The following is a 144,179-nucleotide window of genomic DNA, read 5'->3' as shown; positions in this document are numbered from 1 at the left end:
ATCCTCTGAGGTCTGCTAACTAATAGGCTGTTATGGGCAAGCATAACTTTTCATTATAATCTCGGATGATCTTTTGGGCCCGATTCATCCCAGAGGACATTTTCAAGGAGGGCTGAGAGGTCTCTAAGCATTTCCTGAGGATCTCCTATGATGTATCTGATATAGGTCTTTGCAGCTATGACCTTTAGCAAACAGTTTTGACTGTGGAGCTCAGGCCTCTTTATCGAGGGCTCCTGCTGAAGTGCAATACTGGGCTAGATCCTCAGTTCCATTAAGGTTGCTTTGCACTCCTCCAGGAAAGCAGCCTTAAAGTTGGCTTAACTGACCAGTGGAGGGCTCCCTTGTTCAGTGGGCATAGCTTTGGGAACGGGCTCTTATTTTAGGAGCTCCTAGGCCGTGGCAATCCTTGGCTGCCAGAATAGCCCTTTAAGGCTGCTCTCCATTATGCCAGTGGACTAGATTGGTAGGTTAGCGCAAAGACTGAACCCCACAAACCAGGCCATTGTATGAGGAGCAGTACCCTTAGTGATTTATAGCATCAGCACAGAGCAGTGCTGCTCTGATTGTCCCTGTTGTAACTGGGTTAAACCTGAAGGCAATTAACTTTCTATGGCTTTTCGTTCTCTATGCTACCACTTTCCAAGGAACAAGCCATCCCTTCTCATTCGTTCAGTTGCAGGAAGCGATGGAACTTTCTCTTTCTGTAGGCTGCCATAGTCTCAAATATAACTGGATCCCTGAATAATATTATGAACTGGTAATAAGAGCTGTCATGTTACACTGGAAGAAATAGTGTTTGTGGTCACTGAAGGAGATTTGCAATCTTTAAAACACCATGAACATTCTTCCAAGGCTAAAAGAGACTTTCATGTTTTTCTGTGACCTTGTTTTAGCTTTCATACCTGTCCTTGAGCGCTCAGTGTGTAGTTGTCTTTAAGTTTTTGACCTGAATATTGGGGTAGGTTGTAATTTAGAATAATAGAATATCAGTGTTGGAAGGGACTTCAGGAGGTCATCTAGTCCAACCCCCAGCTCAAAGCAGGACCAATCCCCAACAGTGGATTGCAGTGCCTTGACTCCACTCACCACTTCTTGCTGGCCCGCACAGCTGAGCTGATACAGAGGGGTATCATAATCCGCTGCTGGAACAGGTTAGCAGCAAATTACTACCTTCCACTAGGCTAGAACAAAAAGGAACTGGACTCAAAGGTGTGTATCTGAGTACAGTGCTGCCTGGGGTGGTGCAGCTTATGTGCCATCCCTAGCTCAAGGCTGTGCCAAAAGGAAAACTCTACCCCATTATTTGAATCGCATATGTATCTTTTATTCTTATAATCTATTTATTATTTAGATAGCACATTGTGAATACTACTGCAGTTGGTTTCCAAATAAAGGAAGGCAAAGCCCTGCCCTAAGAGCTTACAGTTGCTTTGTGTCTAGAACATACCCAGTTTTGGCTACTTTGTATTAGTCCAACAATGCTTGAGATAAAGGGCCATGGTCTTTTTTTTTTCTTTTTCTTTTTTTTTTTAAGTAAAGGAATAAACCTATTACCTGAAGCACGGACAGACTACTATACAACAGACAATACTAGGGAACATTCCAGACACACATCCGTTGTAAGCTCTTAGGGACAGGGATTTCTGCGGATTGAACCTGTGGTATAAATGACATACATGAAATTTTAATTTGAAAAACTCAACTTTAAGAAGTAGCTAGAAACCGCGTCATACCCTCTTCATATGATCAGGCAACAAGAGTTGGGAATATTCACCCAGAATCACCTTGATGTTTCATTGATTGGAAGAGCTCTCATTGGATATCGGAGTGTTTTGGAAGAGCCCACCTAACGTCTGCAGCACATTGAGTTAAACTCTTATTGGGAGGTAACATAGTCCAATGGATAGGGCACTGGATTAGGAATTGGAAGACCTTGGTTCTTTTACCAGCTCTGACTCTCTGTAACACAGGGCAAGTCATTTAACCTCTTGGTTTTCTTACGTGTGAATCTGGAATAGTAATGCTTACCCACCTTTGTGAAGTGCTTCAACCTCAGTGGATAAAAAGTGTACATGCTCATTTTCTAGTCCTCCTCTGGCCTCTTGGTTTCTGCTGCTCCTAACACTACAGAACCGCTGAGTAATTAGCATGTGCAGTGCATTCAGTGACATTTCACAACCAGCCATGTGTTTTGCTTGTGATGTTACTTAGCATCCAGAGAAGAAATTCCAAGGTTTAACAGTCTGTCCCCCTCTGTCGCACCCGTTTGTTGTGTTGGTATCTGAACCTTGCTTTTTTTGTGAATAAAGGTATCTGAATGACCGTCAAGTGGTCCAGTAACATCAAGCCAGGCCACCCCAGCTTTGTACACTTTATCCCAGGGCCCTGAAATTAAGTTGATTTCATTCATTTATTGGAATTTGACTTCTAAAATTCATCTATTCCACATGTATAGATGTTACATAATGGAACAAATCACTCAACAATTGGAAACTCTTAATTTAGACTGACATTTGATAGCACCTGCTCATTAGATCAAGTGCTTTTTTTCTTTGGGAGGCTGAATGGTATCCCTAAGTTGGATGGGGCTGTCACCTCTCCGTCCCCCCACCAAAGAGGTGGAGGGGTGTGTATGAGAGTGGAAAAAGTATGATTATATAATATATATGTGGAAGGACTTTCTCATGTAAATTAGATGTTCAGGATTTTGATCACTGGTACGGAAGGGTGGAGATGCAGAGAGATTCTTTAGCATTAACTCTTCTGTCTGCATGAGTTTGAATGTTACTGTTGTAATCATAATTGACTTCCATACAGTTCCCTCCTCCCACCCCCACTTTTGGGACCTTAAAATCAAAGCTCCTATCTGCTTTGAGTGCATATTATTCAAGGCTAAATTTAAGATCTTGATATCCTGGTTGATATCCTTGCTTAGACAGCGCCCAACTTTTAGGGATCCCACCATCATGTTACACTGAAGTTGGCAGGTGATTGCACTTTTGTTGTGAGCCTTAGGTATATAAATCTCAGCCCCTTGACATCCGTCTTAGCCCCTCCTTCCATTTTCCTGTTTTCAAATTATTTCTTATATCTTCCAATGTACCTCAAAGTGTCCTTTAGAATGAACTCAGTCATGCCCCTAATGTATTACTCTCCCATCCTTTTCTCCCTGGCATCCTGGTATTTGGATCCTCTCTCTCTCTTTTTTTTAAATGTTTTAATTTGCTACTAGTTTGTGTAAATATTGGATAGCACCTCACACAAATAGGGTAGGGTGAAGAATTGCTTTATAGATCCTGTGACGCTTTCGGATAAGAGAAGATGTTTGACCCAGTGGCCTTGTCAGAAATTTCCTTTCTCTTCACCGTTGTGTAACGTGCAGTGTACTATTTAGCTGCTGCCCCTCGCACCAGAGGTGGCTACATTTTACTGGTGCTGCATGGATCTTTTAGGTGAAAAGATTCATTTCTGAGATTTGCTGACAGGAACATGTAGAATGGAACTGCTGCCTGCCCTTCCTCCTCCACTCCCGCACAGAAGGGGAAAAAAGCAGTTCTTTATAAATAGCTCTGTTCCTATCGTATTTGTAAATTCAGTGCTTTTTGTGTCACTGACATCACCCTCCTTCTCCATGGCAACTCCCTACGATGTCAAAATTTCCAGGCACTATTTGAGAAACTTAAAGCGCTAAATGAACAAGTTGATTCAGGATGTTCTAATTGAAAATAAATCAGAGCGGGAGGCGGCAGGAGGGAGTGTGGATGGGAGAAAATGGGCTTCTCTCAGCTCTAATCCTCTGGAAAACTTGCATCTGTGAATGCATTTTAGAACTCTGCTTGCCCAGTCACTCTTCCTTTTATAACTATCCCTGTCAAAAGGAGGAGGTGGGTGGACATCTTCTTTTCCTATCTCCAGCAGCCTGGAGAGAAACACTGCAGGTGACTAAGCAGCAGGATCCAGACTGACTCACTCCTGAGTTATTTTCTCTTTCGTTGTTTGTTCTTACCTTTTGGCCTGCAGCTTATATTTTTCCCCAGGCCCCAATGAGACAGAATTAGCAGCAGGCTTTATTGTTCCCTAATGTTCCTGAAAATATGTGCTTGTGGTTATACAGGTGAGGAAATAAAACCAAACCTTAATGTCAAGAAAATTAATCATAGTCTTTCTCTTGGCAGCAACATTTTTATTAAAAATAGTTTTTGCTTTGAGTTTTGTCCAGGAAGAACTAATGTGTCTGACACACCGGTGAACTGAAAGGTTTCTTTGTAAACCGACCTGTGGAAAATACATCATTGCCCCAGTGGCAGGTCTACTGGTTTTAACTTGATTGCTGCAGTAATTGCTCTAAGTAGAAGTTGTTCTACCTGGAACCTTGTTTATAGAATTGGATTGTGTTGGGTTTGAACTGGGCCTCCTATCGTGGGATTGTAGTGGCTTCAACTGAAATACGAAAGCAGATCTTCAGGTTGGTGCAAAGTTAATGTCTCCCCAGTTACTTCAATGGAGCTGTTCTGCTTTACATCAGTGGAGGATCTGGGTCACGGTGTCTAAGACCCTGGGAAAGTATCCCTTCCTTATATTGCAGTTTTGTGGCATTCCAAGCTCTATTGCTGAAATTCAACTTCCTGAAATGTCAACTCCATATTGCATGTCTGATTTTAAAAATTGCTGGGGACAGATGCAGGACAGTTACACAAGAGCTGATGTCCATGATGTCTTTCCCTGGATAAGAACCCAGGAGCACTTAGTGAAATGAAAAGAAACCCACCATCTCCCCAAGGAGGGTAATGGAGCCCCATTCTCTGTTTTAGAAGAGCAAGCTACAAGTGCTCCCGTTCTCCACTTTTCCAATGTGCAAGGCAAAGGAATCTATAATCACAGATTCTAGAAGTGTGAGGTCATGTTCCACCAATTAACCCTCCTCCACTTGGAGTAGAGCACAAGTCAGCCATCTTCTGATTTCAAGGCTTAGCTGAACGGAGATGCATGAATAATCTTTATATCTGTGAATCTTGATTAAAATATTGTCCTTGCTTCTGATGCAGAAAATGTCACTCAGCCCCTACTCCCATCCTCTCTTCTGAGATCACAGAATCAGCACATAATACAAAGGAGTCCCAGCAAATGTCTATTCATTGCAATGCAAACCTTAATAGGAGCACATATCTACAATGGGATCCATTCAGTTTGAGCTGCAAGACTTTAATGGAATTTGTCACTATGGTCTCATCCATGCTCCAATGTGAGGACTTTATAACTTCCTTCTATTCTTCAAACACCTTTGCTTATTGCCAGGGAGAGGGGGCGTCTGGCACTTTCATATACTCCTCCACAGCAGCTGGCATCAGGCTAGTGCCGGTGAGTAAGCAGCTGCAAGGATGATGTGTGTTTGCGTGTGTGTGTGAGACACTGAACCAGGATCTTTCTGAAGAAGCTTTGAGATGAAATTGCTGAGAATTTTTGCCTGAAGCAAGGGATGTTTCCCTAATCTAAGACAAGCAGCAGCCTGCAATCAGAGAGACGCAGTGGCTAAAGTCAGTCCAGAAGAGAGACTTTTCACAGATCTTCTCAAGGTAAGACCCCTTTGGGTGCTGCGGTAGGGGGAAGTGGGCAATAGGGTCCAGCATGAGCTTCCCCCACATATGAACACTGGATGTGATGAGATGATTTTAAAGCTTGGGGAGGTTAGAAGATCATAATACTGAGACAGATCTAAGCCCTTGTCTGACACTCCCTTTTCAGGCTGGAAATTTAAATCAACCAATTGGAACCATCCTCTCTGGCCTGAAGCCACAAACAGGGAAAGACTTTTAACCCTAGAGAGTCTACCTTCAGCCTGGGCAAATGGTGAACAATACTGGCTAACTACACTTCTAATTCAAATGCTAGGTACCAGGATTCAGATACTAGGGTCATAGAACTGTAGGATTCAGAGAGAAAATGTAATTTAGCAAACAGACCAGCTCAGAATTTTTGTTTATTAATGTATTTTGTGTTTTTGAAACATGGGCAGGGTGCTTGGTGCTCTGCAGAATGCAAAATTAAGATGGTCCCTGCCCTGGGAGCATATGTCTAAAAGATTTTTGTGACGCTAACATAAGGTTCTTAATTTGAGACTATAACGTGATGAAATGCTGCTGAAACAAGAGCTTGAAAATATGTATTTGTACACCTGACTTAGCATTTAGCTGTGCTGACAACTGTTTGTGGAGGGGCCAGTAAACACTAGAGATCTCTCTGTCCCAGCAGAAGGGGGCTTTTGCAGGGACAGTTTGTTTTACTATCCCATATCCTTATTTCAAGATGGAACAAAATGGGTTTTGAATGCACGGAGGTAACTTTGAAAGAAGAACCAGTAGGCAATGGTACTTTACCTCTAAAATACTTTTCCTAAAAGCATGTTTTGTATTTCATATCTAAAAAAAAATTAAAGCTGAAAGCTCTCCTACAACAGAAGACAGGCTGGGAAAAGTATGCTGTGGGATGTGGTTGGTTGCTGCCTTTTCATAAATTATAATCCTGGATGAGACATCATGCTCTGCTGCACTTTTTCAAGGTGCCAGGGCCATTAAGGAATACACTTGCTGAGCCTGGAAAGAGAACAGAGTGCAGGAGCATTCTGTTTTTTCTGTCTGTGGACTTGATCCCTATGCGCGCGCGCACACATCTGCAAACAGATCCAATTTCGCTCTTGGACAAAGTAAAGAAAAAAGATCTGTTTGGATCCAAAGAAGTTAGTATAATTGGCTAATTACAGTAGCTAAAGTTGGGATGAAAGAAACTGGCTAAAAAAGGACATCCTCAGAGACAGCTTTGCAGTCAGTTTTCTGTGGGGCAATGTCAAAGTCTTTCTTCGTTGCCACTTCTCTTTCCCCAGCTTGTGTGTGGTGAGGTAGGGAATACTGCCCAGAGACAAGGTTCTGTGCACAGTCACGTTGTATATGGCGGTGTGAGGGCGTTCGGTGAGATTGCCAAAGAAAGGGATCTTGTGCACAGCTTTCTGGTAGGGAATCTGATGCCTGTTTGGTTGCTGTTGTTTGGCAGTTTGATTCCACTGTGTGCGCATAGTTAAGACATTGTAATTACTTGCCAACCTTAGAATCAGGAAGAGTCTATTTGCGGGAGATTGAATGAATGTATACTCTTAAGCATTAATCCAGGGCAGCTTCTAAGTATCCTGTTCACTGGAAGACTGGTTAGAAATAAACCAGGGCAGAATGATGGCATAAGGCGGCTGAGATTTCAGAAAAGCAGAGATGTTCAGGGTATCTCCTTGTTGGGTGTGCTTGGAACATTTAAAGGAATTCTGCCCTGGTAATCTTTTTATTTACTTTATAATAGAATATTCTGCAGATGGACCCATCAGGAGCATACTTGTGGCAAGAAGGCAAGGGAGCACTGACAATTGCAGTCAGTCAGAGGGACAGTATAGAAGGTAGACACCACCACTAACTCTATTACTTGACATCTTTTAAACCTACTTTAATTCTACATAAATAATTTCCAGCACCAGCATTATGTTTCAAGTGAGATTTCCCTTATTCGGCAAAATTCTCTCTCCATTTTTGTTTTTGGTGCCAGCTTTTATTTCGGGCCTTTTGCAGGGCCTTTTGCTGAAAGAGCTAGAGTAATTAAAAAAGAAAAGAATCCTATTTCTAGGGAATATAAATTGTGGTAAGCCTGGAAAAGTGTCCTTTAATTAAATACTGACCGTCCTCCTTAATTAAAACTGCCACTAAAAACTAGGCAGTCCGGTAGTTAAAGTAAATAATAACAGGACATGAGGAATACCTCTCAAATGAACATCAGAAACACAGTTACACAAATGTAATAAAAGGGGTGTATGTGCAGTGGCTCAGAAATGGAACAGAGCTTTTCACAGCTAATTTCAAACATGGTTTAGGGCAAAAATGGAATTGAAATTTGTTACATCTCATGAATGGAATTGAAATTTGTTATATCTTGGTGACCCCAGACCATTTCCTTGTGAGCAGTTGTTTGGATCACTGAAACCACTGCCAGAAATGGCACCCTACTTAGCAGTCTCAGAAGAGAAGCCAAAGACTGAATGGGCCATGGGGACTGAGCTCCTCCCATGCCCTAGCAGTTGTCCTGTTGTCCCAGAATTATGACACATGAGTGGAGCGATATGGAGAAGCTTGCACTACTACTGTTCAATCTGTGCATATTCTGTGGATAAAATCGAGATGATTTCGAGCCCACGTCCTGGGTTGTGCATGGTGCAACTTGGGGTGTGTAGGGGCATTAAGCCATCTCTATACTCCCTTTCCCTCCTCCCTGCAACCTACTGAACCTGGGGCCACGAGGCCATTCCCTGGAATAAAGCAGGGCAGTTTCAGAGCTGCTCTGCCCTTCTTCAAGTTCAGTCTCAAACCCACCTCAACCATGATGCCCACAAATGGATGGGTGGCAGAGGTTCATTAACTGTGGGTGGGTGGGTGGGTGTGCGCGCGCACATAATGTATAAACATAACCTCAAAATCTGCAAATTATTCCCACCAGTTGGTTTATGATGTTCCCTGTGCTCCTGTTGTTGCTACTCTTGCAGCTTCTCCTTCATCCTCTCTATTGTGTGCTCCTTCCACCTGTTTATAAGACTAAACTCTTCAGGGAGGGGACTGTCTCCTATTATATGTCTGTACAGCACCCAGCATAGTGGGGCCGGATCCTCAACAGGGCCTCTGGATACTACAGTAATACAAATAATAAATCATCATAATCATGCCCTATTTTGTGCTGGGCAATGCCAGCAGCTTGCGTGTAGAGACACTATGCCACACCCCCTTTCTCTCAGGCACACCCTTTATGCTGGGGGCCAGAATAGGGTTGCCAACTTTCTACTTGCACAAAATCCAACACTCATGCCCTTCTCCGAGGCCCCCCTCCCTCTGTCACTTACTCTCCTCACCCTCACTCACTCATTTTCACTGGGCTGGCTCAGGGGGCTGGGGTGAGGGCTCCGGCTGGGGGTTTGGGGTCTGGGGTGGGGCCAGAAATGAGGGGTTTGGGATGTAGGAGGAGGCTCTGTGCTGGGGGGTGGAGTCAAGGGGTTCAGAGTATGGGAGGGGGCTCTGGGCTGAGGTAGGGGGTTGGGGTGTAGAAGGAGGTACGGGCTGAGGGTGTCGGTTCTGGGGTGAGGCCAGAAATGAGGGGTTCAGGGTACAGGAGAGGGCTCCAGGCTGGAGTGGGGGTGGGTGAGGGCTCCGGCTAGGGGTATAGGCTCAGGTGGAGCTGGGGAGGAGGGGTTTGGGGTGTAGGAGGGTGCTTTGGGCTGGGGATGAGAGATTTGAGGCGTAGGTAGGTGCTCCAGGCTGGGACTGAGGGGCTTGGAGGGCAGCAGAGGGGCTCAGGGCTGGGGCAGGGGGTTGGGACCCAGGAGGGGATGAGGGGTGCAGGATCTGGGAGGTGCTTACCTCAGGCGGTTCCTGGAAGCAGCGGCTTGTCCCATCTCCGGCTCCTATGCAGAGGTGCGGCCAGGTGGGTCTGCGCGCTGCCTTGTCCGCAGGCACCACCCCGACAGCTCCCATTGGCTGAGGTTCCTGGGTGGCCAATGGGAACTGTGGGGGGCGATGCTTGGGGCGGCGGCAGCATGTGGTGCCCCCTGGCTGCCCCTATGTATAGGAGCTGGAGAGGGGACATGCCGGCTGTCTCCTGGGAGGTTGCGCGGCACAGAAGCTCTCAGGGAGCCTGCCAGTCCAGCTGCACGGTGCCGCCAACCAGACAGTCAACAGCCCAGTCAGCGGTGCTGAATGGAGTTGCCAGGATCCCTTTTCAACCGGGTGTTTCTTTTCTCCTCAGAATCTGACTAAATTAGACTGTAGCATCTGTGTTGTCTTATTGACAATCTTCTAGTTTTCAGACTTTCCTCTCTCTGATACACAGTGCCTCCTAATATGCAGTCTTTTTTGTTTTTATTACCCTATGTTGCCTTTTTAATTAGTTGAAAGAGAACAAATTCCACTCTAATCTGTGCTTGATACTATTAACGTTGCATATGCCTAGAAAGAATGATTGAACAGGTTATATTTTTCAAAGGGGGATGGGAGCTCAACCCAGCCTCCCACATTGTGGGCATGGTTTGCTTTCCAGGCCCCAAACCTTCCATTGGTGTGTGCGTGATGGCTGACATCTTGGCAGACACTGGCGATTGACCACGGACTCTCCAGACTTAAAATAAAAGTCTCTGTATCTTGCGCTAAACAATTGGGGACTGTAGCAGACTTGGATCCCCTGTGGATCAGCTACGCTAACCAATAGGTTCTACATGCAATTCAGTTATTTTTAGTATCCAAATAATCTACACTTAAGAGCTAACAGCCTTGTACTGTTTTCTTGTTACCTGGGCCAGTAAAATCAGTGGTGGTCTTCCCATTGACTTCAGTGAGAGCTGGATAGGAGCTGATCCTTCAAGATTGTGGCCCTGGCCTTGATCCAGGAAAGATGCGCACATGTTTAATATTAAGCACATGGACAGTCCCACTGAGGTCTTAGAGACAGATTTCCTCCCTGTCATGTCCATCTTGAACTAGAGATCCCTGTTTTAATGCTCACTGAAGTGTCAGTGGAAAGACTCCCATTGATTTCAATGGACTTTGAGTCAGGCCCTCAGAGCAGACAGTGGCTGGAAGTACCTCTTTGTGTGAACAGTCATTCCTGAGCTCTAACTGCTTCAGTAAACTGCCCAATTTAGGCACACAAATGTAATTCGCACACGCAAATCAGAGCTCTTGTGCGTGCAAAAGTGGGTATGGAAAATTGGTGTGCACAAATTTAGAGGCCACTATTGAAAATTTGAGCCCTAAAGTAACAGAGAAGTGTCTTTTTGTACATTTTACTGGCACAGATCTATATAAAGTAAGGGTATGTCTTTACTACCAATGTTAAAGCGCTGCCATGGTAGTGGCACCAGCTCTCTCCCAGCTCTGTCTACACTGTCGCTTTACAGCGCTGAAACTTGCATTGCTTGTGGGGAGGAGGGTTCACACCTATGAATGAGAAAGTTTCAGTGCTGTAAAGTGGCAGTGTAGACAAGGCCTAATTTTACAGGGACTTTGGAACCTGAAATACCTAAATCAGCCCTAGGACTATGTTTACAGGATAGCCTGAGAAAAGTATCTGGATTGTGACGGTCACTGGGGAAATTTTCCAACTTTAACACACACATTTTTAAAATAGGTACTGCCAAATTTAAAAAAGAATTTTCAAGATGGCCACCCTAATATTTCTAGAGGGAATCTTTGCTCAATACTTGGATATAATCCATGATGATTTGCCAGATTTTCACTTTCCATGAACATTCTGCAGAACAAAAACAATCTCTCACTTGTTATGAATGTCAGTGACAAACAAATCTAAAAGTGTCACAAATACCACTGAGGCAAATTCATGTTATTAATTTAAACCAATTTTTGTGAATATATTTTTATAATATTCAGTGCTACTGAGGATATACAAATTAACACGAATTTTAAAAAATGGTTACATACTTATTAGGTGAAACACTTTATCACTCTCCTAACTAAATTAGTATTTAGTTAGCCACAAATTAGCCACAATGAGAACTTCTAGATCAGCAGAACATGTTGCAGGTGTTCCCATTCACAACTCACACCTCACACTGATGACATTTTCAGAGCTGCCACAGGTGTTTTCAAATGTGATTTATTCTGAACCTGATTATGTTCTTGTAATATAAATATTTACCTGGAGAGAATCCAAAGGGGATTAGTGGTCATGCTCTGTACTGTGCTGAAGGAGATACTGGTTCAATTCCTGTACCTAGCCTCTCTCCCCACAGTAGGCCAACAGGGTCCAGAATTGCTGCAAAGGAAGAATACTTTGCCTCTTGGGGGAAGGAGCAACTAAAGGCATTAAACAGTGATTGCAACAACCTAATAGCTAATCAACAACTAGCACTGGTGCATTCAGTCTTGTCCCGCTTAGCAGAATGCTATGCTCATGAATACGCATACTCTATTCTGGGCCATACCAACTGGGGACAACATCCAGACATACTCTGTATAACCTGTATGCACTTACTATATCTATAGAATCTGACAATACATACACCTAATGTGAAGGTGCCAGAGAGTCTTTCTGTTTGTCTTGGTGTAGGTTAGGTTAGAACTCAACTATGCAACAACCAGTATTGTGCTAAAGTAATGGGCCCTGGAGCAAGCAGTGTTTGCTGTATTCCAGGATTTAAACTTCACAGTTGGTAGCTTGGATGGGAGTTGGGGAAGAAAGGAAGGGAGAGGGTAAAAAGCGAGCAAAGGGATTCTCAGGGCTCCAAGGTGAGACAGAGAAATCCATAGTGGCAATGGAGGAGAAAATATTTGCTGGAAGGACCAAAACTTCATATAAAGAACATAGGTTTTACGTAGATCTTATGTAGCAGTTTCCAGAGCAGACAAAAGATGTGTACAAAAGCCCCTTGAAATGTAATTGTATATACAAATCTTTAAGTGATGAGTGCAACCAATGCATCCTTTGCAAACCTACCATTACTGAATTAAAATGTATTCTCTTAGAGATATGTGGAGTGATCTCAAACCGAGTAAGGCCTTGAATACACCGGCAAGTTTCTACTCAGTGAAGCAGCTTTCTGTGCTGTAACTCCTGAGGTGTACACACTGCCAAGCCACTTAGTGCGCAGAAACTGCGCAGTTGTAGTGCTCTGAAAAAACCACCCTGATGAGAGGTGTAGAGTTTTCTGCGCTGGGGTGCCAGTGTAGACAACGTCGCGGTTACAGTGCTGCGATGGGCCTCCGGGAGGTGTCCCACAATGCCTGTTCTCGCCTCTCTGGTCATCAGTTTGAAATCTACTGCCCTGCCCTCAGGTGACCAACCCGTCATCAGCCCCACCCCATACATTCCTTTGCAAATTTGAAAGTCCCCTTCCTGTTTGCTCGGTGATGCATACAGTAGTCTCGGTGCATCTTCTAGGTGGCCATGCCTGCTCCACGCACCAGGTGATCCCCTGCTTGGAGCAATGCCAAGCTGCTGGACTGCATCAGCATTTGGGGAGAGGAGGCTGTTCAGTCCCAGCTGCGCTCCAGTCCTAAGGATTATGATACCAAGGGAGAGATTTCACGATGCATGACAGAAAGGGGCCATGACCGGGACAAGTTGCAGTGCAGTGTCAAAGTGAAGAAGCTGCGGAACGTCTACCACAAGGTGAGGGAGACAAACTGCCATGCCAGTGCTGCGTCTACGAGCTGCTGGCTCTACAAAGAGCTGGACGCGATACTTGGTTGCGAAGGCCCCTGTGGATACTTCATTGGCTCTCCAGTTGAGAGTGGACCGAACCAGGAGGAGGAAGTCTTGGATGAAGAGCAGGAGGGGGAACCAGAGACAGAGGATGACTCGGAGGCCAGAGACGCATGCAGTCAGGAGCTCTTTTCTACCCTGGAGGAGGCTAGCCAGTCACAGCAGTCAGATCTTGGTGAAGCGCAAACAGGAGAGGAGGCCCCTAGTAAGTGGATCTGATATTGGGAATTGCTGAAGCGAGTTGTTGGGAGCAGGAGGGTGCAGAAATCAGGCTTGTCTCCCACCGCATGCCTATTCTGAGTGGCAGAACAGGCTGTTGATAGACTCCCTCACTTCATGGGAATCTCCCTCAGAGATCTCCTGGAAACTCTTGTGGAGATACTGGGCAATTCGCTACCGCAGGTTCCTTGGCAGAGCTGCTTTGTTTCTTGCCCCATTAACAATAACTTCCCCACGGCACTTTGCCATCATGGGCCAGGGGACAGGACGGACCATTGCTGCACACAGGCAAGCCGCATAGGGGTCAGGGCGGAAGCTGCAGGCTTGGAGAAGACCCTCCCTGGATTCCCTGTTCACCCTCAGCAGTGAGATATCTTCCATAATGATCACATCCTATGGAAAGTGCGGGGACAGGAATGATTATCAGGCCCCCCCTACAATGCTGGCTCTCTCCAAGAGCTAAGTGCCCAGTGTACAGCAGGGTCCAGGAAGAGTGATTTACTCTGCCCCTGCGGTTACTCACCATTTTGGAGGTCTTGTGGCTCATGTGTACTTGCCTGGGGTCAGCCAGTTAGTGACAGGTGTGAGAGTACTGGCTATGTTTTGAAGCATTGAATCAGTGTTGTCTGTGTTGCAAACAATACTGCTTCTGTAAAATGTTGCATTTAAACTTCCCAGAGATGACCTTGAAAGCCCAGCCTCCCTCTTTGTTATCAGCAGCAGAATGGCTGCGCAGAATTAGAAAGCAGCCACGAAGAACTACGGAGGACTTTCTCTGTGAGGTTATGATGCACTCTGCCACTGAGAAACAGGAATTGAAGGAGTGGCAGGATAGCGAGAAGAGGGACCGAAAGGAGAATGTGGCACACCAGAAAGAAGCCACGACGTGGCTCTTAAACGTCATGGAGTGCCAAGTGGGCTTGCTCCAGGCGATACTAGCTCTTCAAACCGAGCAGCTCCACACCTGCCCTCCCCTGCAGCTGCTGTCAGAAAATTTTCCCATGCGCTCTCCATGCACCCCCAACACACTCTTATCAACCTCCTGGCTCCACTCTCTACCCACAGCATTCCACTCCTCCCTCTTCATAGTCCAGCACTGTGAACTCTCACTACCCACTGCACTCAACACCATCCCTCTGCAATTTGGCCCTACTGAAGTACAGCACCTTCTGCACTGTCCTCCAAAGGAGAAGATTGGGTATGATCCCTGGACCTACACAAATCTGTAGCTGTCCTGGAACCCCTCCTCCTCTTGAGACCTTCCCTTCCCCCTTCTCTCATTCCCCTCCCTACTGATGAATTTTTTTGTTTGACTCTCTCCTCCAGGGGTTGTCTTTTAATAAAAGAATTGTGTTGGTTTGAAAGCAATCTTTATTCTATTAAGTGAAAGCAAAAAGAGCACTGCAAAGCAACATACAATTATGTTAAGGCTCTTGCTTGCATTGTGTGCACCAATCACCTCCTAGCATTACAAGCACTGCAATCCTGAGCATAGCAACCAATATTAGTGGCTTTCAGCTTCAAGTTGATGCCTCAAGGCATCCCTGATCCTTATGGCCCTGCGCGGTGCCCTCTAATAGTCCTGGTCTCTGGCTGTTCAAATGCAGGCTCCAGGTGCTGAGCCTCTGCCGTCCAGCCCTGAGTAGCTTTCACCCTTCCCTTCACAAATATTATGGAGCGTGCAGCACGCAGCTATAAGCATAGGAATATTGTCATCGGCAAGGTCCAGCTTCCCATACAGGCATCGCCAGTGGGCTTTTAAACGGCCAACTGCACACTCAACAGTCATTCTGCACTTGCTCAGCCTGTTTGTTGTTGAACCACTCCTTGCTGCTGTCAAGTTGCCCCGTGCATGGCCACGGCATTAAGGGATAGGCGAGGTCTCCCGGGATCACAATGGGCATTTCGACTTCCCCTACGGTGATCTTCTGGTCCGGGAAGAAAGTCCCTGCTTGCAGCTTCTTGAACAGGCCAGTGTTCTGAAAGATGTCTGCATCATGCACCTTTCTGGATCAGCCTGTGTTAATGTCTGTGAAATTCCCATGGTGATCCACAAGTGCCTGGAGAACCATTGAGAAATACCCCTTGCGATTAATGTAGTCGGTGGGTAGGTGGTCTGGTGCCAGAATTGGAACATCTGTCACCCCTCTGCAGTTAGAATCATAGAATCATAGAATATCAGGGTTGGAAGGGACCCCAGAAGGTCATCTAGTCCAACCCCCTGCTCAAAGCAGGACCAATTCCCAGTTAAATCATCCCAGCCAGGGCTTTGTCAAGCCTGACCTTAAAAACCTCTAAGGAAGGAGATTCTACCACCTCCCTAGGTAACGCATTCCAGTGTTTCACCACCCTCTTAGTGAAAAAGTTTTTCCTAATATCCAATCTAAACCTCCCCCACTGCAACTTGAGACCATTACTCCTCGTTCTGTCATCTGCTACCATTGAGAACAGTCTAGAGCCATCCTCTTTGGAACCCCCTTTCAGGTAGTTGAAAGCAGCTATCAAATCCCCCCTCATTCTTCTCTTCTGCAGGCTAAACAATCCCAGCTCCCTCAGCCTCTCCTCATAACTCATGTGTTCCAGTCCCCTAATCATTTTTGTTGCCCTTCGCTGGACTCTCTCCAATTTATCCACATCCTTCTTGAAGTGTGGGGCCCAAAACTGGACACAGTACTCCAGATGAGGCCTCACCAATGTCGAATAGAGGGGGACGATCACGTCCTTCGATCTGCTCGCTATGCCCCTACTTATACATCCCAAAATGCCATTGGCCTTCTTGGCAACAAGGGCACACTGCTGACTCATATCCAGCTTCTCGTCCACTGTCACCCCTAGGTCCTTTTCCGCAGAACTGCTGCCTAGCCATTCGGTCCCTAGTCTGTAGCTGTGCATTGGGTTCTTCCGTCCTAAGTGCAGGACCCTGCACTTATCCTTATTGAACCTCATCAGATTTCTTTTGGCCCAATCCTCCAATTTGTCTAGGTCTTTCTGTATCCTATCCCTCCCCTCCAGCGTATCTACCACTCCTCCCAGTTTAGTATCATCCGCAAATTTGCTGAGAGTGCAATCCACACCATCCTCCAGATCATTTATGAAGATATTGAACAAAACCGGCCCCAGGACCAACCCTTGGGGTACTCCACTTGATACCGGCTGCCAACTAGATATGGAGCCATTGATCACTACCCGTTGAGCCCGACAATCTAGCCAGCTTTCTACCCACCTTGTAGTGCATTCATCCAGCCCATACTTCCTTAACTTGCTGACAAGAATACTGTGGGAGACCATGTCAAAAGCTTTGCTAAAGTCAAGAAACAATACATCCACTGCTTTCCCTTCATCCACAGAACCAGTAATCTCATCATAAAAGGCGATTAGATTAGTCAGGCATGACCTTCCCTTGGTGAATCCATGCTGGCTGTTCCTGATCACTTTCCTCTCGTGCAAGTGCTTCAGGATTGATTCTTTGAGGACCTGCTCCATGATTTTTCCAGGGACTGAAGTGAAGCTGACTGGCCTGTAGTTCTCAGGATCCTCCTTCTTCCCTTTTTTAAAGATTGGCACTACATTAGCCTTTTTCCAGTCATCCGGGACTTCCCCGGTTCGCCACGAGTTTTCAAAGATAATGGCCAATGGCTCTGCAATCACAGCCGCCAATTCCTTCAGCACTCTCGGATGCAACTCGTCCGGCCCCATGGACTTGTGCACATCCAGCTTTTCTAAATAGTCCCTAACCACCTCTATCTCCACAGAGGGCTGGCCATCTCTTCCCCATTTTGTGATGCCCAGCGCAGCAGTCTGGGAGCTGACCTTGTTAGTGAAAACAGAGGCAAAAAAAGCATTGAGTACATTAGCTTTTTCCACATCCTCTGTCACTAGGTTGCCTCCCTCATTCAGTAAGGGGCCCACACATTCCTTGGCTTTCTTCTTGTTGCCAACATACCTGAAGAAACCCTTCTTGTTACTCTTGACATCTCTGGCTAGCTGCAGCTCCAGGTGCGATTTGGCCCTCCTGATAACATTCCTACATGCCCGAGCAATATTTTTATACTCTTCCCTGGTCATATGTCCAACCTTCCACTTCTTGTAAGCTTCTTTTTTATGTTTAAGATCCGCTAAGATTTCACCATTAAGCCAAGCTGGTCGCCTGCCATATTTACTATTCTTTCGACTCATTGGGATGGTTTGTCCCTGTAACCTCAACAGGGATTCCTTGAAATACAGCCAGCTCTCCTGGACTCCTTTCCCCTTCAAGTTAGTCCCCCAGGGGATCCTGGCCATCCGTTCCCTAAGGGAGTTGAAGTCTGCTTTCCTGAAGTCCAGGGTCCGTATCCTGCTGCTTACCTTTCTTCCCTGCGTCAGGATCCTGAACTCAACCAACTCATGGTCACTGCCTCCCAGATTCCCATCCACTTTTGCTTCCCCCACTAATTCTACCCGGTTTGTGAGCAGCAGGTCAAGAAAAGCGCCCCCCCTAGTTGGCTCCTCTAGCACTTGCGCCAGGAAATTGTCCCCTACGCTTTCCAAAAACTTCCTGGATTGTCTATGCACCGCTGTATTGCTCTCCCAGCAGATATCAGGAAAATTAAAGTCACCCATGAGAATCAGGGCATGCGATCTAGTAGCTTCCGTGAGCTGCCGGAAGAAAGCCTCATCTACCTCATCCCCCTGGTCCGGTGGTCTATAGCAGACTCCCACCACTATATCACTCTTGTTGCACACACTTCTAAACTTAATCCAGAGACACTCAGGTTTTTCTGCAGTTTCGTACCGGAGCTCTGAGCAGTCATACTGCTCCCTTACATACAGTGCTACTCCCCCACCTTTTCTGCCCTGCCTGTCCTTCCTGAACAGTTTATAACCATCCATGACAGTACTCCAGTCATGTGAGTTATCCCACCAAGTCTCTGTTATTCCGATCACGTCATTAGTTAGGGAAGCCCATTTGTGCAAAGCCATCCACAATGTCATGCATGTTGCCCAGAGTCATGGTCTTTCGGAGCAGGATGCGATTAATGGTCCTGCACGCTTCCATCAACACAACTCCAACGGTCGACTTTCACACTCCAAACTGGTTTGCAACCAACTGGTAGCAGCCTGGAGTACCCAGTTTCCACAGTGCAATCGCCACGCGCTTTTCCAGTGACAGGGCAGTGCTCACTCTCGTGTCCTTGCGCCACAGGGCTGGGGTGAGCTCATCACACAGTCCCATGAATGTGGCTTTCCTCATGAAAAAGTTCTGCAGCCACTGCTCGTGATCCCAGACGTGCATCGTGATGTGATCCCACCACTCAGTGCTTGTTTCCCAAGCCCAAAAGCGGCGTTCCACTGTGGTCAGCACCTCCATGGAAGCCACAAGCGATCTCGTGTCATAGCCACTATGCGTGGTGAGATCAAAGTTGCGCTCCTCTTGACTTTGTAGTTTAAGGAATAACTTGACTGCCACTCATGATGTGTTCTCAGAGTGAGCAGCGTACTAGTCAGCAGTTCAGGATCCATTCCTGCAGCCTGAAAGAGGCCGGGCACACAGTGCACAAACCATTGACAGATGGTACCAAATGCAGATGGAAGCACAGGGTTTGCTGGGATGTAAAGCAACGCATCACGGGGCATTGGGTCAGGACCCAGGATGCCCCACAACCCCCACTCCCCCACTTTGCCACAAGTCTCTGTGGCAGAAGAGAAAGAGGTGCTCTGTGGGATAGCTGCTCAGAGTGCACCGCTCCGAATACCACTGCAAGTGCCACAAGTGTGAACACGCTATTGCGCAGGCAGCTGTCAGTGTGAACGCACAACGGTTTCCCTTCTGTGCTCTCTGAGTGGCGCTGTCACTCTGCCAGTGTAGTGGTGCCCTAAGAGAGAGACAGAGTGGGGTTGACTTGGCATTAAACGTTGAATGTAGATGTTTGAAATATGGCCAGCAGGAATATTTCATAAGCAGATGTAACTGTCTAGCAGCCCATGTAATATTTTATATGTACTAGGGAAAGGTGTAGGCCAATCGTATACATGAGCAAAAACTCTCAGATGAGTGTTAAAAAGCAACGAAGAAATTAAGGTTTAAGTAGAAGTTGAAGCTGGAGGTTGAATAATAAAACTAATATGTTATAGCTATTAGCAGACTGTTACCATTTTGCTGGCTAATAAAGTAGATAGATTATACTGTATCTGAATTTGATTAATATCTCTACTTCAGATGATTGACCTAGAATAGATGTTCTGAACAGAGGTTACTATAATCTGTGTCCCTGTTTCCTCTGCGAAAGATTTCAGCCTGTACTTCTGTAGCATCTTTAAGGATCTCAAAGCACTTCAAGAAACATGAATTCAACATGAATTAACATGAAGTCTAGTATCTGGGTGGGGTAGGTGTTAATAGAATCATTTTACAGATCTGCACACTGAGCAACAGAGTAGAAGGGATTTGCTCAAGGTGGCACAATGAGACTATGGGAGAGCTAGAACGTACTGACTCTCTGTAGTAACTTTGGCAGTGAAGGGATGATTTACCTGGTAGTTGGGGGAAGCATCAGATATGCCTTTAGTGTAGCTCCTGCCACCCATATCTGGCATGTAAGGCAGCACTGATGTGGTTAAACCTATTGGAACATTTTTGGGACTAAACGTTACATTATTTCTATTGCATCCGATGAAGTGAGCTGTAGCTCAGGAAAGCTTATGCTCAAATAAATTGGTTAGTCTCTAAGGTGCCACAAGTCCTCCTTTTCTTTTTGCGACTACAGACTAACACGGCTGCTACTCTGAAACCTGTCTTTATTTCTTTTGCAATTCAACCAGCCTGAGAGTTTATTTTAAGGGAAAAGATGTTGAACAAGTGCATGGAAGTGATTTAGAACCAAACTGGGGCAATATTATGTACAGGAACCATTTGCTGAGCTACTGGCATTTTACCAATAGCAAAATGCCATGTATGCTGTCCTAGTGATGGTCTCAAGCTTTTGCTTGAGTGTCATGTCCAGGCTGGATGGAATAAAAGGCTCTAAAGTGAAGCTGGTTACTTTCTTGTCCCTTCTGAAGCAAATCTGTCTCCTTATCAAAATGCTTTGTGTTCCTGATGGGAGTCCTGCTGTGTCTGTTATTCAGGCTTGGGCCCTTGTACTTTCAGTAGTCAGGTGCTCCAGCTCCTCTGTAAATAACCTTGGGGGGCCCCCAGCCAATGAGGCTGCTGAATGTGGATGTCTTGTGGTCTCTAGACAGAACTCAGTTCTCCAACAGGGATGAGCAAACTCTGCTAGACTAAAACAATCCCCATCCTTCCATCCTTCTGCATTTCAAGAAATGGAAGCAGGATTAAAGTGTAAACTCTTTGCCACAGTCCCTGCCTTGTTCTGTGTGTTTTTACTGCACCAAGCACAAATAGGGCCCTGTCCTACTTGGGACTCCAGGGCACTACTGTAATACAAATAGTAAAGAATTAGATGTGGATGGTCTTGCTTAGCTAGATGCAAGTGCTGAAATAGTTTAGGAGAGGCTGTTCTTACACTATTTCTAGCTGAAACTGAAAGCAAACGTGTAAAAAATAATATAATTAAGTAAAATAAATGAGAACACGGTGAGAGGCTCTTCTTGTGAGATTCCCTGCCAGCTGTACAGACTCAAGGTCTGCATGGTTCAGATAAGCCTTGGGTAAGCACCTCAACTTTAGAATGCTTATCTAAATTGCACCTGAGCTCCAAACCTGCTGCTGGATTGCCGCTCCCAGTCTCCAGCACATATCTGGGGCCTGCTGCAATAGAAAGCTCCTTGAGTCTGATCCACCAAAGATGAGAGCGAGGGGGCGGCAGCAGGTGGTGAGTACTGGTGCTGGGTTTTGTGCTGGGCTATGTGGGAGAGAGATAGAAAGGAGACCCACAGCAGCCGATTGAAATAAGGCAACAAGTTTCTCCCTTTTGGAGACATGGTGTGAGGTGGTTCAGATAATTTGCTGTATTTATAAATCAAATAACCAGGCTGAGCCAGTGGGGGTAACCATTACACCCTGCTGTCTTGTTCCCCAGTTATGGCTGCCATAGGGGAGGCAGTCCTGGGGTTGGGAGAAGCAGTCTGAAAGAGCAACTGGGAAGAGTGATCAGAGGCAAAGGGACAAATTGTAATTGGAGGGAAAATATAGATAACTTCAATCCAAGCGAAAGTCTATTTTCAAAAGTGCATGGGATGCTAGGAATCCAAGTCATACCTAAAAAACCTGGAAAATGTCCTAGTCTTCATCAGGGGCACCACTTCAGATTTTGGTGTGGGGGCGGGGCAACCTTAACCATGATTCCAGGGGCTCCTTAGGCGCTTGAAAACTGTAGTTTTTTTGGCAGATAACCTAACAATTAGCTGACGGGCGCATTATATCTAATTCCTACATAAAAGAAAGAAAATTAAATAAATATTAGACCCACTCAGCTTTAATACTAACATGTTCTGACATCTTGTAGCAAGTCACTTAAGGGACACTGGTAAGGTTTAAAATTTTAATGTATATTCTTACTTTCCCAAGTATCAGAGGGGTAGCCGTGTTAGTCTGTATCCACAGAAACAATGAGGAGTCCAGTGGCATCTTAAAGACTAACTTACTTTGCTACTAACTCTGTGGAGAGAGAGAGACCCCCATCAGGACTCCTGTGCTCTGGGAGAGGAGTGGGGTCTAGTGGGTTACAGCGCGGGGCAGATACATCTGGGTTCTTTGTAAGAACATTAGAATGGCCATTCTGCCATGCTGCATAAGACCAATGGTCCATCTAGCCCAGTATCTTGTCTTCTGACTGTGGCCAATGCCAGGTACTGCAGAGGGAATGAACAGAACAGGCAATCATCAAGTGATCTGTCCCCTGTCATCCACTCCCAACTTCTGGCAAACAGAAGCTAGGGACATGCAGAATATGGTGTTGGACTCCTGCCCATCCTGGCTAATAGCCATTGATGGACCTATCCTCCATGAACTTATCTAGCTCTTATTGGAACCCTGTTATAGTTTTGGTCTTCACAACACCCCTGGCAAAGAGTTCCACAGTGAAAGAAATATGTTATTTTATTTGTTTTAAATCTGCTGCCTATAAATTTCATTGGGTGACCCCTAGTTCTTGTGTTATGTGACAGAGTAAATAACATTTCCTTATTCAATTTTTTCACACCATTCATGATTTTATAGACCTCTATCATATTCCCCCTTTGTCATCTCTTTTCCAAGCTGAAAAGTCCCAGTCTTTTTAATCTCTCTCTATACGGTAGGTGTTCCAGACCCCTCATCATTTCTGTTGCTCTTCTCTGTACCTTTTCCAAATCCAATACATCTTTTTTTGAGATGGGGTGACCAAATCTGCATGCAGTATTCAATGAGCGTACCATGGATTTATATAGAGGTGATATATTTTCCATCTTATTATCTATCCCCTTCCTAATGATTCCCACTATTCTGTTAGCTTTTTTGATTGTCAATGCACATTGAGTGGATGTTTTCAGAGAACTATCCACAATGACTCCAAGATCTCTTTCTTGATGGGCAACAGCTAATTTAGACTCCATCATTTTGTATGCATAGTTGGTATTATATTTTGCCATGTGCATTACTTTGCATTTGTCAACACTGAATTTCATCTGCCATTGTGTTGCTCAGTCACCCAATTTTGTGAGCTCTCTTTGTAACCATTTTCAGCCTGCTTTGGACTTAACTATCTTGAGTAGTTTTGTATCATCTGTAAATTTTACTACCTCACTGTTTACCCTTTTTTCCAGATCATTTATGAATATGTTGAACAGCACCAGTCCCAGTACAGAGCTCTGTGGGATACCACTATTTACCTCTCTCTACTCTAACCATTTATTCCTACCCTTTGTTTCCTATCTTTTAACTGGAGTGCCTGGCAATGCTTTCAGGATCATCTAACAATCCTTAATTTAATGACAAGGCTTTTGTTATCTTAATCACCCTGCTTCTGTTTATAAACAAACTCCCTGCCCCAAAGGCGGAAGCTGGGAGCAGTACAGAATTCATCACATATCACACTCAAGATGTGATGCAATTAAGAGCTCCCAGCTGAGGTAGGGCATGCACTGTGAGGAGACCTTGGGTACAAAACTCAGAGGGGGGCTAGAGCCGCCCCCTGCCCACCCTAAATGACGCTCCTGGTCTTTATTTAAGATCCAAGACTACTGAGGTTCACGTCAGGCTTTGAGCTGCTCTGGCTCCGGGCCTGCCGACAGGGGAGGGCAAAGAGGGCAATTGGCCAGGGGCCCGGGTGATTTAAAAGGCTTCCTGCCCGCTCTCGCTCCACACCGCTCCTGGAAGCGGCCGGCATGTCCCTGTGGCCCATAGGGAGGGAGTCTCCGTGCGCTGCACCTGCCCTGAGTGCTGACTCCGCACTGGCCAATGGGAGCTGCGGGGGCAGTGCCTGCAGGCAGCAGCGCGCGGAGACTCTCTGGGCCCTCCGCCTAGGAGCTGCTGCCAGAGGGGTGTGCCAGTTGCTTGTGGGAGCCGCCTGAGGTAAGCACTGACCCCCTGCCCCACTCCTGCACCCCTGCCCCAGCCCAGAGCCCACACCCCATACTCCCTCCTGCACCCCTGTCCCAGTCCAGAGCCCTCACCCAAACTCCCTCCCAGAACCTGCACCCCAACCCTCTGCCTCAGTCTGGTGAAAGTGAGTGAGGGTGCGGGAGAGTGAACAATGGAGGAGGAAGTGGGGATGGAGTGAGCAGGGGGTGGGGTCTCAAAGAAGGGGTGGGACAGGGGCGTGGTCTCGGGGCAAGGGTCTATGGTTTTGCATGATTAGGCAGTTGGTAACCGTACTGGGCAGGCTTGTGGAAGCCCTGGCTGTGCGGGAAGAGTGCGCCCAGCAGCGCAGCTGGCAGCTTGTTGGACACCAGCCAGCAGAGGCACAGCACCGCCCAAATGTCAGGCGGACCGCAGCTGCATGGGCGTGGCTTGTGCGTGTGTGGGGGCCCAGAATTGCTGTCAGCAGGCTTGTCTTTGGCTCCATCCAAAGTCCTCATTCTGGCAAGTAAAGCCAGGCTCTTCCGTCTGTGGCAAAGCTTGTCTCCACGACTAAGATGTACCTCTTGTTTTAGAGGGCTTTGTGCAATGCTCCCGAAACACTTAAAGCCGTGGGGGATCAGTCTTGTGTAGATTTAAAGGCAGTCCCAAACCTGGGTGACTCCCTGTACAGTATAAGTGAGATTTCTTTGTGCTACTCTCCCAAACTTACCCATATAGACCAACACTCACGGCCTGGCACAGTGGAGATGCATAGAAGTAGCAGATGCTATTGACAGTATGCAAGAGTGTAACAGACACATCTCAGCAGCAGGCACATCCCTTGCCAACCTGGCAAACAAGGGATCATGCTCTGATCCTCCACATGGCAGCACTTTGCAGCTCAAATTGCAGTCTTCTGAAAAAAACCCAGGAGTACTTGTGGCACCTTAGAGACTAACCAATTTATTAGAGCATGAGCTTTTGTGGGCTACAGCTCACTTCATCGGATGCATTGAATGGAACATATAGTAAGAAGACAGATATAAATGTACATATAGAGAAGGTGGAATTTGCCATACAAACTGTAAAAGGCTAAGTAATTAAGATGAGCTATTATCTTCTGAAGGGAGAGCTGCTGGGAGGCTAATGCTGGCCCTTCTCTCTTCTGAGCCCTGTTTGGTGTTTGCCATCACTAATAAAAATGTTCCCTTTCTTGGATACAACTGCTCATGGGACTCCCAACTTTACATGCCCCAATAAGAGCAGGCAGGCTAATCCGCAAATAGAAAGGGTCTTGGCTAACTTCACTTCCTAGACACCAAAGAGGCTGCTGGAGCGAACCAGTAGGAAATCTCCTCGGCAGGCCTCAGCAGACAAGGACCTGTAGATAATGTAGGGAAGCAGTGACTGCACTTCCTGTCTCCAGCAGAAAACCTCCTTGTGAGTTCTTGGCAGACTGCCAGAAGCTGTGAAAAGCCGAGGAGAGAATATTGATCCCAGTCATTGTAACACAACATCAAACTTTATTCCAGTACAGGCCACTGTCCCTACGTACACATCCTCACTCTGTCTAAGGGCAGGTCTATGCTACCACTTTAGTTGATCTAACTTACATTGCTCAGGGGTGTGAAAAAAGACACCCCCCTGAGCGATATGAGTTACAGCGACCTAAGCGCTGTCCATACCCGTGCTATATCAGCGGAGATGCTCTCCTGCCAACAGAACTTCTGCCTCTCATGGAGGGGGAGTAATTATGCCGACGGGAGAGCGCTCTCCTGTCGGCATAGAGTGTCTTCACCAGACACGCTGCAGCGGCACAGCTGCATTGATGCAGCTGCGCCAATGTAGCGTTTCCAGTGTAGACCTGCCCTCGGTATTATCCTCATGATTCTCTGTACTACAGTCGTTCCTATAGATCCCAGCTGAGATCCTGGGCCTATTGTCCTGGGCACTGTACATATACATAGTAAAAGACACCCTGTCCTGAAGAGCTTGTAATCTAAATAGACAAGTGAAGTAGTGGGAGGGGAAACTGAGGCACTTGGAGGTGACTTACCCGAGGGGACGCAGCCAGTCAGTGGCAGGGTCAGAATTCGGACCCAGGTCTCCTGAGTCCCACTTCTCTGCCCCATTCACTGGGCCATGATATCTGTCCGTGGTGCCCATGTCAGTTTAATTAATCAGGGTTACTTACATCATGGATTTTTTTTTTTTTAAATTTAATACCATGTTAGCAAAACACACACACACACACAAAAGGGAGTAAATTACACAGTGAGGGCTGAGGGTATTTTTATCTTTGCTCTTTGGACCTAATCATCTTGGTGTTTAGACTGGCATTGTTTGCAATAGACTGTTGCAATAAGGCAAGAGTCCCCTTTATTTGCTCTAGGGAAAGAGCTGTTGATGGCTTTGGCAGACATGAACTCTGACCTCCTCCTGTTCCTCATCCATGTTCCATCTCTTCCCCTCCCCCTCTGCTGGCTGATGTTCCAGCAGACAGAAGTCACTGACGCAGAAATGTACATTTCCAGGAGTCAATAAGCCCCAAGCCACAGCACAATCAAAGCAACAGGGTCATAGGGTGATACTAAACAGTAAATCACACAGCACTGACTTGTGGCAAGCTACAGAGGGAAAGTATTGGCACCAGGTCATGTGCTGCACATCTGCAATGCAAATTAATTATCATCTATCCAGACACATATCAAATGATCAAAGCTCCACCTGCCAGGAATGACTAGGAATTTGCGGCAGGTCCTGAAATTCACAACACAGCAGGAGACGTCGGGATTCATTAGGAACTGCAGCAGCTCTAGGCCCCAAGGCAGTGGAAATGAGCGAAGTGCGGTAACAGCAAGTTGGAGCATTAATAGGTCAGCCAGTGAGGAGGGCTGCAAGGTGGCGACCTTGCAGAGGTTCTTGTCTGAGACCCAGCAAACCTCATTGCTCTAGTACGACTCTGAGCACCTTCTCTCTTCTGTCCCTTCCAGAGTCCAAAGGGAGATGGTGATGAGGAGGAGGAAGGAGGATCTCATGAGGCCCCAGTGTCAACATTCATCATGCTCTTTGCAATGAGAGCCTGAAACTTTCCAGCGCTGAACATTTCTGTGTCTCATCTACCACCACACCCTGAAATCAAATTCACAGCTAGGTGAACCAGGCACTGTACAAACATGTCAGAGCTGCCTCCGCCCCCTTCTCTCCCGCTCTCTCTTGCCTTCTCCTTTCTCTCTCAAGTTTCTCGGAGAGTCAACGGATTCCAGCGTGAGAATATTTCCACCTCACCACTGGTTCCGGAGCAGTGAGAAATCTGGGGTAAGCTTCAGATCGCAGGTCTGGGGACGGTCACTGGGTTTGCTTTTTGTATTTAAAACAACAACATTCTAATGGCTGCGGTTTCATGTGATTTGTTTCCTCTGTTTACAGAGGACTAGGTTTGTCAGTTTAAACTAACCTCTCAGTGGCTGTGCTTCTATGGGTTAACCCCTTCTCTTTGGAGCTGCATTTTCAATCTTAGCAGTGCCAGGAATGCATGTGCTGAGCTCTTGTGTGTTGGCAATACCACTTTAGGGCAATGTGAGAGGAGAGCAGTGGGGTTTGTGGAGCTTTTCCCTTCAGATCTGGTTCTGGAAGGGAAAGAAAACTGGGACCTGGGCTCCTTTGGGAAGGAATTTACTCCATCTTTACTCCTATAGCCCAGCAACACCGTCCACCAATCGGGTTTGCTGGATGGCAGTGGTAGTTTCCCTGCAGCCCTTTTTCTACTCAGAATTGTCCTCTACTGGCATTCTCACAGTGGGACAGTCAGTGAGATCTCCTTTCTTTCACCTCCCCATCCCCTTTAGACAAGCAAGAATGTGTGTCTCTTACGGGGACGTGGCATTTGGGACCTGTTAGTGTAAGCTGTCAACAACGTGGAGCATGGAAAGAAAATGCCTTGCTGGACTTGGCAGTTGGTGAGGAAGGTTAAAGTCACCCCTGATGATGCTTGGGAAAGCAGACAGCCCATGTCAGGAACATGCCTACTGGCTCTCTGTATGCAAGATGTAACAATATCTCCAGGGAGCCCCTTATATCTGCAGGGACCCTCACCATACCTATCAGAGATACTTATTGATTCACCAGCTAAAACCCCTCATGCCCATATCCCTGCATTTCTTCTTTGCTATGTCAGCTAAGACCCTTTCAGCACAGCTGCTGACATATTGTGTTGTATATCTGAAGTATCAGGAAACTGGCTAATTTCATACTATTTGAAAACCATTTGTCAGATTTACATTGGCAATGTACACACAATCTCTTTTAACCAAGTGATCTCTCTCACACACACACACTCATACACCTATGCACACACACATGGAGAAGGTAGGTCTGTGTGGCAATTGTCCAGTAATATTTACTGATCCATTTCTCCTCTTGTTTGCCAGGATATTAAGTGACTTAATGTACTGGAGGACCGAACAGTGAAGTAGTCTGAGAAGAAGAAGAGAAGCACATAGCTGGTAAGTGAGTACTCAAAGGTGGGGCTTGGGAATATGTACAAAATGAGGCATTTGCTGAAAAGATAAAAGGCCAATCCCCCTTTTGAAGCCCATCCTAAGACAATGCCCAGTGCAGCTGAATCCCTAAATTGCTGCTTGTGAAAGGGGTGCTGCTATACTGGCATTGTATAAATTCTCTCTCCCCGAAGCAGTCAAGTCATTAATCATGTGGTAAGACTGTGTATTGATGCTCACATTGTGCAGCATATTGATATGTATGAACAATGGCTTATAAATAAGCTATTAGTAAATAGGCTGGTCAACTAGTATAAAGACCTGTTTGTAATATTAGCAACTGGGCTTCAAAGCAGCCTGTAAGTGCCCCTCTGTGGTGTGCTGCCTGTGAACATTCATGTGAAAAACATTTTGTGTGTAAGAACATTCATGAGAGAGAATCTGGGGCCCAGTAGGTGAGAGTCAGTTAACTGAGAAACAAAATTTTGTTTTGTGACTAAACAAAATTCCTTACAGAGGAAAGTGTATGTACTTGGTAAAAGTTCAGCATCCTATCATGGAACAGAAACAACAGCATGCGAGCTGGGTGACCAGTCCCAAACGTCAAATAACGAATTCTCAGTATCCGTTCCTAACTGGATATTTGCTGTGAACAGTTTGTGAACAACCCACAGGTCAAACATGTTTGTCAAAACTATTTGATGTGTTCGTAAAAATCACAATCGGTTCAAAGACAATTCATGAGCAGCGAGAAAAGGCTAAATATGTCGAGTAAACTGTTTGAAACAATTAGACAGATTAGCTCTAATTGTAAGTAAAAATGCATTTAACTACATACATCCCATTCCCCTGGATCATACAATATTTTATTTTCAGACCTAGACTCCATGATTTTTGTTCCTGATAATCAAGGTTTATCTATCTTTGTAGAAGGATGGTATCTAAGGCCCCATGTCACCATAATGCTCCGTTGGTCTGGCTCAGACATAATGCCCTGGGAATCCAGTTAACACTCCTCTTCAGTCAGTGACAGAATCTCTGGTGGTTAACATAAGATGCTACCCTCCTCAGCCCCAGAGGTTAGGGGAGAGCACATTTATCATCACACCAATCTCAGACCCTGCCAGATCAGGATCTAAACCATGGGACCAATTTTCCACTCTATCACATCACTTTTGCTCCTGTGCATCTCTGTTGATATGAATGGGTTATACCAATGCTGTCAACATTTGTTAACCTTTATGCTGAAATGTTCCCAATTAATACTGAGTTGTTAAACATAAAGGTCCAAGAAAACCCAGCTTGGTTTTCAGATTCAAGCTTCTAGGTTCGTTTCAGAAAAACTGTTTAGTAGGATCACTAGGCAACACTTTGAATGATACAACCAAACTTTATTAAAAAATAGGGTGACCATATTTCCCTCTGCTGAATATGGGACACCTGGTAAAATTACTCGTATTCAAGTGAGTTCAACGGCCATCAATCAGAACTATGCAGTACAAATGTTAAAATTAACATGAAGTTGACTGAGCCCCCATTAAAAAGAAATACTGCATAGTTAAATTCTTTTTATTTACCTTCTTATCTTTAAGGCTTTAGGGTTCACATAGGGAGGGGTGACACACACACCTCCTCCCCCTCCATGGGGAGAGGTGACACACACACACACTCCCGTACACCTCTCTCACACGGGGGGGTCACCAACCCGAACTTCTCTGCCAGCGCTCTCTGCCCTCCATGCCTGGCTGGGCCCCTGGGATGGACCTGCCTCTCCTGGTACATGGCATTGCACCTTCCCAAGGCAACGTGGTGGGGGGGGGAATGAAGGCCCCCAAATTCTACCAGCGTTTACACCAGAATGTGGCCAGCAGCAGCCTTTTGGCACTGTTCAGGAGGGAAGGGATGGGAGCTGCTTCCAGCCGCAGGGGAGGAGGAGAGGAGGAAGGGATGACCTGGCTTGTGTCTTTGCAGAGCTCATCTCTTCTTCTCCGCTGTCCCCCTCCGGCTGGAAACAGCTTGTTCCTTCCTGCCCATACAGTGTCGAAAGGCAGCTAACACCTCCAGGCTGCTGCTGGCCACCGACATAACCCAGCTGCCTCCTGTTGCCACCACCTCCCCACTGGCTACAGGAAGGAAGGAAGGGGCAGGAAGGGGTTAAGCCCTAAGGCTGCATTGTGCACCAGGGCTCAGGGAACCTGGCTGCAGGAACTTCAGAAAATGGGCCAGAGAGGTGGCTCAGTAGGGAAGGGTGCCTAGGGGATGGAGCAGCCCTGCGCTCCCTTGGGCAGGACCCAGGGCAGGGGAAGGGGGGTGAAGAGGGGGGCTAAGCTCCTGCCCCAGGGCTGCCGTGGAGTCAGCAGGTTCGGGGTGTGAACAGGCTGGAAATCACTTCCCCCGCCCCACTCCAGAGCTTAGCTGAAGGGCGGAGAGGCTTCCCCGTACCAGCGCTGTGCGGGGCTTTGGCACATGCAAGGCTCGGCTCCTCCTGGCCAACATCCCAGGCCGGAGGGTCTTGGGCTTTCCCAGGGTGCCGGCCCAGCCAGAGGCAGTGGGGGAAGGAAGGAGCCTGCCAGCCAGGCTGCTGGTGAGCTGAGCGCTCTGACCAGAGGCTGGTTCCCTGCACAGCTCTGGGAGCGGGACACGCCCCGCCAGGGGGTTATGAAGGAACAGCGGGGCTGGGGTGTAGGGGCGAAGGAGCAAAGCAGGGAGAGGACAGCAAGAGGAGGAGCACGTAAAGGGCTGATGGGTGGGCTACAGAGGCAACACGTAATGGCTGCTGCCTGGCACCTGCCCATTCTCACCAGCCACCAGAGCTCGCAGTGTGCAGCCAGTGCTGGCCAGAAACAGGATGCAGGGCAGGGCCTGAGAGCTGGCTTGGGGTGGGGGCTGCACTGATGGACCAGCATGAGGAGTGGCCGACCCTGTGTGCTGCATCTTCACCCCGCCACCAGCCTTGCACACCCACCCCCATCGTCGGCCACTGGACACCCCCTCCACTCACTGCTGGCATAATGGTATCCTTTGGATGCCAACTGCAGCTCTCCCTTCCAATTTAGCAAAACTGCTCCTTTTATACTGTATTATAGTACTCATTAACGTTAAACTGTCCTTTACCATAATTCTATTGCTTCCACCTTCTTATTGGCTCTTTACACTGCACATTATTTAAATTGACATCTGCACCAATGTCCTTCGCATACTAGCAATATAGATAACATTTTAATAAACCATTCACAATTTTCATAAACATTTATTAAAAACGTTGCTTAAACCAGTTATAATCCAAACATAATGGTAACAAAGCCCTGGGTCACGTCCTTGCTCACTCTTACTTTCCCATAACACACTGTCTCCAACTTATCTTTGCCTTTTCTCACACTAGCAACTTCAATTTCCCCTACTCCTCTACACCGAGGGTTTGGACCCCCGTTAGCCTAACTTCTCCTTCGCTTCTTAATCCAAACTATCCTTTTGGTTACAGTGTAAACCAGGTGCACTGGAGGGGAGAATCGGGCCATATCCATTTAACGTAGCTCCTGCACGGTATCTAAAGGGCAAACTCGGGTTCCTGGGTGGCAGCAGGTTTGTGCTGCTACCTTGCTGAATTAACCCTTGAGCAGTATTGATATTACTTTTGTTTTTAGATTGATTGCCTTGGTCTTACATAAGAGTCAAACATTAACATAGTTGGATAAAATAAAAATCCAGGCTCCTGGTCCCTTCAAAACCCTTTATAAGAAATGTGTCTTCACCCTATATATGATGATGTTGTTGCCCTTACAAATCAGAGGCTCCTCCCATTCCCATCCCTTCTGTAGTCTAAGAGCTGGGTGACAAAATAACCGATACCTGAGAGGAGGTGTGGTCTGAATTGTGGCTGCAGGGTCATTTTAGTGTAGTGGGTACAGCAGGGGGCTGGGGATCAGTCAGGGTCTAGGTTCTAAGATCAGTTTATATGACTCACTGTATGGTTTGGGTAGGATTGCCAATTTTCTAGTCACACAAAAAAAATCCTAGACCCGCCCCTTCCCTAAGGCCCCCGTCCCCCACTCACTACATTCCCTCTCCCTCGGTGGCTCCCTCTCCTCCACCCTCACTCACTTTCGCTGGGCTAGGGCAGGGGTTGGGGTGCAGGAGCGGGGTGAGGACTCCAGCTGGGGGTGTGGGTTCTGGGGTGGGGCCAGAAATGAGGGGTTTGGGGTGCAGGAGGAGGCTCCAGGTTGGGGGGTGGAGCAGGGGGATTTGGAGTGCGGGAGGGGGCTGCAGTTTGAGGCAGGAGGTTGGGGCTTGGGGTTGGGGCGTGGGCTTACCTCCGGCGGCTCCCAGTCAGTGGTACAGTGCGGGGGCTAAGGCAGACTGCCTGCCTGTCCTGGCACCACACTGTGCGTGCTCCAGAAGCAGCCAGCAGGTCCGGGTCCTAGGCGGAGGGGAGTGGGCACGGGCAGGAGGCTCCACGCACTGCTCTCACCCGCAGGGATCACCACCACCCCAGCTCCCACTGGCCAATGAGAGTGCGGAGCCAGTGCTCAGGGGCGGAGGGGGGCCTGTGGACTCCCCCACCTAGGAGACAGACCTGCTGACTGCTTCTGGGGCGCAGTGCGGTTTCAGCCAGGACAGGTAGGGACTAACCTGCCTTAGCGCCGCAGCACCGCTGACCGGACTTTTAACTGTCTGGTCGGTGGTGCTGACCAGAGCCACCAGGGTCCCTTTTCTACGGGGCATGCCCGTCAAAAACCAGACACCTGGTCACCCTAGGTTTGGGGTAAGTCACTTTACAGCTCTGTGCCTCAGTTCTCCATCTGTAAAATGGGGATAATACAATTGACCAGTGTCACAGGCTGGTGGCAGGTTTAGTGTTTTCATAAAGCACTTTGAACTGCGTGACTGCAAAGCAATGTGTTATTACCTACATTATGACAAGTGGGGAATCAACTTGTCTTTATTATTGTTTGGAAGTCGTTAAAATTGTCTCCAAAACCTTGCTAGCCTAGCTATTGGTGTCATCATGATCAGGTGGCATGCTCCTGCCATCTCAGCACATTTCCACCACATTGCTAAGGCACGCATCCTGAGGCCTGAGTCTTCATTGCGTGGGCAGTTACATCTGGGCACAGTGAGTGTAAAATGCTACCATTTTGATTTGGTAGCACCCTTTGCACAGATGTAGATGACTTCGCAAGGTGCAGGACAAATGGAGAATCAGGGCTTGGGATCTTCCTGCCCTTATATAGTGAGTCCCAAGGAAGGGCAAGCTTAGCAAATGTCTCCACAGTGTCTTGAATTAATGAGCAGTCTGTTATGATGGCCAGTGGAGAGCATGTGAAAAAACATGATTTTTTAAAAATGAAAACAATCCATCTTCATTTTTGGATGTACCTCAGGGAATCTGCAGGTGGGCTGTGTGGTGCCTGGAGTGTCCACTGTGAATGGAATGGGACTGTGAATGTAGGGAAGTGTCCATCTGTGATTCAAGGCAAGTGAGAAAGGTGGCTGAAAGGTGCCCCCCTCTCAGCAGAGCTAATTGAGAGTGAGTCCTGTGGATTGATCTCTGAGGCTGGGAAAAGCAGTGCTGGTGTTACATTGGTATTTGCTAACCCTAATCCTCCAGTCGATCTAATAAGAGGAACAGAAAGGCTACGTCTACACAGGGATAAAAAACCTGTGGCCGGCCTGGGTCAGCTGACTGGGCTCGCGGTGCTCGGGCTTAGGGGCTAAAAAGTCACTGTGTAGATGCAAGGGTTGAGAGTCCCAGAACTCAGCTCCAGCCTGAGCCTGAACGTCTACATCTACATCGTGATGTTTAGCCCTGCAGCGAGAGCCTGAGCTCAAAGGTCTCCATAGTGATTTGTAGCCTTGCAGCCCAAGCTCTTCCAGCCCGAGTCAGCTGACCTGCGCCAATGCAGGTCTTCTATCCCTGTGTAGGTGTACCCAGTGAGGCTACTCTTCTAGATCTTGCAGCTAAAGTACTGGGCTGTGACTCAGGAGATCAAAGTTCAGTCTCTGGCTGTGCTACAGGCTTCCTGTGTGAACTTGAATAAGTCATTTAATCTCTGTCTCATCTGTACCTGAAGATGATAGTAGTTCCCCTCCTCCCAACTTTTGTCAGTCAAATACAGCCTTATTATTTCATAAAGAAAGAAGCTGGCTAACGTTTGGGTTGTGATAGTATTAGATTTGCACAGTACAAAAGCTCCTTCCTTTCAAAGAGCTTTTATGTCATCAGATGTAAATTTGGCCCAGTATGTCTAAAAACCACAGAGGAGCATGACAATAAATACTGTTCACAATAAGCTCAGGAAAGACATATTTATTAGGTGGCCTATTTTGCTCTTAATAGATGAGACAAGAAAAGAAAAAAACCAACAATTTAGTTTCATGGTCCTTCCCATCCTTTTGGTAAAAGCCATGTATCAAATGTTGGGAGTTTGCATTTCCTTTCTCATCTGTCACAAAATAAACCCAGCAACATAACAGATAAATCTCTCCTAATCTTATTTCTAACAGAATATTAATCTGTACGCCTGGGTATGTGTTCACACAGGATTTAGAGCATTACATCAGTCTGCAGTGCTGTTAGGTTGCATGGTGCACCCATCTTGCCAGACATACAGCTTTATTATCAGAAAAAAATGTAGGACTTGAAACACTGAAAGTTATAGTGCAGCAGCAAACGTAATCTCTTCCTTTAGGGAAGCAAAGCACCTAAACCAACATTTCCAAAGCCCAGGGCCTCAGATCAAGGTGCAGAGAGGGATCACGGCAGGACACCGCACTCTGAGATCCCATTTCAAATATAGAATCATAGAGATGTAGGGTGGGAAGTGACATCGAGAGGCTGTCTGGCCTCCTGCCATTAGCCCCCACCTTTTTTCCCCTCCACCCACTCTTTACTGGTTGTTAGCCCTGGCTGTATAAAGTTTCATTTAGATTTGAAAACTCTTAGGGAAGGAAACTGACAGTTTTGTTTGTCTGCAAAGTGCTATGAACGTCTATGACATGGAGTAAATAATGATCATGTCAGGTCAGTAAACATTAGGATTCTATAGGGCTTGGAATGCAATAAAATACTTTGTGTGTATTATACATACCCAAACACATGGGTAATTATCTTGTTAGCATACACCATACTTGAAATGTATTACACTGTTGTGACTTGCATCTCAGTGAGTTTTAATGGGGTTTTCCTTTTGTTTGGGGGGTTCTCTGGGATCCCTCCCTGTGCTCTCTGACTCCAACTTCAACTCCCCCCTCCCGCCCATCACAGTGACTCTGCCTGCAGCCTGGCTGGACTGGATGAACTCCCGCAGCCCCTCTTTGTAGTCCTTCAACACTTTTCAGAGCAACAACTGAGGAGTCTCTTGGGGACACTGGATTGATACTTTTCCCCATCCAGTATCTAAGAGTTCTGTGTTCTTGGTCCAGGGAGGGCATGACCCACCAAGCTTGGTAGCAGAATGGTGATGCCCATAGGGTAGAACTTCTCAGCAAAACGGTGTTTCAGTTGCTGTAAGAAATTGTTCTAAATAAAAAATAATCAAGTAAGCATCAGACACCCTGCTACCTATTTCTCTCATTCACGTTGAGAGATTGAGAGAGAGCGAGCAAGTGTGTGTGTATACACGTACGCACACACACAATGACAGTCATAGTTTATATACCTGCCCTATGCACCAGTGAAACTATAATTATATCAGGGAAGCTGATGAAATAACAAAGCACAAGAGCAAATTTGCTTTAGTATCTGAAATACTGTGTGATAACAAGGAACAATTCCTGCTACCATTTACTTCCTTCTTTCTTCTGACCAGCTGATCATTTTCTATGCCCCTCTGTTTCTCTGTTGTCTCCCAATCCCTCCTTCCAACTCTGATTTCCTTTCCTTCTTCCAACCTAATTCCCCCTTCCTCTCATCCGAGCCTAACCCTTCTCTCTGCTTGCCCCTCCTTTCCAGCTGATCCCTCCCACTGCTCTGAATCTGCCGTCTGTGATTTTTTTCTCCTGCTCGCTAGCAGATGTGACAGCTTTTGGAACTATATTATCTGTGAAAAGCTATATCTGGAGTTAAAAAATCTGACGTGGTTTCCTAGGCAGCAGAAATGGATCACTGAGAGAATTTAAATCTCCAGCTGCTTTTGTCTCAGGGTAGTGACTTTTATTATTTATGTTTATGACATTTCTACCAGTAGGACTATCAGGAGTGAATGAAAAGACTAGAGTCTAGTAGATTACTATGGTGTCAGTGTCCTAGGATATGTATGGCAGATTAAGGGGATGTTGTCTAATAGTTTAAGGCTAAAGTATAGGTTTTGTGTTTATTTACAAAATCTAAGTCTTATATGATAAAAATATTCTTATTAATTTGTTTTTGGATAACAAAGGGCATGTTTTAGTTTTTCTTATTTAAACATTCTCCTGATGGAAACTCAAATATTCTAGCCAATACAGAAGAACAAGTGTAACTGACCACTCTCATTTCACTGCCCAAGCTGAGTAAAATGGAAAACCTAAAGGATTATTAAAGATGATGGGAATTTAGATACCTATTTTTAATATGATTTTTTTATCCTGACCGTGTTCATTTAAACTACAACCACCTGTCCAATATCAGACTGTATTTATAATCAAAGCAATCAATGTAAAGCAAATGTAATTGGAAACCCAGAGGTACACGTAGGTTTCCAGGGTTGGATGCATTTTATCATTATGATACTCTTACTACTAGCCAAAAAGACACAAAGGCCAATTTTCAGACAGCTGCTGTAAATGTGACCATGAACTTAATGGATACATATTTCTGCATATGTGAACCATACTTTTGTCTATACCAATGCAGTAAGTTCTTTCAAAAGGGTGATTTGCAGGCACAATTATCTAATGTGAATGCACCAATGTTTTGTTTATGTACATGCAAAGTGATATGCTGGGGTAGATCTACTTTTGAAACCTGGTTGAAAATTTGGCCCCAAATGGAAAAGTGAACATTTTAATTCAGTAATTCACACATAAAATCCAATCATACTGAATCATAAAGGAATGCAACTAGTTATTATTTATGGATTTATTTTTACAGCACCACAAAGTGTGCTAGGGGCTTTACAAACAAATAGAAAGCCATTGTCCTTGCCCTGTAGATCTTACAGTATAATTCACGATCTACCAAATTCACCGCCCATTTTGGTCAATTTCACAGTCATAAGGATTTAAAAAATAGTAAATTTCATGATTTCAGCTATTTAAATCTGAAATTTCATGATATAATTGTTGGGATCCTGACCCAAAAAGGAATAATGTGTGTGTGGGGGGGTGGGGGGGTTTGCAAGGTTATTGTAGGGGGGGTTGCACTACTGCTACCCTTACTTCTGCACTGCTGCTGACGGCAGCGCTGCCTTCAGAGCTGGGTGCCTGCTGAACGGCTGCCACTCTCCGGCCACCCAGTTCTGAAGGCAGTGGAGAAGTAAGGGTGGCAATATTGAAACCCCCCTAAATAACCTTGTGACCCCCCCTGCAACTCCCTTTTGGGTCAGGACCCCCAATTTGAGAAACACTGGTCTCCCCTGTGAAATCTGTATAGTACAGGGTAAAAGCACACACAAGATCAGATTTCAAGGTCCGTGACACGTTTTTCAGCTGTGAATTTGGTAGAGTCCAAAGTATAATTATGTATGGGATGCAATGAGGGAGGCTACAAAGAGTAGGGAGGGGGTAGATGAGGAAGAACAAGGGTTAAAACAATACGATCACTTGGTTACTCAGTTTAGGAATGTATGTTTCCTTCCTCATGGCTCAGTGAAGAGGTTTTATTTAATAATTATTGACACACTTCTTGTCCCAGCAGAGAGTTGAGATTTAGAGCACTTTATCCAGTCCTTCCCACTTCCTGATTTATGTCAAATGCTGTGGAGCCTCTCTAGTAGCCCCACCTGTCCTCTGAACAGTGCCAAAAAGAGTAGCTAGCAGGTCACTTCCCTTTTCCAGGAAATCTTCTGTAGTTCTTCTCCTTCAAGAATTGTCTCCAGAATTATTTCTCATTATTTATTATCTGAATTGCAGTAGTATTTAGGAGCCCCAGTCATGGACCAGGACCCCACTGTGCTGGGCTCTATACAGATACAGAACAAAGACCATCACTGCCCCAGTGAGCTCACCATTAGAGCATATGTGCCCTGGGTGCCATTGGAATTACCTCCAAAGCAAAGAGGGTTCTGGCAGCGCACCCTCTCAGGTGCAGAAGTGTGGTCTCACAGTGCTTCTCTAAATGGGCTTTTATTTGGCTGGCTTTTCTCTACATTGCTTCTCTGTTTTTCAGATGGAATAATAAGTCTGGGGTCTCTTGTGAGCATTTTGATGCAGCACAGTAATGCTGTGTTTGCATTTGAAAAGTCCGTATAAATGCCCTGCTGTGATATACAGTGTAAGGCCCCGATCCTGCAAATGCTTAATGCACATGATTAACTTTACTACCGTAAGTTGATTGATTCCATCCCCTCCCTACTGTTTCAAGGGAACTGTGCATGGTAGTAAAGTTAAGCATGTGCATACGTTTTTGCAGGCTCCAGGCCCTAAGTACAGGAAATACAGCAGTATGTTAAATAATCACTTTTTAACCACTGTACACTGCTTTAAACTGTAGCTCTAAATGTAACAATGTGAATTATGTACAGCATTATACCATTAAGAGAGCATGATATTGAAGTGTATAGCATGTAAGGAAAATATCACCAGAAATGTTTGTGTCTCTACTGTGAAACAAATTATTTTCTCTATATTCACTGTTGTCTTTGACCCATGAAATACTTTTCCCTCAAAATAATCTAAAGCTGAGGTACTGGGAAGGGAGAAAGATCTTTCTGAAGTATAAGAGCTTGGTGGGGGTGCAAAATCTGCTGTTGGATAGAGGGAAAGATCAGGAAGTGTCTATGTACACCAGTGGTTCTGTACAGATAATACAATAGTGCATCCAGCACTAATGTAATATTAAGGTTGGGAAATTGAACCGCAAATTTAGGAAAATCCAGAATCTCTACTTTCTCCCACAATGTTAATAATAATATTTATTTATTTATTGTAATTCAGTAGCATCTAGGTGCCCGAGTCACGTGCTAGGCACTATACAAACACATAAGTAAAAGATGGTAACTGCCCATCCTATGTATTTCCTGTATGTATTATCAACAAACAATAATATGTTAAGGTTTAAATTGAACAAGAGAAAGAGATAAAGAAAATTCTATGTATGCAACATAATCAACTTCTGGGAATAACTTTAATTTGCAGGACTGACGTCCTTTTGAGTGCTTGATTTTTCCACCTTAACATAGTATTAGCACTATTTTTTCCTTTTAATTTAGAAAAATGAAGAGCTAATAAAATAACTACATCTGGAGTTCTTTGGCCTAGGAAACTGTAATTGTGTGTCGGTTTCTAGAACCCAGCATCAGAATGCAGTGTTCCTTTGCTGAGGCACCCTAACTTCAGGCGTTAATACCTTGAATAAAGGAACAGAGTAATTACTTCTGACTCATGGTTGTTCGCTCTAAATGGGATACAAGAGTGATCGGGGTGTCTTTCTGAGGGGAAAAAGGCAGAGGACCAGGACAGAGGAAGTCCTGCAAGGAAACCCTAGGGACAGTGAAGCTTGGGGAGAAAGTTTAGGCTCAAGTTTGTGTTTTGGTGAGTAACCCTCAGGAACTTTGTTGAGGAACCCGTCAGGAATTTCACCCATTTATTATTTGTTCATGACAGAGTCTACTGTGTGCAAGGCCTTTTTAGACATTCAGGAAGTGACGGTCCCTGCCCCCAAAGAACTCACAATTTAAGGACAGATAGCCAAGTAGACAGAGGTTACAGGAAGGGGCACAAAAAACAGGGATTTTCTTCAGTGGAGATTATAAATTGCTTAAACTAGGGCTGCTCAGCTTATGCTACAGAGCTTTAGCACTGAGCCTCTGCTGAAGCATTTTACCTAGACTGAGCTATCTAAAATGCGAGGCCTCTGCTGAAGGCTCCCTGGCTGTTTCTCTCCTCATGACCTTTCACAAGCTGCATTTCTAATATTATCATTCTAACAGTGGCATTCTTGACAGTTTGTAACTTTCTTGAACTGGAGATACTTGATTTATGGAATTTACAGGCTCAAGCAGCTTTAGGAGGACTGTAAAGTGTCCCTGCTAAACATGCCCTTAAAGCCCCAAATAGAAAACACTCTAGGTCGGATACATGAAATTGCTGACTTTAAACATTTGTAACTTTGAAACCAAAGAACCAATTTTCCACTAATTTTTTCCAGACTTGATAAAATCTCCTCAGCAAGTTTGACCTTGCTAGCTATTTGTATTGAGGTGGTCAGGAGCTGCAAGTTTGGGATTCAGCTTTTGAACACCTCAAAGTTCAAAAGTATTGGACTTGTGGCTTTATTCTCAGCCTATTATAAAAATAGGGGCCATTCACAAAAATCAAATCCAGCTCTGGATTTAATACCCTACCTCCCCACATCCAGAAAAAGTCCCTTTAAAAGTACAGATAGGCCGGAACCAAAAGCTCAGTTTTCTCTCAACTTTTAAAGTTACCTGCCGATAAAAATTTGGCTCAACTTACATTGCTTAAATTAAAAAAAACAAAAAAAAAACCTCTTTGCTCTTCTCTGCTCTCGGGAGAGTAGGAGCAATAACTCGCTGCCGATGCAGCTCCTCTGGTGATGGCAGTGGAGGCAGCTATAGATGGGGCTCAGGCTCTTTTTCTCTGTTATCTAACCTCATTCTGAGTAGATTGAAATGCAAAGTCATAAAAACGGCTATCTACATTCTCCCCCATTACTCCCAACAGGGTAGCTACATCAGTAGTGATTTATGGATCCTAGTGTAAGCTCAGCTATTTAGGCTAAAAGACCAAGGCTGGAAAACCTCAGGTGAATAGGAATTTGTACGAGCAATGGAAAAAGAAGGGTTAGACTGGAAATTCGAATGCAGCTATAACTGTAGGTTTGGTTGCCAAGCCTCCGGGATTGTCCTGGAGTTTCCAGGAATTAAAGATTATATCGTGTGATGAAACCTCCAGGAATATGTCCAACCACAATTAGCGACCCTAACTGGAGCCGTACAATAACTACTGTGAAGACCATATAAATGACTAGATCTAATGCATTTGATCTCTCTGATTCAGGCATCATGTTCCGCAAAAAGAAGAAGAAACGACCGGAGATCTCTGCTCCGCAGAACTTCCAGCATCGGGTCCACACCTCGTTCGATCCAAAAGAGGGTAAATTCATTGGCCTGCCCCCTCAATGGCAGAACATTCTCGACACCCTGAAACGCCCAAAGCCAGTCGTAGACCCTTCAAGAATCACCAGGATGCAGCTTCAACCTATGAAGGTGAAAGAGGAAAGTTAATCCTTCCCATTCTCTCAAATGCAGTGCAGCCCAAGTGAAGCAATGCCTCCTATGTTCTTCAGAATAAAAATGTCCTATTAATGTTACAGGGTGATCTGTAAGGAGACCAGGGAAGGTCAAGGTATAGGTTTTGATCAAGTTTTATCTTCTGTGAAGGCAGAGTAAAACCTCTCTTGTTTTAAAGAAAAAACAGGGTCAGCAGTAGAACCTCAGCGATAACTAAAACAACTACACTACTGCAGTTAAACTAACCCAGGGGTTCTCAGATTGGGGGTCATGAGGATATTATGTGGCGGTCACAGGCTGTCAGCCCCGCGCATGGCAGGTCTCTGGCCCCAAAGGAAGGGTGACAAAATAGAAGTTCGCCCAGAGTGCCATTTTCCCTAAGGCCATTCCTTGGACTGAGACAACATTAGAGGGCTTGATTGTTCAGCAGCTGAAGAGCTACATTGAACTGCAGATCCATCAGAACACTGAGACTGGCAAACATAAACATGTAATTTATAATTTAACAGTCAGACACACAGGCTGGAATGGCACTGGGGGAGGCTTGCAGGGGCTATAGGTACCCCAAAATTTGCCTTCGCTCCCCCTCCCAGTACAAAGGGCAAACATTACAGAGACAAAAGGGTGGTATGGTATAGCATTGCCACCCTTACTTCTGCAGTTCTGCACTGCTGGTGGTGGCAGCACTGTCTCCAGACCTGGGCGCCCAGCCAGCAGCCCCGGCTCTCTGGCCACCGAGCTCTGAAAGCAGCACCTGCCGCCAGCAGCAGCACAGAGGTAAGGGTGGCAATGGGGCGCTAAGTCTGCTGTGAACAGTGATATTGACAAAGTTTCTTCGCCCCCTCTCCCAGTATTAATCAGTAACTATTTAAAAAAATCTTTTCTGTTTATAACAATAATTTGATAAATGTGTTTTAGTCTTAATTTAAAAGCGGTGAGAAAAAGTAAATTCATTTATAACAATAGGGTTATAAATTTAGCATTTAAATATAAAAAATGTGGTTTTTAATATAATTATAAGTGGGGTCACACTCAGGGGCTTGCTGTGTGAAAAGTGTCGCCAATACAAAAAGTTTGAGAACCACTGAACCAGTCATTCAACTACCCTTCCGTAAGAAATGGACCTTGGAGAGCTCCCAGCATATCCATAGGGCATATGATCCTAGGTTTGGCCTAACAAATTAGTGAACCACCTGTGCATCTGAAAGGGATGAAAGAGCAAGTCCCATATCTTACTGCCCCATTTGCAAGCCTGAGTGATGAGTTTGTACTGTCCTCCCTGTGCTTCAGTCAGGAGGAGGAGGTGAGGTTACATTGACCACAGCTTAAGCTAGTGGATCATTTAGAAACCATTACTATTACCCAAGTTTGCATTGCTGAGGTAAACTATAAACACAGACTGCTGAGGTTTAGGAGTGAACTAAAATGGTAATTTAGGCTTATTCACCCTACTGAATAGACTCCTGGAGCCGGGTTCCTGACCTTTTTTTTTTTTTTGGCGTGGAGGTGCGGCTTTTCCTTTTCCTTACTTTTGTGTAAAGGTGGTGGAACCAGTTTGCAGTCAATGTCCCAATCCAAGTGGTGATTGACAGAGCAGTTCAAACTGAAGGCAGAACAAGAGATGCATGTACACGCGAGAAGATGTATTACCACAGCAGGGAGTGGAGAGATGAATTTGCCTGCGTCTGAGCTATTGGACACACAATTAAATGAGTCTGAGTGGCCTCAACTCGCCTGTAATTGATAGGATCTTTCTCTCCTGTATTTCCTTCCTTAACTCGCAGCGAGCCTGTTTCTCAGCTGGTGCAAGTCAGTGTTGCTCCATTGGAGCGGTGTCAGTTTACACCAGCTGAAGATCTGGCCCAGTGTAATTAATTCAGCATGGTTGGAGGAACCCAAGTTGAGATAACAAACAGGAGATTACCTCTCACTCCATGGGAAGATTTCCTCATACAGACTGAGATTCACACAAGGGGTAGGAGTGATATTATACTGTGTCTTCTTGTGGAGAATAGATGGTTTGAGTTCCTAGCACTTAAGCTTTTTACTTCCAAAATAAACAAGTTGGCTAGGCTGCTGTATTGAGCGTATAGGGCGTGCCACTCATACAGTATGGGTGGTTGTTTGGATGGATGCCTTATCCTTCTTCATTTGCCTACAAGGCAGTTATGAACTGCTGCAATCCTTTTATTTCCAGTAGTGTGTTCACCATTTATAATTGCAGTGGCTTGGCAGAACAGAGGAGGGACCCAGAGATAGAACAGCATGGGTTTTACAGGTCAGGATTAAGTAACATTGGCAAAAATTGTGAGGAACCAGAATTAGAAGCAGACTAAGAAAGGCAGGATTTTGAATGTGCATTCACAGGCGCCAGCTTCCAATTTTTCCCGGGGGCGCTCAACCCCTGCTCAGCCCCAGGCCCCACGCTCACTCCACCCAAACCCCCACCCCACCCCACCCCACCTCTTCCCACTCTGCTCCACCCCCCAGCCCTTCCCCCAAAGCCCCATCCCCGCCCCGCCTCTTCCCGCCCCTGCTCCGCCTCTTCCCTGTCCCCTCCCCTGAATGCGCACCATCCCCACTCCTTTACCTCTCTTCCAGCACCTCCTGCATGCTGCAGAACAGCTGATCTGCAGTGGGCGGGAGGCACTGGGAAGTAGGGAGAAGAGCTAATCGGCGGGGCCGCTGGCAGGCAGGAGGTGCTGGGCAGGGGGGCAGCTTGGCTGCTGGTGGGTGCTAAGCTATGTGTGCACTGACAGACCTGTACGAGAAGAGGAGGACCTTGTACTGGAACAGAAAAAAGATTTGTAGGTAGAGATTAAAATGCACTGAGATTTGTTGAGACTCAGTTTTGGAAGTAGTGCCCCAATAAATAAAGAGGAAACTTTTGTCCAGTGCATTCAAAATCAAAGTTCTTAACACCCAACTCTCAGGACTAATTGCTAGTTCAATGCAAAATTTTAAAAGTGTGTGTGTGTTCATAGCTTCTTTGGCTGAAGTTCACAAGTGAGGTGTGGTTACAGAATGAAGTGGAGCCCAGAATAGCAGCAGGAATAGAAAATTCAGGACTGAAGTAGGTGCCCACTCCTGGAACTAGTAGGAGTGTGGCAAGTCAGGATTGAGATGCATTAGAAAAGCAGTGTGAGGAACACAGTGCCTCCCTGCTCTGTTATTTTAGCTAGTGCCACTCTTTATCACAGCAATATATAGTTCATCAAACTTTAAGAAAGTAAAAACAAAGGAGAAGCCAACCATTCCCCCCTACCCTGAACTTCAGTGACAAGCCAGACACAAAGTTCAACCCCTGCCCTTCACGTCCTGAGCCTCAGGGGTTAAAGCTCTAACTTTGCCTTTTGTTTGTGTGTTTGACAGACTGTTGTGAGGGGCAGCAGCATCGAAGTGGAGGGATATATCTCTGGGATACTGAATGATATTCAGAAGCTTTCTGTCATCAGTTCCAACACTCTAAGGGGAAAGAGCCCGACCAGCAGGAGGAGAGCCCAGTCACTTGGACTTTTGGGAGAAGACAGGTTCCCAGACATGTATCTTCAGAGCCCCGAGGTCAACTGGGAAGACAAATATGGAAACTATCTCAACTGCAATGGTGGAAGCAAAGCAGCCCGAAGGCAGACTATGTGGCCAGATTATAAACCCAGGACAAATGGGCAATCTCATCCCAATGGTATGGTAATGAAAGCAAAGTCCCTTGGGCCTTCAGAATTCCAAGGTGAGGGTGGGCGCTGCATCCAGCTCACTTCAGTTTTGCAGCACCAACAGCGCACCTATGTTCTGGCTGGGAAGAGTGACAAGGCAGAAAGAAGCAGCTCAGAATGCTGGCCCCAGCCTTGCCTGGTGGCACAAGTGAATCCCAGGCCTTCTGGGGCGGGAAGCCCTTGCCCCAAATCGAGGGAAAACAGCTTGAAACGGAGGCTGTTACGAAGTGTGTTGCCCTCATCTGGCGACTCAAATAAGTCAGGTCCCACCCTGCAGATAAAGGTACATTTATTTACTGCTTAAACCTAAATACACTGATGACTTTTTATCGTGCTGCAGTTTACTTTCACATTCAAACAATTCTGAAGAAAAACAACATCCCTCCCGTTAGGTTAATGATGGAGTCAAAGAAGTCCTGGCCAAAAATACAGAACCAAAGTGGAAGGAGAGCTTAGTCTATGCAAAGACAGATGATGATGTTCCTCACAAAATAGGCTGCTGAGCATCACTCAAAGTGACAGCCAGGTATAAAGTGCATTTGCTCAGTATAGCTCAGTTTGATGGGGCATAACTTATACTGGCAAAAGCACTCTCCTGGGAGCTGTATCTACAAGGAGGACTGGCTGGGATAGCTGTGTTGGTATATCTATACTGGCAAACCTTTTCTCAGGGCTTGTCTAATTGAACAGTTAGTGTGCAGGAAGCTGGGGTGTAAATCAACCTTGCACTAGTGTGCCCACCAGTGTCCGAGTGGACCCTGCTACCACATACTGGAAGTTCTCTAGTGTGCTTTAATTTACTCCATTTTGAAATGGGAGTAGATCAAAGCACACTAGGGAACTTTTAGCACATGGCAGTAGGGGCCACTTGTGCACAGCAGACTAATGCAAGGTAGATTTACACCCCAGCTTTTTCACACACGGTTGATATAGACAAACCATAAACGTAGACTAGGCCTACAGATGCACACTGACCCTTTCCGGCAAGAGAATTGGGCAGGGCTGGGGCTCACATCAGGTTCATATCTTTTGTTCCTGAAGTTCAGGTTTCAGGGTGTCAGCCAGCCACCACAAGGGGTCAGGAAGGGATTCCCCCGCAGTGTATTCTGGGTGGTTTTTTTAATCTCCTTCCTCTGAAGAATCAGTGATGGCCATGGCTGGAGATGGGACACTGGATGTGGTGGGCCAGGGTTCTGAGGTGGCACCAAACATTCTCTCAGGTGCTTGGCTGGTTGGTGTCCCTTCCTCAGATTCCAACTGATGGCTATATGTGGGGTCCGGAAGGAATTTTCCCTGGTGTCAAATTGGCAGTGAGCTTGGGGGGTTTTCACCTTCCTCTGGAGGGTGTGGGTCACTTACCAGGATTATATGGTATATGTCATTTAATCATCTCCCTGCCATTACAGGGGCCTTAGGCACTGGTGTACCTTGGTCCCTCCAGTTCTCTGCCTGTGGCACATAATAGTCTAGTCACCTGTGGGTCTCTCTTACTTTGGTCTCATTTCCATTGCTGGGTTTAGTGTGTGGGTGCTGGATAGTGTTGGTGCCCTTTGATAGACAGGAGGTCAGACTGGAAGATTTAGTGGTGTCTTCTGACTTTAAACTCTGACTTTAATCTATTTAATCTATTTAATCACTACTGTTGATGGGGATGGGATGATTTACAACTATTCCATTCCCTGGAAGCCTCTTTGTTTTGAGTGTATGACTAGAATAAAAAGCAACTGGTGCGATGGCTCAAGGCACTGATAATGGATATAGAATAGAAAACCTCTGGATCGCTGTTGTCAATTCAACTGAGGTCATTACCATCTAATAACTGTTTGGTGCCTTCTGTAAGATGGGTTGGTTCCCTGCAGGTCAGTTCTGAGTTATTGCTATGTTCCTTTATTCTGAGGAAGGTGACAAAGGCAGATGGGGACTGGAATCTCTGACCCAGCAGAACTGATTTGCTATAACATGCTGGACGGTGGTGCCCTTCAATCAAATGAGAACAATCACAGGAATGTTCTTCCATTTTCTTAAAGAATGGACACTTAATTTTCAAATACAGCTCTGTGTCTCTTGCTTTCTCTGTCCCTCACTCTGTCTCTTTACAGAACTCACTCTCTCTCTGGGCCTGTTTTCTTTCTCATTTTGTGCACAAATCTATCTGCCTGTCTGTGAGTGGCACTGAAAGAAAAACAGATCCTCACCTGGCGTAAGTCAACCTAGCTCCACTGAAGTAAATAGAACTATGCTGATTTACATCAGCTGAAGATCTGGCTCTAAGCCACTGTAAGGAATGATCATCTCTGCCCGCCCCTGTAGAAGGAAAAAGGACCTGTCTGAGATACCTTGCTCTATATTCTCACAGAAGTGTAAGTGTGTGTGGAAGTGGGGAAAAATAACATGTACATCTAGGGAAAAGAGTAACTGTGGACAGATTGACATGGGAATACAGCTGGATAAAAATGGGAATGGGTATGCCTAGACAGACAGACAGGGAACAAAATGTAAGGATGGAACAGTGTGGGCTTGTGAGCCTCCAGATAGATGGACCCAGGGAACACCCACAGTTACCAACCTAGGAATGTGTGTATACATGAGGTGATAGAAGGCTGGAGCAGGAAATGTATGTGCATGTGGTTAGACAGACATGTATGAGCCTATGTGCATATAAAGGTCTTTTGTGTGCTTTAGGTTATAAAAAAACCCCACCCCTATTCTTGTGTAATAAAACAAAAGAGTTCAGAAATAAATACCTTCCTGTCAGGAGCATGTCTGTGCTGGAATGCAGGGGTAGAGCTGCTATGGGAGCAGGAAGTCATTGCTAACAGGCAGTTACTTCTGTGTGTATTTGTGCTCTCTGTGTGCCAGTGACTTCACAGCCATGGTTGCACACATGGGTGTCTGTATATGAGTGCCTGAAAATGAGTGAGCGAATGGAGAGGTTACACTTCTGTAGTTTTTATTATCAACAGAAATCCTTAATAAAAATTCAGGCTTATATAGTTAAGGTCTAGTTTAGTCTCTCTCTGAGTGTCTTAAGAAGATTTCTAAAAGTGAAGAATTCTCTCTATAGCGGTAACTATTATCTGCCTTTCCCTCTACGCCTGCACTATCAGCTTTCAACTCTCCATCTAAATAATGACAGATAAAGGTTTGTTGCCACTGAATATTTGTTTACCTATAAATTATAAATGATTGATTTGCTATTGATGGGCAATGGAAAGTGTTTTGATTAAGCACTTTCCGGTGAAGCTGATACTGTGAAGTATAGCTGGAACAGGCTCTCTCATTTTGCAGCTGACCACACTTTATGTTGAATTTCAATTAGTCAACATCGCCTGGGCGACCGCTGATGCTTAGACATCTTAAATCCTATAGAATTTATCCTTTCTGGAGATCTATCCATTTTATTAGTGTGAGTGAGAGTGTGTGTATTCTTAAGCCATATCACTGCAAGCTGTGATCTTATTAGCTCTCATAACCTGAATAGGGTTGTGCCTGTTTAGTACTTGAGTGGGAGGTCTCCAGAGAGAGCCCTGAGTACTGCAGCAAAGAGTGTTGGTAATTCAGATTCCTTTTGAATCAGACCTGAGCCAGTGGCATAGTAAGGTGTCACATGACTCTGTGCTGCTGGGGGTCTGACCTTTCCAATAAGACACTGCCCATTTACACTATTAAAAATCCCATGGCACTTTTCCCAAAACAAAGCGAGTTAACTCTGATGTCTTGGCCAAATTCCACTTTGGGGAATTACATTCTGCCTACTTAAAACTCTCCCTGCACCTGTAACTGAATACTTACAGAGCACTTTTTATCTATCTACCTCAAGTGATTTACAATGTATGTACGATTCATTATCCCCCATTTTTACAGACTGAAAAAAATGAGGCCCAGAGCAAACCATATTTTTCAAAAGTGCCTCATGATTTTGGGCGCCTCCATATTTGGGTGTCCAATTTGAGACACTTTCTAGGCACCTGAGTTTTTTCAGAATGTGCTTAAGCTCCTACCCTCTTGAAGTCAGCCCCTTGAAGGTGTCTCAAGATGGACACCCAAATCCCTAGTTACTTTTGAAATTATTGGCCTGTGTGACTTGTCCCAAGTCATCCCATAGGTCAATGGCAGAACAGGGAATAGTACCCAGCTCTCCTGACCCCTAGTCTGGTGCACTATCCACTGGACCACACTGGCATAACATACTAATCTAATCAACATTTTTTTAATCCACTCTTCTCAGTCTAATGCTTTCTGCAGGCCCCAGCAGTGGGGTTCTCCACGCAGTCCTGCAAACAAAGCCCAGTCTCTTCCGCCTGACCAGCCAGCACCAGATTTAACCAGGATAATTTCAGAAGCTGGTACCCCCCAGAAGAGCCCAACAACTGAGAAGGCAACTACATTGCCACAGGGCAGGCCATCACCAGCAGGATCCCCCCGAAACAGACACACTCAGACCAGTTCCAGCAACCTTCACCTGGCCCAAGACTCTTCTGCTAAAGGACAGTTGGCCAGTGAGGACCCTGTGGTCGTGACTCATGAGCAGTTCAAGGCCGCCCTCAGAATGGTTGTGGACCAGGGTGATCCCCGGACATTGCTGGAGAACTATGTGAAGATTGGTGAAGGGTCCACAGGCATTGTCTGCATCGCTCGTGAGAAGCACTCTGGGCGACAGGTGGCAGTAAAGATGATGGATCTGAGAAAGCAGCAGCGACGGGAACTTCTTTTTAATGAGGTGAGGATGGTAACAGGTGAGCGGTGGACTGTTCTTTCTGTAATGAAGCAAGGACAGCGATAGGCTCATCTTTTATTTTTCATGGAGGGAAAATGGTAAGGAGATGAGGATAGTAAAAGGAGGAAAGAGAAGGACCATCTTCCTTTTTAATGAAGTGAGTCTGGTAATAAGAATGAGAGGGGGCATAAGAGTGCTTCAGTGAGCCTACATCACATGTGAGACAGAAAGACAAATGGAGCCCACCTAGATCTTTGGGGGAGGTTTTTGCTTTATGGTTATGGGTGATGTAGTTGTGTGGTGAAACATATTTCCTACTTTCTCAGGTGGTGATAATGAGAGACTATCAGCACATCAATGTGGTGGAGATGTATAAAAGTTACCTGGTGGGAGAGGAACTCTGGGTGCTCATGGAATTTTTGCAGGGAGGAGCCCTCACAGACATTGTGTCTCAAATCAGGTATGAAGTACAAAGAAAAGAATGCTACCCGATGGGCAATAGCATGACTGTAAGGCCTGTGTCATGAAATTCATTTGGAGAACTTATTTTTTGTTCTGATCATGATTGCAATGCCTTATAATTATAAAATTTTATAACTGAAGCCACCAATTCTTTTGAAATAAGTGGTGGTTCCTCTGATCTAGGAAGTGGGAAGCACCTAGGTTCATAAGACCCAAAGCTGTCTCTGCTGGTGACCCAGTATTTGAAATATTGCAAATAAAAAAACTGTGTGTTTTAATTAGATTTGAATGTAATATAGTAGAACCTCAGAGTTGCAAACTGACTAGTCAACCACACACCTCATTTGGAACTGGAAGTAAGCAATCAGGCAGCAGAGACAAAAAAAACAAATGCTGTACAGTACTATGTTAAACATAAACAACTAAAAAAATAAAGGGAAAGTTTTAAAAAAAGATTTGACAAGGTAAGGAAATTTTCTGTGTGCACGCGCGTGCGTGTGTGTGTGTGTGTATACACACTGAGGATGTTGCCTGGGCCGCAGCTGTGTTCTGACTGGGCCACAGGTTGAGAACAATTGGCTTAGCGTACCAGCTTGGAATATGAATTTGGGGACATGGCTCTTGTTTAAATCTAAAATCTGTTTCACAAACATGATTTGTCTGAATTTAATGCTTGTGAAAGATTCTGAATTGACAGCCCTTGAGACAAAAAATCTACTTATCAATACAAAAGGGATTCACAGGGCAGTGGTAGTACTAGCTTTTCCACATTGCCCTGCTTCAACCCTGAGCTGGAGGAACCAGATAGGGGTGAAATTATAAAGTAGTTCAAGCTTCAGGCTCATCTGCTTCTTGGCTTTTTTTTTTTTTTTTTCTCTTCAAAAAATTACCCACAACAGTACCACTTCCGATCGCGCTCATGTTTTTTGTGATATGGACACTTGCTCATTGTGAACTAAAAGTAAACATCTTGAAAAATTACTGATAACAGAAAGGGAAGTTGATTGAAGGGTCACACTGCACTTTTAGGAGATTTTCATTGATTTAACCTGTGTGGTCAAATGTGAGGCAGCTTTACAATTCTGGGTTTTATTTCAGGCTAAACGAGGAACAAATTGCAACAGTGTGTGAGTCGGTGCTGCAAGCCCTTGGATACTTGCATTCCCAGGGTGTGATTCACAGAGACATTAAGAGCGACTCCATTCTCCTGACCCTTGATGGAAGGGTAGGCTTCCTGTGTTTAACTTCCTCAGTGTCCAACTCACCCAGGTTCTTTCCTTTGACCTTTCCCATCAGCCTCTCCTTCCCTTTCTCGTCTTTTCCTAGTCTCACCTTCTCTTTTATCTTCTGCTGCTGTAACCTTATTTAGTCTTCTACCCTTCTTACTGTTTTTCTACTCTTTTGCTTTTCTCTTTGTCTTATCCAGTCATCTTCTCTCTGTCCACTTGGTCTTTATCTTTGTCCCATCATCAACTCCCTCCTTTGTTTAAAGATTCCAGTGATCTTCCTTCTTCCCCCTCTCTCACAGGTGAAACTCTCAGATTTTGGCTTCTGTGCTCAGATCAGTAAAGATGTACCAAAAAGGAAGTCCTTGGTAGGAACTCCATACTGGATGGCTCCAGAGGTTATTTCAAGGGCTCCATACACTACTGAGGTAATCTACCGCTTTCCTAATGCAAGAGCTAGTAAATAACAGTCTGAGATATTACAGGGACTCACTGAGATAACAATAAGAAAAGGAGTACTTGTGGCACCTTAGAGACTAACAAATTTATTTGAGCATAAGCTTTCGTGAGCTACAGCTCACTTCATCGGATGCCATCTAAGGTGCCACAAGTACTCCTTTTCTTTTTGCGAATACAGACTAACACGGCTGCTACTTTGAAACCTGAGATAACAATCTATTCCTCTTCTCAGGAGACAGTTAGGGCCCATACCAACATAAACAACTATGACAGAAAACTTGGTTACAACATAGTTATTCCCTGACATGGTTAAAACATAGTTCAGTCTGGTAATGTAAACAGGGTGTAACTAAATTTTAACTGTTACTGAAACTTGCTACAACCCTGCATGTGTGGACAGACTCTAGCAAGGAGAAGCTTGGGACATGAATTGGAATCACTGAATTAATTTATCCTATTTTCCAGGAGAGATGAGGGAAAGGGAACATGCACAAACATGCACACGCATGTTTTATGAAACAGCACTGCAGGTGACAGATTCCAAACTGATAAGCCGTTATTTATCCATGGAACAGATAGTCTGAGCAATGACTATGCAGTTATCTCCAAACTACATCATCATTGTGGCTCAGTCCCAGCCTGGGAGGAGCAGCCTCTTGGGAGGGCCAGTCTCCATAGTCCATTCAGTCTTAACAATCTATGCTAAAACAGTATGCAAGGGGTCCAGTTAGTGCTAATCTGAGTTAATATTTCACTTTTTCAATAAGATCAGAGAGCTGTCTGAGATGTTATAGCACTTGCTTTAGAGATACAACCTTTTCTTCACCCGCAAAGAGATCAAGAATAGAGAGTAGGCTGTTGTTATTGACTGTGTTCACAGATGTAATACTCTGCTGCTGCAGGTGGATATCTGGTCTCTAGGGATCATGGTGATAGAGATGGTGGATGGAGAACCCCCCTATTTCAGTGACTCCCCAGTCCAAGCAATGAAGAGACTCCGTGACAGTTCTCCTCCCAAACTGAAAAATTCTCACAAGGTCAGTATGTCTGCAGGCACTTTGCAATCTGATAAATCCCTGATTGCCATGTGGGGACTGAGTAGCTGAGGTCCAGATAGACTGTTTATTAATATATCACATCTGGCTATGGAATCCCAATCCCACCAGGACATTGTTTCTTGGGAGGCACTTTCATTCCTGTTCGATGGAGGCCACAGGCTGATGGATTTATCTCCGTGCTTCTGCCCAGCTCAATAGACACTACTCAACGGTCTCTTTCAGATCTCAATGCCATGGTAAGTAGTGACACCTAGTGACACTGACACCTAGTGACTACTACCCCTAGTAAAAACAACGAGGAGTCCTTGTGGCACCTTAGAGACTAAGGAATTTATTTGGGAAGTCTCTAAGGTGCCTCAAGGACTCCTTTTTTGCTGATACAGATTAACACGGCTACCACTCTGAAACCTATCCCTAGTAAAATACCTTTGGTTACTGTAACGCTGCTTGCCTTATATGATTAGATCAAATCCTGGTCCTGGCAAAGTCAAGAGCAAAATACTGCTGAATTCAACAGGGCCAAGTCATCACAGTAGCGAATGTGAGGGTCCTTGCACCTGGTGTTTTGAAATCTTCCATTTTAATGGCACTCTCAGCTGTAAAGCCACCTCATGTTTAAAAGAAAGGAATGGTTCTAGGTAAATGATGGCTCATGCAATGAACTGCAGCCACTCTGATAATTAACCTAACTTGATCATTACTTATAGAAAATTAGCACTAATGTTCAGAAATAGTGATTTCCTCTTCAGTCACGAGTTAAATTGCTGTGTTAGTTTTTTGCCTTTGCAACACTAATATTAAAAAATCAGGACCAGATTTTGGCATCAGAGAATCCTTAGGTGACATACAGCCAGTTCTGGCCTCCTCCCTCTGTGCACGCACTTCTCCCTCAAGAGTGACCCCTTGGGGGCAATTACCAACCAGCACAATTTATAGCCTTTGAGTTCTCTAAATTGTCTTGGGACAGGGGAGTGAACTGATTTACAGGAGACCTTGGGACCAAAACGCGGACCATAAAAATACCTATGATCAGGACTCCCTCCAGCCATGTGAGTGGAGCTCAGTTGTAACTGAGGATTCAGTGCTCCATTACTACAAAAAGAAAAGGAGTACTTGTGGCACCTTAGAGACTAACCAATTTATTTGAGCATAAGCTTTCGTGAGCTACACCTCACTTCATCAGATGAAGTGAGCTGTAGCTCACGGAAGCTTATGCTCAAATAAATTGGTTAGTCTCTAAGGTGCCACAAGTACTCCTTTTCTTTTTGCGAATACAGACTAACACGGCTGTTACTCTGAAACCTGCCATTACTACAATTAATTGTTACTATGATCAACTAGTGCAGTACTGAGTTGACCAGATTAAGCAGAATTCACCTCTTCTTTCAAAACAGACAGCTTTATAGACTAAGTACTAAGGGCCAGATTTTGCCACCCGTATTTAGTTAAGTAATGCCTCACCCCTCAAGTAGCCCCAATTAAGTCCGTGAAATTACTCATGCAGTAAAGTACTACTTAATGCGAACAGGGTTGGCAGAATCTGGCTGTAAGTGAACTCAAACTGTGAAAATGTATCCCTATATGAAAACAAATTTAATTAGTGACATTAAAATAGATGTGTAAGTTGTGATTACTTGTTACCTACTTTTGATGTTGATATAGAGAAGTAAATGTCCAACATGTGACATTAGACATCCAGCTCCTGTTGTTAATGGGAATTGTACATATCAACATGTCCCCCTATTAGAAATGATTAAAACATTGCAATGGTGTTCAGATCTAATGTTTTTAAGTGTGTGCAGATGTATTCATCTTCAAATACCAGCTGTATCAGATTTCCACTCCAGATTCTGAATTGTTTTCAAATTTGCTATCTTGTGCCATTTCCCCCAGTTCCTCTCTGTGACCAGCAGGAACAAGGCTTAATTTACTAAAATCCTAATTTCTGAAGGGATATATATTGTCACTTCAGAAAACAAGAGTTCTAATGAGTTTTTCCTTGCAATCCACACACAATAGAGCAAAGAACAGAGGGGCAAAAACTAACATAAATCTGGGGACAATGAGAGACAATCCCATACTCCCCATTTGCCAACTCCAATAAAAATCATGACCTACACAAATGTGAAAATATAGCACCTAGTGTTAACATGAAGTACTGCAGAATATCCATAAGGGATCCTTCCCCTCTTAAATTTTTGTTTGGGAACACCTGATTTTTCACCTAGAGTTAATCAGATGCAGGAATCTTCTTTTTTTTTTTTTAAACCCACTATTATGTAAACTTAGACCTGATTCCATAAGTTGCTTGACCTGATTGGTTCTTTTTCCACAGACTTCTCCAGTTCTGAGAGACTTCTTGGAACGGATGTTGACACGAGATCCCCTAGAAAGAGCAACAGCACAAGAGCTTCTGGATCACCCCTTCTTGCTCCAGACTGGACTTCCAGAGTGCCTGGTCCCCCTTATTCAGCAGTACAGGAAGCGCACCTCCACCTGCTGACTCTGAGCATGGGGAAAAGCCAGTATCCCAGCACTGGAAATTCAAGTTCTCTTCTGGAAACACTGGTTGTACTTGACCAAGAACTCAAGCAGTGTCACTCTGCGAACAGTGCTTAGAACTTGTCAGTATTTTTTTTTTTTTTTAAAGGATGAATGTGAAAATTCCCCCAAGACCTTTAGCTGCTTCCCTTTTGCTGAAGACAATCAAGTCAGACCCAATATCTTTCAAGAACAAAACAGAGGCATGACATGGCTTCTGGAATCTTGTATTTCTCTTACAAGAATGGCATTTTAAAGATGTTTGAATTTGTATATTGAAGTGTCTGCAAACTCTGGAAAATTTTAACTCCTGGCTATCAAATTGGAACTGTATTCCCCAAACAAAAATGTGATCTTTGTTTTTTAATGCTAGTTGTACACTGAGTCCTGAGCTGACCCAAAAGAGATGCATTTTGAGGCACCAACGTTCTAAAAAATCCTATCTTAAACAATGCACAAGGATTTCAACACTTTTTTGAGACTTTTCTCTTATTATTTTATCTCATTCCACAAGTGTGAACATCATTGGGCCTGGAAAAGAGCTACCTGGAGGGCAGATGTAATATATGTTTGGTTGCTTTCCAACTTCCTCCTTTGCATCAAACTGCTTCATTTCTATGGAGAATATATGTGGTTTAACAAGACAAAAAGGTGGTCTGTCTTGACTCGACCGCATGATCTTAGATATGTGGAGGGATGATGATCCTTGGCAAAGGCCTTCTCTAAGTGTCTCTCTCTCTCTCTCTGCTCTATAGAGAAAGTACTGCCTGCCACCAGAATCCTATGGCTGAAGCTTCATAACATGTGACACCACTACCTTTTCCAACACTGACTTGAATGGGAGGCAAAATGGTGTTCTCAGCAGGAAGGTTTTAAGAAAGCTTGTCCCAGGATCTAGATCCCCCTGCGTACATTGGATTTATATCAAGAAATGCTGCCTTGAAACAGCTGTTAGGTAGGACTTTGTACCATTGTGAATTCTGTAACAGGCTCAATAAAAAATTGAAGATGTCCTGTCTATCCCATTGGAAGATGTTTGTTTTCTTGGTGAGAAAGTTTGGCTTCCACCTCCCATGTTTTGTTACAGTGAAGGGTGATGAGGGGAGGGAGCGGTTGTGTGTAGTTTGTAATTGGCATGTCCACCATCCTTGAAATGTCTGAAGGTTTCTGTTTGTGTAAGGAGCTGCTTCAATCTTTTTTAAAGTAAATTGAGAGTTTTTGCACAAGCTCATTGATCAGTGAGATAGTCATGGTCACTTTGACTCCTAGGTCAGGTTTTAACATGTACAGTAATGTGTTTAAAGTCATGCAGATATCTGGAACTTAGTCTTATCTGTGAAACTGGGATATCATTTTGCAGCCAAATTATAAAGATCATAGAAATTTGGATTTTTTTAGGGCACCCCAACTACCCAAAAAAAAAAACTAATTATTGAATTTTCTTTAGGATGTTTTTTATCCTCCTCTTTCCCTCTACCACCTTCCCTGTTACAGATTTTGCAATAGACTTTTAGCTGTAATAAATAACATGAAATCATCTAGCCGCCTGGATGAAACTTTGATGCAAAAAATTTCTGTATTTCCAAGTATCCTGTCTTTTTATGCAAAAGAGCAGAGCCTTTTTAAAGAGGCCTATAATTTGAAACACTGTCTGTTTGTGAATTGGTTGCACTTGTGTTTTAAATTAAAGTAGATCTTGATCTATTCATTAAGCAGTTGCACTTTTGAGATCTTTTAAAATGTGGTTACAGTTTTGAGATGGAAGGAAGTGGGTAAGTGAGCGAGCCACAAGTCTGTTCTAATACACTCACCTACTTCAGAGGGGATGATTTCATAACTAGGGGTACCACAGCAAGAAAACTGAACCTTGAAAGGAGGGCTTGATTGGACACAGGTTGGAGAGTTCAAATTCAACAGTAGGATTTGAGCTTCAGCCCAATGCTGTCTAAAAAAGGTAGAGGGGAAGGGAGGCTAAACTCTGAGCCCTGGTCTATACTACGAATTTAGGTCGAATTTAGCAGCATAGGGTCGATTTAACCCTGCATCTGTCTACACGACCAAGCCTGTTTTGTCAACTTAAAGGGCTCTTAAAATTGATTTCTGTACTCCTCCCTGGCGAGGGGAGTAGCGCTAAAATCAACCTTGCTGGGTTGAATTTGGGGTAGTGTGGATGCAATTCGATGGTATTGGCCTCCAAGAGCTATCCCAGAGTGCTGCATTATGACCGCTCTGGACAGCACTCTCAACTCAGATGCACTGACCAGGTAGACAGGAAAAGTTCCAGGAACTTTTGAATTTCATTTCCTGTTTGGCCAGTGTGGCGAGCTCATCAGCACAGGTGACTATGCAGAGCTCATCAGCACAGGTGACCATGGAGTCCCAGAATTGAAAAAGAGCTCCAGCATGGACTGAACGGGAGATACTGGATCTGATCGCTGTATTGGGGAGAAGAATCTGTGCAGGCAGAACTCCGTTCCAAAAGACAAAATGCCAATATATTTGCCAAAATCTCCAAGGGCATGATGGACAGAGGCTACAACAGGGACACACTGCAGTGTCCTGTGAAAGTAAAGGAGCTGAGGCAAGCCTACCAAAAAACAAAGGATGCAAACGGTCGCTCTGGGCCAGAGCCCTATATACGCCGCTTCTATGATGAGCTGCATGCAATTCTAGGAGGAGCCCCTACCACTTCCCCACCACTGTCCATGGACACCTGCAAGGGAGGAGTCTCACGCAACAGGGATTAGGATTTTATGGATGAGGAGGTGGTTGAGGATAGTGCACAGCAGGCAAGCGGAGAATCCCTTTTCCCCGGCAGCCAGGAACTGTTCATCATCCTGGAGCCAATATCCTCCCAACCCTCCCAAGGCGGGCTCCCGAACCATGAAGCTGGAGAAGGCACCTCTGGTGAGTGTACCTTTGTAAATATAATACAGGGTTTAAAAGCAAGTGTGTTTAATGATTAATATAATTATTAATTAATATAATAGTTAATTTGCCCTGAAGACTTGGGATGCATTCACAGCAAGTATAGCTACTGGAAAAGCCTGTTAACGTGTCTGGGGACGGAGTGGAAATCCTTCAGGGACATCTCCATGAAGATCTCCTGGAGGTACTCTCTGTGTTAGCCTCAGGAGACTGATAACATTCATGGTCACCTGGATGCAATACAGCAAATCTGTTTAAGGGGACATTCAGAGGTGCCTGTTCCTGCTGGGCTGTTTGCCTTTGGCTGAAAAGAAATCATCCCTGCTGTTAGCCACATGGTGTGGGGAGTCCCGCAGCTGTTCGTGTTTGGCTGACAGGGATCTTCCCTGATACTAGCCATGTGGTGGTGAGGCGATCATCCCAGAGAATTGGGGGGGGGGTTGGGTTGGGTTGTGCTGCACATTCACCCTAAAACCACAGCCCCTCCTTTTAAATGGCCAACCCAAGGGTTTTGCTTGGTATGGGAAAGGAGGGCACTGCTGTTTGAAACCGTTCCCACACGTTATGAAGGTTGAAGAAGCTGAAACTCTTTGCCTTACCATGGCTGCCTGCAAGCCGAATTCTGTTGCCCAACCGAGTGTGTGTGATGTCTCACACCAAACCGGCAGGCACTCAGTATAAGAGACAAAATGCGACCTTGTACCAAAAGCACATGTGCTATGCAATGTGAATCGCTTGATTCAGTGTGAAATAGTCTTACATTTTAGAGAACAAAAGGATCTTTTCAAATACTACTCTCCCTTTTTTTCCTCCCGCAGCTGAAAATGTTTCTACACTCCCCCTATCATCTCCGTCCCAGAGGTGAGCACAGATTAGAAGGTGAAAAAAACTCTCTCGCAATGAAATGTTCTCAGAGCTTATGCAGTCCTTCTGCACTGAAAGAGCTCAGCAGAACGTGTGGAGGCAAACAATGGCAGAGTCCAGGAAAGCATTAAATGAACGTGATGAGAGGAGGGAGGAGCGCGATGAGAGGAGGCAGGATGCAATGCTGAGGCTAATGGGGGAGCAAAGTGACATGCGCAGGCGTCTGGTGGAGCTGCAGGAAAGGCAACAGGAGCACAACGCCACTGCAGCCCCTGTATAACCACCTGCCCTCTTCCCCAAGTTCCATATCCTCCTCACCCAGACTCCCAAGAAAATGGGGGGTGGGGGAGAGGCTACGGGCACCCAGCCACTCCACCCCAGAGGATTGCCCAAGCAACAGCAGGCTGGCATTCAATAAGTTTTCAACTGTAGTGTGGCCTTGTCCTTCCTGCCTCCCCTCATCCAGCACCCCACTCGGTGCTTCCCTCCTCACCCACCCCTCCCGGGCTACCTTGTGAGTTTTCCCGCAATTTGTGTGATGAATTAATAAAGAATGCATGATTTTGAAACAATAATGACTTTATTGCCTCTGAAAGCGGTGATCGAAGGGGGGAGGCTGGTTGGCTTACAGAGAAGTAGAGTCAACCAAGGCAGTGGGTTTTCATCAAGGAGAAACAAACAGAACTGTCACACTGTAGCCTGGCCAGTCATCAAACTGGTTTTCAAAGCTTCTCTGATGCACAGGGCGCCCAGCTGTCTTATTCTAATTGCCCTGGTGTCTGGCTCTGTGTAATCAGCCGCCAGGCGATTTGCCTCAACCTCCCACCCCGCCATAAATGTCTCCCCCTTACTCTCACAGATATTGTGGAGTGCACAGCAAGCAGCAATAACAATGAGAATATTTCAGAGTAACAGCCCTGTTAGTCTGTATTCGCAAAAAGAAAAGGAGTACTTGTGGCACCTTAGAGACTAACCAATTTATTTGAGCATGAGCTTTCGTGAGCTACAGAATATTGGTTTTGCTGAGGTCTAACCTAGTCAGTAAACTGTGCCAGCAAGCTTTTAAACGTCCAAATGCGCATTCTACCAGCATTCTGCACTTGCTCAGCCCCTATAGTTGAACTGCTCCTTACTACTGCCCAGGGTGCTTGTGTATGGCTTCATGAGCCATGGCATTAAGGGGTAGGCTGGGTCCCCAAGGATGACTACAGGCATTTCAACATCCCCAATGGTAATTTTCTGGTCTGGGAAGTAAGTTCCTTCCTGCAGTTGTTCAAACAGACCACAGATCCTGAAGATGCGAGCATCATGCACCCTTCCAGCCATCCCACACTGATGTCGGTAGAACATCCCTTGTGATCCACCAGTGCTTTCAGCACCACTGAAGAGTACCCCTAGTGGTTTACGTACTGGCTGCCAAGGTGGTCTGGTCCCAAGATAGGGATATGCCTTCCATCCCACCACAGTTGCATCCGATGAAGTGAGCTGTAGCTCACAAAAGCTTATGCTCAAATAAATTGGTTAGTCTCTAAGGTGCCACTAGTACTCCTTTTCTTTCCACTCCAAATTGATTCCTGACTGACCAGTAGCTGTCTGGCGTTGCGAGCTTCCAGAGGGCTATCGCCACTCGCTTGTGAACTGTGAGGGCTGCTCTTATCTTGGTATTCTTATGCTTCAGGGCAGGGGAAAGCAAGTCAAAGTTCCATGAAAGTGCCCTTATGCATGTGAAAGTCTCACAGCCACTGGGAATCATCCCATACCTGGAACACTATGCAGTCCCACCAGTCTGTGCTTGTTTCCCGGGCCCAGAATCGGCATTTCATAGCAGGAACCTGCTCCATTACCACCATGATGTCCAAATTGCCAGGGCCTGTGCTTTGAAAGAAGTCTCTGTTCATGTCTTCATCACTATGGTGATCGTGCTGTCGTTGCCTCCTCGCTTGCTTTTGCAGGTTCTGCACATACTGCAAGATAATGCAGGAGGAGTTTGCAGTGCTCACAACAGCAGTGGTGAGCTGAGTGGGCTCCATGTTTGCCATAGTATGGCATCTGCGTGAGAGCAGAGTTGCAGCGGAAGCTGTGGATGACTGATTATTAGCAGTCCTACTGCACTGTGTGCTGACAGCAGTATGGCGTCTTCACGGAAAAAAGGCATGAAACGATTCTCTGCTGCTGCTTTCACGGAGGGAGACAGACTACATGTATCTAAAACCACCCACGACTATGTTTTTTCCCCAGACAGGTACTGGGAGCTCAACCCAGAATTCCAGTGGGCAGCGGAGACTGTGGGATAGCTACCCACCGTGCAATGCTCCGAAAGTCTATGCTAGCCACGGTAGCGAGGATGCACTCTGCTGACTTAATGCGCTTAGTCTGGATATACGCAATCAACTGTATAAAATCGATTCCTAAAAATTGACTTCTATAAGATCGATCTAATTTCGTAGTGTAGACATCCCCTTAGTAGGGCCACACTTTGATGGGACATGAAATCAAAGCACTCATTGCACTATTTGAAAAGACAAATTCCAGTTTCCTTCCTAAAACACAACAAAACCACAAGTTCCAATACTCAAGGCACTGTGAGCATCTGATTCTTGTTTATTTACACTGTTCTTGCACATATGCATCCCATTCATTGCTTTGTAAAGTAGGTGAGATACTAGGAATATGAGAAGCACAATATAATTTCAAAATTCTATTCCAGTTTGTAAAAACTTAAAATCATAGTCTCTGGGTATAATACCAATTTTCCCAGGAATAAGGCATCAAGCCCGAAGGACCAAGTACCCCCCACCTCCATGATAAGCAGACTTACTAAATTTGTATTGCAGAAGCATCTACATGCTCTAGCTTCATTGTGGGCTGGGTGACAAACATAACATATAGTCCCTACCCTGAACAGCAATAACAGTCGAAGGAATGGGTAATAGCTTAGCCAGAAGAAACACAATTTTGTGGCTTATACCATATGTATATCTTTTAGCAGGTATTCACTTGCAAGCCTCAGAGTCCTGGGGTGTGTCCTGTTTCAAAGATGTACAAAGTTGATGTCACAGGAATGGACAGTCAACTTTCCACCTTCTTAAAAATGCTTCAGGGTTAACCAGACCTGCATACGGTCATGAAAATTGCCCAGCCCAGCCATAAAAACATACTTGCTCATCCTTTACCATAATGATTGATAAAATAACAATAATTAATAATGACATTTCACTTGCCCCTTTAAACAACTCCTCTTTCTGAGGAAGTGGGTGAAACGTTTTGCAAGGCTGCCCTTAACTGTCCTGCCAGCCCCTGCCATCACTGGCCGGTGTATTAAGGGAACTCCTGTTACTTTGATTTCACGACTTCTCCTTGCAGCCAGTGTCCCTGCTGGAGGCGGAACGGCTCCTGCTCCCACGTGCGCGCTGCCGAGCCGCGGCCCGCCCCGAGAGGAGCACTGAGGCGGGAGAGCCGAGTCAGGGGCCGGGCCGGGCCCCATGGCGGAGTCCGAGGGGGGCGCCCGGGGAGGGAAAGCCGGTCCCGGGGGGCGGGGGGGACCCCGGGCTCTGCCAAGGCGAGCCAACGCCTTAGCGGGCTGGGGGTGGCTCAGCGGTCACCGCGGCGGAGGCCCGGCCTGAGGAGCGCTGCGGCCTCGGGAGGGCCCTGCCCCGCGCTACCGGCGGCCGCCACGCCCGAGACCCTGGGGCACCTCAACCCCCAGCCCCGGGGATGAGCCACCTCGCCGCGACTGGGGCGGGCAGAGGCCGGACACTGGAGCATGCGCGGTACCATCGGCGGCAACTGCCTTCCCGGCGCGCGGCGAGCCACGGGGAGGGGGCAACGGCGCGGGGTGAGGTGGATGGGGGAGGGGCAGCCCGGGGCCCGAGCCGCGTAGGCGGCGGAGACGCGCGGCCCGGCCGGCAGCTGAGAGTTGGGGGCGCCCTGGGCGGCGGGGGTTGCCAGGGTGGCCGCGCGGTTTGTGGGCCCCCCCCAGCCCGTGCTGCTGCCCCCTCTGCTTCTTCCAGGCCGGCCTGGCTGCTGCCCCTGTGACCTGTCCGGGGAGTGCCGGCTCGGCAACCCCAGGGCTCCCACAGCTCCCCGGGCAGGGCCCCTCTTCCTGGCGGTCCGCTCTCCGCCCGGTGGGCGTAGAACGGAGAGTCACAAGCCGCGGCCATTTTATAGGCAGCTCGGTCACAGCCGCGGACGCGTGTGTGGGGTGGGGGGAAGCGTGGCGGGTTAGACTTCATAGAAGTCCAGGTGCGCCCCAGAGGCGAAGGTGTCCTCCAGCAGCAGCGTCACTAGCTTTCGGGCGGACACGCTGCAGTCCAGCAGCTGCCCGCCCTGCTTCATGCGGAGGAACTGCTCCCGCACTTCCGGGTCTCCGGACTTCGTGCGGGCCAGCTGCTGCATTTCCGTGTCCAGAGGCCCTGGGGCATAGCTGAGAACGCGGACGTCCGGCTTCTCAAGTGCCAGCACCTGGAACATCATGTCCCGCGAGGCCTTCCCCGTGCAGTACAACGTCCAGCTCTTGAAGGGCTTCAGGGCACACAGTGAAGAGATGTTCACAACAGTCTTGCACAAGCCAGGGTGCCCTGGGAAGGCCTTCAGGATGGAGGATGTGAGGCAGAGAGCCGAGGTGACATTGAGGGCAAAGTAGCTGTTGACTTCGGCTGGGCTGGTGAAGTCCACAAAGGATTTGGAAATGTCTCCAAGTGATCCTGCATTGTTGATGATGAGGAGCCGCTCCAGATTAGCCACTGCAGGCAGCTTGTCCTGGACTGCTCGGAGCACCAGCTGTAGCCCGTCCTCCGTGCTCAGGTCGGCCTGCACGGAATGCACGTTCAAGCTGGGGAAAGTGGACCGCAGCTCAGCCTCCAGCTCGGCCAAGCCCCCCTGGGATCGGGCCACTGGGATCAGGACGGAGCCAGTCTCCAGCCGCGGGGCCAGCAGCAGTGCCAGGCACCGGCCGAAGCCCCGGGATGCCCCAGTGAGGATGCAGGCTGCCTTGCCCAAGGAGACTTGCCTTTTCCCGGCTCTCTCTCCAGCTTCCATCCTCTCGCTCTGGCTGCCTGGCCTGGCCTGCCCTGCAGCTAGAGAGTGGGCGGGGCTGGCTGAATAGGTCAAGGGGCTGGTTTTAGGCTCCGCGTGATTCCTCCCGCAGTCAGTCGCGCCCAGCGTTCTGAGAATCACAACAATTTAAAAGCGAGCTCCACTCCTTTTTTTGCAGCAGACAGTTGCAGCTCAGAAAGAGCCCCGATTGGTCCCTCCCCTGCGTCTGCAGCAGCCGATTGGTCCATTCCCCTGCAACCCCGGTTCCAATCCTGGGAAGGGGGTCCCGCAGGGAGGCACTGACGGACGGCTGGCACTGGGTCCTTGGCTTGTGCGTGCCACTGTGAGAGGGAGTGACACTGCCCCTCACCTCCAGTGAGTATCCCCACCACAGGTACCATACAGGACCCCACCCCCGGTAATCCTCCCAGTAGTACACACCCTTCCAGCGCCTCCCTGCTCCCTTCTACCCAGTGTCCTCTTTTGGGGAACATGAAGTATGGTAATCCTGTTCCCTGGGTGGGTGATGCCAGGCCAAAGTCCTACCATCCCCCTGGGAACTGACCCTGCCAGGAGTCCCGCCCTCCCCCCCCACACACCTTCCCCTAGCTCAGCCACCCAGGAGTCCCTCTGACCAGTGCTGGTGCTAGCCCACTGGGGGCCCTAAAGAAGGATATTTTGCCCCCTCTCCCCCCACCACACACAACACATACTAATAATTAATAGGGGGTCCATGGCAATGTTCCCTCTAATTTTTGACAGGCTGAGCATGCAAAAAAAAATTTCTGTGCAAATTTTTGACAGGTTGTGTGCGCAAAAAATTTCTTCTGTGCAAATTGTTGTGCTTCTGTGCAAATTTTTGTGTGTGCGGTGTTTTGCTGTGTGTGTGGGGTTTAGGATCTGTGTGCGCGTGCACATGCGCACAGCTTAGAGGGAACAGTGGTCCATGGAGCTGCTTGGGACTGTAAGCAATTGCTTAGTTTGCTTATGCCTAGTTTATGCCTCCAACCCCTAGAGCCTAGAGTTGCCAATTTTGGTTGGACATATTCCTGGAGGTTTCATTACATGACATAATAAGAACATAAGAACGGCCATACTGGGTCCGACCAAAGGTCCATCTAGCCCAGTAGCCTGTCATAGAATCATAGAATATCAGGGTTGGAAGGGACCCCAGAAGGTCATCTAGTCCAACCCCCTGCTCGAAGCAGGACCAATTCCCAGTTAAATCATCCCAGCCAGGGCTTTGTCAAGCCTGACCTTAAAAACCTCTAAGGAAGGAGATTCTACCACCTCCCTAGGTAACGCATTCCAGTGTTTCACCACCCTCATAGTGAAAAAGTTTTTCCTAATATCCAACCTAAACCTCCCCCACTGCAACTTCTGGCAGTGGCCAATGCCAGGTGCCCTAGAGGGAATGAACAGGTAATCATCAAGTGATCCATCCCATTGCCCATCCCAGCTTCTGGCAAACAGAGGGTAGGGACACCATCCCTGCCCATCTTGGTTAAAAGCGATTGATGGACCTATCCTCCATGAATTTATCTAGTTCTTTTTTGAGCCCTGTGAGTCTTGGCCTTCACAACATCTTCTGGCAAGGCATTCCACAGGTTGACTGTGCATTGTGTAAATCTTTAATTAAAATTAATCTTTAATTTCTGGAGACTCCAGGACAATCCTGGAGGCTTGGCAACCCTACCTCAGCCCGACTCACTCCTGTGCCCCCCTCTGCCTGATCTGCCAGGAGCGGGTCCTTCCAATGGGAACTGAAGGGAAACTGATTCTTGGGACTGATCTCCCCATCCCAGTACTGGGGGATGCACCCTGTGCTGTCCACTCCAGTTGGGGCTTGGCCTGTGCAGCAGGGATGGGCCAACTCATATAGGTAAAGTAACCCCTGTTCTTCCCCCTCTCGGAAATGTGTAGACGTAGCCTGTGAGGCTCTGAAATGTTCAGAGAAGTCATCCAGCTGGGGAGCCAATCCCCCAGTGCAGAAATACTATGATAAAGGATGTTTGCCTAGCGTTGCTGGCCCTTCTGCTAAGCCCACAATGCTGCATACCTTGGGCCTGATCCTTATACCAGAGTGACTGTTGCCTTCAGTGGAGTTCCTCCTGATCTATTCTGGCATGCCTGAGAGGAGAACTTTTTGCTGAGAGGCTGTGGTATTAAGATTTCCAACCCAATGATGCAGACTTAGGAGGTTTGGATGGTTCAGCTATTGCTGGAAAAAGCCTATGAAATTTTGGCTCTCAACTGAACCTAGTTTGTAGCTTCTTTTAGAGCTGACTTCTGCCAATATGGGGATGGACATAGTCACTGAATCCTGAAGGCAACATTTTGCATACAAATAATTGCACAAAAGGGTACAGAGAGCAGGATTTCTCGGCCTAGTTATCCGTGGGCAGTTTTCAATAAGTCACTGCCTGCTTAGAGAATGCTTTCCATTTCTAAGCTTATTGTGATACAGAAACCTTATGAAACCAAACCAAAACATCGAATTTTCACTATTGAAAGGCTTAAAAAAAGGATCCTGTCATTCTTCTGTTTTTGTTTTTTGTTTTTAATTTTGGAAATAGATCTAGACTAGGGAGTAAGCATTCCAAAACCATTATTCTGTGTACATTATTGTTGCTATTGTGATAATAGAGAATTTTATTTATTTTTATGCCAGCTTTTATTGTGAAAACATATTTAGTCTGGTTTTATCAATCCTTGTTATGCTTGTCCTTGGAACATCTTTTGCGTATTCAAGGTTTGTAGTTGACAAGTTTACTGTAAAAAACAAAACAAAAAATGTATTGTTTTTACAGAATAAAATTTATTGGAATGTGTATTGGGAGTAAGGTTTGAGGTTGTAAGCAACTAAGTTAGCGTCATATTTGGCGTTGTATGTGTAATAATGTGAGGTATTAATGTAATTCAAGTATTAAAGCAAAACATTCTTTTAACACCGAGTTGACAATAATAGAGAATGACAACAGAAATAAGGCTAAATCAGCAAATTACATGCATTTTCTCAGTATTTGCTTCAGTATGCTTGATTGACTGCATATGCATAAGGATATGTATCTCTTTATCACAGGTTTCAGAGTAACAGCCGTGTTAGTCTGTATTCGCAAAAAGAAAAGGAGTACTTGTGGCACCTTAGAGACTAACCAATTTATTTGAGCATGAGCTTTCGTGAGCTACAGCTCACTTCATCGGATCCGATGAAGTGAGCTGTAGCTCACGAAAGCTCATGCTCAAATAAATTGGTTAGTCTCTAAGGTGCCACAAGTACTCCTTTTCTTTATCACAGTGATGGTTGTTGCTAAAGGAAGCTGATTAGCTTCAAGCTTCTAGCTAATGTCTGTAAAGTGTTTTGAAAATGTGAAGTGGCAGTGCAGATAATAAAGATAACAATACCAGTGCACTGCAAGGGGTGCTGCTCCTTCCCAGCCAGCTCTTGGGTGGGAAAGGAAGGCGCCGACCAACCTCTAGCTCCTTCTCTGAACAGAGTACAGGGAAAGACGGATCTTGGGCCAAGCCTCCCACCTGAAGGAGTCATCCTTATTGGGCAGTTTTCTCCTGCACGTCAATGCTGAACTGCCACTAGGGAGCCTGCATAGGAAAACTGGAGATTCGGAGACAAGCCCCCACACTGTATCACTTGTTTAGAAGTCTCCTTTTGAAAAAGTCCATATTCTGGTCCCTTGTACAGAGTAGCAAAAGAATGTGAGCATGGAGAGAATCTAAAGTTTTTCTAAAGATAAAGACCCGCCATATACTATGTAAAATAGGCTTATCTTGGTTATCATTAATTTTTCTTTTTCCATTACCAGCCTCAAGAAAGCCATTTGCCATTCTACCTTGTGTTATAATCTCATCAGATATCTTACACCAGCATTTCTCAAATGTGGGCACCAGGGGCTTTTCTTGCCGCCACAGCAATCTGGGCTGTGATGGCGGGCGAGGGGGAGAGGAAGTAGTCACCTGTCCTCCTTTCCCTTGCTCATGGATGCTCCAGCTTAGTGTTGATTGCTGAGTCCGCCAGCAAGGGTTGGGCCCTACCCCTCTCTGGAGACACATGGGGCACAACCTTGAGGAGCAGGCAGCCAGTGCGTTCCCCACCTTCCCAGGGATGGTGGGGCTCAGGCTTTGGGCTTCAGCCCTGGGGTGGCGGGGCACAGGCTCTAGCTGCAGAGCTTTGGGCTTTGGCTGAAGGGCTTTGGGCTCCAGACCCCCGCTGCCTCCCCTGACCTCCCATCCAGGGCTTAATTTGTCTCCAGTCTTGGCAGGGCTGAGTAAGTCTGCTGTGAAAAATGATACTTGTGTGTTTGTTAATATCACTTTCACAACAGACTTACTAGCTAGCAATAAATCAGTTACAATGGTTTGGACCTGTGCATATTTATTTGTTTTTCCTAAAGCTAATTACATATTTTAGGAAAAAGTGGGAGAGTGGCCATCAGCAAAAGTTGGTGGCCACACTTTGAGGGCACCAAAAAATTGTCCTGAGAACCTGTGTACACTATGCAGGGTCTGGGCTGGTCAGTATACTTGGCTAGAGCTGCAAGAATGCTGCAGGAATAAGTGATGCTAGCAATTCAGAAGGTGGTATTCTTTCCACAGAATCTTTTGAAACAGTGTCCTGGTGTGATGTTATGGGACCCTGTGCTGCTAACAGTATCACCTCTCAGAGAGGGCATAAAAGAAAATTCCTTCTCACTTGTAATCATTAAAGCTTGCATAGCACTATTTGCGTGAGTAGATCTATTAGCCCGTGTCCTGGTTGCATCCCACTTTGGCTAATTACATGCTGCCTAAATTCCATCTAATTTCAACTGGAGACACATTCCCAGATAGAATATTATAAATGGCTCGTCACTATGGTAGCTAGGTTGCTTTACTTTTCTCCCTAAGAACTGTTATATGGTGTTGCTGATGCAGAGTGTATTTTGCATTCTGCCTCAGCTGTAGTTTCATTTTAATAGTCAGCGAGTGAGCCTAATATATACAGTCTGCAAAGCGCATTTGGATCTTTTTGGAAGAGGGCTGCAACTGTACGTTAAACGCATTCCCTGTGTTTCATCCAGCTCTCTGTATAGGCTGTCAGGGAAACAATGCTGCTGCTTCATTTTATGACAGAAGCTGCATAGTAGAAACGTATGCAGTGCCGTGACATGAGTCATGTTCTTGTTTTTTCTCTGCTTTTAAAAAGTGCTATTTGTATCCCATAACATTAATCATAAGTCCTAAAATTACTTTCTCAAATATCACTGAGCAGGCACGTCCTCGTTCAGCCTTGATTGTTTGGAAAGGCAGATAGCTCCTCCTTCAAGAAACCTCAGTGAGACAGGGTGTGGCAAGGAGTGGAATAACACCAAAGAACATTTGTCATTTTCCCTAGTGTAGCCACCCCAACAGAATGTCATCTCCAGCCTTGTGTCAACTTGACAAGGAATTAATAAGCAACTTGGAGATGATGGCTAATGGAACTAAAAGAAAAGCAGAGGAGAGTATGAGCTACATGTTTTGACCATGCAACTTTACCCTCAGAAATCTTGCAGCCAATTTCAGGGCTCCATGTGAATAGTATTGTGGGAACAGTACTAATGATAAGATGTGGTTGGGGAACACTGTCAGCATAGTTGGAAAGATCCCTGGGACTGATGGTGAAGAGAATGGAAAGTCTCTCAGGGACCAGCAGGTAGTTCTGTTTTGTTTTATCCGCTTTTGTCTTGGAAGACAAAAAAGAAGAGTTTCTGCCTCTCCTATACTAGTCCTGGCTCTTTGTGTATGTGGGTGATATTGGCCCATACAGAGGACAAGTGACCTATTGCTTCTGCTAGCTCAGCAATTAGTTCTCCTTTAGCTCATGGGGTAGAAGCCTGTGTTTTGGCAATTGAAGGGCCAATGTCCCAGTCCTGGCTTCTCACTCGTGTGTGTCTATAGATGTGGATTTATTATCCTCTGTTCTTCCATCTCATGAATGGTACAGGAGAGAGAGCTCTGAAGTAAAACTGCTAATCTGTGGCATCCTTAGTAAAGCTGGCCTCTCTCTTGTGGCAGTCCCATTGTTTATCGATGCGATTCTCCATCTCCATGTCTAGTCCCAGGTGTAGAGGGCAGAGGACTAATTAACATGTTCCTAATTGCAAAACAACTGATGCTCTCAGATTGAGCTGATTTTTGAGTGAAAACAATAAACTGCTTCCTGATTCTAGCTCCACCCCACTGAGGTGTTTTAGGTCCTCAGGCATCAGTTAAATTTTAAATCAGCTCCATCAGTTTAATTTGAGTTAAATTCCAGCGGATGAGAGGGAAATTGTTCCAGACAAGCAAAGGAATTGGTCTGACTGGAAAGCAATGAGGATGTTACTGCTTTCTTTATATTAACATGAGGTATCAAACATGGACTGTGTAAAGCACTGGTCTCAGGAGAGGTAGAGCTATTATTATTATTACTTGTATTGCAGTAGTGCCTGGAGGTCCACTCGGATGGCAGAGTCTGCTAAGTCAATATGATGAAGCATGAAAGGATGACAAATATGTGTTACATACCTACACTGGCATCAGATGTGCTTTGTAATTCAAGGGGAGATGAGTGGGAAGGCAGCAACAGAAAAATCCAATTCCAGTCTTTCCCAGCAGCTATTCCTCTGAACTAGTGATGCAGAGAATGTTAGGGTAAAGCAGAGAAAATGGAGTAAAAATACTGAGTTTATTGGCACAGTGTTGATAATCAATGTTCCAATATAAAGAATCAGCGAAAACGTGTCTTTTGGGAACTCCCTTACTGAATAGCTGTGACCCAGGTGCACAGCTCCCTATGACAATGCAGTCATAGGTGGATTCCCAATGCTCATTCTGATAGAAAATTCATCTTCACCAGGTCAATGTTTTATTGGCGCAGTTCTCTGGAGTGCTCCAATCAGCATAAAAGAGCAATCTGTTTTTAGTATTCCCAAAGAAGGTTAGTCTATGAATTGTATTTGTATGTGTATGAAGTATAGGAAGACACAGACTGGGGTTAGCATAGTAGGATCTGCCACTTCATTTAGCTTCAACATACCTGTGTTTAGCTGTGCAATTATTACATTTGAGAGAACAGGAGGCCCCTCTCTCACACACGCTGTCAGAGAATAGGCCTCAGTTATCTTAGCCCCTCAGAACTTCTTGTTACCCCCAGAGTGTATGTATATTAGTTAGGGGGTGCGCAGTTTAACGTGTATAAAAGTATTTAAAACTTTGTTCGTTTGGATAGCTGAATAAGATGCACATTTTGAGAATGCCCCACCGCACCATATTTTGATATCTAACAGTGCAATGCAGGACCATCGATTTAAGACAACAGAAAACGCTGGTTAGTCATATGTAAGTTGTAGTCATAATGACAAAACTCCTTTGGTTAATAAATAAAGAGTTTCTTAAAAATCAGACAATGTTGGGGCCTGGTTGTTTTTATTTGAAAACATTTTTAAAAAGTAAGCACAAGTTTACAATTACATGTTGACTTACACATTTAGTATATAGATCTAATGAGCAGCCAGCAATTAGTATTATAAGTTAAAATATATACATGTAAATGAGATGCTACTAACAAATACCTATTACTATTGGAAAAAGGGTAGGAAGGTTTGGGGTTTGTGCACATTGCAGATTTTGTCAGTGTATCTGATTTAAAAGTAGCCATGTCTCTGTTATTGACATAAGTATAATTTTTTTAATACCCATAACTTTTATGGATAACCTATCTCATGATTTATTAAACTGTTTATTAATTATAATTCTGTTAGAAGACTTCCATTCTGAAACTAAGGCTACATTAGCTAAGAGAAGCTGATGCAAGAAAGAACAATAATTATGGCATCTTTACAAGCCAATAAAGTAAGTCAGAATTAATTTAATTGGTTTATTCAAAATATCAGTACAGTGAAGTCTTAGAGTGGTGCAATTATATTTGTTGGCTGAGATGTTTCGCTATGGCACAAAGCCTGTTTTAATAGACCAGACAATTTTTTTCTACATATTTGGTCCTGCAAACCAAAAAAATCTGCCTTCCACAGTCCACTTTGGCTTGAGGGCTGTTGCAGTTCATGAACTGGACCATGCAATGGACATATTTGCAGTCTAGCACGATTTAGTGTTTAAAAAAAGGATGATTTTGGCCAGAGATGCAGCTGCATTTTTAGGTGATTTCAGTTAGGGGCAGTTCCTGCATGTGCATGGGAGCTGGTTCTGTGACGAATAAGGTGCTGGTTCTGAGCAGGCCTGGCTGTGATCCAGGGAAGGGACTACGAAGACTGTAAACAAGGTTTGGTTTTTGCTACTGCTGAGCTGATGGTAGCTGTACATGTACATAACGCGCACACATACATCAAGTAGCTGGTAGTGAACATGGGAAACAGGAGTGATTTCAGCATAGTTTATGCCAACTTTTTTTCTAACTCCTTCAGTCTACTTCTGTTTGACACAAACTGTGACGAAGTAAACGGAGTTCAATTTTGTTAGGCTTTGGTATTGGCCAACTGCAGCACATTTCCAGATTCACCCAAGATTAATATTGCTGCCAGTCATTTCTGTAGGCATATCAACAGAAACATCCTTCTGTCTCTTGGGACTCCCTTTTTTTGGTATAACTAGAGATGAACCCAAGAGACATAATTTGGATCCAGATAATGAAAATCCTCCAAATTCTGGGATGCCCTCTCCAGCTGGAACTGCATTTTTAAATTAAATGGAACTGTGTGTCTTTGTTGGAATTCTCTCATAACTCAGGCTCATGAGAAGGAAGGAAGAAGGCACCACACTGAAAAAGAGTAGGTGAGGATAACCCTGTACCCTTGATTTAAGGGTCAGGAATGACATTCTAGTGGTATAAATTGCTTTGATGTAAACAGAATTATCAATAGAATATGTAAGTCAGTGGAGCACTGCTATCTGGGAAGGAGTACAGTAACTCCTCACTTACCGTTGTTACATTGCTGATCAATTAGAGAACATGCTCGCTTATAATGTCGTTTGGTAGCCATCTGCTTTGTCCACTGCTTGCAGGAAGAGCAGCCCGTTGCAGCGAGCCAGTGAGGGCTTGGAACCAGGGTGGACCGGCAGCCCCCTATCAACTCCCCTAAGTTCCTTGTGCAGCAGTCGCCCAGCAGGCTATCAATTGCTGGCAGTTCAGCTGTCCCTCCGCCCACTGCCGTGTGCTGCTCCTGCACCCTGCTTACCCCATCTCCATAGAGTAGGGGGACACAGGACAGGGCTCAGGACGGAGGGAGCTTCCTGGCAGCAGCTGCTGTGGTCTCAGCTTGCTGATTAACTTAAGAAGGTAGTGTACTTGGGGTACACTGAGTGGGGTCAGCATACTTGAAGGGGAAATGCGCATCTCTCTCTCTCACACACAGACTGTGTGTGCCTGTCTCTGTCTGCCATGCTGTCTCCCCTCCCTCCATTCCTGCTGCCCTGTAGAGTGTGAGGCTACAGTAACATCAATGAGTTAACCCTTGAGGGCTCAGCCAATTGCTAGTTCATCATTTAGCAGTAAGCCATTCCCTGGGAAATATCCCACCCCCTGACTCCACCACCTCAACCAAGCTTCACAATTATCATCGCTGTGTACAGTATTAAATTTGTTTAAAACTTATACTGTGTGTGTATGTGTGTGTGTATATATATATATATAGAGAGAGAGAGAGAGAGAGTGTTTTGTCTGGCAAAAAAAAATTCTCTGGAACCTAACCCCTACCCCGCCCCCCATTGACATTAATTCTTAGGGGGAAATTGGATTTGCTTAACCTCGTTTTGCTTAAAGTCGCATTTTTCAGGAATATAACTACAACGTTAAGTGAGGAGTTACTGTACATGCGTGAGAAACATACTACATTAAGAATATCATTTCACCTAACTAAAACTTTATTTAAGAAATGCACAGTGGGGTCAACATCTGCAGCCAGCACTATGGAAAGTAACAGAGCTGAGAACATAGATAACTCAGAACAATGGAAGCTTAATGTTCTTGTTGTCACACACCTGTACTGTAGTCTATTCCATTCCCACTAGCCTGCCCCACACTCAAGAAAGAAGTGTGTCAGAAGTTTTATAGAAATGTGTTTTATTTTCCAGAAATAAATATGTCACAAATTTACAATACACAATCCCACTCCTGTATTTTAATAAAATCAATGCATATCTCATGCAAATGCAATGCTACAGAGGAGGTACATTATCTCCTTTACCCAGCCATTAAACCAGATTTAAGACTTCTCTGTAGTATCAAACCTGAGCTAATTTCATGTCTATCTACATTTTGTAATGCATTCATCACGGTAGTATCCAGTATAATAACCACCATTTTTTGTAGAACCACTAAAACTAAGCCTGCTGCTCCCTGCCGCTCCAAACAAGATACAGACCCGTAGAGAACATTTCTACAACGGTGAATACTTTGTTGGGGGATGGCGCTTGGTGTCATAAAAAAACAGAACATGGGGAAAAGTAGCATCTTTCTGGTCAGGAACACCTCTTCCTTTGCTCTAGTGTTGTCTATCAAGTTAAGGTCAAAGGCTCCAATAATCAGAGGATAAAAGAAGCATTTCAAATCGCACTGTAAATCACACTCTCTCACTAGTTCCTCTATTACTAGAATATGCTAAAGGGAGTTTAAAGAGGATAAAACTTTTACAGAGATAATGACCCCAATTCTCCAGTGTGCCATGGCTCCAGCACCACAAAGCTGGCAGATCCAAGCACGGGAGGATTCCCTCAACCCAGGGAATGCTTCGCTGCTGGCATGGCCCTTTGGGGCTATTGGGAATGGGCATATATTATAGCAGTGGTAAGGTTGCTCTATTTCATGCTGAGACTGGATCTTTGAATGGTGTCGTTATCATGCAGTCCTACAGAAACAGTATGCCAAAGTGCATGCTTGTCCCACTTCCTTTCATTAAGTCTCGCTGTTTCCAAATGAATGACTCACAGGGCTGAATGATTTATCGAGAGAGAAATGCAATAGCATTAACACATGTTATCATGTAATAATGTAAAGATTATTGCTTCCAATAATATTAACTGCACTGCTTGCACAAGTTAACGTGTATCAAATCAGCAAATCAGTGCATAAATCCCAATTCATTGCTGTACTGACCAGGAAAAGAGTTGCGGACAAGCATGCAAAAGTCCTGGAAACAGCCATTGTAGAACTGGCATTAGGGTTATTTGCTAAGCCTGTCCCAGTCCCTGGTGTAGGGGCTGTGTCAGGGCAAAGAGGGGGCACAACCAGAGTGACCTGAACTATGCTATTCTCTGCTTTCCAGCTTCCAGAGGCTGAGGAGATTGCTAGAATTTACACTGGGGACCAGGCAGAGCCTTGAACAATCGTAGAATATAGGGCATGCAAAGGTCACTTTCCACACATCCCCCCACAACGTCACTTTCCACACACACACACCCCACTCTCTTCCTGCCCCACGTGCAGAAATGAGTAACTAGGAATATTGCCCCCTGATATTTGGTTTTGTTCACCTTACGCTAGAAAGCTTTGTCTTACCCAAGAGCAGCAGTAGCAGCAAATGGACACCAGGTCTCAGACAATCTAAGGGTCACATCCTCCCATCTGCAGTCAAAACATGCAGAAAGGCTTAAGGTCAGGACTAACGTACCTCAAAACTAAGCTGTGTAATTGAACATGTGTATTATGCCCGTCATCTGCAATTACAGCTAGAAATAACTACTGAGGCAGTCAGAAATCTGAATATACTGTAGGGAAGAGGCTACGTACTGCTCTGTTACACACACTGCATGGCAGCATGTGTGCCAAAGGGTAAACTGCATACAAACCTCCTTGAGCCCCTAGCAAGCTGAGATAAACGCCACAAACCTCCTGTGTAGCGTATGTACTGAAGGAGCGTCTCTTCCCTGATTCCTCCCACACTGTACTTCTTCAGACTGCACCGCCTGCTGGAGAATTTGCTGATCTTTTGTTGTAATAAATTGATACAGAAGCATAGTGAATAGGAGGTTTTAGCTTGCGCAAAGCATTTTGAGGCAGGTTTTGAAACAAATTGCTGTACTTTTTGGTAGGCAAGCCAATCAAACAGGTGTCCTTACAGTATGAGGAACATTTAAGGAAACTATGTTTATTTACCCTTAAAATAAATTAAAAGTTTTCAAAATTGTGACTGTATGCTTCCAAAAGGGCCCTAAATGTGGAGTTATCATGGCTTCATTGGAGAATCTTGATGGAGTTCTTTAGAAAACTTTATGGAATGTCCACAGGAGTTCTCTAGATTACTTTGCAGTAATAGGTGGGAGAAATGGCTCATTTCTCTGCATAATTTCTACAGGTGAGTATTAGAGAGCCCTTACAGATTTTCTGTCTATACATTTTATGAGGGGTCAACCCAAGTCTAAATTGGTCCCACAAAATCTGTCTGTAGAACCACTAGCTTCCAAAAGATACAGCAGAAATGAAAAACAGTCACTAGGAAAAAGAAGACATTTAAAAAAAATAATCTAGGAAACTGATCATAGAGTACTCTCCTTCCATTTCCTAGGGTTTTTTTTTCCACTGCAATTTATCTAAAATGGTGTGTGAACACCAGCATAATTCTCTTTGAGATTCTTTTTTCCTCCACCAATAGGAGAAATCCATGGAGCCAGCACTATTCTGTTTGAGAGAGGGAAAATGGTGCACTGATGGCATGAGGTTCCTTAAAGTGACATTCCATCTCTCTTCTAGTCTGTGGAAGGGTCTTCTATAAACAGAATAAATTGGATGAAGTCTGAGATAATGAAGACAAGCTAGTTGTGTCAGAATTGCCAGTCATGAAGTCACTCATGCTCCTGAAATACCTGCTGCTAAGCCGGAGTGGAAGACAAGGTGTTTCCTACAGACCAAACCTCTCAGCTACAGGTGATCCCCTAAAATCTCTTCTCTTCCACATTCTGAAGGACAGAGAAGAAAGTAGGAAGTTTCTGGTGAACTTCAGCAACCCATACAACTCCCTGGCTGGGAAGGATGGTCTTCTGAGTAGATTAAGTTTATTTCATGTGCGTAACTTTACTGTAGACCCTATTAATTGTTTGAAATGAGCTTCCAGAAGCAGAATAAGGATTAGGAGAAGCATCTCTCATAATCTGCTTTCCTGATTTTGTTCAGACAACTCAACTTTTTGAGTCTGAGCTATGGAGGTCTCAGCCATGGATGTCTCAAGCCATGATATCTCAGCTCCAGGTATCTTTCCTTCTGGTTGGTCCTTAGACCCTTGTTTTCCTTCACTGCTGGCATTCAGGGCTTCTTCCTTCTTGATATTAGCCTCCAGAGGGAAGCAGATTTTCACACAGTTCCTTGCCAAATCTTGTACCTCCATGCTAAGGGTTTTCACTTTCTCCTCATACTCTGCCAAGGCCTCCTTCTGGAGCTGCAAATAGGGAAAAAAATCAGTCACTTAGTAAATGAGAGGCGTGTGTCCTGGTGTCACTCTCAGAACACAGGAGAAGCAATGTAAAGTTCATTCCAAACTGGGTTTTTATAGAATTCTTAATTTGAAAAGTGAATTTAGTGCTGGTGAAAGGACTGGGTTTTAGCAGTGGAGGCTGAAATTCTTTACCCACAGAACACATACATCAAGGCAGTGACCGTGTAAACTTCTCATCAGAACCCCACCATGTCTCAATCCTGTTTTGGGAGGCTCATCTCATGAGGGGAGAGGGCAATTTATTGTCCATAGCTGAGGCAACCTTGGCTTCTCTGGTGAGGACTGTAATAGGGGTGCCAGTTAATTGTATTTTTTATATTTGTACCATAGTCTGTTGAAGATTGAACTGTGATCACTAACTCATTTCACATAGGCCATCAAGAAGCATTCCAGATGGTAACAATTTTTGGTCTCTATCAACTTGTATAGGTTGGAGTTGATGCAGTGACCTAGAGATGAGCTCCATGTTCTCCAAATCATACCATTTCTGTGTAACTTGTATGGGATGTGTCTGAAGTGGGAACTAATCATATGCGATATGTGTACGTGGAATTGCGACTATATAGGGTGGTGTTATCAGAAGAGAGTTCATAAAGAGGACTGGCTCTCACATTAAGTCCTGGATTTACTGTACTGAGTAACCACATTAAATCCTGGATTCTTCTTTGCCTTTACCTGGCTTTCTTTCTCCTTGATCTTTTCTAAACAATCTGCCTGCTTCTCTTCCAGTTTCTCTTGGTACTTGGCCATCTTTTCTGTCACCTTCAAGGAATAAAAAAAACAAATTTAAGTTTTAAAAGAGACATTTTTCAACAGAGCTGTATAAACATTGCAGAGAAAGTTCTGTATGGCCAAAGCTGTATGTAACATGCTTATAAAGTGCGTGTCACATCCCCCTCTAGCCCTACTATTTCTGCCAGCTAATGGAGTTACTCCTTTAGTGTTCAAGGTGCTGTGTTCAAAAGCTGGTGATTACCTATAGTGATGGGGAGATCATTGCATGAACACACAATGTATACCATGGCTGCATCTGCTCATCACAACAGTGGCTCCTCCACGTACTGTAGAAACTGTGCTCAGTAGGGCCCCATGTTTGCAAAGATTTTCATACATGCTTAACTTTAAGCACATGAATAATCGCAGTGATAGTGGGACATAAAGCCATGTCGCTGAATAGCCACGCTAGAAAATTCTTTCCCTGCAGCAGCCTGCTAGGTGGATTTGCAGAAACCTGGAGAAATCTCTTTTATCTCCAGCTGGCAGGACCTACAATCCTTAGCAAGATTGTAGCTGTCTTCACACTATCACAGAAAGCATAGTCACTAAAGATTTGGATCTGCATATATCTTGAGGATCCAGTGCAGTAGGACTATATACCTAAGAGAACTCAATGTTTGCACAAAACAGTGAAGCGCACACAGTACATACACAAGACAACACCACCTGGGTGAGAACAAAGATGCTGCAGAAGGTTTCCATAGAGACACTTACCAGTTTGATCATCTGCACCACTTCCTGAATGTGTGAATGATTAATTTCTCTCTTTAATCTTTAAAAACACAACCACAGCAGCTATTATTAAAAATAAATCCTGTTTATCTATTATCTTTATCCAAGTCACCAGTTAGCCAAATGTCAGTAAAATTACCACAAATTCTCATGCTTAAGCTAGGGCTGCTCGTGTCCATACAGAAAGACCGAACTGCATTTATAACCAGGAAGGATATTACATTGTATATAAATGTGCTAATGGAAGTACCAATTTGAGGCACGGGCAAATAAAAAAACATAGAAAATTATTGTAACATGTACAGCAGGGGTAGACAACCTATGGCACGCATGCCGAAGGCGGCACGGGAGCTGATTTTCAGTGGCACTCACACTGCCCGGGTCCTGGCCACCGGTGCAGAGGGCTCGGCATTTTAATTTAATTTTAAATGAACCTTCTTAAACATTTTAAAAACCTTATTTACTTTACATACAACAATAGTTTAGTTAGATATGATAGACTTGTGGAAAGAGACCTTCTAGAAACGTTAAAATGTATTACTTTGGCACGCGAAACCTTAAATTAGAGTGAATAAATGAAGACTCGGCACACCACTTCTGAAAGGTTGCCGACCCCTGATATACAGTACAAAGGAAGGTGGCATATAACATTATATGTTCCAAGCTAATAAGCATCCAAAGTACCTTACTAAGGTTACGAGTCTCAAAAGTTGTATTTGGATCTTAACTGAGGCTAATAATAGATGCTCATAAATAGTCTCTAAAGAGAGGCTTTATGGAGGAGCTTCTTTTTAGCTTAATCTGAGATCCATCTCCACCAAGGTGTAGTGTAGGTAAGGAGTGTTAGGAAAAGGCTGCATTCCCAGCCTTCATCTGAAAAATTGAAATGGCTGGAAGATATTGAGGCTTCTTTGCTACCTTAATGAGTAAGAGACTAAGATAAACAAGAGAGCAGAGCCTCTAGGATAGTGGAAAACACCAAAACGAAGGTACCGACCATACCAACTTGTGGTAAGTCCCACAGGGAGATTCTTCTCCATGCAAGCACACTGATCTAGCCTTAAGAACTACAGCAGAACGCCTTCATCCATTTGTAATGACCTCAGGGGGTTTTCATACGGACTCTTTGGGTCTGATTCTGAGAGATGTTGAGCACTCACAGCTCCTGCTAACTTCAAAGGGAATTGCAGGTGGTCAGCTCCTTTCAGGATCAAACCATTTAAGGTTGTACTACGTGGAGCTGATCTTCCCCTATAACACTATGTGTATGGAAGGCACTGCAGAGCAGTGCCCTTACTACTGTGTCTAGAAATTTGGCCTCTCAGAGCATATGTGCCTGTTTACCAGATGGTGATGGCAACAGGGGGAGGGATGGAAATCCAGCCCACAGGAAGACAGACCAAAGCTGGAGCAATACCATCCTTTGAGGGTACCTGAAATTAGGCTGATAAGGGAGTGAGGTATATGGGTTTGCCTTCCATGTCCAATTTGGTGACGGTTACTAACTGCCTAGTGGTGATGAAGACCACAGTGCAATGGAGTTCCCTGCCGTTCTCTGTTCTGTGCAGACCAAGCCCTAGGCTGTCCAACCAGTACCTCTCCTGAGCAGTCTTGTCAATGGTACTCTTGGTCATGGCTTGGATTCGGTCCAGTCTCTTTGCCTCCAGCTTCTTCTTTATCTCTTTAGTATCACTGCAGAGATGAAGATGTCATGAATGACAGGACCAACAACCCTCAGACACTATATATGAACAACTGGTTTCTTTAAACACCTGTCTTGGAGAGCTTTTCATACAAGAATGGCAAACCTGGTAGCAAGGGAAAATTTCAGAAGAGATCTAAAATAAGACCCTTTGTTTACTGGATTTAAAATGTTCCTTACCTGAGGTGAGTGATCCTAGGAGCTAGGACAAAATACACATGGACATTATACTTGGGTTACATCATGCAAATCCATTCTGAACACTCTTAACACTTTGCTACACTTGTCTCCGCTAGACTATTGATAAGAGACACAGAAAGTACTCATAACCCTAAGTAAAAAGAAGCAGGAAGGCTTTGTATGATTACATGGGAAAGTTAAAAGAGGATATTTGAGCCAAACCAGTGTTCATGAAAAAACAGAAATCCAGCCCATATGAAGTTAATAGAAAGGAGTGCAACCTATAGCAGATAACATATGAAATGGAAATTAGGAAGCCTTAGGGAATTTAAGAGCAAATAGCAAAGACAAAAACAAATAACAGGAAATTCTTTAAGTATATCAGAAATAGGAAACATGCACGTGAATCGATGGGTCTAGCAGGCCCACTAGGGAATAAATTGCTAAAAAAGCAGAAATTCTCCAGGTCAGGATGGTATTTGTCCAAGAGGGACAAAGGACCTTTAAAATGAATGAAATGGCTGAGCTAGTCACAAAAAGATGCAATTTCCCATTAAACTCAGCTACTATATTGGAGGTCTTGAGGATAACAAATAGCATGCCCATCTTTTAAAAAAGAACGGGGGTGATGTTGGGAATTAGAGGCCAGTGAGCATTACTTTAGTTCTAGGAAAATTAATTGGAAAGTTTAATTAAAAGCAGAAATATAAAACATCTAGATGTACATGGCTACTGCATAGGAAAACTGTTCTCTAATTTACTAGAATTCTTTTAGTATGTCAGAAAAATAGTGGATAAAGGAGAACTGGTTGATATTATTTGAACTTTCAAAAAGCTTTAACAAAGTCACTCAAAAAGACTATTAAAGAAACGGTGTAGTTATAGGGTGAGAGGCAACTGAATTAGAAACTAACTAAGAGATAGAAAATAACAAGAATAAACAGTTAATGTTCAACATGGCAAAAGATTAAGAATTGGGTGCCCCAATGTTCTGTACTAGAATGAATGTTGTTTAATATATTTATTAATGATCTGGAAAATATGTTGAATAGTTAGTTGGCAACATTTGCACATGACACAAAATGATGTATTAGTCAAAATTAAAAAAGACTAAAGAACTTCAGAGAGCAAATACAGTTTAGTGTTGAAAAACGTGAGATAATGCACAGTGGAAGTAATCATTTGAATTACTCGTACACATTATTGGGTTCTAATTTAACCATAACCACTCAGGAAAAAGATCTGGATATCTTTCTGTGAAACGTAAAGGCAGTAAATTTAAACCCAATAAATAAAAACACTTTTTACACAGCATGTAATTATCAACCTATGAAATTCATTTCTACAAGATACTATCCTAGCTAAGAACTTAGTAGGAGTCAGACATTTATATTGACAATGAAAATATTGTCAATTACACTAAACAGGATAAAATATAAGGTCTATAAATCTTCATGTTTCAGGACATAAGCCTGCCTGGGGTAGGAAGAAATTTCCCCTCAGAGCATCTTACTCCATAAATTCATAGATCTCAAGGCCAGAAGGGACCATTGTGATCATCTAGTCAGATGTCATGTATAACACAGGCCAGAGGACTTCCCAAAATAATTCATTCTGAAGTAAAGCAGATCTTTTTAATCTAGATTTAAAAATTGCCAATAATGGAGAATCCATCACAATCCTTGGCAAATTGTTCTAATGGTTAATTACCCTCACAGTTAAAAATTATAAATGTCCATTGTAGCATTTCCTGCATCTTCCTCTCATGCATTTGACACTGGACACTGTCAGAGAAAGAACACTCGACTAGGAGGTCACTGGTCTGGTCCGGTATGGCAATGCACATATGCCTAGATCCACAAACTGCAATCATCTTACAAACAATTTTACCTGCTGTACAATATTCCAAGCTGCTATCCATATAAAATAGGGTGTTGGCCAGCTAGATCAGCTCTAACTTCATTGCTACTGTGCTCTGAGGTGCAACATAGAGCGCCATTCTGGAAGTCAGGGGACCAGAGTTGTCCTCTCATCTCTGCCACTGACTCATAGCACGACCTTGGGTAAGTCACACAGTTCGCCTATTTGTATGATAGAGAGTGATGCTTACCCAGCTCAGTGCAGCACGTTGTGATCTACCAATGAAGTGCTATACTAGTATTACTTTGTTATTCAAATGATCAGAATTTACCTTTCTGACGATTCTTTCAGTGCCTTCAGCTCAGCTGCCTGCTTCTCCCTTGCTACTTCTATTAGTCTGGCAATTTGCTGTTGAAGGGATCCAAAAAAACAACAACAAAAAAAACAACCCAAACAAGAGTACACAGTCAGGATCTAACTGATTCAGGTTTCTCTCTCCTGCCATTGACCTCATCCTCCATTTACTTACAACAGTCAATTAATCTACATGGGTTTGGAAATATGACACTGTGTCTGCAAATTGTGATTTGTGTATGTGGGCCAAGCTGTGTTGGTAGATTGCATCAGGTCACCATTGGTGGAGCTGTCCCTTTGGGTCATAGCATATATTTGTAGGGTATACCATGTGTGTATGTTCCTACCCTTTAGTTTGTGTGGGCAGATACAAGTGCCTCGGTTACACTGGGGCTTTGGGTTGCACTGTACTGGTGGGCAGTCACTGAGCTGGGTGACTCCTTGGCTATCACTAGATTTGGGCAGTGACCTATCTTCAGGTATTGTCTCTCTGGCTGTCACTCTCCCTGTGAGTGGTGATGCATCTGAGGGCACTGTGTCTACCAAAGGCATTCAGTGGGATATGTTGTGTCTGATGGCACCATGTATATAGACCTGATCTTCGTTCCACTGAAGTCAGATGCAGAAAATATGCTGATTCCAACAGGAACAAGATCAGGCCCCGTGAGTAGCTCTCAGCCTGGGGGACATGCTGTGTGTGGGCATTGCATCTATATGCATTGCTTTGATTATGGCTGGCATGAAATCTGCTGGAGCGGCTTTAGTCCAACATGTCATCTGCAAGGATACAGCAATGTTGGTGACTAGGGCTGTGTTGGTGGGCATTCCTGTGCCTGGCTGCATCTGCAATGCTCTAATGGTAGCAGTCAGTGAAGGTGTAACCTGGCTGGTGACACTTTCTGTGGGTCACCCCCAGTCTGTGAGTGCCCAGGTGGAGTACACATGCAGTCCATACCTCTGTGGCATGCTGCTTTTTCTTTTTCCGAATCCCATCATACTGCTCTTCCCACAGTTGCATCAGGTGCATTTCCAGCTTCTCCTTCAGCTCCAAGACTCGGCTGTCAGCATTCTCTGCCATCTCTGCTGGATTCCCTCCTGCAATGACCTCCTCTACAGTCAAACTGCTGTTAACAGGAGGAATACAGGAGGAATGCTTACTGCAGCACAGAAGATAATCCATTCCACCTACTGCACCATATCAAAGCGTCCTTCCGTACACCTCTTAGAAAGGAATGTGCAGCTCCGTGCACAGCTATGGAAATATGTGATAGGCAACCCCCTTCATGCCTCTTTTTTGGAGGATGGGCATGAAGACAGGGAAGTGTGTGGCTCATGTGTGTTTCTCTGAGGGAAGCACTTAGCGCCGCTTGTGCGTGCAGGCAACAAGGCCTCCTGAGTGCTGTGCAGCACATCTGGAGATTTCTTATGCTGTATTTTACCTTTTCTTTTTCTGGGTTTTCCGAGGGCATGTGATCTTCTTCCTGCCACACTGGGTGACCAACTCGGAGAACAGGGCTGAATATCTCTGCAGCAGCTCTTCCCTGCGCTTGCTTCCCTTTCGTTCCAGCTCCTTCAGCTCCTTCTCCTGTTTCTTCAGCAGCTTCATAAAAAGCTTCATCTTCTGCAGCTCCTCAAGGCTGGCCGTTTGGAGCTCTAAAATACAGTATAAAAAGAGTCCTGTCTGTCTGTCTAACCCACCTACCTACCTCTCTCTCATGCAGACATTCTTGCCATACTCTAATTCCCTTTTGTTTCCGGCTGTTTTTCAGCACTGCCTCCAGCACCTCCTCCCTTTCATCGGGGTAACTGCAAGGTCAATAAGCAACAGGTTGATTCATGGTCTGGGTACATGCCCGTGGGAGCTGCCAGTTTTCTGTAGTTTGTTCTGATGGTCAACCTAATTGAGTTGGGACACATCGGGATGTCGTGAGGCACAAGACAAATTCACAAAATTAAGCGTCCCAAAAGCCAGGACAAATTTTAGTTGGAAAATATATGGATAGAGTCGCAAAGTTATTTTAGGGGGGGGTCCCAGTATTGCCACCCTTACTTCTGTGCTGACTTGAGAGCTGGGCAGGTAGAGGGCAACTGCTGAGACTTGTTGCAGCACAGCAACCCCCCTGTACAATAACCTTGCGGACCCCCCCCCAACTCCTTTTTGGGTCAGGACCCCAACAATTACACCACCGTGACATTTCAGATTGAAATAGCTGCAATCATGAAATTTACTATTTTTAACATTCTATGACCATGATATTGACCAAAATGGACCATGAATTTGGTAGGGCCCTAATTATGATCAGTATACTCTTGTCTGGGGAATAATGGCCTCTAGTTCTAATATATGACATCCCTTCCACGGTGTCAGGAAAGAGTTTTCTAGTGGCTTTTAGGGGAGATGAAGGATTATGGGGAAGGGTGCAAGGGAAATGTTACAGAGACTCCATTATCTTTGGGCAACAAGTCACTAGCAAGTCACTGGTATCTGTGGTTAAAAGGTTATTGGGGTGCTAAGGAAAATAATGGTTTGTGCTTGGGAATCTGTAAGAATGTACCGAACTTTAGTTCTAGTGAACATATGAAAGTGAGGAAATTCAGGGAGAAAGTGCAAACACAAATGTTTGAGTCAGGAAATTAGGCTTTTTGAACTATCACCTTCTAATGTAATGACTCAGATACTTGCTATATTAACAACTATCTTTATACAACCATAACTCCATCCTAACAATGTTTTTTTAAATTTATGAATATCCTTTATTTGTTGAGTAATATATTCATAACTGTGATGTGTGCAAATTTGCAGCAGATGGATGGCAGTTATTTGGCAATTGATCCCAGTGGGGTAGTTTGACTGAGGGCAGGTGGATTCATCCTTGTGCCCTGTTTGGTGGGTGGTATATTCCGGCATGTTGGATTTTTATTTTGATGTTAATGTTGTGTAATGGTTTTATCACACAGCATTATGATGCAGACAAATAGGCAAATAATAAATTATTTAAATCAACAGATGGAGGGCTCAGTCCTCTGGGGGGCTTAAGCTGCCCCGTTGCCCTCTTTGTACTGCTTCTGACAGTGTAAAGGGGCCTTAAAGCCAGCAGATCTGGCCACTGTGGAATTCCTTTAACATAGGAGATTCTCTGGCTGGGTTACTGGCGATGCTGGCTCTCTGCTGCCTCCTACAGGAGGCCCTGGTACAGTGTGTGTGTTGAGGGCAAGCTGGGAGGCATTAGAACATGGCTAAAGTGCTGCTGTGCACATTCACAGCTGCTGCAATGTCCCCTTGGGGCCACAGGCAGCAGAGCACAAATTAGAGCAGTCCTGAAGCTACTCTAAATTATGCAGGATGGCTAAATGGGCCCCATTTGGCTCAGGATAGGGGAGTCACAAAGGTGGCTTAAAGCTATCTTTGTATCCCTTCTCCCTGAGCCCTTTAGAGTAATATCAGTGTAATTACCTGCAACTTCTTTTGCAACTTCTTTTATAGTTTCTTCCTTCTCCAGGATCATAGCTCCTAAAACCACAGAAGAGATTCTTGTTCATACCCTACCTCTGGGCTGAAAATGGAGCAGTGGAGAATGGAGAGCTGGGGCTTCGCTACATTCCCACTCTTGCTGAGGTGGTTACGCTGGTGTAAGGGATGCTGTGTATATATTCCTGCATCAAATACCCTTGCTGCCATTTTTGCTGTTTGGGGAGAAACATTATACCCAGAAGCTGCAACAAGTCTCAGAAGGAACTCAGGGATCAGCTCAGCTGACCAACAGAGTGTCTAACATTCATCAGCACTCAACAGATACAATGGAACAGAACTTCAGTAAGATCAGACTTGCCAGGTGTGGACTGCCTTCAACGTGGCTTCAATGGGATTTGAGGGACCCAGAATTTTGGAAGAGACAATCAGGACCTCACAAAATTAGGCTTAGAAAAATAAGATATAGGTAAGGAACAGTGAGATGTTATTGATGAGAACCAAGTCATCCACTAAATCCATCAAGCTACATTTCCTGCCTCCAAAGTTGGTGAGGATTTGGATAGCCTTGACCTCCCCTCATACCACTAGCATAATCAGGAGTAATCCAGTTGAAGTCAGTGGGCTTCTTAGACCAATGTGAAAATAGAGGAAAGGAGAGAATTAGCTTAGTGTGTATATATTTCTGAGAGAAAAAGATTCTACATCCTTGTATTGATTCGGTCATTGTGGGACTCATCATTTTAGATGACTGGGGTTGGGACCTATACATCCATGGCACATGGCACACAAATTCTGGTGCCATAGGCTTGAAGTTATAAAGAAATAGCTTTAATCTGGAGACCCTTCCCCAGGTCTGGATGTCTGACTGTAAGGAGGAAAGGGTATGAAGGCTGGTGCTCAATTTGTTAATTTACAGAAATTTCTTTAGCGCCTGCTGGTAATTTACAACATGAACTATCTCACCCTCAGTTATGTGTTTCTCTTTTAACCATATCTCTGCTCCTTTCCAAAATGTTATATTCTTGTGACTTTAGTGCTGGTGAAAGGTGCTGCATTGTCAATGTTGGGAAGTGACCTCCCCTATTTATCCACAGGACAGGAACAGTTCAGCGTAAGCAATGGCAATGTAATCTTCATCCATACTGCTGCACCTATTATGTCCCAACTCTGACCTGGAGCAACCACCTCTAGGGGTAAGAAGATAGTTCTGTTTCCATGCTCATTGAACCTTTGGTTTATCTACTGAGATTATCAACTGTGCTAATTGTGATGGTGATTTTTATAATGTTGTACCCTTGGAAATGGAGTGAAATCACCCACTCATTCACACACACACCTAAAGAGTAACTGGATGGTAACAACTTTTGTTCAGTATTGAACGAGGCCAGAATTTAAGCAAGTGACCTAGAGGTGAAAGGCTCCTGTCCCATTACTAATCTCTAGGGCTATCCAACACCCCCTTCTTTCACTGTTTGAGCAATGTACTTCTTCCTCCTCATTCTTTTAGTCCCACTCACATCTACAGCTTTACCTGCAGGTCCATTTGAAGAATGGAAACTAAAGGTCCTGGTGGAATTTGGTATCCCGTTGGTTTGAGCTGCTGTAAGCTTCTTCTGCATGTCAGGCTTCTAAAACAAAGATCAGACGTGAATCAACGCTATAGCAAAACAGACCCAAGAAATATATGTGGCGACTGATAGACCAATCAATATAAGCATAAATCCTAGCAAAGCCAGTGAGGGAAACAGTACAATGCTTTCCCATTTGAGACAATGGAGTCTCCCAAGAGCTTAACACCATTGTCTGCTTAATTTTGCAATCTGTGGGCATGACTTTCCAGACACCAGGCAGGCTCCCCTTTGGTGGTTTTTGTTATCTATACAGTCACTGAACCAGGAGTTATCCACAGCCTCAAGGAATTAGACAAGGCTTTCTGAAATAGACACTGAATCCCCACTTACCCTTCAAAGACTGAGCTACTGCTACACTGTCCTTGCTCCTGGCAGGGTGAGGAAGCATCAGGACAAGCACCCTGCATAATTTCAGACTGAACCCACAAAGCATGTTGCAGAATGTGTAGAAACACTCACCTCTGCAGAGCCTTGCTTGAGCTTCACTGATCTCTTGTCCTGATTATTAAAGAACTTAATGGGGTTGGAGAGAGCAACAGTCAGATCTGGAAACAAAGAGCAGATCCAGATTATCAGTGGACTCATCAGATTTCCCCTTTCCCTGCCACTCAGATTTTATTTCTGGGAATAGCCATTCTCCACACTAACTGCCTGAGGGATGTACTGCAGCCTGAATAAATCCCTTGCTCCCTTTCCTAGTATTAGAATGCGTTTCCATTCTCCCTGCCATCAGCCCTCTCTCGGATGGGTCCTCTCCCACCCCACTGTCTTTTCATCTCAACCTCATCTTGGTGAGAGCACACCCGACAAGTTACAGGGAGACACTGCCATTCTGCCTACTCTGTTCCTGGGAATGCTGTTTTCCCACTTGTCTCTCACTGTACCTCAGCCCTAACTAGAGCTGTGCAAAATGTTGGCAATGAGGTGAAAAACCATGTGACGTTCCCAAATATGATGCTCAGACTAAGGCTGATAAAAGGACCAATAAAAGCACCCTGACTGGGATAGGTGGTATTTTGAATTGAAACAACTGCTTAAGTAGTGACTGGTGGGATCTGTAGGCTGTGGCGGAACCAGAACGGCAGACAAATAGAAGGTGTGCTTGGAGAGACTGCCAGTCACACTCCTCTTCTGTGCTCTGTGTGCAATTCACCTCTAAACTGAGGAGAGCCCCACCATCACCTCACTGGGTGAGATTTCCAGCCTTACACACTAGGGTAATTTTCTCCTTGGTAAATAAAACCATCCCAACCCACAGACAGAGAGAGTAGCTCATCTTTTCTGGCCATTTCAGTATACCAGCAGTTTAGAGTCAGGGAAGGACATTCCACGTCAGGCACTCCAAGTACATTACCTGCCCAAGTGTCAGGGACATAGTCCTTCATCTCCAGGTACACAAAGAGGGAGGGCATAGTGAGTGGCATATTACTCTCACTGCGAAGGCAAACGTGGTGATAGCCTGATGACAGAAAACAGGAGAGAATGAGTGAAGGCATCCGCCCCCCCCAATGTCCCAACAGGAAACACAGCAGTCTGTGAGTGACGTGGAGGAGAAAGGGAAGGCACTCATATTCGGGCATTATGGGTTACACAAAGGTTCCATTGCAATGAGTTTGGAGGGTCTCTGCTGCTTGAATCCCTCAAACACAACACAAAGGAATGCAACAATGACTGATCTCCTGTGCTCAAGAGAGGACAACACGACATCTCCCCTCGTCCCCAGAGAGAGCACCACTGCACTTTGGACCGCAGTTTCTAGCACTACTACTCGCATCAGCACATGGGGTCACCTCCTTAACACCAACCCCTAGCATAGCTCAGGTTAAGATTGTACTGCACAGCAAACTGATCACAGGACAGCAAAGGACAGCAATGAAGGACACAGACAGAGCTTCCACAGAAAGGCCTGACTTTACCTGAATGCACAGCAATAACGGGAATGATACGTTGACCAATGAACTTTCCTCCTTCCTCCAAAGCCACAATTCTGAGAGAAGCCAACTCTGGCATCATAATCTGGAGAGAAAAACGTAAGAGCTCAAGCCCCAGGTGCCTTACTATGACTCCTAACAGGGTATTGGTGTCACTAATTAAAAATGTAAACCCAAGAAGAAAATCTTCCCCCCCACACGCTGCCCAGTAAGAGCTGCTTTGTGACCCCAAAGTTTACAAGAATGAGCTCCAGGTTGGGAATCAGGCATTTCTGAGGTTTAACCCTGGATTTGGGCTAGTCACTACACATGTCTGTGTTTCAGAACCATTATCTAAAATGGAGATAATACCCACATCACCTCATGAGCTGGTGAAAGCTTCCCCTGCTTTCCCAAGAGTGTTGTGAATGTGAACATGTAAAGCAGTATATAAGTGCTAAGCATTATTATTATGTTGCTGTTATGTCCCCTAGCCCCACACCTGGAATAGTAGCAACAAGCAAATCAGTTCTTCGATCCTATGATCTGACTCACATGAGCCTTTCTCACTATTCTACCATTTCTCCTTAAAACAGCGCCTCTCATTCTGTAATGCAACCTGTGACGAAGCGGGACTGTTCTTAATGTTTCCTCTGAATATTGTGGGGGTGCCTCAGTTTCCCCTATGCAGTTCTTAAGTATATAGGTGGTGGGATAAGGGTGTATGATCGCTGCAGAGCCCTAGAGGGCAGGTGTTGCAGGGGTCTGGACCCAGAGAATGGCCAACACCCTGTTTCCTGGCAGCTGATGGCCTGGCCCCTCCCCCCTGCAAGGTGAGAGCTAAAGGGTTGGAGAATGAAGGAATCAGGTGACCTCCTGGCCCAGGAAAGGGACAAAGCCCAGAGGAGGAGGGGCTGGAGAGAGTTTCAGTTTGGAGCTGGCTGGGGACGAGAAGTGAAGTGCAGACATGGTTGTCTGGCTCACTGCCCCCCAAAATGGACCCAGCTGAGGGGTCCTGTTCTCTGCACCTACAAGCTCTGTGTTAGACCATGTTCCTGTCGTCTAATAAACCTCTGTTTTACTGGCTGGCTGAGAGTCACGTCTGACTGCGGAGTTGGGGTGCAGGACCCTCTGGCTTCCCCAAGACCCCTCCTGGGCGGACTTGCTGGGGGAAGCGCACGGAGGGGCAGAGGATGCTGAATGCTCCGAGGTCAGACCCAGGAAGGTGGAAGCTGTGTGAGCTGTGTGTCCTGAAGATAGGCTGCTCACAGAAAGGAGACTTCCCCAGAGTCCTGACTAGCTTCATGGGGAGCAGTTCCAGAGCATTGCCCAGGGACTCCGTGACACAACCACATGGGTAAATTTACTCTCATCTTTTCTGCTTCCTCATGGCTGGAGATTCCCAAGGCTCATTTGATTAGCACATTCAGTTTGAAATGCTCAGAGAGGAGTGTTTTGGTCTCTGGGATGTCCAGAAAGGGTCCCCAATGATCCTTCACCAATAGAGGAACTTGTGGTTGTTCGAATCTCTGGCCCTTGGAATCCCCACAAAAGATCTTTATGGGTCTAAGGAGTCTTTCATGAGGCCCTGGAATCCCCAAGGAAAATGCCCATAGGCACTGAGCTCTTTAGGGGCCCTTTATCTGAGTTACCGTGAAGTGTTGTTACCTTTTCAAAAACAAAAGCCTCCTCCTTCCATACAGGGTTGAGGGAATTGGCACTTGATGTCAGCTTGGTTCTGTATTTACGTTTTGGGTCCCCTGGCAAACCAAACAGTTCCACTTCTACATACGACTTCACGCTGCGCTCCGAGAGGAACTGGCCAGAAAGGATCTAAGAACAAATAGAAACAAAACTAGTAACAGCTAGTAAAGTCCTCTCTTGCCCCGATGTTGGATCATATTAAAGAAGTTCTGTATTAAAATTACAAATGAGTTTGATTCCCCATAGTTTCAATTCCAGGGTATTACTAATTAAGAGGTCTCTTGGTTTTTGGTACTGTTTCTCTCCCTCTGTGTGTGAAACTTGCAAGCTGCTAATTGCGTTAGTACATTCTAAGACAGAGTCTGTTCTCAAAGCAATTCACACAGAGAGAGACTCAAAGCAATACTCTGTAACAACAGAAACAGCACCCAGAGACTCCCCGCCCTTTTGTTGTATTAACAATTGTGATTAAAATAGAGATAGAGGATGTATGTGGATGGATGCTTGGTGTGGATAATAACTGAATGATCAGGGAAGTGCCAGCCTAAGAATCCAAAAAGAAAAGGAGTACTTGTGGCACCTTAGAGACTAACCAATTTATTTGAGCATGAGCTTTCGTGAGCTACAGCTCATCGGCTGAAGAAGGCGTCAAGTGTAAACAACCAGAGGACCCCCAGAGGGCAGACTGGAATCCACCCAACAGCCTCAAGAATGGGAGAACCAAAGAACAGGATAACATCTGGCAGCATGGAGCCGTCAGGAATGTGCCATCTGCTGATTGATTCAGCAACAGCATGATGAAGCAATTCCCATAGACTGGCATAGGAAGAAATTCCTATAAAAATAGACTCTAGAAAGTGAGAACTTTGGGGTCTGATTCTGCAAACCAACTTCCAGGAGCATCCGATGAGCATCTGACAAGGCCCTGCTCCCTCCTCATGTCCAGGCCACCTGGCCAGTGGCTTGGCATGAGCAACTCTAAGGCTGGTAACTATAATAACAACCTTGCAGAACCTGTATGTGTGTGTATGAATGAATGTGTGAATAAATATGAGATTGAATGGAATGTTATAACTGTAACTAACTGCTTACTATGATTCTTTCTATATTCACAATAAATGTGGTATTTTGCCTTTTCCCCTTTAATAAGATCCTGCTGGTTTTTATTTTATTGGTATAACACCCAAGCCACTTCTTCTGTTGCCCATCTCCTCTCTTGACTTGGTCACTGCTGTCATCCAGCCCATTCATTCCCTATAACATGCCTGTCTCATTCCTCTTTCCCTTCCCCTGTGCTCCTTGCTTTAGTGTTTCCCCCGTCATCTTCCCTCCCCCTCACCAGAGCCAGGGATTATTCCATGTGGCAGATGCTAATTTTCTATTTTCATATGAATATGATTAATTTTAAACACTGAAAGGCCTGCGAGTTGCCATAGTAACACTCTCCGGCAGGAAGTTACGGGTTCATTTGCCATTCAGAGCCCTCCTGGGTGGTAAATAGAGGCGCTGTAGGTGCCAGTTATCTCCCTGCTGCGAGTGTGCAGCTCTGTCAGGAGAGAAACAGCACAGGGGCTTGTACTTGCCGTTATTGAGAGGGTGCTTGCTACCACCACATCAATGCAGTCCACAGAGAAAGGGTCGAACTGCTTGTCTGGACGCCGCATGAATTCGTGTTTCAGAAGGTAGCCGCTCTGGCCGTTGAACTCAAAGAGGGCCATATTCTGTTGCATGGGGACATCTGAGGGAGAGAGACAGCGGGACACAGAGACAGGAACTTTTGCGAGAGTGCAGCAGCAAGGTCTGTACGTATCAAGGAGCTGTAGTGACTGAACTTCTGTAGCCTGCACCTCACACCCCTCCTGCACCCCTGCCCCAGCCCGGAGCCCCTCCTGCACCCAAACTCCCTCCCAGACCCCTCACCCGCTCCTGCACCACAACCCCCTGCCCCAGCCCGGAGCCCCTCCTGCACCCAAACTCCCTCCCAGACCCCTCACCCGCTCCTGCACCCCTGCCCCAGCCCGGAGCCCCTCCTGCACCCAAACTCCCTCCCAGACCCCTCACACCCCTCCTGCACCCCTGCCCCAGCCCAGAGCCCCTCCTGCACCCAAACTCCCTCCCAGACCCCTCACACCCCTCCTGCACCCCTGCCCCAGCCCAGAGCCCCTCCTGCACCCAAACTCCCTCCCAGACCCCTCACCCCCTCCTGCACCCCAACCCCTTGCCCCAGCCCGGAGCCCTCTCCTGCACCCAACTCCCTCCCAAACCCCTCACTCCTTCTTGCACCCCAACACTCTGTCCCAGCCTGGAGCCCCCTCCTGCACCGAAACTCAACTCCAGAGCTTGCAGCCCGCACTCCTGCACCCCAACCTCCTGCCCCAGGTTCAGCCAATGCACACCCCGCAGTTGAGAATGTTACACTGATTTGTGACAATCCCTAAAGGGTTTTGGATCTCTAAACCAGAAACGACACTAATAAAAAGTAAAATTCATGAAATGTCCAGTGGATTCTATGAGATTAGCTGCAGTGTAACCATATGATCCCTGCACCCAAACTCCCTCCCAAAGCTCGCACCCCCTCACTCCTGCACCCCAACACCCTGCCCCAGGCTCAGCCCGGAGCCCCCTCCCACATTCCGAACCCCTCGGCCCCAGCCCAGAGACTGCACCCCCTCCTGCACTCCAACCCTCTGCGCCAGCCTGGTGAAAGTGAGTGAGAATTGTGGAGAGCGAGCGACGGAGGGAGGGGGGAATGGAGTGAGTGGGGTCTTGGGGAAGGGGCGGGGTAAATCCTGGGTTGATCTTAAATTCAAAAAGTGATCTCGTGCGTAAAAAGGTTGGAGACCACTGCTCTAGCCCTTCTCAATTTGTCTGCTCCGCTATTAATGTTTGCCCTCTCCTCCTTCCTTCGCCATTCACTCACTTTGCTCCTTATTCTTTCTATGCCCCATATACAATACAATCCCCTCTCCACCAGTCTCTCCGATTTTCACTTTTCCTTCCCCTCTCTCCCACTTTCCCTCTCCCCAGCCCACCTATCAATTCCAAGGCCAGAAGGGACCATTGTGATTATCTAGTCCAACCTCCTGTACAACACAGGCCAGAGACCTTCTCCCAAATAATTTGTTTCAACCACAGCGCATCTTTTAGAAAAAACACCTAATCATGAACATTTGCCAGTGATGGAGAATCCACCTGAACCCTTGGTAAACAGTTCCAAGGGTTAATTATCCTCACTGTTCTAAATCTGCACTTTATTTCCGGTCTGAATTTGTCTAGCTTCAACTTCCAGCCTCTATCTCTTCTACACTCACACGCACGTGTGTGTGAGAGAGACAAGGCCTTTCTTCCCCGCCTTCTCACTCTGGGCATGCAGTACCTGAAGTGGACATGGGAAGGGGGAGCCCTGGAGCCCCTTTCTGCCCACCCCAGATCAGCAACACTGGAAACAATAGTGGGGAGGGAAAGTGCTAGAGTGCGGTGGAGAGAAGCTCCTCTGCATGGCAGGTGCCTCATTGTGCATGCTGCCTACAACAGCATGTGTGGCTTAGGTGTAGCCATGCTTCTCAACAGCCTGTGTTAACCCCTACACTCTCCACACCATCTGAAGAATGAAATTAGGCTGGCCTAAGATGATTTCTGTGGATGCTGGACTGTAGAGATAGTATGTGGGAGGATGGAGTTCAAAGGTATAGTCATGCAGGGCTAACCCTGTCCGTGCTGCTGAGAAAGGCTCGGTTTGCGAGAGAGAGAGAGGCTCAGTAGGAGACCGAGAGATATCCATGGGTAGATAAACTCTGACAAGACAAGGGCAAAGCAAACAGCACACATGTTCAGCGGCACCTGGTAATACCAGAAAATCCCAGTGAGGGAAAGAGGGGAAATAAGCGCGGGTGTGAACACAACCCCACCCATTGAGAAGCATGGGACAGCCTGCAACTCACCCATTGTCTGGAAGTTTAAGGCCACCATTTGACAGCCGACGTTCCAGAACATCTGAGGCAAGTAGTTGGATGAGTCCATCCGGGTGCCCTTAGGGTAAATCCGGCTCATCTGTCGCTTGTTATATCTGCAGATACTCCATAGGAAACAGGTCTGGAGTGGCCTATTGCTGCATATGTGCCCTGGGACTAGCTCCCAGTTCCAGATTATATGAGCTTCTTTAGGTCTGAAATGGCTGCTGGATGCTTGGTAACATCCTATGTTATAAACACCAGAGGCTGTAAGATACGGTATCAAAGCGAGACCCATTTCCTGCATCCCTATATAACATGATGTGCTCCATGCTTAGCAACAAGCATTTGGTAGTCCTGACTGCACCTGCTAGAGGACAACAGGCATCCTATCAGGAAGCCCTGTGACCAGTATGACCTACATGTTCCCCAGATAATAGTACCTTGTCTGAGTCCTCTGTGTACTTGGTACTTTTCATGGATTGTGAGTAGGAGCTAATAAGGTTCTGACCACCCGAAGCAAGTTGTGCTGTCTTTACCTTACCCCAGGAGCCATGCAAATACTCACAGGACTGTGCATTGTTGTACAGTTTACCAGAATTATACTATATGACAGGGAGTAATGCTTTCATATTCCACTTAAAATGCATCACCCAGGTACACAGGACAATGCTGCGTAAGAGTTCATCTAGCAAAAAGGATACTCTACAAACTGCACAGGGGATTTGGTCAGTAGATCATAAGCCTTCATTTCGGTAAAGGAGGAGATGACATAACTTCGGTTCTGCTCTGGGAATACGGAAGAGGGAAATGTTTAAAAGACAGGCATGCCCAGCACCCATCTCATACTCTGCCAAGTGCCATGATCAAAGCATGACACATTCATGCTGGGCCTCAGACCAACACCCAGCCTGTTTCTTTCCCTACGGACCCCATGATCAGATCAAGACATTTTGCTTGGCCCTCTGAAATGGGATTGGAGGAGGACTCATAAAGGTTTATTTGAGCTGTTGGGATTTGCGTTGGGTTTACCTGGGACAGGCAAATGAACACATCCAGAGGATCAGCTTGCAAAGAGAGGTGTGTGTGTGTGTGTGTGTGTGTGAAGTTCACCTTTTCTTTTATAGAAAACATATAGCAACAGTTACAGCCCTTCATTTTGTTCCAAACCATACATTATAATCTCACAGACAGAGAAGGGCTCACATGGCAGTGATGTGTGCAATGTAAATTGTTTCTTTGGTGTCAGTGCAGGAGTTGTCTTGTTTCCCCTTAGTTTGAGTTGTAGGTTCAAGTGAACCCAAACACTGACAGCAAAGCTCAATGAAAAGTTCTGCATTTTACCAGGTTTTTCACTGACACCATGCATCAACCCAGTTCACTGAAAATTGGCCCAGGTTTGAGAATCTGATGAACTTGGTGTGTTTGATGAAAGCAGGTGCATTTCACTTGGTTACAGGTGTACAGCTTTCTCCATCACCCAGCAGGGGGAATCCCTACTGAAGAAAAAGACCAGTCAGGCTGGGCTAAATTCTGCTCTCATTTACACCAGTGTAAGACCAGAATAACTCCATGGATTGCAGTGGTGGTATTGCTGATTTTCACTAGTATAAATGATATCAGAATTTGACCCAGTGACTACAAAGAGGGATGTCCATGTTTGCTATTGTAAGAGAGAGCAAGGAGGGTAAAAGAAGATGGCATGGGGCAACAGAGTATCTGCAAATACAGCTGCAGTCAGAATAGCTGGAGAGTGTCAATACGTGCAAGTTCATACCAGCTGTTTCAATGAAAACATTTAGAATAGTGAAAAGACAAGAATTCTTCCTACCTGTTGAGATATCAAAGGAGTCAAGTTTGATGGGCTGGATGTAATTAACCAGGCTGGACATTTCCTCGTAAGCTGTCACTTCCAAGCCAGCAGTGCCCTAAGCAAAACGAGACTGGACAGATGAAGAGACACCCCAAAAAAACAACACACTCACAGTTGGGTCTCTAAGGCTACACTAGATCTGGAAGCAAGCGTCCCAGTCCGGGTCTAGACTTGTGCTAGCAGGGCTCACACAAGTACGTTAAGAATAGCTCTGTAGATGTTGCTTTGAGGTTGCGGCTTGGGGTAGAGCTTGGGCGCTCAAGCCTGGGGGGGGACAGAGGAGAGGGGGCTTTAGATTAAATAGAACGATGGGACCCCATAACAAGCTGTGATAGGATCACTGTCCAGAAGAAGCAAATGGGCCAAGAGAGGAAAGGGCAGCGCATTACCTCATCTGACTGCATCTTTTTAATCTGTTCTTCATCCAAGTTTCCAGATTCCTCCTCCTCTTCCTCTGGGTCCTCTTCGGTCACATCACCTGCCCAGACTAAGCATACACAGTGTGCACCAGCAGCACATTTAGACAGGACAGCATGAAGGATTGCCGACATGTCCTCTAATGCTCCTCCACTAGCAAGGGAAACATGCCACTTATCTGAATTGAAATCCCTCCCAGTGTAAATGTGGGAACACGAAAGGGGTACGATATTGCTCTAATGGCTGCATCCAAATATGGAGAGGCACCGCTCTGGGCTGGTGCACTCAAGTAATTCAGTTCTTCCTCTTGCCAGTGTCCTAAGCCCCAAATACAGTAACAGGCTCTAAGTTTGCTGTATCCCCAAAGCCTCCAGCCTCCCTTCATAGGCTTCTCCCATGAGGAGTGGGCTGTAGGCCCACTTCCCCCACCAAGGGTCATACCTAATGGGACAAATCTGGGAGTGGATTTACTTTAGATCCTGATTCCTGGCTATTTTACAGAGGAGCTGTTCCTGCATTCTCATAGCGCTCTGTGTGCCTTCTGTGACAGGAGCATGGAGACTCCATAAGAAAATAAGAACGGCCGTACTGGGTCAGACCAAACGTCCATCAAGCCCCATATCCTGTCCTCTGACAGTGGCCTTGGCAGGTGTCCCAAAGGCAATGAACAGACAGGTTATTATCAACTGATCCATGCCCTGTCACCCAGTCCCAGCTTCTGGCAAACAGAGGCTAGGGACACCATTCCTGCCCATCCTGGCTAATAGCCATTGATGGCCATATCTTCCAGGAATCTATCTAGCTCCCTTTTGAACCCCGTTATAGTATTGGCCTTCACAACACCCTATGGCAAGGAGTTCCAGAGGTTGACAGTGCATTGCGTGAAAAAAATACTTTCTTGTGTTTGTTTTAAACCTGCTACCTATTAACTTCATTTGGTGGCCCCTTGTTCTTGTATTATGAGAAGGAGTAAATAACACTTCCTTATTTACTTTCTCTATACCACTCATGATTTTATAGACCTCTATCATATCCCCCCTTAGTCGCCTCTTTTCCAAGATGAAAAGTATTAATCTCTCCTCATACGGAAGCCGTTTTATACCCCTAATAATTTTTGTTGCCCTTTTCTGAACCTTTTCCAATTCCAATATATCTTTTTTGAGATGGGGCGACCACATCTGCATGCACTATTCAAGGTATGGGCATACCATGGATTTATATAGAGGGAATATGATATTTTCTGTCTTATTATCTCTCCCTTTCTTGATGATTCCCAACATTCTGTACGCTTTTTTGACCACCACTGCACATTGAGTGGATGATTTCAGAGAACTATTCACAGTGACTCCAAGATCTCTTTCTTGAGTGGTAACAAAGCTAATTTAGACCCTCATCATTGTATATGTCTAGTTAGGATTATGTTTTCCAATGTGCATTACTTTGCATTTACCAACATTAAATTTCATCTGCCATTCTGTTGCCCAATCACACAGTTTTGTGAGATCCTTTTCTGGCTCTTCACAGTCTGCCTGGGACTTAACTATCTTGAGTAGTTTTGTATCATCTGTAAATTTTACCACCTCACTGTTTACCCCTTTTTCCAGATCGTTTATGAATATGTTAAATGGGACTGGGCCCAGAACAGATCCCTGGGGGACACCACTATTTACCTCTCTCCATTCTGAAAACTTACCATTTATTCCTACCCTTTGTTTCCTATCTTTTAACCAATTACCAATCCATGAGAGAACCTTCCCTCTTATCCCATGACTGCTTATTTTGCTTAAGAGCCTTTGGTGAGGGACCTTGTCAAAGGCTTTCTGAAAATCTAAATACACTGGATCACCTTTGTCCACATACTTGTTGACCCTCTCAAAGAATTCTAGTAGATTGGTGAGGCATGATTTCCCTTTACAAAAACCATGTTGACTCTTTCCCAACAAATTATGTTCATCTATGTGTCTGACAATTTTGTTCTTTACCATAGTTTCAACCAGTTCCCCTGGTACTGAAGTCAGGCTTACCGGCCTGTAACTGCTGGGATCACCCCTGGAGCCCTCTTTAAAAATTGGCGTCACATTAGCTATCCTCCAATTGTTTGGTAGAGAAGCTGATTTAAACGATAAGTTACAGACTAGAGTTAGTAGTTCTGCAATTTCACATTTGAATTCCTTCAGAACTCTTGGGTGAATACCATCTGGTCCTTGTAACTTATTACTGTTTAGTTTATCAATTTGTTCCAAAACCTCCTCTAATGACACCTCAATCTGGGACAGCTTCTCATATTTGTCATCTAAAAAGAATTGCTCAGGTGTGGGAATCTCCCTCACATCCTCAGCTGTGAAGACCAATGCAAAGAATTCTTTTAGCTTCTCCGCTATGGCCTTATCGTCTTTGAGTGCTCCTTTAGCATCTCGATAGTCCAGTGGCCCCACTGGTTGTTTAGCAGGCTTCTTGCTTCTGACGTACTTACACATTTTTTTGCTATTACTTTTTGAGTCTTTGTCTAGCTGTTCTTCAAATTCTTTTTTGGCCTTCCTAATTATATTTTTACACTTCATTTGCCAAATGCCCTTTTCTATTTTCCTCATTAGGATTTATCTTCCACTTTTTAAAGGATGCCTTTTTGCCTCTTATTGCTTCTTTTACTTTGTTGTTTAACCCCGGTGGCTCTTTTTTGGTTCTCTATGTTTTTTAAGTTGGGGTATACATTTAAGTTGAGCCTCTATTATGGTGTCTTTAAAAAGTTTCCACGCAGCTTGCAGGGATTTTACTTTTGGTCCTGTACCTTTTAATTTCTGTTTCACTAACCTCCTCATTTTTATGTAGTTCCCCTTTCTGAAATTAAATGCTAGAGTGTTGGGCTGCTGTGGAGTTTTCCCCATCACAGGGATGTTAAATTTAATTATATTATGGTCACTATTACCAAGCAGTCCAGCTATATTCACCTCTTGGACCTGATCCTGTGCTCCAGTTAGGACTAAATCAAGAATTGTCTCTCCTCTTGTGGGTTCCAGGACCAGCTGCTCCAAGAAGCAGTCATTTAAGGGGTCAAGAAACTTTATTTCTCTGCATCCCATCCTGAGGTGACATGTACCCAGTCAATATGGGGGTAGTTGAAATCCCCCATTATTGTTATTGAGTTTTTTATTTTAATAACATCTCTAATCTTCCTGAGCATTTCAGAGTCACTAACACCATCCTGGTCAGGTGGTCTGTAATATAGCCTTACTGCTATATTCTTATTTTTCAAGCATGGAATTACTATCCAAAGAGATTCTATAGTATAATTTTAGTTCATTTAAGATTTTTACTTCATTTGATTCTATGCTTTCTTTCATATATAGTGCCACTCCCCCACCAGCACGACCTGTTCTGTCCTTCCGATATATTTTGTACCCTGGTATTACTGTGTCCCATTGATTATCGTCATTCCACCAGGTTTCTGTGATGTGTATTATATCAATATCCTCATTTAATACTAGGCACTCTAGTTCACCCATCTTATTATTTAGACTTCTAGCATTGGTATATAAGCATTTTAAAAACTTGTCATTTTTTGGCTGTCCCCTATTGCATGACATAATTGAATGGGACTTTTTTTTCAACATAATTGACTGTTTCTCATCAGATCCTCCCTGTATTTTATCATTTTCCATCCTTTCCTCCTTATTAGGATATAGGGCTGAAATCTCACTTGTTCTGTCTTGGGGTCCATGGGCTGAAATCTCTCTTGTTCTGTCTTGGGGTCTCCAAATGTAAGATGCAAAAGAGATGAAAGATCTGGGGGAGCTGCACGTTGTACAGGCCTTCAAAACGTTTATGGTTAGGAAATATGTCATGATGTATTTGTTGGATGCCATGGAGCTACTCAGTGACAATGCAGGACAGGAATCAAGGGCAATATAGCCTATCCATGCACACATCAGATCAACAGCCAGTATATGCAGCAGTGCATCTCAGGAGAAGCAGAATGGTTGGCAGATAACCAGGCAATGTATTGGGAACATGATCTTTTAAGGCTCTGGTATCACTATTACTGCTATAAAGTGTCTGAAAACAATTCTATTCTGAAAAGCTGATCCCCCTCATCCTCCACTCTGAAGTGCCTGAACTTATGTATATTAGATCTTAAATAACACCAGGCCAGTTTGGACTTTCTCCAAAGGGCCAGGCCACCCCATCTGAGTGGAATGAGTGCCCTCCCCAACTCCGTATTGTACCAGTATCAATACCATCCACAGTGAAAGGCTGGTCAGTAGCTTCATTCCTCTCTTTCTTCAGAGAGTCCTGCCTCTCTTCAGATGCAGATTGTTTCTTTTTGTTCTTAATCAGAATTTTCCCTAAGAGATCCTGAGGGCTTGGCAAGGGAACACCCGGTTTCAGCTGCAACAGAGAAAAGTCCTTATTGAATTTTCCCTACAAAGAGTCAGAGCTCATACAGGTTTCAGAGTAGCAGCCGTGTTAGTCTGTATTCGCAAAAAGAAAAGGAGGACTTGTGGCACCTTAGAGACTAACCAATTTATTAGAGCATAAGCTTTCGTGAGCTACAGCTCACTTCCTCAGATGCATATCGTGGAGACTGCAGCAGGCTTTATATATACACAGAGAATATGAAACAATACCTATTCCCACCCCACTGTCCTGCTGGTAATAGCTTATCTAAAGTGATTTCCAGCACAAATCCAGGTTTTCTCACCCTCCACCCCCCCACACAAATTCACTCTCCTGCTGGTGATAGCCCATCCAAAGTGACAGCTCATACACTCAGCTGTCCATCTGTATCTGTGAACATCTCCATCCACATGTCTGCCTTCACACTGCACCATCTGCATCCTTCAACATCTCCATCCACCTGGCTGTACCTGTAACCACCTGTCTGCTTACAGTGCCATCCACATCCTGTATCCCGGCCATCTGGCTGCCAATTTTACATTGGCATCCTACACTATTTTTATATCTTTCTCTATCTACAGCCCACACTTTTTCCACCTTTGTGCCTGCTTGTGCCATGCTGTGTTTCCAGCCACACATCTGCCTACATCCAGCACCATTCAAAGGACCACCCAAATATCCTTCTGTATCCATCCAACTAACATATGGTTTTCAGGTGCTCTACCTTGTCTGCCTACCATGATTCTTCCCAAGAGGCACTGCATGTGTGTGTGTTTCTATTGCTGTAAAAAGAAAAGGAGGACTTGTGGCACCTTAGAGACTAACCAATTTATTAGAACATAAGCTTTCGTGAGCTACAGCTTACTTCATTGGATGGATACAGTGGAAAATATCTTGGGGAAATTTTATATACACAGAGAACATGAAACAATGGGTGTTACCATACAGACTGTAGCAAGAGTGATAAGGAAAGGTGAGCTATTACCCCCGCTCTCCTGCTGGTAATAGCTCACCTTTCCTAATCACTCTCTTCATCCATCCGATGAAGTGAGCTGTAGCTCACGAAAGCTTATGCTCTAATAAATTTGTTAGTCTCTAAGGTGCCACAAGTACTCCTTTTCTTTTTACGGATACAGACTAACACAGCTGCTCCTCTGAAACCTGTCTATTGCTGTAAACCTTGTCCATCCTCCAACACCCCACATGCCATCCTTTATTATTCCTTGATGTACTGTGGTCTGTAAGCACTTTGGCAGATCGATGTTGTCTTTTTATTTTTCTGCAAAACACCATGTATATCTATGGCACAGCAGTAGTAATGTGCATGGGGGTTACACAAAGGTAATATGCATTTGTACATGCAAACTGGGGGGCTGCATGTGCAATCACTTATCTACTGTTCAGTGCATGCAGCTGCATATGTTACTTATCTGACTATGCCTGTACATATGTATTTCACATGCACAACTCATATGGGGTCTGATTCTAAAGTCGAAGGAGTCACATAGGTGTAACTTAGAGCAGAATCAGGCCTCTAGTTTCAAAAAATCTGGCCCTGAAGTTGAAAAGTTCACCCTTCATTCTCCAAGTTGCTCAGCACCCAGCCCCATTTCCAGCTGTCTGCCCTCACTGCCTCTGTCTCCAGGCTCACTGACTGTAATGCCTTTATAAGCCTCCTCCCACTTGCCACAAAGGATCCCCCAAATTACCACACAGGTGGCAGAACCAGGCAGCACCAAGGAGTGATCCCTGTGTGTATGATGCCCTCTCCCCAATAAAAGTTCTCCCCCATCTTCCACTTACTGGATATTTTTCTAGCGGCTCTGTCAGAAGCGTGTCCCCAAATATGGTCCTGCAGTACTCAGCCATCTTAGCCTGCTGTCTGGGCCTAAAGAATAATGCAATAAAACAAGAGACATGAACCTATGGAGTCTGGAAAAGAGCATAAGCAACCCTCCTCCACCATGCACCTTCCCCCAAAACCCACCCCTGCTACCCCGCCCAAAGAGTTAACCCTAACTTCCCCTCATCCTGATCTCTCACACAGGCTCTCTGAAACCCCTGTCCAGGACTAACAGCATCTGCCCTGCTCTATCACCTCCCCAGCATTAGGCATTTTGGGGGAGGTTGAATGGGAGTGGCAAGATGGGATTCACTGGTTTGATCATCTCATCTTTCGGCATCAACCACCTCTGATCCCTCCAAGAAAAACTTCTAACACTGCAACTCCAATGCTTCACCTTGCTACCCCCAGGCTCAGACACCCAGGAAATCACAACTATGTGTAAGGCAGCTGGAGAGGTTGTGCTTGCTTCTACCTCCCCTCTCAGACAGCAAAAAGTTAATTCTTTCACATGAGTTCCCCAGATGTGAGCCCACCAGCAACTACTGGATACTCACGAGTCAACATGGTTCTCAAAGGACAGGATAACCGGGTAGAGAGAGGTTTTGAAAGCACTTTCTGCAATGGCCTCAATGACATCCTAAACAAGAAGAGACAGACAGACAGAGCATTACTATAGTGTCCTGAGACAGGTAGTCACCCAGCTTTCACATCTCTGAGTTGATCTCTTCCAGCAACTCTTCCAGGCATGACTAAACTTCCTTTTCACACACTCCTCTCGTCCGGTCTCTCAGCATGTGACGTACAACCTGGATTCCCTTCTTTTATACTCAATACTTCACATTCAGAGGTGATGCAGAAGGCATAGGAGGGCCAGTGTAGATCTTGTTACATGGGTATGATTAAAAGTAAATATATCTAAAGGGAGACTAAATTTGGTGTAAGATTCACTGAGGGGGATACTGCAACACATACTTCCTCTGAATTTGTCCATTTGTCTGTCATTTTACTTACCTGTAAAATCCTTCTTGATCCTGACTAAAAGCACAGCAAATGGAAATGTTCAGCAACCAGCAGTAACTAACATTCCAGATGCTGTTGCCATGGAACTGTTCTCAACAATATTGATTTCTTTTTTAAAATAATATTTTCCCCAGGCCCCTATTAAACTGCCATGAACTTTTCTCTATTTTCTTTCCCATTGTTGCTAACTGGCAGGTTCCAGGAGCATAGTTTTTTTCCTTTGTAATTATCTGCCTGCACTTACTCCTGCTCCATTCATTCAGTGATATCATACAATCCATTGTATACCGCATTATAGTACATGGACTGCAGAGTTCATTCCACTGGGCCAAATTCAGCTCTGGTGTAAGCTTCAGGAAGACAGTGGCATAATGCCAGGGATGAATATGGCCCAATGACTTCAATCTATGCAACCCCTGCCCCGCAACCCCAAAACCCTGATTCAACAAGCGGTTTCTCTCTAAGGAAGGCGGCTCCAGTGCCACTTCAGGGGGCCACTTAAGCGGCATTTCAAAGGCAGCTGCTACAAGTTCAGAGGAGGAGAGGGTGCAAAAGATGCTATTAGACGGACGGGGTTGGAGATGGGGGATCTGTGTATTATATAAACTAAAAACTGGGCTCATGCTGTGTTAACAGGCTATAATTCCAATTTAAGGTTCATTCACATGGTTTAGCAGAACCCCTCTGTGCAATTATAGCTTCCATAATACATAATTGTGCTATTATTTGCCCTATCTGTAGTGAACTGCTATGCAAAAGCAGCCCCATGATACCAAAAGAGGTAGCCTGGGAAATTGCCAGCACTAACTATTACAGACAGGTCAAGGTACCTGAGCAGTGAAGGAGAAAGTTTTTTTTTTCATATGTCTTGGTAATAATGAAGTGCAGGAATGCGGGGTGTGGGAGTGGGGGAAACACAGACTAAGTACAAGAGAGCTGTTAACAATTGGCTTCTGTCTGGTGGGATCTGGGCTTTGCCCGAGTGGACTGAGGGGAAGTGAGTGTAGTCTTGTGACTTTTACCATGCACCGTTTTTGTAATTTATGCGGTTAAATACACTAAAACAAAATCCTTCAGCGTGAACAGCAAGTTCACCAGGCAATGGAGCATGACCCTGGGCTGGCTCTTTTTCCCCGTAGAGCCTTTGAGTGAATAGTCAGGGAAGCTGTACGACCAACATCCCAGATGGCTGCTGCTCTGCTGGATGCATATCGTGTACTCCCATGGCATGGTCGTGACAAAAGGAATTACCCCCACAGTGCCAATATTTAACATTACAAACCTGCTGTAGACATCAACCTGTAGAAGACAAAAAGTCTCTCTCTTAACCCTCGTGGACTTCTGAAAAGATGCCTGGTGCTTGTCATTTGTCTGAACTCACACAGCTATTCATTCACACACACATCCATCCACCTACACAACCCTCCAACCACTAGGCACTCATCCATTCAACCATACACCTCTCCATCCCCCCAGCCACCTCTCTGATTCCCTATCTGACAATTCACAAATATTTCACCTCATCTATTCAGACCCATCCATACAACAGCCCCGCTACTTTCCCCTTATCTATCTACTTTCCCCCAATTAACCTACACATCGGGCCACCCTGTTGAATATAAGCTCGTCTATCCATACACCTGTGTCCCCCTGCCCATTCTTCATCTATTCACTCTCGGTACACAGAAATAAGTACAAAATCAGGACAATTAATCTGTGGAGACAATCCCTCACTTTGAAGAGAATCTCAGTTGTCATGGTGAATCCATGGGTGATGATGGGCTCCTCATCTGGGGGACGACCCTTCCAGCAGTCCAGCTCCACACAACGGCAGCCAGATAGCAGGCTCTGACGATACATTTCAGGAGATGAGATGCCAGAAAACTGGCCAGCTGGAGAGGGGCAGGAGGAGAAGAAGAGACTCTGGTTTGCCACTTATTCATGTGAGTGCATTCTGCATGGAGAGCAATAAGAAGGGGAAACAGCTCTGTGCACACCCGGGGCAAGCATGCACTCCACACGTCAGAGAGATTTTAGGTAAGTGGGCAGTGGAGCCCTACCTAACACTTCTTCCTCCCTCAAAGCATGGCCTATACCAGTGTGTTTACCGTTTGCACATTGAGGGATGAGGTGTGACGGTATCCACCTACCACCAACCCCCCGGGGAGACACCTGCCCAGTCAGTTGGGAGGGACACACAACTACCTGCTCTTGAATTCCTGAGGGATCTACACCTGCCCAGCTGTTGGGAAGGGGTATGGATCTGCCTTCAAGTCTATGGGGTTATACATCTGCTCGGCTGCTTAGGCAGGACACCTGCTTCTCCTTGAAATCTTAAAGCATATATACCTGCCTTGTAGGGTAATACCTCCACCCAAAGATAGGCACATGCCCAACCAGTGAAGAGTGGCACACATCTGCTCAGCCTAGGGACTCCTGAGAGAGACACACACCTGGCCAGATGTTTAGGAGAGACAGGAACCTGCCCTCACATCCCAAGAATACCCGTGCCTGTCTATATGGACAGATGATGAAGCCACAACCTTGCACTGAGATGGAGTTGGTGATGGGAAAAGACCCTGGCTATGAGCTTGAGGACAAAGAATTGCTCACCCTTCCTACACTGGAAATGTTATACGTGCCCTATCACACCCCAGCTACAGGCCATCCCAAAAAAGAATCCATCAGACACAAGGAGACTGTGACTCACTGGCTTGAGTGTTTACGCTGATCTCCCTAGTACTTTTGCCTTGCTTGGCGTCACCCAGGCCTGCCCTTTCTACGGAAGAGCAGAGTATGCTTTTTCTTTTCAAATCCCTACCAATGGGTCGATTCCTTACAAACTGCCCGATTGCTGCCCAGCATACATGGCACATGGGGCAAAACCCATCTTCAGTGTCGGTACATGTGCTTGGTGCAACACACCTGCTTTGAAGCTAGGGGAAGATCCCTGGTATAGGTGTTTCATCCAGTGGAGAGATACCTGTCAAGTAGGTGTTGTGTGATGAGTTGATGAAGTAATGTGAGAGTGGCTGGGTCATGTCCTGGTACAGCACCACTTTGTCCAGTGATACAATATTGTTTTCAGGGCCACAGAGGAACCAGACCATCCCCTCTGGCGACAACTGCCCTGCAGGGAAAACAAAGCTATAAACCAGGGGTTGGCAAACTTTTTGGCCCAAGGGCCACATCGGGCTACAAAACTGTATGGAGGGCCAGGTAGGGAAGGCTGTGCCCCCGAAACAGCCTGGCCCCCAACCCCTATCTGCCCCCTCCCACTTCCTGCCCCCTGACTGCCCCCCTCAGAATTCCCAACCCATCCAATCCCCCCTGCTCCTTATCCCCTGACCGCCCCCTCCCAGGACCCCCTGCTCCAAACCCACCCCCTGGGACCCCACCCCCATCCAACCCCCCCTGCTCCCTATCCCCTGACTGCCCCCCTGGCCCTATTCACCCCTTGTCCACCCGACAGGCCCCCCCGGGACTCCCACGCGCTATCCAACCCCCCCGTTCCCCGACCGCCCCAGAACCTCTGCCCCATCCAACCGCTCCCTGTCCCCTGACTGCCCCCCAAGACCCCCTACCCAACCCCCCACTGCCGCACGTGCGCCACTGCCACCCCCTTACCATGCCACTCAGAGCGGCAGGAGCTTGCAGCCCTGCTGACCACAAGGCGGCATCGCTGTGGGGGGAGGCAGGACAGCAGGGAGAGGCCAGGAGCTAGCCTCCCCAGCCAGGAGCTCAAGGGCCGGGCAGGATGGTCGGCCCGCGGGCCATAGTTTGCCCACCTCTGCTATAAACAGAAGTGAAACGAAGAGGCCTGGCTCCCTTGCAGGTGGGTAATGCTGAAACACAGGGGCCTGCAGGAGTTAGACTGGCTGCTCCAGACACTCTGCTAAGCATCAGTGTAATGTGCAGTGTGAGATGATTCCATAGCACTGGAATGATAGAGAGGCAGTGTGCTGAACAAGACTCACCTCTCTGGATGTTAATCCCACTAGGTTCGTACTTCTCTATCAGGCCCTGCACCTGCTCTGGTTTGGCAGGAGGGAAAAGCATGTCATTGAGGCGGGAATCTCGCTGTTTCTTGTTGATAAACTTTGCCAAGTGCTCTTTGGTCATGTAGGGCTTGGCTTTCGAATGGCTAAGGGCAGAGAATCAGAGAGGAATGGAAGAGGGAATGTATTTAAGTATTACTGGAAAACCTCTTTTACAGCAGTGAGACGCAAGCTAACCCTTCCTGCAGCTGGCTGTGCATGCCCATCTCTCTGGACTCCCACCATTTCCTAGAAGGCCTTCTTTTCTCTGAAGGCTCCAGCTCTCTCTCACTTCCTCTACCTTGCAGCACCCTTTCCTCTTCTTTGTATCTTATTTCTGTACTATGCGTATTTAGTGCTGGTTAAAGGTTACACAGATTGGAGACCAAGGCCAAGGTTTTCAGAAGTGATCAATGGTTTTTGGTGCCTCAAGTTTTGGGTGCCCAACTTGAGAAACTATCAAGGGGCCTGATTTTCAGAAGAGCTGAGCACTTACCTTTGAAAATCAAACCCATTTAAGCCTTCACCAGCTTGGCCACCTGCACACAGAGGGACCCAAAATCATTGGTCACTTCTGAAAATCATGGTCTAAAGTTCTTTACCTGTCCACTGCACAGGTTCAAGTGCAGAAACTGGCAGTGCACACTTCCCACCCATTTGATTCAGCCTTGACCTGTGACCACCTCTAGCAATGAAGAGGGTAGATCAGTCTCCATACCCCTGCCAGGCCTTGCCCTCTCTTTTGAGGCTGTCAGTAAGCATGTCAATTCCATTGGTGACGCGGACACCTGCACATTAGGAGCAGGACTGAGAATGAAGTCACTTCATACATCCCAGTCATCTTGCTTCAGTTGTACTGTATCTTCCTCCTTTATTGTCCCCCATTTGCCTGTCTTTTCCCCTCATGAAACAAAGCCTGCCCCTGGAGCATGAGGAAGACTCACAGAGAGGTGAATATCTCATCGATCTCCGGACGGGGACACAGGTTCATCAGGAAGGTTTTATACACTTTCTCAGGGAAGTCCTCTGGATTGATCGCATCATTCTGAAAATGAAACCGCAGCTCGCAAGTATTGCAAACCCATGTCTGCCGTCACTTCCTTATTAGAGCCAGTTGCCCATATTCCTATTGCCCTGCTCCATAGTACCTGGAGTATCCCTGTTTGTGGTCATGTGAATTAGCACACAGAGCATCAGACGTTGCTTAGAGGAACAGGGCAAGTAATTTGTGATGGATTGGGGGAAGCTATTTCAATGGGGTAGTTTGTGAGTTGTCCCTGGTGTCCCTTGGGAAGGCGCAGTTGTTGCGTGGATAAAGCAGTGGCCTGGGATTCAGAATATCTGGGGTATATTCTTGACTCCACTATTGACTTGCTGAGTGACTTTGGCCAAGTCTCTGTGCCTCTTTTTCCCTTTTGTCTACCTTATCTATTGAGACTGTCAGCTCTTTGGGGCCCTCAGTGACACTGTAATAGAAATAATAATAATTGATGTCATCATGGCTGGGGACGGGGTAAAGCTACAACATGGTACAGACTATAGAGTTTCACAGTAATTTAGAGTGTTGGTCTGGGAAGTCTACCTCTTTGGGGCTGTTTTAGGGATAGCAACATCATGGTCAAGAGGTCAGGGCCAGGGAAGGTATTGTCCTGTAGCTCTGGATACCTCTGAATATGCCAAGAAGTCACTCACCTTGCCCTTTGGAAGGTGACAAGCATGTAATGCAGCTTCTACCCTCTTCCTGTCTGCAGGAAACATCTGAAAAATACTGAGAGAGAGAAGGGCAGTTAGAGCCTGCAAAATGACAATTTGTGAAGAGCCGTGAGAGAGAGCAGAGGTTGGGGCTGCTGGCAGGTGCAGTCAGAGGGTGGGATAAGATGGGGTGGGGTAGTGGGGAGCTACAATCAGAGAGAGGGACAAAAGGGTGAATGTAAAACTGGTTCACAGAGAGAAAAAGAATAGATACATGGTGAGATGTTATGTACAAAATGCTTAAAGGTATTTAGGGGCCTAACTCCCATTGATATCAATACATAAATACCTATGAGGACCTGGACTTAATATTTTACAGGAGGTATTTCCACTGCTGCTTCAATTCAGAGGTTTCCCCAACCAAGGCCAACTTTAGTTTCTGCTGGGGACCCTATAGGACAAGGGAGGGCAAACTACAGCCCATGGGTTCGATCTGGCCCGTCAAGGCTTTCAATCCGGCCCACGGGATTGCCAGCCCCGTGGCATAGCGGGGCTAATCCCTGCCTGCCCTAGCCCTGTGCCGCTCCCAGGGGAGCATCACGTCCCTGAGGCCCCTGGGGGAGGGGGGACAGAGGGCTCCGTGCACAGCCCACCGCAGCTCCCATTGGCCGGGAATGGGGAACCGCAGCCAATGGGAGCTTTGGGGGTGGTACCCACAGTCGAGGGCAGTGCGTGGTGGAGCCTCCTGCCCCACCCCACACCCAGGAGCCACTGCCGGACATGCCAGCCATTTTCGGGAGTGGCAAGGGCCAGGGCAGGCAGGGAGCCTGCCTTAGCCCTGCTGCGCATCGCTGCCACCCTGGAGCCCGTCGAGGTAAGCGGCGCCAGGCCGGAGCCCGTACCCCGAACCTCTCCTGCACCCCGCACCCCAACCCACTGCCCTGAACCCCCTAGCCACCTGCCCTGAACTCCCGGCCGCACTCTTCCTGCACCCCGCACCCCAGCCCGCTGCCCTGAGCCCCCTCCTGTACCCCGCACCCCTCCTGCACTCCAAACCCTTGCCCTGAGCCCCTTCCTGCACACTGCATCCCCTCCCACACCCCACAATCCTTCCCACACCCCAACACCCTGCCCCAGTTGTACATTCAGGGCAGTTTTAAACTTCTTAGAAAGTGTCCATGAGGCCCCTTACTCTTAATATAGAAGAGAATTTATACATCATTGGGGAAAATCAACCCTGTGTTAGAGCCCCTTTACATTGCACCAGTTAAACCAATACAAAGGGGTCATCAGGCCCGCGAGGAATATCTCTAGCATAAGAGACCCTTTCTAAGAGGCAGAGGGCCCATTGAAGCGTGTAAAGGGAGCCACGGAGGGGTTGGGGGCACAGTCAGGAGAGTCCTGTGTCCCAGCATTTCTACACTACTGCAATGGCTGCCCAGGTGTGCACCAGGAGCTAAAGTAGCCCTGCTCTGGAGAAGGGCAGTGCGAACCACCTCCTCCGTCACTGCACCAGCACAAGCTCAGACACGGGGGGAACAGGGCCTCAAGCCCGATTCTGCTCTCACTTGCATTGGCGTAAATCCAGAGTAACTGCTGAAATCAGTGGAGATACACTGGTATTAAACTGGGATAAACTGGGGAGAAGGCCCAAAGATTTTATACACAGATAACGGGAAAGCAATTAAAGAACACATCAGCTCAGAATTCCCAGAGGGCAGTAAGAAACACAGGCGTCCCAGCACTGCTGCCAGCCAGCAGACAGCTCATTTAGAGATGGACCAGGACCAGAACCCCTTAAGCTTCTGGAGGGTGGTTAAAATGAGATTTGGATCTTACCCAGCCTTGGTTTTGCAAAACAAAACCCCAACAAATGAGGCTTTATACAACCCAGACCAGACCTGGTTGTTGATCTCTACTCTAATTGAGATCAGAGGGCTAATCCCAGGGTTCTTCTTACTGCATTAAAGGGTAGCCCCTGCTAGTGGGATCTCCCAAGGCATATCCCCCCATGGCCTAACCCCCTTCTGGGGACAGCCAGAAGAGACAGAAGTCCCTTTCCCTCTTCTTGGGGGAAGGACCAGAATCCCTAAGAGGTAATGTCTTCCTCCGGGTGCAGCAAGGCAGACAAAGCCAGGTTGGGTTCTCGTCCCTTCACCCACCTGCTCTGTTTTCAGCCTGACTGGGTGCACAATGAGATATAAATGCCTGTACTCACTTCCTGACAGGAATTTTTCCTTCAGCATTGAGTTGCATCTTCAGCTTCACCAGGCTGTGAAAAAGAGCAGATTAGACAAGAACATGCTTGTATAACCTTTCCAGACCCCACATACCAGGATTCAGGGAGAGGGAAAGAAACTCAGATGTTAACTGCCAAATAGAGTCCTGTCTGCGGCATTGCTGTAGTCGCATTGGTCCCAGGATATGAGAGAGACAAGGTGGGTGAGGTGGTCATATCTTTGATTAGACCAAATTCTGTTTTGTGAGAGAGACACGCTTTCAAGCTACACAGAGCTCTTCTTTAGGTCTGGCAGATTTTGAGATGCTACCCACCAGCAGAGGTTTGGTCCTACTCTTTGGGAAGGAGGCAGACAAAGATAGGTAGTCAGCACAGTATATAAATACTTCTGTACCACAGTGAGAAATGAGAAACACCTAAGAGAGGTGGTTTTATTTGTTGCTCTACCATGATCCCTGTGGTCAGTTAAATAATATGACACAGTCCTGGAAAGAAAGACTCAGTATGTGTCAGGGCTAATGTGATCCTGGAGGGAATCTTCCCTGGATATAACTCTTGGGGCTCTTGATTTAATTGCTTTTGTATAATACCAAGCATATGCTTAACTGGCTCACTGTGTACTTTGGTTTCAGTCATTCTCATTATGGCTATGTCTACACTACACACCACTGGCAGTGGCATGTAGTGTAGGTGTAGTTGCATGTTGCAGTGAAAAGCACACCACATCTGAGTCTTTCCCTGCTGCTGGAGCCTTTCCCCGCTGCCAGTAAATGGGCAGAGCCTTTCCCCGCTGTAATGGGCATGCTAAATTAAATTGTGTTATGCCGTTCAGCCACTAGGTGGCACTGTGCATAAAAATCCCTTTTTTAACAACCCTCAATCACACCACGCAGAGCATTAAAGGATCTTATGATGAACATAGCTGGTATGTATAAGCAAGTTCTGGGACCAGTCCACATCTGGTACAGGAGCATGACATGGTGTCAGTAGTAAATTAAGAACAGACACAAAAGGAAAACAGCAACAGATGTTGCAGACAAAAGGAACAGCAACAAAGGTTGCAGGATCTCATCAATATGCCACTCTTCAGTGCCCCAGAGAACTTCAGCTTTGACAAACCTTTCCAGTGGACAGAAAGAAAGCAGTATTTTGCAAGATTTTGAATTGCAAAAAACTCCACAAAGAAACTGGAGATATACAGCGATCTTCGCTAATATATGCTATGGGGAAGTTGGCAGAGCATATCTTTAAATCCTTTGACTTTACTGAAGAAAGTCATGGAGATCACTATGAAAGGGTTCTGGCTATGTTAGATGCATTCTTTATAGCTCAGAAATGTGGTTTATGAAAGAGCATGTTTTCACCAGAGACTTCAAGAACCAGGGGGAAAATAATGAATGTTTTATAAGAGCTCTGCATACATTGGCTGAAAACTGATTTTTGGCAATGCAAATCATGAAAGCATCAGAGACAGGCTAGTAGTTAGTGGGTTAGCAGATAAAAACCTTTCACAGCAGCTACAACTGAAGAGAGGTTTAACACTAGCGACAGCTATGCAGATAGCAAAAGAGTCAGAATTAGTCAAACAATATAACAAAAGGCAGGAGCAATTTGAAAGAGAGCTCACTAAAACTGAAACTCACTAAGCTATAAACAGACACTTGAGTGTTAAAAGTCATTGTCATAAAACCCCTGAGGCAAGGAGAAAGAACTCTGAGGCTAAAGCTGTGTCTACACTGTCACTTTCAGCGCTAAAACTTTAGTCGTTCAGGGGTGTGAACCCCCCACCCCCCGCACGACAAAGTTTTAGCGCTGAAAAGCGCCAGTATAGACAGCACTCCCAGTAATAAAGCTGCCACCGCTCATTCGGGGTGGGGCTTTTTTATCGCCAGGAGAGCTCACCCCCGGCGATAAAGCGTGTCTACACTGCCCATGTTACAGCGCTGCCGTGGCCACACTGTAACATGGGCAGTGGAGACATACCCTGAGAGACAAATTCCAGCCTACATGCACAGTGGGTGCTGCATGTCCAGTCACAGGCAAACAGCATAATGTGTGCATGAAATATGGACATTTTGCAGCTGTTTGCTGCACCAAAACAATCAGGGAGTTGACTCACATTACAGACAATCAAGAGCCATTATTTCTGGGATCTATCACTTGTGATGACAGAGAGCCTTCCTGGAGAGTGAAACTGAATATTCATGGAAAGACTATTGCCTTTATAATTGACTCAGGAGTTGACCTCACAGTCATCTCAGAAGGACTTACAATCACCTTCAACCCTTTCCAAAGCTGAAGTTACCTGAGACAGCTCTGACAGTATTCTGACTTGCATGGGCCAGTCCACTACAGAAATAACTTACGATCTGGATGCATCGCTTTTGTCTTTGTATGTGATCTATGGGCTACAGACCAACAGCCTTCTCAGCTGCAGTGTGGCAGCCACGATGGGCCTAGTGAGACAAGTGGAAGAACTTGATGGAATATTAGGTCATATTGGACTTCTGAAAGGCAATCCAGTACAAATAACCTTAAGAGACAATACTGAACCATACATACATACACCTCGAAGGATTCCTACCTCATTACATCATAAAGTGGAAACCGAGTTAAAGAGAAGGGAGTGGATTCACATATTAGAAGAAAATTTCTGAGCCAACAGCCTGGTGTGTGCCAATAGTACCAGTTATAAAGAAAAATGGAAAAATGTGACTCTGTAGATCTTAAAAGACTATATGAAGCAGTTGTGAGAGAAAAATATATCCTCCCAACACTGGAAGACTTCCTCCCCAAAGTGAAAGGGATGCCTCAGCCGGATATCTAAACAATTTCTTTAGCTAAAGCAAGTGCTACATTTATCACACCCTTTGGGAGATTTTGCTTTCAAAGATTACCTTTTGGGATTACCAGTGCACCTGAAGTTATCCAAAGAAAGATGGCAGAATTGTTAATGAGCACAAATGAAGTTATAGTTTTCGTAGATGATATTCTGATATATGGATCTTCAACACAACAAACCACTCAATGAAGTCCTAAGCCTAATCAGTCTGGACTGATGCTAAACAAGGAAAAATGCATTTCCGCCTACCCCAAATTTTGTTTTTGAGACAGACCATAAACAGAGATGGAATCAGTCCTAGCCCTGAGAAAGTAAAAGCAATTTGAGAATGGAATGCACCAACTAATGAACCAGAACTGATATAGGAGTACTTGTGGCACCTTAGAGACTAACCAATTTATTTGAGCATAAGCTTTCGTGAGCTACAGCTCACTTCATCGGATGCATAAAAGTGGAAAATGCAGTGAGGACATTTTTATACACACAGACCATGAAAAAATGGGTTTTTATCACTTCAAAAGGTTTTCTCTCCCCCCACCCCACTCTCCTGCTGGTAATAGCTTATCTAAAGTGATCACTCTCCTTACAATGTGTATGATAATCAAGGTGGGCCATTTCCAGCATAAATCCAGGGTTTAACAAGAATGTCTGAGGAATGGGGGGGGGAGGCTTGAATAGAGACTGGGAGTGGCTAAGTCATTATGCAAGGTAACCTATTTCCCCTTGTTTTTTCCTTATTCCCCCTACCCCCCAATTCCTCAGAAGTTCTTGTTAAACCCTGGATTTATGCTGGAAATGGCCCACCTTGATTATCATACACATTGTAAAGAGAGTGGTCACCGTAGATAAGCTATTACCAGCATGAGAGTGGAGTGGGGGGAGAGAAAACCTGGATTTGTGCTGGAAATGGCCCACCTTGATTATCATACACATTGTAAGGAGAGTGATCACTTTAGATAAGCTATTATCAGCAGGAGAGTGGGGTGGGGGGAGAGAAAACCTTTTGAAGTGATAAACACCCATTTTTTCATGGTCTGTGTGTATAAAAATATCCTCACTGCATTTTCCACTTTTATGCATCCGATGAAGTGAGCTGTTGCTCACGAAAGCTTATGCTCAAATAAATTGGTTAGTCTCTAAGATGCCACAAGTACTCCTTTTCTTTTTGCGAATACAGACTAACATGGCTGCTACTCTGAAACCTGTCAGAACTGATACATATATACTGAGCTAGTAAATTACCTTGGTCAATGCCTACAAGACCTTTCTACAGTGATAAAACCACTGAATGAATTGTTGGAGTATATCTACAGTGCAACTAAATACCCATGGCTGGCCCATGTCACCTGACTTGGGCTCATGGAGCTTGGGCTGCATGGCTGTTAAATTGTTGTGTAGATATTCAGGCACAGGCTGAAGACCAGACTCTGCGACCCCGTGAGGGGAGAGGGTCCCAGAGCCCAGGCTCCAGCCCAAGCCCAAATGTCTACATTGCTTAAACAACCCCGCAGCCTGCGTCTGAGTCAGCTGTCACAGGCCAGCTACAGGTGTTTAGTTGCAGTGTAGACATACCCTTAAAGTCGAACACATCTTGGCTATGGGGCCCAAATCAAGACATTTTCTTCAAAAAGGTAAAAGGATTGATCTCAGCTGCTCCATTTCTCCAGTACTGTAATGTGAACAAACCCACAAGGGTCAGTGCAGATGTAAGGAGCATAACCTAGGTGGGGCATTGTTGCAACAACATGGCTCTGAGTGGGGGCCAGTTGCATTTAGCTCTTGCTCCCTTACAGGAGCACAAAACTGATATGCATAGATTGAAAAAGAGTGCCTGGCAAGCATATGGGCATGTGAGAACTTCTACAGAGATCTGTGTGGACTGGTAACAGACAATAAATAGCTTGTAAACCTCATCAGTGGAAAAGACCTGGATCAAGCACTGCTCAGATGCCAACATCTACTGCTAAGGTTAATGAAATTTAACCCAGTTGCTAAATATGTTCCTAGGAAAAATCTGGTGATAGCAGACACTCTATCACAGAGCCCAGCATCACACTCAGCTACCTGTGAGCTTGAAGATGACATAATGGCAAATGTGGATACTGTGGCTGCATACAGACCAGTGTCAGAAAAGGGATTCCTCCAGCTAAAAAAACCCAACCTTGACAGACACTCAACTTCAAGAAGTTCAAGTTACATTTGAGGCGGCTGACTCGAGTATCTAAAGGACACTAAGGAAGTGATAAGAGACTACTTTGTGGTGCGTGGACAATTGAATGAGTCAAATGGACTTGTGATTAAAGGCAATTTGCATCGTAATTCCAGACAAATGAGTGGAGAAATCCTAAACCTCATCCATGAAGGACATCAAGGATTAATTAAATGCTGTGAACGGGCCAACCAGGTGGCCAGGCATCAGCAAGGAGATAAAGAATAAAGCATCTGCACATGAACATTGCAGAACTAACAGACCAACACAACACAAGGAACCCTTAATAACAGCACCTCTACCAGACGGACCTTGGAAGAGACTCACTGAAGATTTATGTGAATTCAGAGGCCATCATTACCTGGTCTTCATGGACTATTTTTCCACATACGAAGAAATAGTGTATTTGAAAGACATAATATGCCACAGTGTTATTGAGAAACTGAAGTCCATTTTTGCTCAGTTTGGTATTCCAGAACAACTACTGATGGGCAACGGACCACAATTCACTGCAGCAGAATTTAAGTCATTCCAAACAAAATATGATTTTGACCATATTTACTAGCAGCCCCTTTTACCCAGAAGCAAATGGAGAGGCTGAAAGAGCTGTAGAGAAGGCTAAGAAAATCTTACAGTAGGAAGATCCTTTCCTTGCTCTTCTGTGTTACAGATCAACACCAATAGCAGCTACTGGATATAGTTCAGCACAAATCCTGATGGGAAGACAACTTAGAACTACTATTCCATCTTTGGAAAAGAATCTATTTCCAAAGTGGCCAGGAATGAAGAGAATAGCCAAATGGGATAAAAAGGCTAACAAAGCTTATGAACACTTTTACAACAGATGTCACTCAGTTAGAAAACTGCCAGGTCTAGAGACTATGTTCACGTCAAACTGGATGAGGAAAAAGAATGGATAATGCCAGCTGCCATAAAGAAAAAGAATTCAGCACCCAGATCATATGTGATTGAGACCAACAGTGGAGACTTCAACAGAAACCATCAACATCTACAGCTTGTTTCTCAGAAAGAACAATCAACAGAGCAAACTACAGATGGCAGATGCACAAGCAAAAGAAGACGACTCAAGGATTCCAAACTGACCACAACCAATCATTGCAAGTAATGGACACCCTTTCACCATTGCCAGAGTCTTTCCTTCAGTGTGGGGAAGGGCTCCAGAAATGGGGAGGCAGCAGGATGCTACATTGCTAAAAATTAGCAGTGTAAATGGGTAGGCATGGCTTGGGTGAGTAGAGAACTGTCTAGGGCATGTACTCAGGTATGTCCCACACCCTTCAAGCATGTCTTTACTCTGCTCGTCTAAGCCAGGCTTCACCGTTTACACTGTTATTTATACCCATTCTACGGAGACTACGCCGGTATACACCCTACATGCCGCCAAAAGAAGGGTACAGTGTACATGCACCCAAAGTGACATACAGCCTAGATACCACATTGCACCTGTTGTTATGGGCAACTGAGTTCAGACAAGGTTTGTTGCTGAATTGCAGAAGCCCTTTGCTCCCAAGGAGCCCACCCTGGCATCATTCTCTACGGAGACAGGCAGGGAGAGCAATGGGTTGGAGTTTTAAAGAGTAACATTAATTGGAAGCCACTTACATTTTCTCCAGGAAGGTGTAGCGAGATGCATTGGATGTCAGTGGATTTCTAACGATGGCCATGATATCCTCAGCCCAGCTCTGGCAACAAAACAAATGCAATCAGAGGTTAGAAAAATGGCACCAATCAGGACATGGCATCTGCACTCTGAATGGTGCTGACCTCCCATCCCGTCCTCACAGCCTGAGGAGCAGTGCGCACCCTCTGGTCCCTGCCACCTGCCTAGTCTTGAGCCCCTGTTTCTACACCTGCTTACAGTAGGACCTTGAACTTACCCTCCTATCCTTTGCTTTGTCCACTTTAACTGCAGGAAGGAGGATGATGAAGTGAACAGCAGCAGCACATTAATTCCTTCCTTCTGCTTGCAGGGGCTCCAGGCTGGAGCTCAAGGGCACTGTACCCCCCTCTCTTTTGGAACGGGATTCCTGTCCCTTGCAGCTGGCAAGCTTGTCAGTCATGCTCAAGAAACAGGGGATTTAGAATTCCCACCCTCCCACTTTCCACTAATACTACCATTCCTGGACATCCCTGGTGGTCCATTCCCCTGAGGTCTCAGATACCTTGCCAACACTCTCTTTGTAGGAGACAAAGTTGTGGAAAGTGAGATCCACCATATCGGGGCCGGTCACAACAGTCAGAGTCTTGAGCAGGAAGTTGTTGTCTGGGAAATCTAAGTTAAAAACCTCTCGGAGCTTCTGGCTCTGCAAAGGGAAACAAGGTAAAAATGAAGGGGGATGGGTAAACTGACACCAGAAAACAAGACCCAACCCAAACCTTTACCCAAATTTGCACTGAACCCTTATGGAAGCTGGAAAAAGTTTTTAGAAAACTTTTTATATTATTCATTTTCACTGTGGGCCTCTGTACTTCCTGGGTCCAGTGGGAATGTGAAGAGGTACTAGAGCAGCCTGGCATTTCTGATCTGACCAAGAGATCTCAGAAGAAACTTTCTTCTTGAGAGATCTCCAGTGACGGTTGCCAATTGTCTAATCTCAAAAAACTAAACAGTCTTGCCTCACCCCTTCCCCAAAACCCTACCCCTCCCGCTCCCCCGCCCCTGCTAATTTTATCCCGCCTCCCTCCATCGCTTGCTCTCCCCCACCCTCACTTGCTCATTTTCACCAAGCTGGGGCAGGGGGTTGGGGTGCGGGAGGGGATACAGACTCTGGGTTGGGGGTGCAGGCTCTGGGGTGGAGCCAGAAATGAGGGGTTCAGGGTGCGGGAGGGGGCCCTGGGCTGGGGCAGAGGGCTGGGGTGCAGGAAGGGTGAGGGCGCCAGCTGGGGATGTGGGCTCTGGGGTGGGGCCAGGGATGATGGATTTGGGGTGTAGGAGGGGGCTCTGGGCTGGAGGTTGGGGTGCAGAGGGTGGGAGTGAGGGCTCTGGCTGGGGGTGTAGACTCTGGGGTGGAGCCTGGGATTATGGGTTTGGGGTGTGGGAGGGGGCTCCAGGCTGAGGCAGGGGGCTGGGATGTGGGAGGGGGTACAGGCTCTTGGCTGGGAGTGCGGGCTCTGGGGTGGAGCCAGAAATGAGGGGTTTGGAGTGTGGGAGGAGGCTCAGGGCTGGGGCACAGGTTTGAAGTGCAGGAGGGGGTTCAGTGCATGGGCTCTGGGAGGGAGTTTGGGTGCGGGAGGGTGCTCAGGGCTGGGGCAGGGGGTTCGGGTGCAGGAGGGAATTCAGGGTGTGGGCTCCAGGCGGTGCTTAGCTCAGGCAGCTCTGGGGAAGCAGCTGGCATGTCTCTCCAGCTCCTAGGTGAAGGCACGGCCAAGCGTCTCTGTGCGCTGCCCCTGCCCACAGGTACCACCCTGGCAGCTCCCATTGGCCGTGGTTCCTGGCCAACGGGAGCTGCGGAGCCAGTGCTCAGGGCAGGGGCAGTGCGCGGAGTCCCCGTGGCTGCCCCTATGCCTAGGAGCCAGAGGGACATGCTGACTGCTTCCTGGGAGCCATGTGGAGCTGGGTAGGGAGCCTGCCAGCCCCACGCCAACTGGACTTTTAACGGCCCGGTCAGCAGTGCTGACTGGAGCTGCCAGGGTCCCTTTTTGACTGGGTGTTCCAATCGAAAACCGAACCCCTGGCAACCCTATCTCCAGTCCAAATTTGCTGACGTTGCCGATATTGTAATGTATGGAATAAGGTGACAGACACTACTGAAGCAGGGTTCCTGAGTTTATTACAAACAAGCTGTTTATCAGCATCACACAATAGTCTTAAGGCTGGCTTACTGCAGTACTCCTTACTCCAACATCACCATAACATTATCTCTTCCCAATGCAGTTGGAGTGTTAGTTATGATCTTTAAAGCCCTCCATGGTCTAGGACCCGGTTATCTGAGAGATGGACTCTCTCCCTGTGTCTTGTGCCAGTAGTTGTGATCGCTTGAGTCATGCTTGCTGCCAGTTCCTGGAGTTGGTCCCTCTGTAAAATGAGTGTCAGAGCCCCTCACTTCTGGAACCTGTCTCCCCTCCATCCCACCTCACATTTGTGACCCGCCAGAGCCTGAGTTGGACAAGTATAGACCTTCTCTGATTAGTGTAATATGTATTTCATTACTGGATCACGTTAAGGATAATACATGTCAATTTTTACAGAATCTTTGTAGAATTATTTTTCATTAATTTTCTTCATCACCACGTAAAATCTCCCAAATGTAAGGTGCTGCGGTGCAGGGCACCACAATTTACAATGAAATAAGTAACATTCACAAATCATGAAAGAAGTGCATTAAATTCACTATATAAATGTAATCCTCCAGCCAAAACCAAACGAACGGCCTGATCCTGCCCCTCTTGAAGTCAATAGCAAAATTGCCATTGACTTCGGTGGGAGCAGAAGCAGGCCCGACTTCTAGCTGCATATGTGCAGCTAAAGTTCTAAACTGCTACCATAAACGTAGTGGCCCAGATTCAGAGGTGATGTCTAGTGGGTGTAGGTACAAGGGAGACTGAGTCTACAGTAGTGTAACTTACAAGTTGAGGAAAGTGTGAGTGGCAGTCTCTTAGAATCTCTTTCACTCACCTCTGAATTTGGCCCAAGTAAAGTACAATCAGTTGCTCACATACAAAATGGGAAGTGACTGCCTAGGAAAGAGTACTGCGGAAAGGGATCTGGGGGTCATAGTGGACCACAAGCTAAATATGAGTCAACAGTGTAACACTGTTACAAAAAAAGCTAGCATCATTCTGGGATGTATTAACAGGAGTGTTGTAAGCAAGACATGAGAGGTAATTCTTCCGCTGTATTCCATGCTGATTAGGCCTCAGCTGGAGTATTGTGTCCAGTTCTGGGTGCCACATTTCAGGAAAGATGTGGACAAACTGGAGAAAGTCCAGAGAAGAGCAACAAAAATGATTAAAGGTCTAGAAAACATGACCTATGAGGGAAGATTGAGAAAATTGGGTTTGTTTAGTCTGGAAAAGAGAAGACTAAGAGGGGACATGATAACAGTTTCCAAGTACATAAAAGGTTGTTAAAAGGAAGAGGGAGAAGAATTGTTCTTCTTAACCTCTGAGGATAGGACGAGAAGCATTGGGTTTAAATTGCAGCAAGGGAGGTTTAGGTTGGACATTAGGAAAAACTTCCTAACTGTCAGGGTGGTTAAGCACTGGAATAAATTGCCTAGGAGGTTGTGGAATCTCCATCATTGGAGATTTTTAAGAGCAGGTTAGACAAACACCTGTCAGGTGTGGTCTAGATAATACTTAGTCCTGCCATGAATGCAGGGGACTGGACTAGATGACCTCTCGAGGTCCCTTCCAGTCCTATGATTCTATGATTCTATGTCTTCAACTCACAGTAAGCCCAAGCTAGCCTAGCCTGGTGTAGGTAGCTTTGCAGTGGGGATGCTCCATCCATGCTAAGTGCTACCCAAGTAATTGCATCCACACTGGTGCTGTACTAGCCTACGTGCTGGGATGAATTTCTGGGGTGCTATCCTATAGTTCTTAGTGATGCATTAAACTGGACCACTCTATTAATTCATTTGCCTGGTGCTCTCTCTTACCTAGCATGGAGCTGCTGTCTGTAGGAAGAACATGAGAACAATGCTTTAGGTAAATAATTTCCAAGGGGAAATACTCCTTATTACTGCAGACAGCTCTGAAGACAAAAGAAAACAGCATTTGGCTGCAAGAATTTTTAATGAGAATGTCATTAAGGAATTCAGTCTGCAAACCTCAAAGTGATTTGTAGTGCAACTGACTGGGACTGCTCTTTCTCTCTCTCTTTCTTGTCCACTAAGCATACAAATTCCCCCAAATTATGGGTCTTACAGACATCACACCTTCTGGCCAACTGGCAGCCCAAGAGGAGGGCTTCTTGGACAGCACCTCCATTCAAATGCTGTGTAAGTGCAGCAGAAATGAAGCAGGCAAACAGGAGGTCAAAAAGCCAGTGCAGAAGAAGAGAGAAGTTAGACCAGAAAGTACATCCCAGGTAGAGCTGTGGGATAGGATTGGAGGTCTACCAGCACCAGTGCTTGATTATCCTGCCTTTTCACCACAAAGTAGGGTGGGCTGCTGGCCCAGGCTGAAGCAAAACCCAAGATCAAGACTATGCCCTCAGCTGTGCTTGCTAGCTCAGGCTTAAAGCACCTTCTTAACCAGGGTTAGAGATTTTTGTGCGTGTGTAAGCAGGGGAATGGTCCCGCTATTGTGGGGAACCTTCCTGGCTTATACACTACCCTGGTAAAACGGGCTAGCGAAAGGATCTGAGTCCTTGCTCCCACCTCTTTTATCCAGAGGGCTCCCCTTCCACTCTCCTGTGTGGCAGAGTCCTCGTAACCCCAACAAGGCTGGGCCCAGGATTTCTGGGGCTCAAACCCCCAACCTTGTTGTGGTCACTTAGGTCAGGGTCTAGCATGTCCCCACTCTGGGGTGCTCTCTCTGCTCTGGATGCTTCCCTGATCTACTGATCATTCCACACAGTCCAAAGCAAATACAATTTATTAAACAGCAATTAATTTTGAAAAAATAAGGAAAATGGTTAAGGAAAACACATAACCCCACTCTGAGGGACGGGAACATTAGAACTAGCATCTCTGGAATGTAAGGGAAGTTCACAGTCTGTTCCTCACACGTCCCAGGCCTCCTGCCCAGGCCCTGGTTGTGCTGCAGGGATGCTGCAGGTCAGACATGCTCTGGCGGTGGTCACACACCTTCAGGCTCTAGGTGGCAGGACCTTTCTTCCCAGAGCCAGCCCCCCTGTTGGGGTTATGATCCCCCTCCAAGTCCGGCCCGCAAGGCCTCTTAGCTGGGGCACCTCCCTGCGCTGATCCCGCTGCCCAAGGTCCCCCGTCGCTCACCACTCCAAGCTGCTCCCCGCACCCGGCTCCGGACTGCTCCAGCCCCAGCCCCAGCCCCAGCTCCACTCTGCCTCCCGCCCCCTGGGCTGCTTCTCTGGCCCCTCTGGCTCTGGTTGCTGCAGATCTCCTCCCAACACAGGTCTGCTCTCGGGGCTGCTTCTCTGGTTCTCTCTGGCCAGCATGACCCTGCCCCCCAGCTCAGCTCAGGCTCCTGCTTTCTCCTTAGCTCAGCCCCACTCTGTCTGTAGTCTGTTCCCTCATTAGCCTGCCCACCTGCCAATCAGGCTGACCTGGAGCATTGGCCTCTCCCCATTGTTCTTGCGGACTGTCAGTCTCAGAGTCCTGATTTCTCATCGACCCTTCCCCTTTTAGTACTGGGAGATGGCCAACCAAAAACCCCCACTAAGTTTTAGTATGGGGCCAACAGTACCCTTACACGTGGAGAGAAAGGGAGCACGGGCAACACCTGGGTTATCAGCTGGGCTAACTCTGCAGTAAAGATATATCCTTGTTAAACACATGCAAATACATGCTTGTATTCTATTACAATTCAAATCCCAGCTCTTCCTTTCCTGTCATTGAGTTTTCTGGTCACATTTGGATTGTAAATGGCCAGATTTTCAAAACAGCTCAGCACCCAGAACTTCTTATGTGCTTGTAAAATGCAATGGACACCCAAAGGCATGCTGTAAATTATAAGGTTTTATTTTTCAGGCATTTTCTATTATATTTTTATAGAGTTCAATGCTAGTTGAGTCTGTGATAAACATCTACCTTTAGGAAAAGGTAGATACCACCCCAAGACTATCAAACTAGCATCTGTGTCTTCCAAGAGCAAAGTGCCTTCTCCCATAGGGTGATTCCAACAGCCAACATAACATGAATGCATTTGAAATATGGGGAGGGGAGGGGAAAGACTGGAACAGAGACTTTTAAAAAAATTGTATGTGTATAGTATGTGTATAGTACATACTTCCCTTTCTGCCTCTGCCTATGCAGCAAGGCCCCTGGTATGATCAGGTCAGACTTCACTGATCCTTAGTGTTGCCAGGAGTCTGGTTTTCAACCGGAATGCCCGGTCAAAAAGGGAACCTGGCGGCTCCGGTCGCTGTTAAAAGTCTGGTCAGTGACGCAGTGGGACGAAGGCAGGCTCCCTGCCTCCCAAGGCTCTGCACGGCTCCCAGAAGCGGCCAGCATGTCCCTGCGGCCCCTAGGCAGAGTGGCAATCAGGGAAGCTCCGCAAGCTGCCCCCACCTCCACAGCGCATCCACTGCAGCTCCCATTGGCTGGGAACCACGGCTAATGGGAGCTGCGGGGGCAGCACCTGCGGGTGTGGGCAGTGCGCAGAGTCCCTTGGCCCCTCCTCCGCCTAGAAGCCGGACATGCTGGCTACTTCTGGGAGCCGTTTGGAGCTAGGCAGGCACGGAGCCTGCCTTAGCCCTGCTGTGCTGCCGACTGGGAGTCGCCTGAGGTAAGCACCGCCCGACTGGAGCCCTCAACCCAACCCCCTGCCCAGCCCAGTGAAAATGAGTGAGGGTGGGGGAGAGCAAGTGTTGGAGAGAGGGGGGATGGAATGAGTGGGGGCGGGGCCTCAGAGAAGGGTCAGGGCCTCAGGAAAGGGGTGTTCAGTTTTGTGTGATTAGAAAGTTGGCAACCCTACTGATCCTCATTACAAAAGCCTTCATGTCATATGATTTTAGTCTTGAATTTAACTTCATGCTACAGACCTGCTGGCTGTTGTCCAAATTATTTACCTCCCACATACTATACCATGAAACTGAGACAATAGAGAAATTGTGGTTTATGTTGAAGAAGTTTCCTGTATTTGTTAGAAGCTGTCTCCTCCTCCCCTTCCTTTTCTGTTATTTGGTGTTGCTTATCATGCAGGTAAGTCCCTTTGTTGTTCACAGTTGAGTCTTGACAGTCTGAAAGCTGTCATCTAGAACTGCTACCTTTGAGTTTGTTCTGTTAGACAAACTCATCAAATTCAGTACTGGCAATATCTTGATACTGTCATCTCACCATGACATAACATCATGTTTGCAGCTTTTTATCCTCAAAGCACTTTATAAACATGAACTAAGTAAGCCTCACAACACTCCAGTAAAATTAATTGTTATCCCCATTTCACAGATAGGAAAATTGAGGCACGGAAAAGCTTTAAATAGGGAAGAAGGACGGTCTTTCAGTTAAGGCCCTGGACTGGCTTTATCTCCCAGACATAGACTTCACATGTGACCTTGGACAAGTCACATACTCTCTGTGTGCCTCCATTTCTTATCTGTTAAATGGGAATGACCGTACTCAGGGGGGTGTTGTGAGGATAAATTCAATCATGTTTGTGAGGTGCTCAGATACTGTGGTGAAGGAGGCCAAATGGTTGCCATACATAAAGGTTGTTTGCACCACCCCACAGAGTCAGAGCTGCAGATAGAACCCACGAATTCTAGCTCCCAGCCTAAAGCTCAGACCACAGTCCCTTATTATATCATGACAGTTTCCTCACATCATGCTGCAATTTCACAACACACTCAGACACAGTGCCATTTTACATGAGATTGCCAGGTAAAAACAGGTATGATATCATTAAAAAGCAGGAGAGGTTAATTCATGCCCCAGCCCTATAATTCATGCCCCAGCCAAAATGGGACTTTATAAACCAGCAACCCAGTGATTCAGCTTTAATCTCAGCTCTCCACTCTTTTCCCACTTCCCTGATTTCCCTAGTAGCCTCACTTGAACAAACCAGAGTCAGAAGCCAGGGAAACAAACTCTCTTATGCAAATATAGGCAAAGAACCATGCAGACTGCTAGAGTTGGAGAGAAAGCAGCCTTTCCTCACCCTCAAACGCAATGCCAACATCACAAAGCTGTGGCAACTGAATGGTAATCAGCTTTTACTCCAGTGCTACATGCTGGCAACATGATGGAGTAGTTATAAGGCAGCAGCTCCATAATATGGTAGCGAGTATGTTCGCTGAACATGTCTAAGGAAAATCTAAGCCCAATAGTAAGATGTAACGCTCACTTTCTTATTAGCCTTGCCCTATCCCTCGACATTGGGACGGCTTACTGCTGAGAATTCTCTAAGTCTCATGATGGTGAGGGCCATTCTGCTGACATGTGCATGGAGGGCTCCACAGCACCCAATCCTCACAAGATTTAAGACCCCATCACTCTGAGCAGCACAGGTAGCTACCAGGGAATTGGGGGAGAGGAGTTATCCAAATGAAGTTCCCTCGGCTCTTGCTGTTGCCCATGGGAAAGAGTCACTTGGACCATGGGGGAGTTGGGAACACAGTGGGATACAGATGAATGGGGCACACCTTCCTGATGTGTGGCCAAACTAGAATTTACGGATTTTAATGGAGGATTCTGCCCCATTGCCCCCAGTAATTTTAGCCATTTTAGTATAAAATTCAATTCCTAAATAAAACTAACCATTACAGGAGTGGGGACCAGACAGCTTTGTGCCCCAGGGTGCCAAACAGCCACCCCCACCAAGCACTGAGCCTTTCCCTGCCTGCTTCCTCCCCTAGTATTTGGAAATCACAGAACTGTAGGACTGGAAAGGACCTCAATAGGTCATCTAGAGCAGTCCCCTGCACTGAGGCAGGACTAAGTATCATCTAGATCATCCCTAACAGGTGTTTGTCTAACTTGTTCTTAAATACCTACGACAGAGATTCCACAGTCTCCCTAGGTAATTTGTTCCAGTACGTAACTACTCGCACAGTTAAAAATTTTTTTCCTAATGTCTAACCTAAATCTCTCATTCAGCAATTTAAGCCTGCATGAATTTACAGGCTATGGACCCATGCTTGCTTCTCACCCTCTCCCATATACAAGTGCCCATACAGCCCAGTGTGGTAGCACTCTTGTTTCCAAGCCTGAAAATGACAGGTGGTTCAAGTCCTAGTCCAAGGTTTGTGCTCATATGCAACGTAGCATTAGGACTGTTAAGATATGGCACTCTTCATCTGAGATGTTTGGTTACCTGCATGAGAAGTGCGATACTGGTTCCACAGTCACTGCTTTGCTAGTTTCTAATCCATTGGTTAGAGAGAGCTCTGTGTAGTGCTCTGAGATACCTTGAGGGCAGTATGAAAGACACCATCTATGCAAACACGTGGCTCAAGCAAGGACTCAACCGTGGACAGAAAAGGGCCACAGACTCACCTTGGGGATTTTGGCAAATTTTCCTACTCGGGTGTCTCGGATGCTGGTTATATCCAAAAATTCCATTTCCTGAAAAAGAATAAAAATAGGGAGGAGGGTGGCACTTGGAGGAGGAAGGGCAAGGACAGCAAGAGAGTGAAGGGTTAGAAAGGGAATGGCAAGGCTCTCTGGTGGCTCTCACTCACAGCCCTGCATTGGGGTCAGTGTGGAGCTGCACTTCCAGAGCAGGAACAATGGCACAACTCCCAGCCACACAGAGACAGCACCTGCTGCAACATTCTTCAGGTTTCAGAGTAACAGCCGTGTTAGTCTGTATTCGCAAAAAGAAAAGGAGTACTTGTGGCACCTTAGAGACTAACCAATTTATCTGAGCATAAGCTTTCGTGAGCTACAACTCACTTCATCGGATGCATACGATGAAGTGAGCTGTAGCTCATGAAAGCTTATGCTCAAATAAATTGGTTAGTCTCTAAGCTGCCACAAGTACTCCTTTTCTTTTTGCTGCAACATTGTGTAAGCCGACTGCTCCCCTGGCCAGTGCAGAGGGACAGTGATATGTGGTTCCACCTCCTTCCTTTTTGGGGTGGAGGTCCTGGCAGGGAACAGTTTCTGGGGGCAACAGAGCACAAGGGCTGCAATTCCGTCAAGCTCCTGCCCTGTGGGAGAGCACCTTGCACACCCATCAAAGGGCATGCCACAAACTTGCACTAAGAAGGAGGCGGGCGAGAGGTTGTAGCAAGGGTGGATTGCTGTTCAGTAAAGCCCAATTAATCAGACAGGGTGGTATCTCTGAAGTGAAAACAGGGACTCTGCATAGAATCCTGGAAACATCTGGCAGGATGTGTAATGCTTAGTAAGCGCTCAGGAGGGAAGGGAACAGCACTTATACCAACTGAACAAGCACTCAGCTCCGGCCAAGTCTGCTCACAGTTGCGGAAACATCTAGTTCACAATGGCAGACTGAAAGGTTTAATACAATAATTAACACAACTCCTCTCCTAATAACATAACATGTTGCTCCCATACGGGTGCCCTCAAGGCCTGTCAGGGCCAAGCAGTTATCACTGGACCTGAGATCAGCAATATGGTGTGCGTGCAATGCAACTGAATCAGCTACCAGCCCAGCCACGGAAAGTAGCCTGTGACAGTCCACAGTTCACCCCAGTCCCTCACCTGTTACCCATGTCATCAACCTGCCTATTGCCCCCAGCAGTGTCATTTTGCTAATCACCCATGTCACCCGCATAATCTACTGTGGTCTGCCTGTTCTGTGGCTGCATCCGCCCACTCGTTGCCATGGCCACACTCTCCAGACTGGCCAACCCATGGCCCATGCCAACCCATACTGCCAGCAGCCAGCAGCCTGCCTATCAGCTACACCCAGCAGCTGTTGTCAGCTCACTCAACGCCCAGAGACTCTCTCAGAGTGGGAAAGGTGCCAGACAAATGAATGCATCTGATGAAGTGAGCTGTAGCTCACGAAAGCTTTTGCTCAAATAAATTGGTTAGTCTCTAAGGTGCCACAAATCCTCCTTTTCTTTTTGCGAATACAGACTAACACGGCTGCTACTCTGAAACTTCTCCCAGGATGTAAAGCCAGCAGATGCGCCATGTGGCTCTCAGATTTGCTTACAGTTTGTACTAGGTGCTAATCAACTAGTACTGCATTTCCCAGTATAACTAGGCACTGACCTATGTCTCCTCCTACAGCAGCAGGCCTGCTCCCCACAACACCACAATTCCAGTACCAGGCCTGCTGCTAACACCCTTCCGCAGAATCAGCATTCTTTGCCCAAAGAGCAGCAGGTCTTGTCCCCATTTCCTTCCCCAGCTCTGAACCCCTTGCACCAGTTACATACCCTGAACATCTGCTACTTTAGGGAGAAGGGAGGGGGCGGTCACAGTGTCTGTCAGGTTTACAAAAAACAGTGTTTCTCCTGCCCACAGAGCTGCCCACTTGTTCTGCTGTGTTGCAGGAGGAAGCAGACACCCTCTTGCGTTCCCTATAGCTCCAAACCCGCAACCATGAGGAGTAGATCTGGAGCGCCCTTGAGCAGAATGCCAAATGTTTCAGGAGGAGACACACAGCTGAAGGGAATGCAGACATTTCAGGGGAATATACTGGGCATAAGATGCTGCTGCTAACAGCTCCTTATCTCACACCACTGCTGTGCCGACAAGCGTTATTGTGGCACCGCTGTGAGGGAGTTCACCATGCTGGAGCCCCAGCTGGCACTGGCAATCACTGTTACGAGGAAACAGTCATTGCGAAGATGTCACTAATAGCGCCCAAATAGTCCCAGCTAGTACTACTGTGCAATGTACTGCTGCTGTCTCTTTATCTGCCATGCGTCAGTATGTGGGTCATGAGGAGGAAGTGAAGCTGAACCACAGTGGACTAGAAAGCGGAAGTATGTAGGCCCAGCCTCCCACCTGCCATCTCCCAGCACTCTCTGCCTCTCGGGGAACTGGATTTTTTCTCCTTTCCCACTGCGTCTCCCCTGCATAGATGCTGGAACTAGGGATACTGCCTCATACCTGGGCTTGAAGTGGTTTCCATTATATGCAGGGTTTACAGTTTGGTTCAATGGCTCTCAGCAACCCCACTACACAAACTGTTCCAGCACCCCTGCTCCTCTCCACCCCTCACTCCAGCCTGCATGCTCCAGTCTGCCTATCCCTTGCTGGGTACGTCTACATTTGAGCTGGGAGGTGTGATTCCCAGCTTGTGTGGACCTGCACTAGCTATGCTTAAGCAAGCACATTAAAAATAGCAATGTGTCAAGGGCGCAGAGGCAGCTGCTTGGGCTAGCCACCCAAGTACGTACCCAGGGATCCAAGTGGCTATGTACTTGGGCGGCTAGCATGAGCCGCTCCCCATGCTACCCTGGCGACACTGCTATTTTTAGCAAGTTAGTGCACGCACATCTAGGCAAGCTGGGAATCACACTGCCCAGCTCAAATGTAGATATACAACTGTGTGTTCCAGCTTAGCACTGGAGGAACCAATATCTCCCTCTGGACCTGAGGTGTGCTGTCTTCCACCTTCTTCCTTCCTCCCTTTTTTCAGCTCACACCTGGATAAACTTCATACATAGCTCCTGGAAACATCAGCACACTACTTAGCTACAAGCATAGTCCATTCCTGTTTGAGACATGTAAGAGTTGTAGCTTTTGGCTTAGTGGGCTGTGCAGGGGGCTCTCGCTCGCCAGTCCTGGGGTGTAGCTCCAGCTCTGCCATTTGCTCATTCTGGACAATTCACTCAGCCTGTCTGGTAAATGGGACTATTAATGCTTGCTCACCTTTGTGAAGTGCTCGGAGAGGCATGGAACTAACGAGCTATACAGTGCAAACAAAACCTGTGACAAAAAAGGAAGTGCTCATTTCCCATCGGCACATGTAGTCTAGTTCCTCTGACTCCCTGCTTTTTCCTGGAATTGCCCAGGAAATTCCTGTAGGGGCACCTGTCACTGAACAAGTGGCAGTCCCCAGGCCCTTGTGTGGTGCTTTCTTCTAAGATGGGATGTGTTCTAGCTGCTGTCTAGCGGCTGACCAAGCCTCTTTGCTCTGGGTACTTTTACAAACTCCAATTCAGAGACACGGCTGGGAAGCTCAACACTTACCTTATTCTGATATGTCCAATATAAGTAAAAGCCCTTTGGATCTACCCGGAGAATCACAGGCGAAGCATTCGTTGTGTCCTGACAAAACCAGGAGAAAGAAGGTTTAAAGCGTTGGAGAATCTGTAAGGGAATGTAATTTCCCCTGCAGCCCAGACTTGGTGAATCACCTTCTGACTATTCTGTGGTCTGTATAAAGCAGTTGGTTAGTTTGAGTTCAGCTCCAGCAAGTGAGAGCCAAGGGTTATGGAGGCTAACCTATACTGCTGCTACCCCTAATGGTGGGTCCTGCCTCCAGATCAATGCTGAGCCAAGACACATTGGCAGCGAAGTGTTAAGGAAGGATATGCTGTCACTGTGTCCTTTACCTCCCCTATGAGTATCCAAGGGACTTTAATCTCCAGGGTTGGCGCCTTCCATGAGCACTGAACACTACAATAACCATCTGTCTGCCATGCTCTCCCTCTCATCATTCCACTCCCTCCTTTCACTCCCACTCTCTCCTCTTCTGCAATAGGCAGAAAGCTCATGAAGACACATATGCCTACCCATGTCCCCATAGTTCTCAGGTAGTTCCCTGAGCTCACTGCTGTGAGCTAGAAGAGCATTCTGGACATTGATATGCAAATGAGGACCCCATTGACCACATTTCTAGATTTCCCACACTCTCCCATCAAACCAAGCTTTTTAAAACCAAGCAGAGTCTTCAGTGTGGAAAAGCCCAGAAGGACCTCTTTCCTACCTGTCCATATGAGGAACAGATCCATGCTAGCTACAACTGGGTTCAAACAGAGTTTATTCAACCACCCAACATTGTGAGATCTTAGATGTTGCATAAATTATCATGAACTCTTACTAAAAAGTGGCACAAACCATGATCATCTCTTTATCTCCTTCTTTTCTTAACAGCTTCTCCCCTTTGGCTATAGGCCCACATGAAGAAAAAGACAGACTGAGCACACGCATCCTAAAACACATGCAACAAGGCTGGCCTATGAGAGACTGCAGGAGGGAGTGAATTCCAGAGATGAGGATTCTTCATCAGAATGTCCTGCTGCCCATGCCCTGGAGTTCAACTCCAAGGACTGAGAGCAAGAGCTGTCTTGTGGAACACAACTGCTGCAATGTGGCATAGCAGATGAGATGGATGTGGGAACCCAGGCCATTCAGAGCTTTGTAGATGATAACAAAGGGGTGGATTGGGAGCCAGTGCAGAGCACGGATTATATAAGGTTTGTGATCATAAATTACAAGTATGTTTCAATTAATTTAATCTCACACCCCAAACCTATAGTACTTTCTTTGCAAAAATTCAATACTTTAAATAAGAAGAAACCCCAAATCCCAAAATGTCTGGAAATGAACAGCTAGGGGAGCCAGGCTGTTCTCCTTTGTTGAATAACCCTTTCTCATTCACCATGACTTCCCTTGACTCATACTGCCTCCCCCTTAACTTTGCCCCCTAATATATGCAGAGAAATGCAAAAATCAAAACATCACTGGGGTGAATTTCTGACCCTACTGAAATCAATAGCAAAACTCTTATTGACTCCAAGGGGGCCAGAATTTCCCCTTCGAAGATTACGAAATCCTATTTCCTGTTCAAGGGATCCATTTCCAATAATCACTTAGGGATCAATTGAGGAGTTCCCTTCTGTAAGGGACAGCTTGTAGCTTTGCTGCTCTGCACCGGCCCTGGGACATAATTGTGATGTAGAGAGTCACAGTTTGGTGTCTGGTTTTTCATTGCTCCAGGGAGAAAGTAACTTGTTCTATCCCTTTACTTGGCACAGCTTACTTTACACTCTGTGCTGGCTGGCTGCTGCTTTGTATGGAAGGAGTTAAGGCCCTGCACACTCCAAGACACAATATGTGGCTCCATGAAGGCTATTTAATCCCTGCACTGTGGTCTGCGATGGGAGTAGCCCACACAGGGGCTTTATGACCTCTTACGTATGTTCCATGGGTCACAATGTGCTAAAGTGAATGGAGCTACTTGCGTGAACTTGCCAAAGACAGTAAGGATTGTACATTCAAGATGCTTATAATTTGTTCTCAGTAGAAATATGTTTAAAACTGAATCGGGCCACATTTAGAAGATAAGAACGACCATTCTGGGTCAGACCAAAGGTCCATCTAGCCCAGACCAAAGGTCCATCTAGGTCCATCTAGTCCATCCTGTCTTCTGACAGTGGCCAATGCCAGATGCCCCAGAGGGAATGATCAGGACAGGTTACCATCAAGTGATCCATCCCCTGTCGCCCATTCCCAGTTTCTGGCAAACAGAGACTAGCGACACTATCCCTGCCCATCCTGGCTAATAGCCATCAATGGACCTCTCCTCTATGAACTTATCTAGTTCTTTTTTGAACCCTGTTATAGTCTTGGCCTTCACAACATCCTCTGGCAAAGCGTTCCACAGACTGCTTGTGTGTTGTGTGAAGAAATACTTCCTTTTGTTTGTTTTAAACCCACTGCCTATTAATTTCATTTGGTGACACTGAGTTCTTGTGTTATGAGAAGAACATAACATAAGAACATAAGAATGGCCATACTGGGTCAGACCAAAGGTCCATCCAGCTCAGTATCCTGTCTGCCGACAGAGGCCATTGCCAGGTGCCCCAGAGGGAGTGAATCTAACAGGTAATGATCAAGTGGTCTCTCTCCTGCCATCCATCTCCACCCTCTGACAAACAGAGGCTAGGGACACCATTCCTTACCCATCCTGGCTAATAGCAATTAATGGACTTAACCTCCATGAATTTATCTAGCTCTCTTTTAAACCCTGTTTTAGTCTTAGCCTTCACAATCTCCTCAGGCAAGGAGTTCCACAGGTTGACTGTGTGCTGTGTGAAGAAGAACTTCCTGTTATTTCTTTTAAACCTGCTGCCCATTAATTTCATTTGGTGGCCCCGAGTTCTTATATTATGGAACAAGTAAATAACTTTTCCTTGTTCACTTTCTCCACACCACTCATGATTTTATATACCTCTATCATATCCTCCCTTAGTCTCCTCTTTTCCAAGATGAAAAGTCCTAGTCTCTTTAATCTCTCCTTATATGGGAACCATTCCAAACCCCTAATTCTTTTAGTTGCCCCTCTGTGAACCTTTTCTAATGCCAGTATATCTTTTTAGAGATGAGGAGACCACATCTGTATGCAGTATTCAAGATGTGGGCATACCATGGATTTATATAAGGGCAATAAGATATTCTCCGTGTTATTCTCTATCCCTTTTTTAATGATTCTTAACGTCCTGTTCGCTTTTTTGACTGCCGCTGCAAACTGCGTGGCCACCTTTAGAGAACTATCCATGATGACTCCAAGATCTCTTTCCTGATTCGTTGTTTATAGTTCCTGATTAGCTAAATTAGCCCCCATCATATTGTATGTATAGCTGGGGTTATTTTTTCTAATGTGCATTACTTTACTTTTATCCACATTAAATTTCATTTGCCATTTTGTTGCCCAATCACTTAGTTTTGTGAGATCTTTTTGACATTCTTCACAGTCTGCTTTTGTCTTAACTATCTTGAGCAGTTTAGTATTGTCAACAAACTTTGCCACCTCACTGTTTACCCCTTTTTCTAGATCATTTATGAATATGTTAAATGAGACTGGGCCCAGAACAGATCCCTGGGGAACACCACTATTTACCTCTCTCCATTCTGAAAATTTACCATTTATTCCTACCCTTTGTTCCCTGTCTTTTAACCAGTTACCAATCCATGAAAGGATTTTCCCTCTTATCCCATGACAACTTAATTTACGTAAGCGCCTTTGGTGAGGGAACGTGTCAAAGGCTTTCTGGAAATCTAAGTACACTATATCCACTGGATTCCCCTTGTCCACATGTTTGTTGACCCTCTCAAAGAATTCTAGTAGATTAGTGAGGCATGATTTCCCTTTACAAAAACCATGTTGACGCTTTCCCAACAAATTATGTTCATCTATGTGTCTGACAATTTTGTTCTTTACCATAGTTTCAACCAGTTCCCCTGGTACTGAAGTCAGGCTTACCAGCCTGTAATTGCTGGGATCACCTCTGGAGCCCTTTTTAAAAATTGGCATCACATTAGCTATCCTCCAATCATTTGGTACAGAAGCTGAATTAAACAATAAGTTACAGACTAGAGTTAGTAGTTCTGCAATTTCACATTTGAATTCCTTCAGAACTCTTGGGTGAATACCATCTGGTCCTGGTAACTTATTACTGTTTAGTTTATCAATTTGTTCCAAAACCTCCTCTAATGACACCTCAATCTGGGACAGCTTCTCATATTTGTCATCTAAAATGAATGGCTCAGGTGTGGGAATCTTTCTCATATCCTCAGCTGTGAAGACCGATGCAAAGAATTCATTTAGCTTCTCCTCTATGGCCTTATCGTCTTTGAGTGCTCCTTTAGCATCTTGATCGTCCAGTGGCCCTACTGGTTGTTTAGCAGGCTTCTTGCTTCTGATGTACTTAAAAATTTTTTTTGCTATTACTTTTTGAGTCTTTGTCTAGCTGTTCTTCAAATTCTTTTTTGGCCTTCCTAATTATATTTTTACACTTCATTTGCCAGACTTTATGCTCCTTTCCATTTTCCTCACTAGGATTTAACTTCCACTTTTTAAAAGATGCCTTTTTGCCTCTCACTGCTTCTTTTACCTTGTTGTTTAGCCACGGTGGGACTTTTTAGGTTCTCTGACTCTGTTTTTTAATTTGGGGTACACATTTAAGTTGAGCCTCTATTATAATGTCTTTTAAAAGTTTCCATGTGGCTTGCAGGGATGTCATTTTTGGCACTGTACCTTTTAATTTCTGTTTAACTAACTTCCTTATTTTTGTATAGTCCCCCTCTCTGAAATTAAATGTTACAGTGTTGGACTGCTGTGGTGTTTTCCCTGCCCCAGGGATGTTAAATTTAATTATATTATGGTCACTGTTACCAAGCAGTCCAGTTATATTCATCTCTTGAACCAGATCCTGTGCTCCACTTAGGACTAAATCAAGAATTGTCTCTCCTCTTGTGGGTTCCAGGACTAGCTGCTCCAAGAAGGAGTTATTTAAGGTGTCAAGAAACTTTATCTCTGCATCCCATCCTGAGGTGACATGTACCCAGTCAATATGGGGATAGTTGAAATCCCCCATTATTATTGAAGTTTTTTTATTTGTATAGCCTCTCTAATCTCCCTGAGCATTTCACAGTCACTATCACCATCCTGGTCAGGTGGTGGGTAATATATCCCACTTGTTATATTCACATCTGCTTGCCACACTTAAGAGATGGCCAAGCACATTCTGCATTAGCTGAGGCTTTGGAGTGGACTTCAAAGTGGCTATAATGATTAGGTATCATCTGTATTACAGTAACACTCAGACTCCCTATTTTGGATGGCACCTCCTTTGAACTGGGCACTGTACAAACACAGAGTAAAGATGATCCCTGCCCCATAGAAGCTGCAATCTAATTAAATAAAATACATTAATATAAGTCAGCCTAGAGGAGTATGTCCTCCGTTAGAGGGAAAGCTCCAATTGCTAGGCCAGCTGAAGGTGCTAAAAGGCCTGGTAGGCCACTGCTGCTCCCTGGGAATCCAAAAACAGTGGTGGTTCCAGTACAACTCTGAGACTGCAAAGGAAATACCCCTTGCCAGAGGAAGCAGACGTAATCTCCTTCATTTCATCAAAACGTTTCCCCCTGCCCGCCAACAGCACCTAATCTGGATACCGTTTAAAGCAGCTAGCTTTCTTCAGGATCCAAATCTGGTCAGGTGCTGAGAAAGCAGAGGGATCCCAAAATCCAATTCAATGAGAGGGAAAAGAAGAGCCGAGTCTTGCCAGCCCACTGATAACACTGCAGCCCAGGATGTCTCACCATTTCCCTTTGCAGCACCCCTGCCTGCCGCTCCTGCCCCTCCCCCCACCCCACACACGTGGGACAGGAAGCCTGACAAGATGGAGAAATGTGAATGGAATAACCAAATCCTGATTAGGGATATGTTTTGCTGGAGAGCATGCTGTCGACTACCTAAGGACTAAGGCCAGCATTTTCAGCAGTGGCCAGTATTTTTTGGGGGGAGAGGGGAGGGTTCAATTCTTAGATGATCAGTTTGAGACATCTTGGATTTTAGAGGTTCTGAGCACCCAGTATTTCCAAGGGAAGGCCTTTAAAAATCAGATTCAAGTTGTCTTAAGGTGGGCACCCAAAAACAGGGACAGAAAATCGGTGGCCACACAAAAATGCCGGCTTTAGACTATGCGTGTTTGGCCAACATTGTTCTCAGAAACAAAATACCAAGAAAGCCACATTAGAACCCTGTTAGCAGCAATCATGATTAAAGATAGATATATCTGTGTTCCACTTAGCTCTGGCCTCATTCACTTATTTTCTACAGAGAATTATACAAGTCAGGAGGAGCATCTGCCCATGTTGCTGAGCTACCAGTGTCATTTTGACCTGTATTACTTAGCGCCATCCATTTCTGCTATCTGCACGCTACATCACCTACTGGCTTGAACGCTGCTAGATTATCCTCGCAGATCATTGATTACTGCATGTCCCCAGTCGCCTCCTTCGTCCCATACTGCTTCTACAAAGGAGGGCCCTTTGTCTTCAAACTAGTTCTGCATCCACTTGAGTAGCTCACAGCCACCCACTACGTAGCCACTTATGGACCTTTAAAATGTGTCTCTTTTGCCATATTGTGTAAAAGCTTCCCCCAGATCCAGGCAAACTGTCATATATCCATAGCTCCCCTCTGGTCTATTGACTCTTACCTCTGGTGATGAGTAAATCTTAAAAGGCACAGAGATCTGGCTCTAAAATAAAGAGATGGACAGCTGCCCCATATCCCTGCTTGGGGGAATGCTGGAGGCCTTCCTGGGAGACAAGAGCACAGATTCTTAGATTCAAAGGAATATTTAGCAAATGAATTTCCTCCTTTGCTCCTGTTCCAAACCCCTTCTCCTGGCCTGTGATGGATACTCAATGGATAACTCAAACCAGTCACTTTGCAGACACAAGAAGAAGGATGAGCGAGCAGCTCTTCACAGTCCTCAGCTAAAAACCAACCAAAGCAGGCCCTTGAGCCCAACCCAGAATGGTGGGAAAATAAGCCTGTACCTGAGCCACCTTCCTAACACTGGTGAAAGCATGAACTGAGCAGCTGCTTGGGCCCCTATATCCCATGCAAGTTCTGTAGCTCACAGGCTAACCACATCTTCCCTGTTTGCGAACAGGGCTGGGAGAGAAGGAAACAAACAGCTCACCGCCACACCCCTTACTCCCTCCAGCAATGGGTCCAGAAGGGGAAGCAACTTCTGATCTGATTTTTTTCCCCTCCCTCTGCAAAACTGAAGAGCCCTTCTGCTTGAGACCCATATCCTGCCCAACCTCGCTGGAGATCTCTGAGTGCAGGGAGAGACCCTGTCGGCTCCGGGAGACCTACAGCATCAAGGACACATTTCCTTTGTCTTGGGGAGGAGGAGGGGAGCTGCACTGACTCTCCATCTTTCCCTAGGCTGACCCATGGGACAGAAGGGGGGCCCTGATCATGCCACCAGAGAACTCTTTCATGGAACTAGGACACAACTGCCTGCGCCCGTGGGGGTCAGAGTGCATTGCCATCACCTCACACACACACGCAGGCCCACATCACCCACCCCTCATATCCATACACACATGCACTCGCTCAGCATCCCCCTCATCCACCCATCCCTCTCCATGCATCAGGTGCCCACACATACAGCAGACATACATTTTCCCATTGCCCTCTCCTACTTTCTCACATACAGGCTGCCCACACACACATGCACACATGAGCAAGCACTCCCAGCCCTCCAGCAGGACTTCGGCCTCCTCCGTGCCCCCAGCACATGCAGTGAAAGCCCAGGTACTCACATCGTCCCACTTGATGAAGCGCTCGCCCTTGGAGAGATACTCCTTCACCTCGGGGGGCGTCAGGATGGGTGTGAACATCGACATTCTGTCCCACAGATCTGCCCCTCAGCCAACAGGGCAGCTGCAGGGCTCACTCTTTCTTGGCCCCCCTCTTCTTGATCTCTGCCTCTCACATGGTGTTCTCTGCCACTGCTGCCCTTGGCATCAGGCACCAAACAACCTCTTATATGCCAGGTAAAATTAGGGACGACTAGCACAGACAAGTGAGGAGCCGCTCATCTGCATTGTAAATCAGTGGTTCTCCAAACAAGCAGGTGGGTCCCAGCACAGGGAGGAGAAGATGAAGCTTATGCAAGAGGAAAGCCTGGGATGGGCTGAGAGAAACACACGCATGCACACACTCTAGGAGAGATCTACTCCTTAGAACTCTGCACTACTGAAGTGCAATGTTCAGCAGACACTTCCGGACAGAACTTCCTTAAATTTTTTTCTTTAGAACAAGTGCAGTATCTGCCAGTGAACCACCCAGTCATTTATCAATTTCAACAGACACCAGCACAAAACACCAGTGAGCCTGGCCACACATGATCAGCCCCCTCAACACTACAGAACCATCTACCATCTACAAGGAATGCATTTATTTTACAGTGCATATTCTACCTATATAGTCCACATCACTGGAGCATCTGAACACTTCAAATCTTTAATGGAATTATCCCCACAATATCCCCGTGATGTAAAGAAATATTATACCCATTTTACAGAGGGAGGAACCTGAGACAGGTTACATTTAATGACTTGCCAAGGTCATATAGGAAATCTGTGGTTGAACCAGGAATTAAACTCATCTGAGTCCTTAGGATGACCCTTATTCTCTAGGTCATCCTTCCCTAGTTCAGGTTACTTCACTTTCAAGCAGGGATAAGTGTCACTGGTGCAAATCCCAACTTTCTTTATCTATACTAGGGGGGCTGCACCATTGCAGTTGCCCCAGCTTCTGGTCACCAATGGCTGAATCCCAAGTATAGACAAAACCTCAGAGCAGGTTGAGTGGAAGATTCATTAAGGTTCATTAACCTTTCATGCCGACCTGGGCCCCAGATTTGAATCCAAAGCATGTGAAATTCATGGGTTTGATGCAGAATCAGGGACAGCAAGACAACTTTCATGGAGTTTTACTTTGTGTTTTGAGGGGTTTTTGAACTTTAAGCTTAGAGCAAGATTTATAGAGTAGATGCAAACACCATAGATCGAAACCAAAGGAAAGATCTGCCAGAGCGTCTAAAAGGCAAAACCTCCAAGTTTCTCGTGGCTCCAGAGAAGAGCGCTGTGTCTGGGAGATACATAAGACAGGGGGTAAAGATAACACTCTTTCTGTTAACGGCAGGGGCTGCTCTCACCAGACTGGGGTACAAGTACATTGACACCATTGTACAAAAGGAGCCCGCCACCCCCAAACACAGTTGAGTGCACAGAGGGCAGAACTGTCTGTTTGCTAATTGCAGGCAAGGAGGGACATCTCCCTGGGCAGGTGCAGAAGCATTGGCGGCTGAGGAGACGGGCACACAGATTGAAATAGATGGGACTGAAGGCATTTAGCCTTTTTTGAATCAAATAAATGGCAGGTTTACTGCAACAGACTCCCCATCTAACAGGATTTCCATATGTGAGCTGGGATTTCATAACAGTTCCCTTCTATGAAAATCAAGCTGTAGCAATTGTGGTTGTGAGCTATACCTAGCACAGCCATTGTTCACGGAAATTGTTCACGGAAGGGCAGAAGAGAAGAATATAAAAGGAAGTAAAGTTTCTCTGAAAAGGGTAGGTGATAAAAATGGCTATGTTGACATTCCTGTTGGTCACGGAGGCAGCCTCAGCATTTTGAAGTGGGCCTGATGCAAAATTTTCGTCTCTGCCTTCCCAAACCTAACCTACCCCTACCTGGTCATCCCGCCACTATGCACAGAGCCAGACGAAAATTCTGGGGAAGGTCAGTCGGACATTTCTGTGGGGCATGCTCACGTTTTGCTGATTCATTTTTTCTGGAAACTGTTAGGTGCCATTAATTTGAGCTGTAGCTAGTGCTCCAGCTATAATGAAAAGCAAGGATGGGAGCAATATTCAGACAGGTTCCCACAGTGAAAGCAGAGCAGTCTGAACAAAGTTAACATCTTTTAAAAGCACGTTCCAAGGGTCAACTCTTCCTGCAAGTTGGGAGTCTAGACCTCCAGCCACAACTGGGCTTTGAGCATATTCTAGTACATTTTAGCTGTACATAGTGCTTTCCAAACATTCCTTTAATTAGTCAGCCAAGATGCCTGTTATTATCCCTGTTGTACAGCTGGGGAAACTAAGGCAGGGAAATGATGTGACTTGCCAGAGCTATCGAGATCCT

The 144,179-nt window shown here is 45.9% G+C and overlaps 3 protein-coding genes across 4 annotated transcripts; 1 reads left to right on the top strand and 2 right to left on the bottom strand.

Annotated features, from left to right (window-relative positions):
• The first annotated feature begins 26,192 nt into the window (after positions 1-26,192).
• On the top strand, positions 26,193-60,406 carry LOC311522830 (serine/threonine-protein kinase PAK 6-like). 2 transcript variants are annotated; one of them, XM_084632351.1, is made up of 11 exons: positions 26,193-27,304; positions 28,417-28,491; positions 41,644-41,852; positions 45,249-45,872; positions 49,818-50,309; positions 50,633-50,766; positions 51,867-51,993; positions 52,297-52,422; positions 53,356-53,490; positions 55,847-58,959; positions 59,799-60,406. In XM_084632351.1, the coding sequence occupies exons 3-10, from the start codon at positions 41,649-41,651 to the stop codon at positions 56,012-56,014; spliced, it is 2,010 nt and encodes a 669-aa protein (XP_084488477.1). In that variant the 5' UTR covers positions 26,193-27,304; positions 28,417-28,491; positions 41,644-41,648; the 3' UTR covers positions 56,015-58,959; positions 59,799-60,406. The 2 variants fall into 2 exon arrangements, with proteins under 2 accessions (XP_084488477.1, XP_084488478.1); XM_084632352.1 differs by lacking the exon at positions 26,193-27,304 and adding an exon at positions 27,767-27,945.
• On the bottom strand, positions 60,406-67,916 carry SPR (sepiapterin reductase). Its single transcript, XM_084632353.1, has one exon. It carries the CDS (start codon positions 64,879-64,881, stop codon positions 64,066-64,068), a length of 816 nt encoding a protein of 271 aa, XP_084488479.1. The 5' UTR covers positions 64,882-67,916; the 3' UTR covers positions 60,406-64,065.
• Positions 67,917-77,038: 9,122 nt separating this feature from the next.
• PLCB2 (phospholipase C beta 2) lies at positions 77,039-141,868 on the bottom strand (the record flags this gene model as incomplete). Its single annotated transcript, XM_084632350.1, has 32 exons — positions 77,039-78,278; positions 79,011-79,097; positions 79,827-79,884; positions 81,441-81,536; positions 83,918-83,994; positions 84,896-85,064; positions 85,380-85,593; positions 87,395-87,451; positions 88,944-89,040; positions 89,503-89,588; positions 90,398-90,502; positions 90,960-91,059; positions 92,622-92,786; positions 94,241-94,395; positions 96,599-96,723; positions 97,312-97,396; positions 98,439-98,535; positions 98,870-98,967; positions 103,133-103,283; positions 105,096-105,180; positions 105,693-105,775; positions 107,893-108,050; positions 109,142-109,288; positions 110,136-110,302; positions 111,140-111,240; positions 111,888-111,963; positions 114,106-114,159; positions 120,801-120,880; positions 121,361-121,501; positions 130,277-130,345; positions 133,901-133,978; positions 141,785-141,868. The coding sequence occupies 32 exons, from the start codon at positions 141,866-141,868 to the stop codon at positions 77,988-77,990; spliced, it is 3,636 nt and encodes a 1,211-aa protein (XP_084488476.1). The 3' UTR covers positions 77,039-77,987.
• Positions 141,869-144,179: the final 2,311 nt, after the last annotated feature.

The sequence above is a fragment of the Lepidochelys olivacea genome (assembly GCF_965140295.1).
Source record: "Lepidochelys olivacea isolate rLepOli2 genome assembly, chromosome: 6".
In the NCBI taxonomy this organism is placed as follows: domain Eukaryota; kingdom Metazoa; phylum Chordata; order Testudines; family Cheloniidae; genus Lepidochelys; species Lepidochelys olivacea.
Note: the sequence above shows the minus strand (reverse complement) of the source record. Positions and strands in the feature narration are given on the sequence as shown.

Excerpts from the sequence above, each read along its gene's own strand:
- SPR (XM_084632353.1), bottom strand. The coding sequence starts at position 64,881 with ATGGAAGCTGGAGAGAGAGCCGGGAAAAGGCAAGTCTCCTTGGGCAAG.
- LOC311522830 (XM_084632351.1), top strand. The coding sequence starts at position 41,649 with ATGTTCCGCAAAAAGAAGAAGAAACGACCGGAGATCTCTGCTCCGCAG. Across the intron at positions 51,994-52,296 it reads TCCTGACCCTTGATGGAAGG|GTGAAACTCTCAGATTTTGG; the intron begins GTAGGCTTCCTG and ends CCTCTCTCACAG. Across the intron at positions 53,491-55,846 it reads AACTGAAAAATTCTCACAAG|ACTTCTCCAGTTCTGAGAGA; the intron begins GTCAGTATGTCT and ends CTTTTTCCACAG.